The following is a 141,885-nucleotide window of genomic DNA, read 5'->3' on the forward strand; positions in this document are numbered from 1 at the left end:
AAGACAGACTCGACCTCGGCTTCGGAGGAGCCTCCACGTTGCCCGACCTAGGGCACAGGCCTGCCACGTCAACAGGAAGCGCCATCATCACCCTACCCCGAGCCGACTCGGGCCGCAGAGAACAAGATCGGTGTCCCATCTGGCTAGCTCCGCCAGATAGGCAATGATGGCGCCCCGCTAGCCCTGTGACGACGGCGACTCTCAGCTCCCTTACGGAAGCAGGGGGACGTCAGCAAGGACTCAACCGCTCCGACAGCTGTCTCTCCGCCAGGCTCCGTTGCTCCTCCGACAGCCACGACGTCACACCAGCAGGGTGCCAAGATCTCTCCGGCTGCCACATTGGCATGTACTTAGGGCGCTAGCTCTCCCTCCGCTAGACACGTAGCACTCTGCTACAACCCCATTGTACACCTGGATCCTCTCCTTACGCCTATAAAAGGAAGGACCAGGACCTTCTTAGAGAAGGTTGGCCGCGCGGGGACGAGGGCGGGACAGGCGCTCTCTTGGGGCAGCTCGCTTCCCTCACCCGCGTGGACGCTTGTAACCCCCTACTGCAAGCGCACCCGACCTGGGCGCGGGACAAACACGAAGGCCGCGGGATTTCCACCTCTCTCACGCCCGTCTCCGGCCACCTCGCTTTCCCCCCTTCGTGCTCGCCCACGCGCTCGACCCATCTGGGCTGGGGCACGCGGCACACTCACTCGTCGGCTTAGGGACCCCCCGGTCTCAAAACGCCGACAGTTGGCGCGCCAGGTAGGGGCCTGCTGCGTGCTGACGAACAGCTTCCCGTCAAGCTCCAGATGGGCAGTCTCCAGCAACCTCTCCGGCCCGGGACGGTGCTCCGTTTCGGGAGTCTTGAGTTCATGTCCTTCGACGGTAGCTACGACATGATACTCCTTCCACCGCCGCGCGACAACGACAATGGCGGCCGACAACCCGCCCGCCGGCGGCGGAATCGACGACATCTTCCCCGCGTGGTGGAAGAACAACATTCGAGCTCGCCCCGTCCTCTCCCCCGCCAACGGAGGAGGAGGCGGGGCAACCGAGGCCAAGCGGGAGGCCACGCTTCGTCGGCTGTCGAGCGAATCGACGTCCCCAGCGCCCCAACGGAGGGCACGCCGGGCGTCGACCTCGCGTTTGAGACGAAGGCGAGCGCCGTCCCCCCGCGACACGCCAATCCTGAGCAAGTGGACGACGCCAGCGCACTCGCGGAGAGCTTGCAGGACGTCACCCTCGTACCTGAGACGACGGTGCAATCAGTCCCCGACGTGACTATGACGCTCCTCGTCGACCAAAAGGTACCGACCAATTCCCATCCTACGTCATTTCGACTCGGCCTCAACCCGCCTAGCGACCTTGCTTTGGCGGGCGCTCTCGTTGAGGCGAGTGCAACCCCTCTGGGGTTTCATATGCGGTCGCCTTGGGACCGGTTGACGGACGTCTCGACCTACGGGCCCTCTGGGTCCGAGGAAGACGACGATCCCAGCATCTGTTGGGATTTCTCCGGATTTGGCAACCCCAGTGCCATGCGGGACTTTATGACCGCATGTGACTACTGCCTCTCCGACTGTTCCGACGGTAGCCGCAGCCTTGACGACGAGGACTGCGGCCCAAGCCGCGAATGTTTCCACGTCGAGCTAGGGGATCCCTCCGAAGGCAACCATCTCGGCATGCCGGAGGACGGTGATCTCCCTAGGCCGGTGCCTCGCGCTGACATCCCGCGGGAGCTAGCTGTGGTCCCCGTTCCGGCGGGGGGTCACGACCCACAGCTCGAGCAAGTCCGCGGGGCACAGGCCAGGCTCGACGAGGGAGCAGGAGCGCTTGAGTCGATCCGCCGGGACGTCGGGCAGGTATGGGCGGGCCAACCCCCGGCCAGAGAAATACGTCACCTGCCCCAGGGTTTCCAGCACCGCGTCGCCAATGACGTCAGGGTCAGACCGCCACCCGCATCCAGTGGGGTCGGTCAGAACCTGGCAGCCGCAGCGATGCTCCTCCGCGCGATGCCGGAGCCATCAACCACCGAGGGTCGGCGAATCCAGGGAGAGCTCAAGAATCTCCTGGAAGGCGCTGCGGTCCGACGGGCCGAGAGCTCTGCCTCCCGAAGGCAGGGATACCCCTCGGAACCTCATGCCGCGACTTCCCGATTCATGCGGGAAGCCTCGGTCTACACCGGGCGCACGCGCAACACCGCGCCTGCGGCCCCGGGCAACCTCTACAACGAGCACCATCGTTGCGACCGTCGGGCCCACCTCGACGAGAGGGTGCGCCGAGGCTACCACCCCAGGCGTGGGGGACGCTATGACAACGGGGAGGATCGGAGTCCCTCGCCCGAACCACCCGGTCCGCAGGCCTTCAGTCGGGCCAACCGACGGGCGCCGTTCCCGACCCGGTTCCGACCCCCGACTACTATCACAAAGTACTCGGGGGAAACGAGACCGGAACTGTGGCTCGCAGACTACCGCCTGGCCTGCCAACTGGGTGGAACGGACGACGACAACCTCATCATCCGCAACCTCCCCCTGTTCCTCTCCGACACTGCTCGCGCCTGGTTGGAGGACCTGCCTCCGGGGCAGATCTCCAACTGGGATGACTTGGTCCAAGCCTTCGCCGACAATTTCCAGGGCACATACGTGCGCCCCGGGAATTCCTGGGACCTCCGGAGCTGCCGGCAACAGTCGGGAGAGTCACTCCGGGACTACATCCGGCGATTCTCGAAGCAGCGCACCGAGCTGCCCAACATCACCGACTCGGATGTCATCGGCGCGTTCCTTGCCGGCACCACATGCCGTGACCTGGTGAGTAAGTTGGGTTGCAAGACCCCCACCAGGGCGAGCGAGCTGATGGACATCGCCACCAAGTTCGCCTCTGGCCAGGAGGCAGTCGAGGCTATCTTCCGAAAAGACAAGCAGCCCCAGGGCCACCCATCGGAAGAGGCCCCCGAGGCGTCTACTCCGCGCGGCGCCAAGAAGAAAGGCAAGAAGAAGTCGCAATCGAAACGCGACGCCACCGACGCGGACCTTGTCGCCGCCGCCGAGTACAAGAACCCTCGGAAGCCCCCCGGAGGTGCTAACCTCTTCGACAAGATGCTCAAGGAGTCGTGCCCCTATCATCAGGGGCCCGTCAAGCACACCCTCGAGGAGTGCGTCATGCTTCGGCGCCACTTCCACAGGGCCGGGCCGCCCGCAGAGGGTGGCAGGGCCCGCGACGACGACAAAAAGGAAGATCACCAAGCAGGAGAGTTCCCCGAGGTCCGCGACTGCTTCATGATCTACGGTGGGCATGTGGCGAATGCCTCGGCTCGGCATCGCAAGCAAGAGCGCCGGGAGGTCTGCTCGGTGAAGGTGGCGGCGCCAGTCTACCTAGACTGGTCCGACAAGCCCATCACCTTCGACCAAGTTGACCACCCCGACCACGTGCCGAGCCCGGGGAAATACCCGCTCGTCGTCGACCCCATCGTCGGCGACGTCAGGCTCACCAAGGTCCTGATGGACGGGGGCAGCTGCCTCAACATCATCTACGCCGAGACCCTCAGGCTCCTGCGCGTCGATCTGTCCTCCGTCCGAGCAGGCGCTGCGCCCTTCCATGGGATCATCCCTGGGAAGCGCGTCCAGCCCCTCGGACGACTCGACCTTCCCGTCTGCTTTGGAACGCCCTCCAACTTCCGAAGGGAGACCTTGACGTTCGAGGTGGTCGGGTTCCGAGGAACCTACCACGCGGTACTGGGGAGGCCATGCTACGCGAAGTTCATGGCCGTCCCCAACTACACCTACCTGAAGCTCAAGATGTCGGGCCCCAACGGGGTCATCACCGTCGGCCCCACGTACAAACACGCGTTCGAATGCGACGTGGAGTGCGTGGAGTACGCCGAGGCCCTCGCTGAGTCCGAGGCCCTCATCGCCGACCTGGAGAACCTCTCCAAACAGGTGCCAGACGTGAAGCGTCATGCCGGCAACTTCGAGCCAGCGGGGACGGTTAAGGCCGTCCCTCTCGACCCCAGTGGCGACACCTTCAAGCAGATCCGGATCGGTTCCGGGCTCGACCCCAAATAGGAAGCAGTGCTCGTCGACTTTCTCCGCGCAAACGCCGACTTCTTTGCGTGGAGTCCCTCGGACATGCCCGACATACCAAGGGATGTCGCCGAGCACTCGCTGGATATTCGGGCCGGAGCCCGACCCGTCAGGCAGCCTCTGCGCCGATTCGACGAGGAGAAGCGCAAAGTGATAGGCGAGGAGATCCACAAGCTAATGGCCGCAGGGTTCATCAAAGAGGTATTCCATCCCGAATGGCTTGCCAACCCTGTGCTTGTGAGGAAGAAAGGGGGGAAATGGCGGATGTGTGTAGACTATACTGGTCTCAACAAAGCATGTCCGAAGGTTCCCTACCCTCTACCTCGCATCGATCAAATCGTGGATTCCACTGCTGGGTGCGAAACCCTGTCCTTCCTTGATGCCTACTCAGGGTATCACCAAATCCGGATGAAAGAGTCCGACCAGCTCGCGACTTCTTTCATCACGCCCTTCGGCATGTACTGCTACGTCACCATGCCGTTCGGTTTGAGGAATGCGGGCGCGACGTACCAGCGGTGCATGAACCATGTGTTCGGCGAACACATCGGTCGCACGGTCGAGGCCTACGTCGATGACATCGTAGTCAAGACAAGGAAGGCTTCCGACCTCCTCTCCGACCTTGAAGTGACATTCCGATGTCTCAAAGCGAAAGGCATCAAGCTTAATCCCGAGAATTGTGTCTTCGGGGTGCCCCGGGGCATGCTCTTGGGGTTCATCGTCTCCGAGCGAGGCATCGAAGCCAACCCGGAGAAGATCGCAGCTATCACCAGCATGGGGCCCATCAAGGACTTAAAAGGCATACAGAGGGTCATGGGATGTCTCGCGGCCCTGAGCCGCTTCATCTCACGCCTCGGCGAAAGAGGTCTGCCTCTGTACCGCCTCTTAAGGAAGGTCGAGTGTTTCGCTTGGACCCCTGAGGCCGAGGAAGCTCTCGGGAACCTGAAGGCGCTCCTTACAAAGGCGCCTATCTTGGTGCCCCCAGCTGACGGAGAAGCCCTCTTGGTCTACGTCGCCGCGACCACTCAGGTGGTTAGCGCCGCGATTGTGGTCGAGATGCAAGAAGAGGGGCATGCATTGCCCGTTCAGAGGCCAGTCTACTTCGTCAGCGAGGTACTGTCCGAGACCAAGATCCGCTACCCACAGGTTCAGAAGCTGCTGTATGCAGTGATCCTGACGAGGCGAAAGTTGCGACATTACTTCGAGTCTCATCCGGTAACTGTGGTGTCATCCTTCCCCCTGGGGGAGATCATCCAGTGTCGAGAGGCCTCGGGCAGGATCGCAAAGTGGGCGGTGGAAATCATGGGCGAAACAATCTCGTTCGCCCCTCGGAAGGCCATCAAGTCCCAGGTGTTGGCGGACTTCGTAGCCGAATGGGTCGACACCCAGCTGCCGACGGCTCCGATCCAACCGGAGCTCTGGACCATGTTTTTCGACGGGTCGCTGATGAAGACGGGAGCCGGCGCGGGCCTGCTCTTCATCTCGCCCCTCGGGAAACACCTACGCTACGTGCTACGCCTCCATTTCCCGGCGTCCAACAATGTGGCTGAGTACGAGGCTCTGGTCAACGGGCTGCGGATCGCCATCGAGCTAGGGGTCAGACGCCTCGACGCCCGCGGTGACTCGCAGCTCGTCATCGACCAAGTCATGAAGAACTCCCACTGCCGCGACCCAAAGATGGAGGCCTACTGCGATGAGGTTCGGCGCCTGGAAGACAAGTTCTACGGGCTCGAGCTCAACCACATCGCTCGGCGCTACAACGAGACTGCGGACGAGCTGGCTAAAATAGCCTCGGGGCGAACAACGGTTCCCCCGGACGTCTTCTCCCGGGATCTGCATCAACCCTCCGTCAAGATCGACGACACGCCCGAGCCCGAGGCACCCTCGGCACAGCCCGAGGCACCCTCGGCTCGGCCCGAGGCGCCCTCGGTTCAGCCCGAGGTACCCTCGGCCCCCCGAGGGCGAGGCACTGCACATCGAGGAGGAGCAGAGCGGGGCCACGCCTGATCGAAATTGGCAGACCCCGTACCTGCAATATCTCCGCCAAGGAGAGCTACCCCTCGACCAAGCCGAGGCTCGGCGGGTAGCGCGACGCGCCAAGTCGTTCGTCTTGCTGGGCGATGAGGAGGAGCTCTACCACCGCAGCCCCTCGGGCATCCTCCAGCGATGCATCTCCATCGCCGAAGGTCAGGAACTCCTGCAAGAAATACACTCGGGGGCTTGCGACCATCATGCAGCGCCTTGAGCCCTTGTCGGGAATGCTTTCCGGCAAGGCTTCTACTGGCCAACGGCGGTGGCTGACGCCACTAGAATTGTCCGCACCTACGAAGGGTGCCAATTCTATGCGAAGCAGACCCACCTGCCCGCTCAGGCTCTGCAGACGATACCCATCACCTGGCCCTTTGCTGTATGGGGTCTGGACCTCGTCGGTCCCTTGCAGAAGGCGCCAGGGGGCTACACGCACCTGCTGGTCGCCATCGACAAATTCTCCAAGTGGATCGAGGTCCGACCCCTGAACAACATCAGGTCCGAGCAGGCGGTGGCGTTCTTCACCAACATCATCCATCGCTTCGGGGTCCCAAACTCCATCATCACCGACAACGGTACCCAGTTCACCGGCAGAAAATTCTTGGATTTTTGCGAGGATCACCACATCCGGGTGGACTGGGCCGCCGTGGCTCATCCCATGTCGAATGGGCAAGTAGAGCGTGCCAACGACATGATTCTACAAGGGCTCAAGCCCAGGATTTACAACGACCTCAACAAGTTCGCAAGCGATGGATGAAGGAACTCCCCTCGGTGATCTGGAGCCTGAGGACAACGCCAAGCCGAGCCACGTGTTTCACGCCGTTCTTCCTGGTCTACGGGGCCGAGGCCATCTTGCCCACTGACCTGGAATACGGCTCCCCGAGGACGAGGGCCTACAACGATCAGAGCAACCAAGCTAGCCGAGAAGAATCGCCGGACCAGCTGGAAGAGGCTCGGGACAAGGCCTTACTACACTCGGCGCGGTACCAGCAGTCCCTGCGATGCTACCACGCCCGAGGGGTCCGGCCCCGAGACCTCCAGGTGGGCGACCTGGTGCTTCGGCTGCGGCAAGACGTCCGAGGGAGGCACAAGCTCACGCCCCCCTGGGAGGGGCCATTCGTCATCGCCAAAGTTCTGAAGCCCGGAACATACAAGCTAACCAACAATCAAGGCGAGATCTACGGCAACGCTTGGAACATCAAACAGCTACGTCGCTTCTACCCTTAAGATGTTTTCCAGTTGTTCATATACCTCGCACCCACGCAAAGTTTAGTCATCAAGGAAGGGTCGGCCTCGCCTCGGCAAAGCCCGACCCTCCCTCGGGGGCTAAAAGGGGGGAGACCCCCTCTGCGTCGAAATTTTCTCGAAAAAAGATCTCTTTTAGCAGAATATCTTTCGTGCTTTTTGACTACTTCGGAAAGCGGATCCTGAAAACGATGGAGTACACGTAAGCAGCCAAGGCTGACCGAGCCGAGGGACTCCTATGCCTCCGGGATACGGATACCTCACTCATCACCTTCTGCGATAAGTAACTCGCGTTCGGATAAAGTGATTCCGCGGACCGGACAAGTCTTTACGCTCAGAAGCTCTTCTGCCGAAGCGGTCCTTCAAGGCTTCTCGACTGAATCGGTGACAGGGCCTCATGGATGGGTGAAAGTACGCGTAAGCGGCAAGGCCGACCGAGCCGAGGGACTCCCACGCCTCCGGGATACGGATACCTCACTCATCACCTTCCGCGAGAAGCAACTCTCGCTCGCACAAACATCCCCGTTACCGACAAAAAGTCCAGATGCTCGAAATAAGAGGAAAGGAGACGCAGCTTTACAACGCAGCGAGGGTGTGTTTTCTGGCCTCAGCGGCCGCAGAAGGCACACGCTACAAGACAATCTGATCCTGCAGACTCGGGTCTTCACGCTGGAAGGGGGCTAGCACCCTCGGCATCAACAACACCTTCGGCGAGGCCCGACCCAGCCTCGGACGGCGACGCGGTCCAGGAACTTCTCCGGGAATTCGGCCCGAGCAGGCGGCTCGGCCGGTTACCCCAGGGGCCTCGGCCAACCATCTTCCAAGGGCGCCAGCCCGGTCCGAGGCCTCCGCTGATCAACTCCGGCGTCGGTCCCGCTAACGGACAACCCGGCTAGGCTCCGGCCAACCAGGTTTTTCATTTTCGAGCCAACTCCGCCTCTGTTCGTGCTGATATCGCTACCCCTGGCCTCAGCTCATCGAAGAGCGGCCAAGGGGTCTCTTTAACTAAGCTAGAGGAGCCTCAGACAACAAGGCCGATCGAGCCGAGGGACTCCTACGCCTCCGGGATACGGATACCTCACTCGTCACCTTGACACGGGGCGACTCATGCTTGGTGAAGCGGTTCAGATAATCAACAGGCGAGACTTAGTGCTCGAAAATGAGGAAAAAACACGGCTCCGTGCCAAGATTACATACATGTTCAGGCCTCGACAGCCATGATGAACAAAGACACTGGCATTCAAAGTGCCATTACAAACGGAACTCCGGTTCCCCCTCCGCAGGTACGAACAACCCCACTCCATGGGGGTGGGCCTGCGGAGCAACAGAAGACTGACGAGCGGCTCGCCGCCGCCCGCTCTGACTACGACAACAACGACCCCCGCTCCAGATGGTCGAGCTGCAGCAGCGCAGGCCTCAGGGTGGGCGCTGCTGCAATCTTGCCCTCGCCCACATCGACGCTCGAGGGGCGAGGACAAGTACGAAAAACCGGAGGCCCGAAGCGCGAATGGTGGCGGTGACCCCGTCGGTGACGGGGACTTCTCGAGCCGCCTCCGCCTCGACACCGATGGCAGGGGCCATCAGCCCCCTGGCAGATCCCCACTCAATTCCTCCCGGGCGAGTGGGGCACTGGCCTCCGCGCGAGGGCGCCATCCCGGTGCAAAGGCAGGACCACCCCAGAACACGAACGCCGCCCTAGCGACGCGCGACATCTTGGGTGGCCCTCCCGTGCACACGGCGCGGCAGCCGCCCTCCGGCGGGAGGGGCCGCCGGGAGCCAAGCCGACGAGCCCGACACGCTGGAGGTGACGACACCCGCCGTCGACCGGCCCCGCGTTGTCGAAGTCCGGGCCGCCCGCAGGGCCAGTGAGCGCCCTCTCCCCCGAACGCCGTGGGAGAGGGGCACCCACGGACCCGCGCGGGAGGTAGAGCGCCGGCTCAGCCCGGCCCCCACCCCAGCGAGGATGATGAACATCCTTGAAGCTAAGGGTGGGACCAAGATCGCAGCCCGGCTTGCTTCTCCCCACCCAGGAACTGGTGGTCACCGTCTTGGGTGACCACCGGCGGGGGGATACAGCCGGCTGTGTGATGAAAATCCTTGAAGCCGAACGATGGCTGAAAGGTACCAACTCCCACGGAGTTGCGTTCCTCCAACGATGAGGCGGAAAGACGGCGGGTACCCCCCATTCGGGGGCTTGGAAGATGGAAAGACGCGACGCATAAGGGAGGAAGAAGACATGGTCGCCTTCCGAAAGGGGTCACCCTCCTTTTAAAGGCAATTCTCCCTACGTGCGCCCCCAAACGTCACGGGCTGAGTCTTCTCCAACATGCTCCAAGGCCCTCCCCTGCGGCGCGGGGGCTGGGTCCCGCATGTCATGCAAACCGGCTCAGAGCAGAAGAAGCCAAACCGCCGCGCGTGGCGCACACAACTGCCCAGCAGTTACAAGCGACCCCCCACTTTTGTCCAGACCAACGGGCGGAAGGGGCGGGCAGCCATGCAGGCGGCATGCAACCGCGCCAGGTGGACGCGCTTCTCCGACTCCCAACACGCCAGCATGGAGGCCCAGGCCCACGCGTCACGCAACCGGCGCGCCAGATGCTGCATGCAAGCAACTGCACCGCCACTTGTGCCACCACCGCGCCTCTTCGGTTGCGGAACCAATACCGCGACTCGAGGCGGCCCAGCGCACGACCCAGCAGCGCCAGCCTGGCGCGACGGTCAATGCAGCCGAAAGTGGGGCGGCAGTAATGACGGTGGCAGGCGGGCGGGAGCGGCGGTCACGTCGTCGGCCAGACTCACGTCCCATCTAGGGGCAGCAAGAGAACCCCCTCTCACGGTGTAAAGATAGGGCGCCCGTGATCCGTTCCTCGAACGGCTCGCGCACGCGCAACGGCCGCCCCGCCAACCACTTGCCCCGTCGCATTAACTCCGCGGCAGGACAGGCGGCGCTTCTGGCAGGAGAAGCGGGCGACGCTTCGCCTTCGCCGTAATAACCGCGGCAAAAAAGGTATGCCACGTCGTTCGATTTCGTATCCTTTTCCTTTTTTCCTCTTTCTCTATCTCTTGCAATAGGGACCGGGAAAGGGGGATACCCCGAAAAGGATCCTTCCCTGTGAAGGAACCGGGCTCCGAGCCCCCCCTACTGATCAGAGGTTCGAAGGCTGGCCCCCCGAGGGGTTCAATAGGCGCCTCAGATCGCGTGGGCCCTACACCCACTACTGGTCAGAGGTTCGAAGGCCGGCCCCCCGAAGGGCTCCACGGCCGCCTCAGGCTACTCGGGCTCCGCGCCCATTACTGATCAGGGGTTCGAAGGCTGGCCCCCGAAGGGTTCACAGTCGCCTCAGACGCCGAGCGAGGGATGACCAGGGGTACGTTCGATACATAACCGAGGCTCGGGCTGCGCTCCCGAGGTACCCTAGGACATTTCCGAGACCAGCGGGAGCGATCTTGTAACGGAATCCCATCAGAGGGAGGCATCGAGCCCTCGGACCCCGTCGCCAGGGGACCGGGTCCGGCAGATCACCCGCAGGTATTTTTGGGCGTGCCTCTGGGCCCCTAGCCGACCCCCAACGAACGGGGCACGGACGTCCACTCGGATTACCCGCTTGCAGCTCACCGGAGACATCATGTTCGGTGTCCATCGAGGGTAACATGGCGCTCTCCCCCCTCCTCCTTGTGGAAAGGCGACGTAGGGGCGTATGTAAAAAAAGCCGAGTATGTCCCTGATCGCCCTCTCGCCCTGTGCGGAGGCTCGGGGGCTGCTCTCGCAAACCCGGCTCCGGCCGAACCGTTGACAGCGTCAACATACCAGCCCGAGAGCTTGGGCCCCGACCGTGCACCCGGGCTACGGCCAGTTCGCATGAGGGAACAACCAGACCAGCCAAAGCATTACGCAAGGCATTAAGACCTCGGGGGAGTGAAACCACTCCTCCGAGGCCTCGGGGGCTACACCCGGCGGGTGCGCTCGCGCGCACCCACCGGAACAAAATGCAACCGAGAAAGGCTGGTCCCCTTGCAAAAAAGTGCGACGAAAGCCTCCAAGTGAGTGCTAACACTCCCTTCGAGGCTCGGGGGCTACTGTCGGGGACCATAATTAGGGGTACCCTCAAGACGCCTAATTCTCAGCTGGTAACCCCCATCAGCATAAAGCTGCAGAGGCCTGATGGGTGCGATTAAGTCAGGGATCAGTCCATACGAGCGACTCGATCACGCCTCGCCCGAGCCTAGCCTCGGACAAGGGCAGCCGACCCCGAGGGATTTCCGTCTCGCCCGAGGCCCCCCTTTAACGGCGGACACATCTCCGGCTCGCCCGAGGCCTTGCCTTCGCTGAGAAGCAACCCTGACTAAATCGTCGTACCGACCGACCGAGTCGCAGGAGCATTTAACGCAAAGGTGGCCTGACACCTTTATCCTGACGCGCGCCCCCCGGCAGAGCCGAAGTGACCGCCGTCACTTCGCCGCTCCACTGACCGGTCTGACAGAAGGACAGCGCCGCCTGCGCCACTCCGACTGCAGTGCCACTTGACAGAGTGAGACTGACAGGTAGTCAGGCCTTGCCAAAGGCGCCATAGGAAACTCCGCTCCGCCCGACCCAGGGCTCGGACTCGGGCTAAGCCCCGAAAGACGGCGAACTCCGCTCCGCCCGACCCAGGGCTCGGACTCGGGCTAAGCCCCGGAAGACGGCGAACTCCGCTCCGCCCAACCCAGGTCTCAGACTCGGGCTAAGCCCCGGAAGACGGCGAACTCCGCTCCGCCCGACCCAGGGCTCGGACTCGGGCTAGGCCCCGGAAGACGGCGAACTCCGCTCCGCCCGAACCAGGGCTCGGACTCGGGCTAGGCCCCGGAAGACGGCGAACTCCGCTCCGCCCGACCCAGGGCTCAGACTCGGGCTAGGCCCCAGAAGACGGCGAACTCCGCTCCGCCCGACCCAGGGCTCGGACTTGGGCTCAGCCCCAGAAGACGACGAACTCCGCTTCGCCCGACCCCAGGGCTCGGACTCCGCCCTGGCCTCTGCCGAACAACCTCCGCCTCGCCCGACCCAGGGGCTCGGGCTCGGCCTCGGCCATGGAAGACATACTCGACCTCGGCTTCGGAGGAGCCTCCACGTCGCCCGACCTAGGGCACAGGCCCGCCACGTCAACAGGAAGCGCCATCATCACCCTACCCCGAGCCGACTCGGGCTGCAGAGAACAAGACCGGTGTCCCATCTGGCTAGCTCCGCCAGATAGGCAATGATGGCGCCCCGCTAGCCCTGTGACGACGGTGGCTCTCAGCTCCCTTACGGAAGCAGGGGGACGTCAGCAAGGACTCAACCGCTCCGACAGCTGTCTCTCGGCCAGGCTCCGTTGCTCCTCCGACAGCCACGACGTCACACCAGCAGGGTGCCAAGATCTCTCCGGCTGCCACATTGGCATGTACTTAGGGCGCTAGCTCTCCCTCCGCTAGACACGTAGCACTCTGCTACAACCCCATTGTACACCTGGATCCTCTCCTTACGCCTATAAAAGGAAGGACCAGGGCCTTCTTAGAGAAGGTTGGCCGCGCGGGGACGAGGGCGGGACAAGCGCTCTCTTGGGGCCGCTCGCTTCCCTCACCCGCGTGGACGCTTGTAACCCCCTACTGCAAGCGCACCCGACCTGGGCGCGGGACGAACACGAAGGCCGCGGGATTTCCACCTCTCTCACGCCCGTCTCCGGCCACCTCGCTTTCCCCCCTTCGCGCTCGCCCACGCGCTCGACCCATCTGGGCTGGGGCACGCGGCACACTCACTTGTCGGCTTAGGGACCCCCCGGTCTCGAAACGCCGACAGGTTCCGACCCCCGACTACTATCACAAAGTACTCGGGGGAGACGAGACCGGAACTGTGGCTCGCGCACTACCGGCTGGCCTGCCAACTGGGTGGAACGGACGATGACAACCTCATCATCCGCAACCTACCCCTGTTCCTCTCCGACACCGCTCGCGCCTGGCTGGAGCACCTGCCCCTGGGGCAGATCTCCAATTGGGACGACCTGGTCCAAGCCTTCGCCGGCAATTTCTAGGGCACGTACGTGCGCCCTGGAAACTCCTGGGACCTCCGAAGCTGCCGACAGCAGCCGGGAGAGTCTCTCCGGGACTATATCCGGCGATTCTCGAAGCAGCGCACCGAGCTACCCAACATCACCGACTCGGATGTCATCGGCGCATTCCTCGCCGGCACCACCTTTCGCGACCTGGTGAGCAAGCTGGGTCGCAAGACCCCCACCAGGGCGAGCGAGCTGATGGACATCGCCACCAAGTTCGCCTCTGGCCAGGAGGCGGTTGAGGCTATCTTCCGGAAGGACAAGCAGCCCCAGGGCCGCCAACCGGAAGATGCCCCCGAGGCGTCAACTCAGCGCGGCGCCAAGAAGAAGGGCAAGAAGAAGTCGCAAGCGAAACGCGACGCCGCCGACGCGGACCTTGTCGCCGCCACCGAGTACAAGAACCCTCGGAAACCCCCCGGAGGTGCCAACCTCTTAGACAAGATGCTCAAGGAGTCGTGCCCCTATCACCAGGGGCCCGTCAAGCACACCCTTGAGGAGTGCGCCATGCTTCGGCGCCACTTCCACAGGGCCGGGCCACCCGCGGAGGGTGGCAGGGCTCGCGACGACGACAAGAAGGAAGATCACCAGGCAGGAGAGTTCCCCGAGGTCCGCGACTGCTTCATGATCTACGGTGGGCAAGCAGCGAACGCCTCGGCTTGGCACCGCAAGCAAGAGCGTCGGGAGGTCTGTTCGGTGAAGGTGGCGGCGCCAGTCTACCTAGACTGGTCCGACAAGCCCATCACCTTCGACCGAGCCGACCACCCCGACCACGTGCCGAGCCCGGGGAAATACCCGCTCGTTGTTGACCCCGTCATCGGCGATGTCAGACTCACCAAGGTCCTCATGGACGGAGGCAGCAGCCTCAACATCATCTACGCCGAGACCCTCGGGCTCCTGCGTGTTGATCTGTCCTTGGTCCGGGCAGGCTCTGCGCCTTTCCACGGGATCATCCCCGGGAAGCGCGTCCAGCCCCTCGGACAACTCGACCTTCCCGTCTGCTTCGGAGCACCCTCCAACTTCCGAAGGGAGACCCTCACGGCCGAGGTGGTCGGGTTCCGAGGAACCTACCACGCAGTACTGGGGAGGCCATGCTACGCGAAGTTCATGGCCATCCCCAACTACACCTACCTCAAGCTCAAGATGTCGGGCCCCAACGGGGTCATCACCGTCGGCCCCACGTACCGACATGCGTTCGAATGCGACGTCGAGTGCGTGGAGTACGCCGAGGCCCTCATCGCCGACCTGGAGAGCCTCTCTAAGGAGGTGCCAGACGTGAAGCGCCATGCCGGCAACTTCGAGCCAGCGGAGACGGTTAAGTCTGTCCCCCTTGAACCCGGCAGCAACGCCTCCAAGCAGATCCGGATCGGCTCCGAGCTCGATCCCAAATAGGAAGCAGTGCTCGTCGACTTTCTCCGCGCGAACGCTGACGTCTTCGCGTGGAGTCCCTCGGACATGCCCGACATACCGAGGGATGTTGCCGAGCACTCGCTGGATATCCGAGCCAAAGCCCGACCCGTCAAGCAGCCTCTGCGCCGATTCGACGAAGAAAAGCGCAGAGCCATAGGCGAGGATATCCACAAGCTGATGGCGGCAGGGTTCATCAAAGAGGTATTCCATCCCGAATGGCTTGCCAACCTTGTGCTTGTGAGAAAGAAAGGAGGGAAATGGCGGATGTGTGTAGACTACACTGGTCTAAACAAAGCATGTCCAAAGGTTCCCTACCCTCTGCCTCACATCGATCAAATCGTGGATTCCACTGCTGGGTGCGAAACCCTGTCTTTCCTCGATGCCTACTCAGGGTATCACCAAATCAGGATGAAGGAGTCCGACCAGCTCGCGACTTCTTTCATCACGCCCTTCGGCATGTACTGCTATGTCACCATGCCGTTTGGCTTGAGGAATGCGGGTGCGACGTACCAGCGGTGCATGAACCATGTGTTCGGCCAACACATTGGCCGGACGGTCGAGGCCTACGTCGATGACATCGTAGTCAAGACGAGGAAAGCCTCCGACCTCCTTTCCGACCTTGAAGTGACATTCCGATGTCTCAAGGCGAAAGGAGTGAAGCTCAATCCCGAAAAGTGTGTCTTCGGGGTACCCCGAGGCATGCTCTTGGGGTTCATCGTCTCCGAGCGGGGCATCGAAGCCAACCCGGAGAAGATCGCAGCCATCACCAGCATGGGACCCATCAAGGACTTGAAGGGCGTACAGAGGATCATGGGATGTCTTGCGGCTCTGAGCCGCTTCATCTCACGCCTCGGCGAAAGAGGCCTGCCTCTGTACCGCCTCTTAAGGAAGGCCGAGTGCTTCACTTGGACACCTGAGACCGAGGAAGCCCTCGGGAACCTAAAGGCGCTCCTCACGAATGCGCCCATCTTGGTGCCCCTGCTGCCGGAGAAGCCCTCTTGATCTACGTCGCCGCGACCACCCAGGTGGTTAGCGCCGCGATTGTGGTTGAGAGACGAGAAGAGGGGCATGCATTGCCCGTCCAGAGGCCAGTCTACTTCATCAGCGAGGTACTGTCCGAGACCAAAATCCGCTACCCACAAGTTCAGAAGCTACTCTACGCGGTGATCCTGACGCGGCGGAAGTTGCGACACTACTTTGAGTCTCATCCGGTAACTGTGGTGTCATCCTTCCCCTGGGGGAGATCATCCAGTGCCGAGAGGCCTCGGGTAGAATCGCGAAGTGGGCGGTGGAAATCATGGGCGAAACGATCTCGTTCGCCCCTCGGAAGGCCATCAAGTCCCAGGTCTTGGCAGACTTCGTGGCTGAATGGGTTGACACCCAGCTCCCAACAGCTCCGATCCAACCGGAACTCTGGACCATGTTCTTCGATGGGTCGCTAATGAAGACAGGGGCAGGCGCGGGCCTGCTCTTCATCTCGCCCCTCGGAAAGCACCTACGTTACGTGCTACGCCTCCATTTCTCGGCGTCCAACAATGTGGCTGAGTACGAGGCTCTGGTCAACGGGTTGCGGATCGCCATCGAGCTAGGGGTCCGACGCCTCGACGCTCGCGGTGACTCGCAGCTCGTCATCGACCAAGTCATGAAGAACTCCCACTGTCGCGACCCAAAGATGGAGGCCTACTGCGATGAGGTTCGGCGCCTGGAAGACAAGTTCTACGGGCTCGAGCTCAACCACATCGCCCGGCGCTACAACGAGACTGCGGACGAGCTGGCTAAAATAGCCTCGGGGCAAACAACGGTTCCCCGGACGTCTTCTCCCGAGACCTGCATCAACCCTCCGTCAAGATCGACGACACGCCCGAGCCCGAGGCACCCTCGGCCCAGCCCGAGGTACCCTCGGCTCGGCCCGAGGCACCCTCAGCTCGGCCCGAGACACCCTCGGTTCAGCCCAAGGTACCCTCGGCCCCCGAGGGTGAGGCACTGCGCGTCGAGGAGGAGCAGAGCGGGGTCACGCCTAATCGAAGCTGGCAGACCCCGTACCTGCAATATCTCCACCGAGGAGAGCTACCCCTCGACCGAGCCGAAGCTCGGCGGTTGGCGCGGCGCGCCAAGTCGTTCGTCTTGCTGGGAGATGGGAAGGAGCTCTACCACCTGAGAGCACCTAGAGGGGGGGGTGAATAGGTGATCCTGTAAAACTTGAAAACTTAAGCCACAAAAACTTGGTTAAGCGTTAGCACAGTAAATGCCAAGTGGCTAGAGAGGAGTCTTAGCAAAACACAATAACCACAAGAGAACAATCACAGAGATGACACAGTGGTTTATCCCGTGGTTCGGCCAAGACCAACACTTGCCTACTCCACGTTGTGGCGTCCCAACGGACGATGGTTGCAATCAACCCCTCTCAAGCGGTCCAAAGACCCACTTGAATACCACGGTGTTTTGCTTGCTTTTTCTCAATCCCGTTTGCGAGGAATCTCCACAACTTGGAGCCTCTCGCCCTTACACTTGAAATTCATAAAGAAGCACAGAGCAAGGGAGGATTAGCAACGCACACAAGACTCAAGAATCAGAGTGTCAACACGCACACAAGTCGCAACAAGAGCTCGCAACACAACTCAATGAGTTCACAACTCCACTAGAGCTCTATATGCTATCACAATGAAACAAATGCGCGGAATCGAGGTCTTGGTGCTTAGAAATGTTGTAGGAATGCTTGGTGTTTTCCTCCATGCGTCTAGGGGTCCCTTTTATAGCCCCAAGGCAGCTAGGAGCCGTTGAGAGCAATCTGAGAAGGCAATCCTTGCCTTTTGTCGGGTGGCGCACCGGACAGTCCGGTGCACACCGGACACTGTCCGGTGCCCGATTTCTTTCCTTAACTGGCGCAGCCGACCGTTGGCAGACAGAGAGCCGTTGGCGCACCGGACATGTCCGGTGCACACCGGACAGTCCGGTGCACACCGGACAGTCCGGTGCCCCCTTCTAGCCGTTAGCTTGGCCACGTGTCCCACGCAGATCGCGCGACCGACCGTTGGCCCGGTCGACCGTTGGCTCACCGGACAGTCCGGTGAACACCGGACAGTCCGGTGAATTATAGTCGTACGTCGCCGGTGAATTCCCGAGAGCGGCCACTTCGCTCTAGCCAGCCTGGCGCACCGGACACTGTCCGGTGCACCACCGGACAGTCCGGTGCTCCCAGACTCAGCAGAGTCTTGGCTGCTCGAGCCAAGATATTTCCAATTGGATTTTTCCTATTTCCAGCACTTAGACACAATACATTAGTCCATAAAACAATGTACTAAGTCTGAGAAACATACCTTTATCCTTGTTTTGTACTTTGTCCACCTTTTTACACTTAGGCACTTGTGTTGGGCACTAAATCACCAAAATACTTAGAAATGGCCCAAGGGCACATTCCCTTTCAATCTCCCCCTTTTTGGTGATTTATGCCAACACAACATAAAGCAAGTAGAACAAGTACAAAATCAAATCAAATAAGAACTCAAAATTGTTTTGATTCAATTTGACATATATGGATCACTCTATGCCACCACTTGGTTTGTTTTTGCAAATCAACCTCAAATTCCTATCTCTAAGTCAAATCCACTTGTAGAGACATAAAGAGAGGTATTCCAAAGAAATTTGATCAAGGATTTCAAAAACTCCCCCTTTTTCCCATAATCAACACTTCTCCCCACAAGAGACCAACTTTTGACAAGAGAGACAATAAAAGAGTTTTGACAAACCAAAAGCTCTATCCTACTATTTTCAATATTTCTCAAGTGGTAGCTGATCCATTTATCGCTTTGGCCTTTATTTTCTCCCCCTTTGGCATCAAGCACCAAAACGGGATTAATCTTGGCCCTTGAACCCCATTGCCTCACCAAAATCTCCAAAAAGAATGCAGAGGCAATAAGAGTACATGAGATGAACTTGGAATAAGTTACCCTCTCATCGGAGTGCAGTGGAAGTCTTTCATGGTCCAAGTCCACCTTTTCCCTTTCAAATCTCCTTCGAGACTAAATCATCAAACTCAAGCACATGGTTAGTCTCAAAGGGTCAAGTTGTAACACATCTCCCCCTAAATATGTGCATCACTTTGCAACGGACTTGTGAGGTCCAGGGAGTGTTTGTACAACTTGAGCACCATTATTAAGCAACAAAATGCAGAAGGAACATGATCAAAAGGCATAAACACATGTATGCTACAAATCAATCCAAGTTCCGTGAATCTAGGACATTTAGCTCACTACGCAACCTGCAAAAGGTCTTCTCATCTAGAGGCTTGGTAAAGATATCGGCTAGCTGGTTCTCGGTGCTAACATGAAACACTTCGATATCTCCCTTTTGCTGGTGGTCTCTCAAAAAGTGATGCCGGATGTCTATGTGCTTTGTGCGACTGTGTTCAACAGGATTATCTGCCATGCGGATGGCACTCTCATTATCACATAGGAGTGGGACTTTGCTCAGATTGTAGCCAAAGTCCCTGAGGGTTTGCCTCATCCAAAGTAGTTGCGCGCAACACTGTCCTGCGGCAACATACTCGGCCTCAGCGGTGGATAGTGCAACGGAGGTTTGTTTCTTAGAGTTCCATGACATCAGGGACCTTCCTAAGAATTGGCACGTCCCAGATGTGCTCTTCCTATCGATCTTACATCCAGTATAGTCGGAATCTGAATATCCAATTAAGTCAAAGGTAGACCCCTTTGGATACCAGAGCCCGAAGCAAGGCGTAGCAACCAAATATCTAAGGATTCGCTTCACCGCCACTAAGTGACACTCCTTAGGATCGGATTGAAATCTAGCACACATGCATACGCTAAGCATAATATCCGGTCTACTAGCACATAAGTAAAGTAATGACCCTATCATTGACTGGTATGCCTTTTGATCAACGGACTTACCTCCTTTGTTGAGATCAATGTGTTCGTCGGTTCCCATCGGAGTCTTTGCGGGCTTGGCGTCCTTCATCCATAACCGCTTCAGCAAGTCTTGTGTGTACTTCATTTGAGAGATGAAGGTGCCATCCTTGAGTTGCTTCACTTGGAACCCAAGGAAGTAGTTCAACTCGCCCATCATCGACATCTCGAATTTCTACGTCATCACCCTGCTAAACTCCTCACAAGACTTTTTATTAGTAGAACCAAATATTATGTCATCGACATAAATTTGGCACACAAAAAGATCACCGTCACAAGTCTTAGTGAAAAGAGTTGGATCGGCTTTCCCAACCTTGAAAGCATTAGCAATTAAAAAGTCTCTAAGGCATTCATACCATGCTCTTGGGGCTTGCTTAAGTCCATAGAGCGCCTTAGAGAGCTTACACACGTGGTCGGGGTACCGTTCATCCTCGAAGCCAGGGGGTTGCTCCACGTACACCTCCTCCTTGATCGGCCCATTGAGGAAAGCGCTCTTCACATCCATTTGGTACAACCTGAAAGAATGGTGAGCGGCATATGCTAGCAAGATACGAATTGATTCTAGCCTAGCCACAAGAGCAAACGTCTCCTCAAAGTCCAAACCTGCGACTTGGGCATAACCTTTTGCCACAAGTCGAGCCTTGTTCCTCGTCACCACCCCGTGCTCGTCCTGTTTGTTGCGGAACACCCACTTCGTTCCCACAATATTTTGCTTGGGACGAGGCACCAGTGTCCAAACTTCATTGCGCTTGAAGTTGTTGAGTTCCTCCTGCATGGCCAACACCCAGTCCGGATCTAGCAAGGCCTCTTCTACCCTGAAAGGCTCAATAGAAGAGACAAAGGAGTAATGCTCACAAAGATTAACTAATCTTGAACGAGTAGTTACTCCCTTGCTAATATCACCCAATATCTGGTCGACGGGATGATCCCTTTGGATCGTCGCTCGAACTTGGGTTGGAGGTGCCTGAGGTGCTTCTTCCTCTTCAACTTGAACATCTTGTGCTCCCCCTTGATCATGCGCCTCCACTTGAGGTACCTGTTCGTCATCTTGGGTTGGGGGATGCACCATAGTTGAGGAAGACGGTTGATCTTGCTCCAATTGTTCTCGAGGCCGTACATCTCCAATCGTCATGGTGCGTATTGCGGCTGTTGGAACGTCTTCTTCATCTACATCATCAAGATCAACAACTTGCTCTCTTGGAGAGCCATTAGTCTCATCAAATACAACGTCGCTAGAGACTTCAACCAAACCCGATGATTTGTTGAAGACCCTATACTCCTTTGTATTTGAATCATAACCTAATAAAAACCCTTCTACAGCTTTGGGAGCAAATTTGGAATTCCTACCCTTCTTCACTAGAATGTAGCATTTACTCCCAAATACACGAAAGTACGATACATTGGGTTTGTTACCAGTTAGCAGCTCGTATGAGGTCTTCTTGAGGAGGCGGTGAAGATAGACCCTGTTGATGGCGTGGCAAGCCGTGTTCACGGCTTCCGACCAAAAACACTCGGGGGTCTTGAACTCTCCAAGCATCGTCCTTGCCATATCGATGAGTGTCCTGTTCTTCCTCTCTACCACACCGTTTTGCTGAGGTGTGTAGGGAGCGGAGAACTCGTGTTTGGTCCCCTGCTCCTCAAGAAACTCCTCCACTTGAAGATTCTTGAATTCGGACCCGTTGTCGCTTCTTATCTTCTTCACCTTGAGCTCAAACTCATTTTGAGCTCTCCTGAGGAAGCGCTTGAGGGTCCCTTGGGTTTCAGACTTATCCTGCAAAAAGAACACCCAAGTGAAGCGAGAAAAGTCATCAACAATAACTAGACCATACTTACTTCCTCCTATGCTCAGATAGGCGACGGGTCCGAAGAGGTCCATATGCAGCAGCTCCAGAGGTCTTGAAGTGGTCATCACATTCTTGCTGTGATGTGCTCCTCCCACTTGTTTACCTGCTTGACAAGCTGCACAAGGTCTATCTTTTTCGAATTGCACGTTAGTCAAACCTATCACGTGTTCTCCCTTTAGAAGCTTGCGAAGGTTCTTCATCCCCATATGTGCTAAGCGGCGATGCCACAGCCAGCCCATGCTAGTCTTAGCGATTAAGCATGTATCTAGACCGGCCTCCTCTTTTGTAAAATCAACTAAATAAAGTTTGTCGTCTAGTACACCCTTAAATGCTAGTGAACCATCATTTCTTCTAAAGACAGACACATCTACATTTGTAAATAGACAATTATATCCCATATTACATAATTGACTGACAGATAGTAAATTATATCCAAGAGACTCAACTAAAAACACATTAGAGATAGAGTGCTCATTGGATATTGCAATCTTGCCTAAACCTTTCACCTTGCCTTGGTTCCCATCACCGAATATGATTGAATCTTGGGAATCCTTATTCTTGACGTAGGAGGTGAACATCTTCTTCTCCCCCGTCATATGGTTTGTGCATCCGCTGTCGATAATCCAGCTTGAGCCCCCGGATGCATAAACCTGCAAGGCAAATTTAGGCTTGGGTCTTAGGTAACCAACTCTTGTTGGGTCCTACAAGGTTAGTCACAATTTCCTTAGGGACCCAAATGCAAGCTTTATCACCCTTGCATTTTGCCCCTAATTTCCTAGCAACTATCTTCCTATCCTTTCTACAAATAGCAAAGGAAGCATTTAAAGCATGATAAATTGTAGAGGGACCATTCATAACTTTTCTAGGGACATGAACAATATTCTTCCTAGGCACATGATGAATATTTTTCCTAGGCATATCTCTACCATGCATATAGGAAGAATTGGAAGCATACATATCATAAGAGTCATAGGCATGTGAATCAAAAGTATTACAACTCCTATGAGACTGTCTTCTATCATTGTACATAAAAGCATGATTCTTTTTAGTACTACTTGCCATAGGGGCCTTCCCTTTCTCCTTGGCGGAGATGGGAGCCTTATAACTTGTTAAGTTCTTGGCTTCCCTCTTGAAGCCAAGCCCATCCTTAATTGCGGGGTGTCTACCAATCGTGTAGGCATCCCTAGCAAATTTTAGTTTATCAAAATCACTTTTGCTAGCCTTAAGTTGGGCATTAAGACTAGCCATTTCATCATTTAACTTTGCAATAGAAGCTATGTGTTCACTACAAGCATCAATATCAAAGTCTTTACATCTATTGCAAATAACAACATTTTCTACACAGGTTGTTGATTTACTAGCTATTTCTATCTTAGCATTCAAATCATCATTAATGCTCCTTAAGCTAGAAATCGTCTCATGGCAAGAAGATAATTCACAAGAAAGCATTTCATTTCTTTTAACTTCTAAAGCATGATATTTTTGTGCTTCTACAAATTTGTCATGTTCTTCATACAACAAATCTTCTTGTTTTTCTAAAAGCCTATTCTTATCATTCAAGGCATCAATTAATTCATTAATTTTATCTACCTTGGTTCTATCTAGGCCCTTAAATAAACATGAATAATCAATTTCATCCTCATCACTAGATTCGTCCTCACTTGAAGAAGCATAAGTAGAGTTTCGACTACATACCTTCTTCTCCCTTGCCATAAGACATGTGTGACGCTCGTTGGGGAAGAGGGATGACTTGTTGAAGGCGGTGGCGGCAAGTCCTTCATTGTCGGAGTCGGAGGAGGAGCAATCCGAGTCCCACTCCTTTCCTAGATGTGCCTCGCCCTTGGCCTTCTTGTAATTTTTCTTCTTTTCCCTCTTGCTCCCGTGTTCCTGGTCACTTTCATTATCGGGATAGTTAGCAATAAAATGACCAATCTTACCGCATTTGAAGCATGAGCGCTTCCCCTTGGCTTTGGTCTTGCTTGGCTGTCCCTTGCGACCCTTAAGCGTCGTCTTGAATCTCTTGATGATGAGGGCCATCTCTTCATCATTAAGTCCGGCGGCCTCAATTTGTGCTACCCTGCTGGGTAACGACTCCTTGCTCCTTGTTGCCTTGAGAGCAACGGGTTGAGGTTCATTGATTGGACCGTTTAGAGCGTCATCCACGTACCTCGCTTCCTTGATCATCATTCGCCCGCTTACGAATTTTCCAAGGACTTCTTCGGGCGACATTTTGGTATACCTGGGATTCTCACGAATGTTATTCACCAAATGAGGATCAAGAACGGTAAAGGACCTTAGCATCAATCGGACGACGTCGTGGTCCGTCCATCGCGTGCTTCCGTAGCTCCTTATTTTGTTGATAAGGGTCTTGAGCCGGTTGTATGTTTGTGTCGGCTCCTCGCCCCTTATCATCGCGAATCGTCCAAGCTCGCCCTCCACCAACTCCATCTTGGTGAGCAAGGTGACGTCGTTCCCCTCATGTGATCTGCTTGGCGTTATCCAAGCCACTCACTTTGTGATATTCATCCCTGCACAATGAAGCTAGAAGAACAGTAGTAGCTTGTGCATTCTTATGAATTTGCTCATTAATGAACATGGGACTATCCGAACTATCAAAGTGCATTCCACTCTCTACAATCTCCCATATACTAGGATGGAGAGAGAACAAGTGACTACACATTTTGTGACTCCAAAATCCGTAGTCCTCTCCATCAAAATGAGGAGGTTTACCAAGTGGAATAGATAATAAATGAGCATTTGCACTTTGAGGAATACGAGAGTAGTCAAAAGAAAAGTTCGAATTGACCGGTTTCCTTCTCTCGTAGTCGTTGTGGTCGTCGTCCTTTTGGGAGGAAGTAGACTCATCGCTGTCGTCGTAGTAGACGATCTCCTTGATGCGCCTCGTCTTCTTCTTCTTTCCTTCTTTCCGTCTATGGCCCGAGCCGGAGTCGGTAGGCTTGTCGTCCTTCGGCTCGTTGACAAAGGATTCCTTCTCTTTATTGTTGATCACGATACCCTTCCCCTTAGGATCCATCTCTTCGGGCGGTTAGTCCCTTTGTGAAGAGAACGGCTCTGATACCAATTGAGAGCACCTAGAGGGGGGTGAATAGGTGATCCTATAAAACTTGAAAACTTAAGCCACAAAAACTTGGTTAAGCGTTAGCACAGTAAATGCCAAGTGGCTAGAGAGGAGTCTTAGCAAAACACAATAACCACAAGAGAACAATCACAGAGATGACACAGTGGTTTATCCCGTGGTTCGGCCAAGACCAACGCTTGCCTACTCCACGTTGTGGCGTCCCAACGGACGATGGTTGCAATCAACCCCTCTCAAGCGGTCCAAAGACCGACTTGAATACCACGGTGTTTTGCTTGCTTTTTCTCAATCCCGTTTGCGAGGAATCTCCACAACTTGGAGCCTCTCGCCCTTACACTTGAAATTCACAAAGAAGCACAGAGCAAGGGAGGATTAGCAACGCACACAAGACTCAAGAATCAGAGTGTCAACACGCACACAAGTCGCAACAAGAGCTCGCAACACAACTCAATGAGTTCACAACTCCACTAGAGCTCTATATGCTATCACAATGAAACAAATGCGCGGAATCGAGGTCTTGGTGCTTAGAAATGTTGTAGGAATGCTTGGTGTTTTCCTCCATGCGCCTAGGGGTCCCTTTTATAGCCCCAAGGCAGCTAGGAGTCGTTGAGAGCAATCTGAGAAGGCAATCCTTGCCTTCTGTCGGGTGGCGCACCGGACAGTCCGGTGCACACCGGACACTGTCCGGTGCCCGATTTCTTTCCTTAACTGGCGCAGCCGACCGTTGGCAGACAGAGAGCCGTTGGCGCACCGGACATGTCCGGTGCACACCGGACAGTCCGGTGCCCCCTTCTAGCCGTTAGCTTGGCCACGTGTCCCGCGCAGATCGCGCGGCCGACCGTTGGCCCGGCCGACCGTTGGCTCACCGGATAGTCCGGTGAACACCGGACAGTCCGATGAATTATAGTCGTACGTCGCCGGTGAATTCCCGAGAGCGGCCACTTCGCTCTAGCCAGCCTGGCGCACCGGACACTGTCCGGTGCACCACCGGATAGTCCGGTGCTCCCAGACTCAGCAGAGTCTTGGCTGCTCGAGCCAAGATATTTCCAATTGGATTTTTCCTGTTTCCAGCACTTAGACACAATACATTAGTCCATAAAACAATGTACTAAGTCTGAGAAACATACCTTTATCCTTGTTTTGTACTTTGTCCACCTTTTTACACTTAGGCACTTGTGTTGGGCACTAAATCACCAAAATACTTAGAAATGGCCCAAGGGCACATTTCCCTTTCACCACCGCAGCCCCTCAGGCATCCTCCAGCGATGCATTTCCATCGCCGAGGGTCAGGAGCTCCTACGAGAGATACACTCGGGGGCTTGCGGCCATCACGCGACACCTCGAGCCCTTGTCGGAAACGCCTTCCGACAAGGTTTCTACTGGCCAACGGCGGTGGCCGACGCCACTAGAATCGTCCGCACCTGCGAAGGGTGTCAGTTCTACGCGAGGCAGACCCACCTGCCCGCTCAGGCTCTGCAGACGATACCCATCACCTGGCCTTTTGCTGTGTGGGGTCTGGACCTCGTCGGCCCCTTGCATAAGGCACCCGGGGGCTACACGCACCTGTTGGTCGCCATCGACAAATTCTCCAAGTGGATCGAGGTCCGACCCCTAAATAGCATCAGGTCCGAACAGGCGGTGGTGTTCTTCACCAACATCATCCATCGTTTCGGGGTCCCGAACTCCATCATCACTGACAACGGCACCCAGTTCACCGGCAGAAAGTTCCTGGACTTCTGCGAGGATCACCACATCCGGGTGGACTGGGCCGCCGTGGCTCACCCCATGACGAATGGGCAAGTGGAGCGTGCCAACGGCATGATTCTACAAGGACTCAAGCCTCGGATCTACAACGACCTCAACAAGTTCGGCAAGCGATGGATGAAGGTACTCCCCTCGGTGGTCTGGAGTCTGAGGACAACACCAAGCCGAGCCACGGGCTTCACGCCGTTCTTTCTAGTCTATGGGGTCGAGGCCATCTTGCCCATAGACTTAGAATACGGTTCCCCAAGGACGAGGGCCTATGCTGACCAAAGCAACCAAGCTAGTCGAGAAGACTCGCTGGACCAGCTGGAAGAGGCTCGGGACATGGCCTTACTACACTCGGCGCGGTACCAGCAGTCCCTGCGACACTACCACGCCCGAGGGGTCTGGTCCCGAGACCTCCAGGTGGGCGACCTGGTGCTTCGGCTGCGACAGGACACCCGAGGGCGGCACAAGCTCACGCCTCCCTAGGAAGGGTCGTTTGTCATCGCCAAAGTTCTGAAGCCCGGAACGTACAAGCTGGCCAACAGTCAAGGCGAGGTCTACAGCAACGCTTGGAACATCTAACAGCTACGTCGCTTCTACCCTTAAGATGCTTTCAAGTTGTTCATATACCTCGCTCCCACGCAAAGTTTAGTCGTCAAGGAAGGGTCAGCCTTGCCTCGGCAAAGCCCGACCCTCCCTCGGGGGCTAAAAGGGGGGAACCCCCTCTGCGTCGAAATTTTTCCTCGAAAAAAGATCCATTCTGCCAGAATGTCTTTCGTGCTTTTCGACTACTTCGAAAGTGGATCCTGAAAACGACGGAGTACACGTAAGCAGCCAAGGCTGACCGAGCCGAGGGACTCCTACGCCTCCGGGATACGGATACCTCACTCATCACCTTCTGCGATAAGTAACTCACGTTCGGATAAGTGATTCCGCGGACCGAGCAAGTCTTCACGCTCGAAAGCTCTTCTGCTGAAGCGATTCTTCGGGCCTTATCGACTGCGTCGTTGGCAGAACCCTATGGACGGGCAAGAGCGCGCGTAAGCGGCAAGGCCGACCGAGCCGAGGGATTCCTACGCCTCCGGGATACGGATACCTCACTCATCACCTTCCGTGAAAAGCAACTTTCGCTCGCACAAACTGAAAGTCGCCTAGAGGGGGGGTGAATAGGGCGAAACTGAAATTTACAAATATAAACACAACTACAAGCCGGGTTAGCATTAGTAATAAAGAAACGAGTCCGCGAGAGAGGGCGCAAAACAAATCGCAAGCAAATAAAGAGTGTGACACGTGGATTTGTTTTACCAAGGTTCGGTTCTTGCAAACCTACTCCCCGTTGAGGAGGCCACTAAGGCCGGGTCTCTTTCAACCCTTCCCTCTCTCAAACGATCCCTCGGATCGAGTGAGCTTTCTCTTCTCAATCACTTGGAACACAAAGTTCCTACAAGGACCACCACAAGTTTGGTGTCTCTTGCCTCAATTACAAGTGAGTTTGATCGCAATGAAGGAATCAAGAAGGAAGAAAGCAATCCAAGCGCAAGAGCTCGAAAGAACACAAGCAAATCTCTCTCTCTAGTCACTATGGCGTTGTGTGGAATTTGGAGAGGATTTGATCTCTTTGGTGTGTCTAGAATTGAATGCTAGAGCTCTTGTAGTAGTTGGGAAGTGGAAAACTTGGATGCAATGAATGGTGAGGTGGTTGGGGTATTTATAGCCCCAACCACCAAATGTGGCCGTTGGGAGGCTGTCTGTTCGATGGCGCACTGGACAGTCCGGTGCACACCGGACATGTCCGGTGCCCCCGCCACGTCATCACTGCCGTTGGATTCTGACCGTTGGAGCTTCTGACCTGTGGGCCCACCTGGATGTCCGGTGCACACCGGACATGTACTGTTTGCTGTCCGGTGTGCCAGTATGGGCGCGCCTGACTTCTGCGCGCGCATTTATTGCACTGCAGGTAGCCGTTGGCGCGGAGATAGCCGTTGCTCCGGAGTCGCACCAGACAGTCCGGTGCACACCGGACAGTCCGGTGAATTATAGCGGACTGGCCGTTAGAGTTTCCCGAAGCTGGCGAGTTCCTGAGGCTGATCTTCCTTGGCGCACCGGACACTGTCCGGTGTACACCGGACAGTCCGGTGAATTATAGTGCGAGAGCCTCTGGAAATTCCCGAAGGTGGCGAGTTCAAGTTTGAGTCCTCTGGTGCACCGGACACTGTCCGGTGTACACCGGACAGTCCGGTGCTCCCAGACCAGAGGACCTTCGGTTGCCCTTTTGCTCCTCAGTTGAATCCAAAACTTGGTCTTTTTATTGGCTGAGTGTGAACCTTTTTCACCTGTATAATCTATACACTTGGGCAAACTAGTTAGTCCAATTGTTTGTGTTGGGCAATTCAACCACCAAAATTAATTAGGGACTAGGTGTAAGCCTAATTCCCTTTCAATCTCCCCCTTTTTGGTGATTGATGCCAACACAAACCAAAGCAAATATAGAAGTGCATAATTGAACTAGTTTGCATAATGTAAGTGTAAAGGTTGCTTGGAATTGGGCCAATATAAATACTTACAAGATATGCATGAATTGTTTCTTTCTTATATAACATTTTGGACCACGCTTGCACCACATGTTTTGTTTTTGCAAACTCTTTTGTAAATCCTTTTCAAAGATCTTTTGCAAATAGTCAAAGGTAAATGAGTAAGATTTTGCAGAGCATTTTCAAGATTTGAAATTTTCTCCCCCTGTTTCAAATGCTTCTCCTTTGACTAAACAAAACTCCCTCTAAATGAAATCCTCCTCTTAGTGTTCAAGAGGGTTTTGATATATCATTTTGAAATACTACATTCTCCCTCTTTTGAACATAATAGGATACCAATTGATAATATTTTTGGAGAACACAAAGTTTTTGAAATTGGGGTGGTGGTGCGGTCCTTTTGCTTTGGGCTCTTATTTTCTCCCCCTTTGGCATGAATCGCCAAAAAACGGAATCATTAGAGCCCTCGAAGTGCTATCTTCCCCTTTGGTCATAAATAAATAAGTTAAGATTATACCAAAGACGAAGTCCGGTTCTTTTGCTTTGGGCTCTTACTCTCTCCCCCAAAGATGAAGTCCTTCTCTTTGATGCTCATGCTTTCACCCCCAAGAATGGAGAGTGACTTGGAGCGCCGGCGAAGGATGAGTTACGGAGTGGAAGCCTTTGTCTTCGCCGAAGACCCCAATTTCCTTTCAATATTCCTATGACTTGGTTTGAAGTAGACTTGAAAACACATTAGTCATAGCATATGAAAGAGACATGATCAAAGGTATATAAAAGAGCAATGTGTGCAATCTAGCAAAAGAAATTGCGCGAATCAAGAATATTGAGCTCATGCCTAAGTTTGTTAAAGGATTGTTCATCAAGAGGCTTGGTAAAGATATCGGCTAATTGATCTTTAGTATTAATATAGGAAATCTCGATATCTCCCTTTTGTTGGTGATCCCTAAGAAAATGATACCGAATGGCTATGTGTTTAGTGCGGCTATGCTCGACAGGATTGTCGGCCATTTTGATTGCACTCTCATTATCACATAGCAAAGGGACTTTGGTCAATTTGTAACCGTAGTCCCGCAGGGTTTGCCTCATCCAAAGCAGTTGCACGCAACAATGGCCTGCGGCAATGTACTCGGCTTCGGCGGTGGAAAGAGCGACTGAATTTTGCTTCTTTGAAGCCCACGACACCAAGGATCTTCCCAAGAACTGGCAAGTCCCCGATGTGCTCTTCCTATTGATTTTGCACCCCGCCCAATCGACATCTGAATAACCAATCAAATCAAATGTGGATCCCCTAGGATACGAAAGCCCAAACTTAGGAGTATAAGCCAAATATCTCAAGATTCGTTTCACGGCCGTAAGGTGAGCTTCCTTAGGGTCGGTTTGGAATCTTGCACACATGCATACGGAAAGCATAATATCCGGTCGAGATGCACATAAATAGAGTAGAGAACCTATCATCGACCGGTATACCTTTTGATCCACGGACTTACCTCCCGTGTCGAGGTCGAGATGCCCATTGGTTCCCATGGGTGTCTTGATGGGCTTGGCATCCTTCATCCCAAACTTGGTTAGAATGTCTTGAGTGTACTTCGTTTGGCTAATGAAGGTGCCCTCTTGGAGTTGCTTCACTTGGAATCCTAAGAAATACTTCAGCTCCCCCATCATAGACATCTCGAACTTTTGTGTCATGAACCTACTAAACTCTTCACATGTAGACTCGTTAGTAGACCCAAATATAATATCATCAACATAAATTTGGCATACAAACAAGTCATTTTCAAGAGTTTTAGTAAAGAGTGTAGGATTGGCCTTTCCGACTTTGAAGCCATTAGCAATAAGGAAATCTCTAAGGCATTCATACCATGCTCTTGGGGCTTGTTTGAGCCCATAAAGCGCCTTAGAGAGCTTATAGACATGGTTAGGGTACTCACTGTCTTCAAAGCCGGGAGGTTGCTCAACATAGACCTCTTCCTTGATTGGTCCATTGAGGAAGGCACTTTTCACGTCCATTTGATAAAGCTTAAAGCCATGGTAAGTAGCATAGGCTAATAATATGCGAATTGACTCAAGCCTAGCTACGGGTGCATAGGTTTCACCGAAGTCCAAACCTTCGACTTGGGAGTATCCCTTGGCCACAAGTCGAGCTTTGTTCCTTATCACCACACCATGCTCATCTTGCTTGTTGCGGAAGACCCATTTGGTTCCTACAACATTTTGGTTAGGACGTGGAACTAAATGCCATACCTCATTCCTAGTGAAGTTGTTGAGCTCCTCTTGCATCGCCACCACCCAATCCGAATCTTGGAGTGCTTTCTCTACCCTGTGTGGCTCAATAGAGGAGACAAAAGAGTAATGCTCACAAAAATGTGCAACACGAGATCTAGTAGTTACCCCCTTATGAATGTCGCCGAGGATGGTGTCGACGGGGTGATCTCGTTGGATTGCTTGGTGGACTCTTGGGTGTGGCGGCCTTTGTTCTTCATCCTCCTTGTCTTGATCATTTGCATCTCCCCCTTGATCTATGCCGTCATCTTGAGGTGGCTCATTTGATTGATCTTTTTCTTCATCAACTTGAGCCTCTTCCTCATTTTGAGTCGGTGGAGATGCTTGCGTGGAGGAGGATGGTTGATCTTGTGCATTTGGAGGCTCTTCGGATTCCTTAGGACACACATCCCCAATGGACATGTTCCTTAGCGTGATGCACGGAGCCTCTTCAATACCTATCTCATCAAGATCAACTTGCTCTACTTGAGAGCCGTTAGTTTCATCAAACACAACGTCACATGAGACTTCAACTAGTCCAGTGGACTTGTTAAAGACCCTATATGCCCTTGTGTTTGAGTCATAGCCAAGCAAAAAGCCTTCTACAGTTTTAGGAGCAAATTTAGATTTTCTACCTCTTTTAACAAGAACAAAGCATTTGCTACCAAAAACTCTAAAATATGAAATATTGGGCTTTTTACCGGTGAGGAGTTCGTATGATGTCTTCTTGAGGATTCGGTGAAGATATAACCGGTTGATGGCGTAGCAAGCGGTGTTGACCGCCTCGGCCCAAAACCGATCCGAAGTCTTGTACTCATCAAGCATGGTTCTTGCCATGTCTAATAGAGTTCGATTCTTCCTCTCCACTACACCATTTTGTTGTGGCGTGTAGGGAGAGGAGAACTCATGCTTGATGCCCTCCTCCTCAAGGAAGCCTTCAATTTGAGAATTCTTGAACTCCGTCCCGTTGTCGCTTCTAATTTTCTTGATCTTTAAGCCGAACTCATTTTGAGCCCGTCTCAAGAATCCCTTTAAGGTCTCTTGGGTTTGAGATTTTTCCTGCAAAAAGAATACCCAAGTGAAGCGAGAATAATCATCCACAATAACTAGACAGTACTTACTCCCGCCGATGCTTATGTACGCAATCGGGCCGAATAGGTCCATGTGTAGGAGCTCTAGTGGCCTGTCGGTCGTCATGATGTTCTTATGCGGTTGATGGGCTCCAACTTGCTTTCCTGCCTGGCATGCGCTACAAATCCTGTCTTTCTCAAAATGAACATTGGTTAGTCCTAAAATGTGCTCTCCCTTTAGAAGCTTATGAAGATTCTTCATCCCAACATGTGCTAGTCGGCGATGCCAGAGCCAGCCCATGTTAGTCTTAGCAATTAAGCAAGTGTTGAGTTCAGCTCTATCAAAATCTACCAAGTATAGCTGACCCTCTAACACTCCCTTAAATGCTATTGAATCGTCACTTCTTCTAAAGACAGTGACACCTATATCAGTGAATAGACAGTTGTAGCCCATTTGACATAATTGAGATACGGAAAGCAAATTATAATCTAATGAATCTACAAGAAAAACATTTGAAATAGAATGGTCAGAAGATATAGCAATTTTACCAAGACCTTTGACTAAACCTTGATTTCCATCCCCGAATGTGATAGCTCGTTGGGGATCTTGGTTTTTCTCGTAGGAGGAGAACATCTTCTTCTCCCCTGTCATGTGGTTTGTGCACCCGCTGTCGATTATCCAACTTGAGCCCCTGGATGCATAAACCTACAAAACAAGTTTAGTTCTTGACTTTAGGTACCCAAATGGTTTTGGGTCCTTTGGCATTAGACACAAGAACTTTGGGTACCCAAACACAAGTCTTTGACCCCTTGTGCTTGCCCCCAACATATTTGGCAACTACCTTGCCGGATTTGTTAGTCAAAACATAAGATGCATCAAAAGTTTTAAATGAAATGTTATGATCATTTGATGCACTAGGAGTTTTCTTCTTAGGCAACTTAGCATGGGTTGGTTGCCTAGAGCTAGATGTCTCACCCTTATATATAAAAGCATGATTTGGGCCAGAGTGAGACTTCCTAGAATGAGTTCTCCTAATTTTGCTCTCGGGATAACCGGCAGGGTATAAAATGTAACCCTCGTTATCCTGAGGCATGGGAGCCTTGCCCTTAACAAAATTGGACAATCTTTTAGGAGGGGCACTAAGTTTGACATTGTCTCCCCTTTGGAAGCCAATGCCATCCTTGATGCCAGGGCGTCTCCCACTATAGAGCATACTTCTAGCAAATTTAAATTTTTCATTCTCTAAGTTATGCTCAGCAATTTTAGCATCTAATTTAGCTATATGATCATTTTGTTGTTTAATTAAAGCCATGTGATCATGTATAGCATCAATGTTGACATCTCTACATCTAGTACAAATGGAAACATGCTCAATGGTAGATGTAGAGGGTTTGCAAGATTTTAATTCTACAACCTTAGCATGCAAGATATCATTCTTAGTTCTAAGGTCGAAAATGGAAGCATTGCAAACATCAAAATCTTTAGCCTTAGCAAGCAAATTTTCATTCTCAATTCTAAGGCTAGCAAGAGAAATGTTCAATTCTTCAATCCTAGCAAGCAAATCATCATTATTATCTCTAGGGTTGGGAATTGAAACATTGCAAACATGAGAATCAACCTTAGCTAACAGGTTAGCATTTTCATTTCTAAGGTTGTCTATTGTTTCATGGGAAGTGCTTAGCTCACTAGAAAGTTTTTCACATTTTTCTACTTCTAGAGCGTAAGCATTTTTGACTTTGACATGCTTCTTATTTTCTTTAATAAGGAAGTCCTCTTGGGTGTCTAAGAGGTCATCCTTTTCATGGATAGCACTAATCAAATCATTAAGTTTTTCTTTTTGTTGCATGTTGAGGTTAGCAAAAAGAGTGCGTAAGTTATCTTCCCCATCACTAGCATTATCATCACTAGAGGATACATATCTAGTGGAGGATTTAGATTTAACCTTCTTTTTGCCGTCCTTTGCCATGAAGCACTTGTGGCCGACGTTTGGGAAGAGGAGTCCCTTGGTGACGGCGATGTTGGCGGCGTCTTCGTTGTCGGAGGAGTCGCTTGCGCTTTCGTCGGAGTCCCACTCCCGACAAACATGGGCATCGCCGCCCTTCTTCTTGTAGTACCTCTTCTTCTCCTTTCTTCTCCCCTTCTTGTCGTCGCCCCTGTCACTATCACTTGATAATGGACATTTAGCAATAAAGTGACCGGGCTTACCACATTTGTAGCAAACCTTCTTGGAGCGGGACTTGTAGTCTTTCCCTCTCCTTTGCTTGAGGATTTGGCGGAAGCTCTTGATGACGAGCGCCATTTCCTCATTGTCGAGCTTGGAGGCGTCTATTGGTTGTCGACTTGGTGTAGATTCCTCCTTCTTTTCCTCCGTCGCCTTGAATGCGACGGGTTGAGCCTCGGATGTGGAGGGATCATCAAGCTCGTTGATCTTCCTCGATCCTTCGATCATGCACTCAAAACTTACAAAATTCCCGATAACTTCCTCGGGGGTCATTTTAGTATATCTAGGATTACCACGAATTAATTGAACTTGAGTAGGGTTAAGGAAAATGAGAGATCTTAGAATAACCTTAACCATTTCGTGGTCGTCCCACTTCTTGCTCCCGAGGTTGCGTACTTGGTTCACCAAGGTCTTGAGCCGGTTGTACATGTGTTGTGGCTCCTCCCCTTTGCGAAGTCGGAACCGACCGAGCTCCCCCTCGATCGTTTCCTGCTTGGTGATCTTGGTGAGCTCGTCTCCCTCGTGCGCGGTTTTGAGCACATCCCAAACCTCCTTGGCACTCTTCAACCCTTGTACTTTGTTATACTCCTCTCTACTTAGTGAGGCGAGGAGTATTGTTGTCGCTTGAGAGTTGAAGTGCTCGATTTGGGCCACCTCATCCTCGTCATAGTCTTTATCCCCTACCGACGGTACCTGTGCACCAAACTCAACAACATCCCATATACTTTTGTGGAGTGAGGTTAGATGAAATCGCATTAAATCACTCCACCTAGCATAATCTTCACCATCAAAAGTTGGTGGTTTGCCTAATGGGACGGAAAGTAGAGGTGCATGTTTAGAAATGCGAGAATAGTGTAGGGGGATCTTACTAAACTTCTTACGCTCTTGGCGTTTAGAAGTTACGGAGGGCGCATCGGAGTCGGAGGTCGATGTTGATGAAGTGTCGGTCTCGTAGTAGACCACTTTCCTCATCCTCTTTTGCTTGTCCCCACTTCGATGCGGCTTGTGGGAAGAAGATTTTTCCTTCTTCTCTTTGTGGTGAGAAGAAGATTTCTTCTCCTTCCCTTTGTTGGAGGAGCTCTTCTTCTTCTCCCTCCTTTTGGAGCGGGACTCTTCCGATGAAGTGCTCCCATGGCTTGTAGTGGGCTTTTCGCCGGTCTCCATCTCCTTCTTGGCGTGATCTCCCGACATCACTTCGAGCGGTTAGGCTCTAATGAAGCACCGGGCTCCGATACCAATTGAAAGTCGCCTAGAGGGGGGTGAATAGGGCGAAACTGAAATTTACAAATATAAACACAACTACAAGCCGGGTTAGCGTTAGTAATAAAGAAACGAGTCCGCGAGAGAGGGCGCAAAACAAATCACAAGCAAATAAAGAGTGTGACACGTGGATTTGTTTTACCGAGGTTCGGTTCTTGCAAACCTACTCCCCGTTGAGGAGGCCACTAAGGCCGGGTCTCTTTCAACCCTTCCCTCTCTCAAACGATCCCTCGGATCGAGTGAGCTTTCTCTTCTCAATCACTTGGAACACAAAGTTCCTACAAGGACCACCACAAGTTTGGTGTCTCTTGCCTCAATTACAAGTGAGTTTGATCGCAATGAAGGAATCAAGAAGGAAGAAAGCAATCCAAGCGCAAGAGCTCGAAAGAACACAAGCAAATCTCTCTCTCTAGTCACTATGGCGTTGTGTGGAATTTGGAGAGGATTTGATCTCTTTGGTGTGTCTAGAATTGAATGCTAGAGCTCTTGTAGTAGTTGGGAAGTGGAAAACTTGGATGCAATGAATGGTGAGGTGGTTGGGGTATTTATAGCCCCAACCACCAAATGTGGCCGTTGGGAGGCTGTCTGTTCGATGGCGCACCGGACAGTCCGGTGCACACCGGACATGTCCGGTGCCCCCGCCACGTCATCACTGCCGTTGGATTCTGACCGTTGGAGCTTCTGACCTGTGGGCCCACCTGGATGTCCGGTGCACACCGGACATGTACTGTTTGCTGTCCGGTGTGCCAGTATGGGCGCGCCTGACTTCTGCGCGCGCTGCGCGCGCATTTATTGCACTGCAGGTAGCCGTTGGCGCGGAGATAGCCGTTGCTCCGGAGTCGCACCGGACAGTCCGGTGCACACCGGACAGTCCGGTGAATTATAGCGGACTGGCCGTTAGAGTTTCCCGAAGCTGGCGAGTTCCTGAGGCTGATCTTCCTTGGCGCACCGGACGGTCCGGTGAATTATAGCGCGAGAGCCTCTAGAAATTCCCGAAGGTGGCGAGTTCAAGTTAGAGTCCTCTGGTGCACCAAACACTGTCCGGTGGTGCACCGGACACTGTCCGGTGTACACCGAACAGTCCGGTGCTCCCAGACCAGAGGACCTTCGGTTGCCCTTTTGCTCCTCTGTTGAATCCAAAACTTGGTCTTTTTATTGGCTGAGTGTGAACCTTTTTCACCTGTATAATCTATACACTTGGGCAAACTAGTTAGTCCAATTGTTTGTGTTGGGCAATTCAACCACCAAAATTAATTAGGGACTAGGTGTAAGCCTAATTCCCTTTCACAAACAATTCTGTTACCGACGAAAAAGTCCAGATACTCGAAACAAGAGGAAAAGAAGCGCAACTTTACAACACGGAGAGGGTGTGTTTGGGCCTCGGCGGCCGCAGAAAACACACACTACAAGATAATCCGATCCTGCAGGCTCGGATCTTGACGGTTGAAGGGAGCAGCAGCACCCTCGGCGTCAACTGCACCTTCGGCGAGGTCCGACCTAGCCTCGGACGGCGACGCGGTCCGAGGATCTCCACTCTAAAGGACGACGTCATCATCACGTCCGGGCCATCGCCGCTAGGGTCTTCTCCGAGAATCCGGCTCGAGCAGGCGGCTCGGCTGGTCACCCCGAGGCCTCGGCAGATCAACTCCGGCGTCGGTCCCGCTAACGGACGACCCGGCCAAGCTCCGGCCGACCAAGTCTTCTTTTCGAGCCAACTCTGCCTCTGTCCGTGCTGACACCGCTACCCCTGGCCTCGGCTCATCGAAGAGCGGCCGAGGGGTTCCTTTAACTAAGCAAGAGAAGCCTCGGACAGCAAGGCCGACCGAGCCCAGGGACTCCTACGCCTCCGGGATATGGATACCTCACTCGTCACCTTTGCACGGGGCGACTCACGCTTGGTGAAGCGGTTCAGACAACCAACAGGCGAGTCTTAGTGCTCGAAAATGAGGAAAAAACACGGCTCCGCGCCAAAAATACATACACGTTCAGGCCTCGACAGCCACAATGAACGAAAACACCGGCATTCAAGGTGCCATCACAAACGGAACTCCGGTTCCGTCCCCGCAGGTATGGACAACCTCCACACCGGGGAGCCTGCGGGACGACAAGATCCGGGCGACTCGCCGACGACCTCTACAGCAGCAGCCATGGTACCAGGACGGACGCGGCCACCGGAAGGCTCTCGTTCGCGTCCCCACTCAAGGGACGCGAACCAGCCATCAAAGCCAAAGAACCGGAGGCCGGCCCGTAGGCGGCACTGACGGCCTCGACGGTGGGGAAGCTCCCCCCCAGCCGCCACCACGTCAGCACCGACGACGGCGCCTGCCTCTCTACCAACGCCGCGATGGCGAACGCAGGCCGCTCCGAAGCGCACCGGCAGGTCCTCGCTCCCGCCCTCGCCACGAAAGCGAGGAAGAGGGCGGAATGTTGCATCCTAGCTGGGCAGCAACAGTTCGCCTTCCCCGGCATGGCTGGAGGACGTCTCCTTCGCAGAGATGGAGGATGGTTTCCACCACCAGAAGCTGGAAGAGGTGGTGGCCAACCGGCCCGCGCAGGAGATAGAGCCCCGGCTCGCCTCGCTCTCCGCCCCAGCAAGGATGATGAACATCCTTGAAGCTGAGGGCGGGACCAAGATTGCAGCCCGGTTTGCCTCTCCCCATCCAGGGGCTAGTGGTCACCGTCTCGGGTGACCACCGGCGAGGGGATGCAGCCGGGCTGCATGATGAAAATCCTTGAAGCCGAACGATGGCTGAAAGGTACCAACTTCCCCAAAGTTGCGTTCCTCCAACGACAAGGTGGAAGGATTGCGGGTGTCCCCCATCCGGGGGCTCGGAAGGTGGAAAGACACGATGCATAAGGGAGCGCGAAGACGTGGTCGCCTTTCAAGGGGGTCACCCTCCTTTTAAAGGCGACTCTCCCTACCTGCGTCCCCAGCCGTCATGGGCTGGGTCTTCTCCAACACGCTCCAAGGTCCTCCCCCTACGGCGCGGGGGCTGGGTCCCACACGTCATGCAAGCTGGCCCAGGGCAGAAGAAGCCAAACCGCCGCGCGTGGTGCATGCAACCGTCCAGCGGTTACAAGCATCCCTCCACTTTCGCCCAGACCAGCGGGTGAAAGGGCGGGCAGCCATGCAGGCAGCATGCAACCGCGCCAAGTGGGCGCACTTCTCCGACTTCCAACACGCCCAGCATGGGGGCCCAGGCCCACGCGTCATGCAACCGGCGCGCCGGATGCTACGTGCGAGCAACTGCACCGCCACTCGCGCCACTGCCACGCCTCCTCGACTGCGGAACCGGTACCGCGACTCGAGGCAACCTTACGCACGACCCAGCAGCGCCAGCCTGGCGCGACGGTCAATACGGCCAAAAATGGGCCGGCAGTAATGGCGGTGGCAGGCAGGCAGGAGCGGCGGTCACATCGTCAGCCAAGCTTACGTCCCATCCGGGGGCAGCGAGAGAACCCTCTCTCACAGCGTGAAGACGGCGCACCCGTGTTCCGTTCCTCGAACGGCTCGCGCATGCACAACGGCCACCTCGCGAACCGCCCGCTCCGTCGCATTAACTCCGCGGCGCGACAGGCGGCGCCCCTGGCACGAGAAGCAAGCGACGCTTCGCCTTCGCCATAATGACAGTGTCAAAAAAGGTACGCCATGTCATTCGATTTCGTATCCTTTTCCTTTTCCTATTTCTCTCTCTTACAACAGGGACCGAGAAAGGGGGATACCCCGAAAAGGATCCTTCTCCATGAAGGAACCAGGCTCCGAGCCTCCCTACTGATCAGAGGTTCGAAGGCTGGCCCCTCGGAGGGGTTCAACAGCCGCCTCAGAGCGCGTGGGCTCCACACCCACTACTGGTCAGAGGTTCGAAGGCCGGCCCCTCGGAAGGGTTCAACGGCCGCCTCAGGCCACTCGGGCTCCGCGCCCACTACTGATCAGGGGTTCGTAGGCTGGCCTTCGAAGGGTTCATAGCCGCCTCAGACATAGAGCGAGGGATGACCATGGGTACGTTCGATACATAACCAAGGCTCGGGCTGCGCTCCCGAGGTACCCTAGGACATTTCCGAGACCAGCGGGAACGATCTTGTAACGGAATCCCATCAGAGGGAGGCATCGAGCCCTCGGACCCCGTCGACAGGGGACCGGGTCCGGCAGATCACCCGTAGGTACTTTTGGGCGCACCTCTGGGCCTCTAGCCGACCCCTAGCAAATGGGGCACGGACGTCCGCTCGGATTACCCGCCAGCAGCTCACCGCAGACACCATGTTCGGCGCCCTTCGAGGGCAACATGGCGCTTTTCCCCCCTCCTCCTTGCGGAAAGGCGACGCAGGGGCGTATGTAAAAAAGTCGAGTCTGTCCTTGACCGTCCTCTCGCCCTGTGCAGAGGCTCGGGGCTGCTCTCGCAAACCCGGCTCCGGCCAAACCGTTGACAGTGTCAACATACCAGCCCGAGAACTTGGGACCCGACCGTGCACCCGGGCTACGGCCAGCTCGCATGAGGGAACGACCAGACGAGCCGAAGCATTGCGCGAGGCATTAAGACCTCGGAGGAGTCAAACCACTCCTCCGAGGCCTCGGGGGCTACACCCGGCGGGTGCGCTCGCGCGCACCCACCGGAACGAAACGCAACCGAGAAAGGCCGGTCCCCTTGCAAAAAAGTGCGACAAAAGCCTCCAAGCGAGTGTTAACACTCCCTTCGAGGCTCGGGGGCTACTGTCGGGGACCATAATTAGGGGTACCATCAAGACTCCTAATTCTCAGCTGGTAACCCCCATCAGCACAAAGCTGCAAAGGCCTGATGGGTGCGACTAAGTCAGGGATCGGTCCATTCGAGGGACTCGATCAAGCCTCGCCCGAGCCCAGCCTCGGGCAAGGGCAGCCGACCCCGGAGGATCTCCATCTCGCCCGAGGCCCCCCCTCCAGCGACGAACATACTTCCGGCTCGCCTGAGGCTCAGTCTTCGCCAAGAAGCAACCCTGGCCAAGTCGCCACGCCAACCGACCAAATTGCAGGGGCATTTAATGCAAAGGTGGCCTGACACCTTTATCCTGACACACGTCCTCCAGTCGACAGAGCCGAAGTGACCGCAGTCACTTCGCCGCTCCACTGACCGGCCTGACAGAAGGACAGCGCCGCCTGCGCCGCTCCGACTGCTGCACCACTCGACAGAGTGAGGCTGACAGACAGTCAGGCCCGGCTTCAGGCACCATAGGGAACTCTGCTCCGCCCGACCCCAGGGCTCAGACTCGGGCTCAGCCCCGGAAGACGGCGAACTCCGCTCCGCCCGAGCCAGGGCTCGGACTCGGGCTCAGTCCCGGAAGACGGCGAACTCCGCTCCGCCTGACCCAGGGCTCGGACTCGGGATCAGCCCCGGAAGACGGCGAACTCCGCTCCGCCCGACCCAGGGCTCGGACTCGAGCTCTGCCCCGGAAGACGGCGAACTCCGCTCCGCCCGACCTAGGGCTCGGACTCGAGCTCAGCCCCGGAAGACGACGAACTCCGCTTCGCCCGACCCCAGGGCTCGGACTCAGCCCTGGCCTCAGCCGACGGTCTCCGCCTCACCCGACCCAGGGGCTCAGACTCGACCTCGGCCATGGAAGACAGACTCGGCCTCGACCTCGGAGGAGCCTGCACATCGCCCAACCTAGGGCACAGACCGACCACGTCAACAGGAGGCACCATCATTACCCTACCCCAAGCTGACTCAGGCTACGGGGAACAAGACCGGCGTCCCATCTGGCTCGCTCTGCCAGACAAGTAATGATGGCGCCCCGCACGCTCCATGACGATGGCGGTTCTCAGCCCCCTTACGGAAGCAAGAGGACGTCAGCAAGGACTCGACAGCCCCGACAGCTGTCCCTCCGCCAGGCTCCAGCGCTCCTCCGACGGCCACGACGCCACACGAACCAGGTGCCAAGATCTCTCCGGCCGCCACGATGGCGTGTACTTAGGGCGCTAGCTCTCCTCCGCTAGACACGTAGCACTCTGCTACGCCCCCCATTGTACACCTGGATCCTCTCCTTACGCCTATAAAAGGAAGGACCAGGGCCCTCTTACAGAGGGTTGGCCGCGCGGGAGGACGGGACGACGCGTAGAGTCCCTCGCTCTCTCCCCCGCGGACGCTTGTAACCCCCTACTGCAAGCGCACCCGACCTGGGCGCAGGACAACACGAAGGCCGCGAGCTTCCCCTTTTCGCCTGTCTCCCTCCTTTGGATCCCCCTTCGTGCTCCGTCTCGCGCTGACCCATCTGGGCTGGGGCACGCGACGAAAATTTACTCGTCGGTCCAGGGACCCCCCGGGGTCGAAACGCCGACACATATATTTATATCCAAAAACAAAAAGTATAATCGCGTTGTGGGTCGAGAGGTCCATGAATGACACGATTCTCGGTCTGAACTAGCATGGGTCTATTTTGAATCATGTCGGGCCATGTTGTGACACTATCAAATGAGTTGTGTCTGCCGGGCCGAACCTTGACACTATTAAATTAGTCGTACCTCGAGGCAGCCCGCTAGGCATAAAACATTTGGTCATCTACAGTCCAGTACCTCCTCCCTCACCGTCCTTGATCTCTAGAGCATGGAAAAAAGCGAGAGAATGAACTTGATCTTGTCTTACTCCAAACCACATACCTCGACATTTGCATTAACCTAATCTACGAGTTTGGATCATGTTTGAAAAACTATCCCATTGAAGCAAAGTCTATCTATAATATAGAAACCGTAGTGATGCTCGTACAACTAACTATTGGTTTCTGAGTTCTGAATTTGTTGTGAGCTAAAACCGAAGGAGACTACGAACATGGTGGGGCGAGGGAGAGGAGTTGGGGGTACTGCAAGGCAAAAGTGGGGATGGGAGAGTTGCAGAGAATGAGCGTAGTGGTTTGAGTGGAGATTGTGGTGAGTGTCTTTAGAGCCCATTCGTCCCTAGCTTTAGTCATTCCTCATAACTTATGCTTTCTTGGCTTTACCTTTGGGTCAACATTGAGGTTATGTTCAATTATGCTTTTGTTGACGAGATCATTTATAAACTAGGCAAATACATCTTTGTTATTTGAACAAGAATCTTTTCATTTGATCTTCTTGTTCTTTGGACAACTTAGTGCCAAAGAAGACTTTCTAATCATTTAGGTTATCAGAAATGATTACTTTCTTTAGTTATCTAAAGGTGCGGCCTTCTCCTTGATTTTGGTTCCTTTTGGTGCTTAATCTGTCCCATGTCATCAATGTTGTGCACTGTTCTTCTTCCAATTGTCCAGTTTCTCTCAGCCCTTTTTACGCCTTCTTGGTTTTTGAATACTAAGATGACCTTAGTAGGTCTAAGCATTTTCATATAGAGATAGCCTGAATGCATTATAGCTTTAAAGGCGTTCAATTTGCCTATTCCCATTATTACATTGTATGGGTAGTCCATCCCCACGATTTTACCTTTTTCGAGTTTGACTTTAGGATGATGAAACTGTCAAAGTAGGCTACACCGAATTTGCATCTAGACCAGACCCGATTTGTATTTTTGCGCTTCAGGTGTCCATTTTTCGATCCACTTCTTCCGAGAGTTCTCTGATATGCTAAGAAAGTTTGTCGAGTCATCAAACCACCTATTGTTGTTTTTTTATTGTGGTGAATGTCCCGCTGTGTTCTTTGATCATTCTGGCGGGCATCTAGTTATTAGTTGGTTCGAGAGTATTTTTTGGAGTTTTTAAGAGTTATTTAGGACGGTGACCATTCCAAAGAAATTCTGCCCAGCTGTCGTCGCCTTACACTTGTTATTAAACCAGAAGAGGTCACAAGGCATCTAGTTATTAGCTGGTTCAAGGGTATTTTACTCGTAAGACTTGGAGTTTTAAAGAGTTACTAGTATTTTAGGACGGTGACCATTCCAACGAAATTTTGACCGGCTGTCCTCGCCTTGCACTTGTCAATAAACCAGGAGAGGTCGCCGGATGCGCTGTCAGCCTGTCTCCGTCACGAGCTGCGCTAACTCTGCATCCTTGCAGGATTCGGTGGGATTTGGCCGTATCGTAAGCCTATCCGTGGTGTTTCCGTCTAGTTTTCTCTCTCATATATTCCAGGGCGGATTCGTCCTGCTTCTTGTCACGTAGTACTCGGCAGCAATGCCTCCTCTGAACGTATGTAGAAACTGCATCAAAAAAGATTGAAACTGGAGGTCACGGAGCTTTGGCGTGAGAACCGAGGATCATCGCCGGTGCTGGCGCGGTGACGCCGACGGGCGACGGCTGCAGGTTGACTTGTAGCAGCTAACCGTGTACTGAACTACTGATATGTAAAGCCAAAGACTGACTGCTTGTTATTAAACCGATGGCAGTGACAGTGAAGAACATTACGCAATTGTATTCTCTTGTGGAAAATTGATGGTATCGTCGTCACAATTAATAACTCGGACCCAAAAAAAAATACGCCAATTGCAGGTTGCGGCAAGCAAAGTCCATGGAGGCACGCATCCACTCTCTCGTGCTCGTGCACCCACCTACCCGTACCGCTGTCCTGCAGCAGCAATCGGCACGGGCATGAATACTTCAGGGGTGTTTGGTTACACCCCGCTAAAATTTAGCCCATGTCCCATCGAAGGTTTGAACCTCAGTTCCGAGTAAATATAGTCGAATTATAAAACTAATTTGTCAGCCGAAGATTGAAAGACGAGACGAATCTAGTCCAGTTGGTTGTGTCTATATTTCATACTCCTATTTAAAAGTCAAACGCTTGATGTGACCCGAGCTAAACTTTAGCAGGAGCAACCAAACACCCCCTTCTTGGCTGCGGCTTTAATCCATTGGCTTGTATATTTTCTATAGTATTTTATCTTTATAAATCATAACTATAATAGTTCGAATTATCGAATAGCTAGCTTAAAAACCACAGCCAACAAGCTGTTGGTTGTCACTGCACTTTGCCGGCATGCAGCTGCACTCAAATATATATATGCGATCTCGGCTCGTCTCTATCCGGATAAGATTCGCCAGGACTCAAGAGCCCGTCGGCGAACCGATCACAGTCGGCGAGGGCCGAGGGGAGGCCTTTTTTTTTTTTTTGACGCGGACGCCAGAAATCCCGTCATGTCAGGTCCCGCCGTCCCGGCGCAGAGGAGAGCGCGAGCCCCGAGAAGCGCGGAGCGGAATTGCAAGAGCAGACGAGCAGTGTAGACAACGGGACAGCCATTGACTTCCCCGCCTACCCTGCCCCGTCCCGTCCGTCTCCGTCCCAATCGGATCCACCCGCCCGTCGTCGCCTATAAACTCTCCCTCCCATCCGCCTCTCGAGGGGCCCGGCTTCCTCCCAACTGCCACCGATTTGTTTGTTCGGCTTCGGCCCCATCTCCAGTCACCCGTTCCCACTTCATTGGTCGCTGCTCCCTCCCTCCACGGCCGATCCCGTGCCGGCGAGAGGGACCATGGCGGGGAAAGGGAAGGAGGTGTACGTGGCCGCCATCGACCAGGGCACCACAAGCACCCGGTTCATCGTCTACGACCGCCACGCCAAACCCGTCGCATCGCACCAGCTCGAGTTCAAGCAACACTACCCGGAGGCAGGGTGAGTGCGGGCGGGTTTCATGTTCTTCTCGGGCCAGAGATCGGTTGGGTAGCGGGTTTGTTTGCTTTTGGATTGCGCGAATTCTGGACCGGTGGTTGTATTGGAGGGAATCAGGGAATGGCTAATTTAAAGATGTTGTTTTTTTTTGTTTTGATACTGTGACTGAACTGTGAAAAGGTTTAGAAGAGTAACTGTTAGATCTGAATGAGTTAGCCGCTTTATCCAGTTGTCTTACTCTTAACTTTTTGAGAGAACAGGAGGGGGTAGCGCCTACTGAAAATTTTATTTAAACTAGAAAGAAAACATTGTTTTGAACAAACAAGTAGACGTATTACAGAAGGTTAGGGAGAGTTCCTACTGCCATTGCTGAAGCCATGCTAGGATGGCAGAATCGAAGCACTGGTTTTTCCCATGTACAACTAGGATTACATGTTTTTCTTTTATGAATAGAAACTTAATTGGCGAAGCACTGGACTTTCCCATGTACAACTAGGATTACATGTTTTTCTTTTATGAATAGAAACTTAGATGATCAGTGAATCAGATTTACCTCTACATACGAAAATGAGTATTATTCTAGGGGAAAATATAGCACCACAAAGTACCGAAAGGATCACTATGAGGCGTGAACTCTTTCTCTGCTAGACCAATTCGGTGCCTCATCAATTGGCAACTTTTGCTTCGCCTTTTGGTTTCCTTTCCCTATGTTCATTAAGCATGTCTACATAATTAATTTGCTTTAAGCATGGTAGTGCTGTAATGCTGTTTCACAAGCTATCATGATGAACTTTCAGGAGCGCTGATCATCTGACTCTGACCTTTGATATATTGTTTGCACCTGTGACTTCCAAGCTTTGTTAGAAATCTCACATGTTTTCTTTATTTCAGTATTTCCATTTATATGTGGATATGAAGCTAGATATCTACTATACCTTAGTCACGCTGTTTCATGCTATTTGCTCGAGTCACTGTAGCTGGTAATCTTAGTCCCATCTTCCTGTTTAAAGCGATGACAGTTGTCATGGTCTCTGATTTTGTCCTTTCTATGTTTGTGTGAACTAAAAGGTGGGTTGAGCATGATCCTATGGAGATTATAGAGACTGTTAAGGTGTGTATGAAAGAGGCAGTTGGCAAAGCCAAAGATGGTAAACACAATGTGGTTGCTGGTTTGAAGGCCATTGGGATCACAAATCAGAGGGAAACCACTGTTATGTGGAGTAAATCCACTGGCCGTCCACTGTATAATGCTATTGTGTGGATGGATGCTCGCACAAGCCCTGTTTGCAGGTCGCCTTCTTTTTATCATTCACTCGTTTTATTAACATTCGATATCATCAAATCTTCTCATCATGCTTCAACAACACAGGAGATTGGAAAATGAGCTGTCAGGCGGTAGGACCCACTTCGTGGAGACATGCGGGTTGCCAATCAGTACCTATTTCAGTGCTCTGAAATTATTATGGTTGATGGAAAATGTGGATGCTGTCAAGGATGCAGTCCGGACTGGTGACGCTTTATTCGGCACGATCGACACCTGGTTGATTTGGAACCTTACAGGAGGTGTTGCTGGTGGGCAGCATGTCACGGATTGCTCAAATGCATCTCGTACAATGCTTATGAATCTAAAGACACTTGACTGGGATAAGCCAACACTTGCTGTGTTAGGAGTTCCTGTTGAGATTTTGCCAAAGATTATCAGTAATTCAGAGAAAATCGGTGTGGTCGCCAAAGAGTTCCCGTTTGCAGGAGTTCCCATCTCGGGGTGTCTTGGAGATCAGCATGCTGCTATGCTTGGGCAGCTGTGCCAGAAGGGTGAAGCGAAAAGCACCTATGGAACTGGTGCCTTCATCCTTCTTAACACAGGGGAAGAGCCTACCCAATCCTCCCATGGCCTTCTTAGTACCATTGCTTACAAGCTTGGTCCAGCTGCACCCACTAACTATGCTCTTGAAGGGTCCATTGCAATTGCAGGCGCAGCAGTTCAGTGGCTGAGGGACAGCCTTGGAATCATTCAGTCAGCAGCTGAGATCGAAAAGTTGGCTGAAACAGTGCCAGATTCAGGTGGAGTGTACTTTGTGCCAGCATTTAATGGGTTGTTTGCACCATGGTGGAGAGATGATGCGAGGGGAATTTGCATCGGAATCACAAGGTTCACAAATAAGGGGCACATTGCTCGAGCAGTGCTCGAGAGTATGTGTTTTCAGGTGAATGATGTCCTCAGCTCCATGCACAAGGATGCTGGAGAGGCAGGAGAAGTAAAGAGCGCAGAAGGAGAGTTCTTATTGCGTGTTGATGGTGGTGCTACTGTTAATAATCTTCTAATGCAGATCCAGGTAAAGAAAATGACCTCTTCTCTCTATTCACATACAAGCACTTATGACTTATCCATGTATCTTAGGAATTGAATTTGTGGTCAATTATACTAACATGTTTTCAGTACATGTTATTTTTGCTCCAAAAGGCCATGCTTTCAGTTAGTGCTTTTGGCTCGTTGGAAATGGACGAAGTTGATGCTAACTCTCCGTACTTCTCTCCTATTAAGATCAACTCAGAACACCGTTAATCTGACGTGGCAAATTATGCATGCTAACAGCAGTAGACTGTCAGTTTCAAGTAGTACATTTTTTTTACAATGTATGAAGTCCAAACTATGTTTTCATCCTTGGATATCTGGTTCATCTGCAAATTGATGCACAAGTTTACTTGCATCCTCCTCCCAGTCCCAGTAATATCACCCAATCAGCAGGACGCAAGTATGGACTATCACGAAAAAAAAATCTAAAAGGAGGTTGCGAACTGCAATGCATCAATTCATCATATCCACGTTTGCTTGGTGATATGTGTTCTTAACTTGTGTGATCTTACCTGGCACAGATCTTATTCATTTATTTTCTTTGCAATTGCATTGGATGACTGAGGATAGCTTGGTTACTTCCTGCCTGCAGGCTGATTTATTAGGCAGCCCTGTTGTCAGACCAGCTGACATAGAGACCACAGCCCTCGGAGCTGCATATGCTGCTGGGTTGGCTGCAGGAGTTTGGACCAAGGAGAAGGTTTTTGCAGGTTTGCACAAGGAGAACACGACAGTCTTCCGCCCGAAACTGGATGAGGCGCACAGGAAAAAGAGGGCGGATTCATGGTACAAGGCGGTTTCAAGATCATTCGATCTGGCTGATCTTTCTCTGTAAATTTATCCTGCCAGCGCTCCTCTATCTGGTTTTGGAAGCTGCAAATGAATAAATTGGTCTTCGCTGGGACTAATCTTAACTGCTTGTTATTTATATATAACATCACGATGTTTATAAAAGTGAGTACATGAATATCCTCAGATTTTCAGCAGGAAGTGTTTTTCTAGAATATTTATGTGTGCTTCCATAGACCCGGATGGTTGACTGTTTGCTTCAAATTAAAGCCGACTATTTGGACTGCTACAACCATAATTTATAGAGATAAAAATATTGTAGAAGCAGTAAAAGCTGGTACGGGATAAAGCCAAGCGAACAACCAATATTGAACAAAGGAGGCGGGAAATGATAGAAGAAATACATTATGCATAAGATCGTGCTTCTGCTGGCTGTTTCATCAAATCCAGCATCCTGCAAAAGAAACTACTCAAACTAGCATGTCCTTGGTCTAGCTGCAAGCTCATGGTCTCCTCCAAGACAGAAGCGACGTGTCTCGCGGTTTCAGCTCCCTGTTCTCTGAGCGCAGTAAAATTTACGGCGGCATCTGAATGCGCTAGCGAGTTCCATGACCCATGAAACTTCACTTAGTACTGGTCGTTGGGTAAGGTCACTGGCGATGGGGAAAATTCATTTGTCATCAACAAGTCCAGCAGCACTTTCGCATGGTCGACGAGTTATGAGTTATCTTACGAGCCTTGCGTGTTATCAATCAGCGCATATCACCACGGAGCTCCAAACCTGCAGATCATGCAGAAAGAGAAATGGAAATATTTAGACTATCTTCTCAGAATAAGTTGCGATAAAAAGTTTGCTGGATTGCCTAGGCCTAGCAAAGCCAGAAAGGAGCAGCTATTCCGATAAGTAGGGCCGGGCTCAGAATGAAATGAGAGTGAGGATATACTTACAACAACAAGCGCCAAATGTCAAAGCCAAAGCATAATAATTGAGTTGAACAGAGGAGGATATACGCTGAAAATCTAGTCTTTTATACTTACAACACAAAAATGAGTGAGGGCCTATGCTCTCATTCCATTACACGTAGATCCGCCTCTGCCGATAAGACCAATATGCTCGAAGAAGAGTGCCGATTGATGTTTTTTTTGTCCTCTTTGTGGAACCAAAAAATGTTTAGCATGCAATGGACTAAAACAGACCTTCTTTGGAATATTGGCCTACACTAACCCACCAGGTAAAGCTTGGCAAAAGTGGCCTAGACCTCTATCTTTGAGCAAGCAGTTTCTTGTTGCAAGCAAATAGCCTTTCATATAACTGGACTGTTGATTTTGGTGATAGATCCGGAAGACCTGCTGATCATCCTTCTTCTCACGACATGACCTTTGTTGTTGTATAAACATTTCGTTTTAAGTCTTAACACAAGTTTTGTGCCCATCTGCAACTTATTCGTGGGACACATCCTAGACCATGTTTGTTTCCTTTGTAGATTATATAGTAGATTATATAATCCAGCTGAAATAAGTTTACAAATTATTAGACCATGTTTGTTTCCTTTGTAGATTATATAATCCAGCTAAAATAAGTTCATAAATTATTAGGTGGATTATATAATCTAGATATATAGATTATGATAATTCATAAGCAGATCATTAACTACTTATATAATTCATAAGCTAGATTATATATAATTTTAGAGGTAAACAAACAGTGCCTTAGAGCGTTTTTTTATTTGCAAAACTGACTTCACATTGGCATATTGTGAAATACTCACTCTGTCTTATTATATAGTTTGTTTTAGGTTTTTTTTGTCCATATTCAAATGAATAACAATAAATCTAGACACATATAATACACATACATCAAATACTGTATGAATTCATTAACACTCTTTCATTCATTAACACTATAAAACAAATACTATTTTAGGAGGAGTTTTAGGAGGAGTATCATTTGATGTGGTCTTTTAACGCTTGTAAATTGGAAATGTCTCTAGAGTCTAGCCTTATATGTCATCTCTAGGCTTGCAAATTCAGATCGAGCCATCTAAAATTTTGAGAATCTCTAGTCATTTTGTGATTCGCTCCTGTCATCGAACCCGATGGAATGGCCAATGGGTATAGATGGCCAATAAGCACGAGGCCCACGAGCCTGGCACGAAGCTCGCTGTTTGGCCCGGTCCGAGCCCATCACGGCCCGGTTCTATGCGGGCCCGAGCTGGCCCGGCACGAATAAGCGGGCCGGGCTCGGACAGGAAACTAGGCTCGGTGGGCTAGCCCGACACGGCCCGTTTACCTCTAAGCACGTTAAACCCGCTTTTTTGCACTAAAACGTGCTTTTCGGCCCGCTTTTTTCGTGCTACCGTTTAGGCCCACTGTGGGTCGGGCTCGGACAGAGAATCAAGCTCACGGGTTTAAAAGGCCCGGCCCCAGTTTTCTAATCGTTCCTCGCGGGCCAGACTTCATCCGACCGGGCCGGGCCGGGCGGCCCATTTGACCATCTTTACCAATAGGCAATGGCATGCGAAGTTCGGTGCCATGCGCCCGTGCCCCAGCAACCCAGCGGATCCCGATATCGCAGTGCTAGTGTGCTACGCGCAGTGAGTGAACCAATACCGTCACGGCGTCACTCATCCGTCCATCCCCGCGACCGCACCGCCACCGCCATCGGACCAGAGTACCAGACCACCACCTCCCCCCGCACCACGCTGCCACACTCCACCGGCCGCACCCCCACCCCGACCCGGCCACCCCGTCACCCGCCGCCGCCGTCCCCACCACAGCACACCCCGGTCCGTCCCCTCCCCTCCCCGATGTCCACCCCGTCCGTGCCACCGCCCTGCCCGCACCTCGCCGCGCACCGCCTGTCCTCACGCCCGCTGCGCTTCCTCCGCCGCTGCCTGCGCGTGCGCCCGCTCGGCCGCCCCGAGATCCGGCGGGACCCGCGCGAGCTCCCGCGCTGCTCGCCCTGCTCCGCCGCGTCCCCGTCCCCCACCTCCCGCCTCTACGCCTGCCTCTCCTGCGCCGCCGTCTTCTGCCCCTCCCACGCCGCCACGCACGCCTCCGCCTCCGCGGGGCCCGGCCACCAGATCGCCGTCGACGTCGACCGCGCCGAGCTCTTCTGCGCCGCCTGCGGGGACCAGGTCTACGATCCCGACTTCGACCACGCCGTCTTCCTCGCCCAGTCCTCCTCGCTTCTCCCCTCCACCTCCACCTCCTCCGCCTCCGCCTCCGCCTCCCCGGCCCTCCGCAAGCGCCGGCGCGTCGATTACCGCGCGTGGGCGCCAGATCCGGCCGAGTTCGCGCTCATGACCTCCGCGGACCCCACCACCTCCGCCTCAGCCTCCGCGCCGGCGGGGCTGCGGGGGCTCAACAACCTCGGCAACACCTGCTTCATGAACTCCGTGCTCCAGGCGCTCCTCCACGCGCCCCCGCTCCGGAACTACTTCCTCGGTGATCGCCACAACCGGTTCCTCTGCCCGCGCCGCACGCCCGTCAGGCACCGCGCCTCAGACGCCGACAGGGTCGCGTGCCTCGCGTGTGATCTCGACGAGATCTACTCCGCGGCCTTCTCCGGGGACCGCACGCCATACAGCCCCGCCAAGTTTCTATATAGGTCTGGACTCTGGATCTCGCGCGCTAATCGCAATGGTTGATGCCATTTCGGGCCTATAGCAGCATGCCTTACTCCTTTCTGCTGGATCCATAGCGTATTGGGAAAGCAAAGTTAATATTTATGGTAGCCAAAATGGGTTCTTGATGAGTTGTAACGTGGGAAAGAGAATCTTGCCTGAGATGTTGGGTTGTATTTCTTGCTTGCAAAGATACATTACAGTGCTATTTGGATTACATGCCTTGTATTTCAACTAGACCATGATCGTGCAGAATTGCAAATGGAACTACTTAATACAAAATGGAATGAACAGAGAATGTGCAACTGAAGAGGGAGGCATTTTTAGCATTATATGTTATTGCAATGCTAGTAGAAAAGGGAGCACAGTGACACGTCTCAATACATGGCAATTGATTAATGACATGGCATGGCATTTTTAGCGTTATATTTTATTGTAGTGCTAGTATGAAAAAGGGGGAACAGTGACAACAGCCACACATCTCAATACATGACAATTGTTTGCTGACATGGCATCCTATCCTATATCAAACATAGAACCTTAAGCTCCCAAGTTAACCTGTTCGGCCTAACTGCTTAAGTCATGTGGCATACTTAGCAGTCACTAAACTGTCTAAAAACATTTAAAGTGATAAAATGCACGAAAATCTGCAAATTCAGTGCAGGTAACGCTTGGCCAAGTGAATTTGTATGTATTCTGGGGGACTTGGTCTATGTTGGATAAATTTTATTACAGTTCCCATGTTTAAGGATATATGGACCATATGCATTCTATGCTTAGGTTATTTTTTTCTGGTCTTCTATGAGACTGAGCATAGAAAACAATATGACATCTATTTATTCTACCTCCTGAATAGAAGTATTTAAATTTCTTCTGATTATTGAGTATCATTGTGATTTTTTTAGTTGGTGGCAGCATGCATCAAACCTTGCAAGCTACGAGCAACAGGATGCTCATGAATTCTTTATTTCCATCCTTGATCATATCCATGAAAATATAAAGGATGATCAACAAAAGTCATATGCCCAAGGTATGCTTCTCTTTTGCTACTTTTGGGATAAAAGACCTTTGCATATGTTGCAGTCAATTTGTATCAAGTGGCTATGTATGATATTTTGTTTCTAGATTGCAAGTTAGTTTTCTAAAATTTGTCTTAATGAAGGTAAGATCATTTATTTTATGTAGTGGTGGATCTAATAATAGGAGTAACAAGAGCACACTTCCGTACTTCTCTGTGAGACAAGTGCAGCTAGATCCATGTGTTAGAATAGCAAATCTCTAAACCTCTGAGTACTAGCTACATTTTTTTTACTGTTGGTTCCACATTTCTTTGGAGGATAACCTTGCTTTTCAGCAAAAATGGCAGTTAGGAAAGGGGTAGTTTTCCAGTAGTATTAGGTGAACAAATCAGCCCAATGTTTTTTTTGATAAAGTGGATTTTTTTTCATTTGATTTGTTGGAACATGATTTTCAAATCCTAACTCTGTCATTTGTTCTCATAATAGGCCATGGGGATTGTTGCATTGCTCACAGAGTGTTTTCTGGTATCCTGAGGTCAGATGTCACCTGCACAAGCTGTGGGTTCACATCCACAACTTTTGAGCCCTGTATGGACATTTCCTTAGACATGGATGCAGGAGATAACAGTTCTTTTGGTGTTGCAAACACAAAGTCGCATGTGCGCAATGGAGAGCGAGGCTTGGCTGGCGTGAATTCCAAGGTATTAACTCTAATGAGGTGTTTGGAGAGGTTTACAAGGTCTGAGAGACTTGATGCCGAGCAGAAGTTCTTCTGTGAACACTGCAACGAGAGGCAAGAGTCCCTGAAGCAAATGTCCATTCGCAGGCTTCCATTAGTTTCCTGCTTTCACATAAAGAGATTTGAGCATTCGTCAGTCAAAAAGGTGTCGAGGAAAGTCGATCACTGTTTGCAGTTTCCCTTTTCCCTTGACATGGCACCTTACCTGTCGTCATCTATTCTCAGGAGTAGATATGGTAACCGTATATTTCCTGCAGAAGCTAGTGACGCGGACGCAGTTTCAGAAGTGTCGTCAGAATTCGAAATATTTGCGGTGATCACACATAGCGGTAAGCTAGAAGCTGGCCATTATGTGACATATCTGAGGCTAAACAATCATTGGTACAAATGTGATGATGCCTGGGTAACCAGAGTTGAGGAGCATACCGTCAGGACTTCTCAGGCATACATGCTCTTCTACGTGCAGAAGACGTTTTACTACAAAGCTTGTGAAAGAGCAGCCACAGTCTGATCTGAAGCAAACATTGATGACACAACTCCAGACCACCATAAATTTATTTGTCACCGAATCAGATACACATGTAGTAGTAGTTCGTCAATCGAGAGGGAAAACGGGCGCCGTATCCACAGCACAGCCATGGCCTGTCAAATCTTTTCGTTCTCCACTGACCTGTAGTTCCAATCAGAGAGAAAGCTTTTTCGGCAGATTTTTTTCTTTACAGACAGACATCTGCCCAAGCGAAGATGCTTGAATTTATGCATTGAGTTATATTGTGCTGGCTAATGGATATGTTGTGGCGATTTCCTTAATACTCAGGTGCTTCACCGTTTGGTACCTGTGGTGGTGACTGGCGAGGATGCTCTTAACCAGTTGTGCTTGTGTTCAATATAAGGTGGAGCAAGGAAGAGGAGTATAAAACGTGGAAAGAAAACATAAAGAAAGGGAACCGATTTTTTTTTAATGTGTTCCTGTCAGCAATTGCATTCTTGTTCTACTGAAGGTAGAGGGTTTCTTGCTGATACCGATTGTTGTGTATTTGCTCCCTTGCCTTTTTTTCGCTTGGTCTTTGTCTTAATGAATGAGCTGAAATCTATAGCAGTTGTCATAGTGCCCACTACCCACCAAAATGTAGGGCATTACAGTGCTGAGATGAGCAGGAACATGCAGACATCATGCGGGTCGCATTTTGCCATCTCTTGTCGCTTGAAAATCTGATTGGAGCTCTGGTATGAGTTGGTGTGATGAGTGTGAGGCTAATCGTAGATTCCGACCCATGTCCATGTGTGGTATACTGGTATAACAATCTGAGGTCAGTGCCCTGTGCCAGACGGCATCAAGCTAGTAGTACTGCATTATTAGTGGGCGCTCACAGGTTTAGTTCGATCGGAGATAGTATCCTGCTATTACGTGATGGTTATTTGCCTTAATCAGCTACGCACTCACCTATATAAGTGCATTCATGTAACCAGACGTTTAGAGCCATCTGATCGGTGGAGGTGGTTTTCTGGAACGACAAGGAACGCACTGCGCCACGCCACGCATGCCGCTTCCCAGTCCACCCAACCTTCGCTGGACTTGGTGGAGGCACAGGATCATATCGCCCCCACGCACGTACTGGACTGGACCACGCCGGCATGTGACAGCAACTAAAGCCATGCGCCCATGCCAGACTCTGGGACGCACACGTACGGGCGGTCCGTTGCTTGCTCGCCCCTGCTTCGTAGTACTAGCTGTTGCCCTTGCCCGGCCGCCTCCGACGACTCCACCCATCAGTTGCTTCCATCGTTTCGTTGCGTCCCATGCATGCATGCGTGGGATCGAGTCGTGTTGCGTTCCTCCTCCGTATATTGGTTTGCGCATCACATCATCCCCTGGTCAATCTGGAGCTTAGGTAGTGTTTGGTTACTAGGGACTAATTTTTAGTCCCTCCATTTTATTCCACTTTAGTTTATAAATTGCAAAATATGGAAACTATAACTCTATTTTAGTTTCCATATTTGACAATTTAGTGACTAAAGTGGAATAAATTAGAGGGACTAAAAATTAGTCTCTAAAACCAAACACCCCCTTAGTAAACCGACAAAAAGTCCGTCGTCGAACCTGAAACTTCCTTCAGTTAGGCCGGAGCGGACGGACGAGCTGTGCCAACATCGTGGATAAGATAATCACGTCCTGCTGCTGCTGCAGTAAAAAGCAGTTAGGAAACACTCCAGTTCTGTGCTGGGGACGCGTCATGGTCCATCAGAACAACGATCAACAACGGCACACTTTATTACCATCTGCCTGCGACATGCGCCACTTCCTTGCTGGTGCGTGCGCCGGGTTTGTCTGGAAAGCAATGGTAGGGCCATCCATTTGTGTGTGTGTGTGTGTTTTCATCTATACACACGCGCGCAAGTTGTCCTTAAACGTTTGTCCTCCTAACTCTAACTCTGTTCCTGTTTCTAGCAGCGAACGAAAAGCATCATTCACGAGTGGATAGCTCTTGTCTCTGTTACTCTACTCCTATTTAATTTAGCTGTTTTAAACTTTTAATGCACCAGAGAGCTAATACTTAGCTGCTACAGTTAGCTAGAGACATCTAAACAACTTATCTAATAGTTTACCCGTTAGTTATTTTTAGCTGGAGTCATTAAAACACCCATATTTAATAGTCCAGCTAACTGTATTAGCTACAAACTCGACTACACATTTGGTCATAAGCTAGTTTAACCTAACTAAAATCAGTTAATAGTTTCAACGGTCGCGGTCCTGCAGCGTACCGTGGAAACGACCACACCGATCGACTGTAACGCGGTTAGTTATTATTAATTGTCGGTTGACCTTGCCTACACTACACTACACGTAGGCCAGCTAGCATTGCCACGCTCTAAAGCCTCAACGCCGTGACCGGGGTACGCGGACGTCCCACGACACGGTCGTTTTGTCGCCGAAAAACACAGAAACCTCCCGCACGAGCCATTCACCATCTGTCCATCTGCACCGACTATTCCGACCCACCGAGCCTTCCACTCCGGCACGGCACGGCACGGAACGGCAGACGCCAGCGAAGCGGTCGGTTTCCACCCAATCCAATCCCATCGCGCCGGGCCCCGTCGTCCCCGCACGGCAGGAGTATACGATGTGACCGAGAGCGACAGCGACCAGCACCAGCACCAGCACCCGTCCGAGCCAAATACCCCCGCACCGATCGCGCGCACCTGCTTCCCACCCAAACTCGCCGTCCGCCTCCGCCACCACCCCCGCCCGCGCCCATAGCAAGCTCGCCTTCCACGCGCGCGGCCGCGCCAGCGCACCACGCCTCGCTTCGTTTTCCCGTTGCTTGACGCTGAATCCATTCCACCACCACCCAGGCACGGCCAGGCCAGCGCCAGCGCGTCGTCCCCGGCCCCCGCTCCGCCTCTCCGGTCGCGCCCGCCTCGGGGCGACCACCACCAAAATAGAAACTTCCGTGTGTAGGTGACCCCCGGCTTTACCCCCGCCCGACCGCCCCCACCCCACCCCGCCCACGCCTCCCTCCCTCCCGCCGGGACAAAACCGCCGCTCCTCCTCCTCCGCCCCTCCCCGCTCTTTCTGTGAGGCGGGAAGCGAGGCGGATGCCGAGGCGACGGGGCTCGCGCACCGCACGCGTGTGCCCGCCGCCCGGGGGCCAGGCGAGGTGGTGAGGTGAGGCCGAGCGCGGTTTTAAATTGTTCACCCGGCCGCCCTTCTCGCCGTAGTTTTCAGTGGTACAAGCAAGGGAGGAACGAACGTGAGGGCTGCCTGCCTGCCTGCGGACATGGGCTCCAGCCTCAAGTACCGATCTGGCCTGTGCCTCATCGTCGCCGTCGTGCTGATCTGGGTCATCTCTGCCGAGGTCACGCAGGTGCGCTGTGGATTCTGTAATCTTTTACGCGTGCTCCGCGGTCTCCTTGTTTATTTCGTCGGAGGTTCTTGGCTTGGGATGCATGCTGGCTTATCGGATTGGTTTTGGCTTGTTCAGCATCTCGGTTTTTAAAACGTTACGCGCAGGGTTGTCTGCAATAGAAAATTTCTCAGGGGAATGTTATGCATCTGGCACCATTCTGTCTTGAAAAGAACATCTGGCATCATTCTGAATCCAGCCGAGGCTTCACCACTGGACCTGGACTTTATTTATACCATAAAGAAACAAAGAAAAGTCAATTCTTATGCCTTCTACTGTATAATTCTGGAGTTAATGAGCCAAAAACTACATGTATGCTCATATGGATATCCGTCAAATCTGCTGTTAATGGTCTAACTACCTGTACCTGCCTGTCGTCAGTCCTCAGTGCTTAGCTTGTTCATGTAAACTCTGTCAAAGTATAATCATGTGGTGGTTCTGGTTGTGACAGTTCATCTGTGGCTCCTTGCCGGGTCCAGGGTGGTTGTGATTAGGAGTGGTAATGGATTACGATCCAAATGTTTCTTCACAATAAGTTAGGACCCTTAATTAATTTCAGTTTAAAATGAATAGGAACAGAGTTTGATCCTAATCCAATTCGATCCTTAAATTTTAGTGTAAAATCTAGATCCCATTACCACCCCTACTTGTGATATGCTTGATCACCTAAAATACATGATTAAAGGAGATACCGACGGGAATTAGAGGGCACTGGTAGTAGAATTTTGTCACCTCTCGACTGCAAAACACCTCCACTTCTAGTTCTTGGTTCTTTTATCTTTGGAAATTGTAAAGTCCACCTTGCGAAATATATTGAATGTTCATTTTGTAAAAAAAAATTTTGTGCAGGGGATATTCACAAAGTACAGACATCCATTTGCAGTTACTTACTTGGGGGCCTCCCTTATGGTCATATACCTCCCTTTGTCATTTCTAAAAGATTTTATATACAATTCGTTGAGAAGGCATTCTAGAAACACTAGTGCTTCCAAAATTGCAAGCAAATCTTCCTTTGGTGGTAGTGCCCCTTTGAAGAATGGTGAATTTCAGAAGATGTTGGAAATGGAATCACAGAAAACTATAGTGGTAAATTGCCCTGATGTGAGCATCCCTGTAGTGGAAGAGACAAAACCACTCATATGCGGAATCACTGAAATGGATGATGGCCTTTTCAAGGACAAGCAACTTTCCACTAAGGAGATTGCAACGTATGGATTGTATCTTTGCCCCTTATGGTTTGTGACAGAGGTAAACTTTGCATGTTAATTTGTAATTCCTGGGGACTAGAAATGTTCATCTGAATAACATTTGTTTCTCAAAAACTACTGACATATGTTCCTGAAAGCCTAGATTTCAATCATAAAAGCAATACTTTGATAGTTAAAGGTAACTCATTTTTCTCTTATGCTGAATGAATGCAGTATTTATCGAATGCAGCGCTTGCAAGAACTAGTGTTGCCAGTACCACAGTGCTGTCTTCAACTTCAGGACTCTTCACTCTTTTCATTGGTGTTTTACTTGGCCAAGACTCCATAAATGCTGCGAAAATTATTGCTGTTTTCATTAGCATGGCTGGCGTTGTAATGACAACTGTGGGCCAGACTTGGGCATCTGATGAATCAGAAGCAGGCAAATCTGGGTGAGCGATTTATTACTCTTGGCCTTTAGTCTTCTATACTCTCATAATCACAATGGTTTCATGATGATGTATAACATTGGACTTAATTTACTGTTGTTGTAAAATCCTTGGCATTGCTTACAACTAGAAATATACAGTTAGTTGGCTTGACTTGTTTTTTTGTGTTAAAAACAACTCAAAACATTTAGTATTTTTAGTGTGTCTTTTTCATATTGTCACATGGCTTTATAGTGATGAACATGAGACAAAAACAAATTTCAACTTTGGGGATGGAAATTCATTACGTTCTTTCAACTGTATTTCCTTGCTGATATGTAAGTTTTACAATTGCAGTTTTACACAGAGGACTCTTCTAGGTGATATGTTTGGTCTTATGTCAGCAATCGCCTATGGTCTATTTACTGGTAGGTTGTTTTACTTTGCTTTATTTGCAGTTGATCTCTCTGAATTCAGCCCCTAATTGTTTCGATATTATTTCAGTGCTGCTTAAAAAATTTTGTGGAGAGGAAGGAGAAAAGGTTGATGTCCAAAAACTGTTTGGTTATCTTGGGCTTTTTACCCTTGTTGCTCTATGGTGGATTGGTACTATTCTATTTCCCTTTCCAGATTAATATAACGGAAATATACAAATTCGAAATATGTAGTCACATTCTGGAAATTTCTTATTTGTGCATGCCTTTCATTGTTGGTTTATGTAAAAAATAATTTGTTGTCATTGTGTTTGTATTTCAGTCTGGCCATTAACCGCACTAGGCGTTGAGCCAAAGTTTTCAATGCCCCACTCAGCTAAAGTGGATGAAGTGGTGGTGGCAAATAGCCTAATCGGAAGTGTATTATCAGACTACTTCTGGTACGTGTTAAAGAAGGCTAATATATTTTTTATATTATCAGACGACTCTATTACTACTGCATACTCGGGGTAATGTTGACAGACTGAGAGACTGACCGTGGAACTTGTGGCCAGGGCTCTTTCTGTTGTTTGGACTACTCCCTTGGTGGCCACTCTAGGCATGTCTCTCACAATTCCAATAGCAATGGTTGCTGATATGATCATTCACGGCCGTCACTATTCAGCAGTATATATTCTTGGTTCTGTCCAGGTACGAGTATCCAGCAGCCCAGTATTTTTTTATCTTAAATTACATCAGATATCTACCATCTTACAACAGCTACCGCTACCAGTTTGGATGCTTTGAAGGTTCTGTTCTGACAGAGCCTTGTGTTGCTAACTCGTCATTTGCATTACCATGTTTCAACTATGTGTTCCTCTTCACCGTTCTAGCGCACTGCTGCATACACACATCTGACATTCTGTTTAACCCTGTGAGCTTTGTTCCTTTGCAGGTATTTTCAGGCTTTGTTATCGCGAACCTTGCAGATCGCTTTTCTCGTTCTCTAGGGCTATCATAGTCTCATAAAACAGAACAGGCCCTTATTAGAGCGTGCATCAGGAAGCTCCAAGGTCGGGTTGGTTAGGCCAATACTTCAGAAAACCTGGATCGGGAGATACCAGGAATTATTTTCCCTTTGCTTCTTTAAACATAGTGGAGGTGAATTTTGCCGTGGTGAATAGTGAAAGGCAGCAGATGAAGAAGAAAACATATGTTATAGCAACCCTTTGCAACTGTAAATTCTCTTACTACAAATTGCGCGACAGTGTAGACTGCGGCCGTTCTCGGCCCATGTCAACAGGCTTGCTCGATTTCAAATTTGCAATGTCCTTTTATCCGTGTTCATGGCAATTGCACCAAGTTCTACCGAAAAGAAAACTAGCAAAAAAGAAGGAACTACAATCGGAATATATAAGCATTAGGTTTCAAAACTAAATAATAAATAGTCATTTGTAGTCAAAATTTTATAAGTTTGACTGAAACCTTGTCCAAAATGGCAACTAATAGTGCACAATCTATTTTTTTAGAACTGGCCAACTGGGTTATACTTTTTGAAATTTCAATTTTTTAAAATATAAAAAGGAAATGGTTACGTGAGCCGGCCGTGACTGTTCGTGCGTGTCCATAAAAAGGCCCGGGGATATACGAGCTTGATGGATCCACCAGACATAAACACATCCTCAGGGCCCAAAAGGGCCGGGTATCGTTCCGTCGGGCCATTCGCTCCAAAGGCCTAGACAAAACCAAACCGAAGTGCAGATTATAGATATTTTTGATTTGTGGCTAACTGTATTATACTTTATCTGAAGTTAGTTGTCTAAATTAAAGAACTAATCTTAAATAGAAAAATTAGTCGACAAGTTAGACAGCGAACCAAACCTGCCCGACACAGGGGCCACCTGCGTTTTTTCGTCAGTAACGTGTCAGGGTTCAGCAACCTCCAGCCGTGACACGTCAACTCATCACTACAGGCTAATGGAGTTTGCCGCTGAGATCAGACGAGAACCATTTCTTTTCGCACACATGCATAACCCCCGGCCCCACTCACTTTTTGGTGTTATTCAGATTCCTGGTGAGCAAAGTTCTGGTGTTATTCAGATTCCTGGTGCTTTATTATTACGGCCGTATTTTTTAGGGTGTCCTTGTCGTTCGAGCGCTGCTGATTCGTGCAGCTGGCGATTGCCAACAGTGAACCAATAAGCAACAGGGGCCCGCGTCGCAACTTGCCAGACCAGCCGCAGGATTCTCCGACGTTGCCTTGTGCTACAAGTCTGGACTCGTGCTGCAGGCTGAGGCTGCTGGCACAATCCACAGGCGAAATGGCCCGGGGTATATAGTATAGCTAGCTGTATACTGTGCGTGCTTTTTTATCCCCGTGGCAGATACAAGCTATCCAAACAACTCTAGGTCTCTGCTGGCTCATTAACTTGTTCAATTTAGTAGTTTTAAAATGGCATGCGCATATGTTACTGATTATGGGCTACCAATAATACCGTACTTTTAAATTGAGCAGGATATAGTGCGCATAAGATGAGGTCTAAAAGACAGTCAGCCATATCAAAGGGTTTATTGCTCCGACTCCGAAACGCTAAATCTTTGCGTACGTGTCTGTGGAGTCTGGACGGCAGCTGCTCTAGCTGCATGCAATGCAGCTAGCTCATCACATGCGTGACGTATGGTGCCTAGCCTGTGAAATGAGGGCCAGCGCGCGCGTAGCGCAGTTGACCACGTGACAGTAGTGCGTGACCAGCAGACATGTACCACCAGCCCGGCCCTCTGCCTAGCAGTAGCAGCGACGACGACGAGCCGACACGACACGGCTGCATGCAGCAGCTGGCCGAAGACGTCATGGCGCCAGTACGTACACAGCACGTACGTTGAATTGCTTGAGTGAAGAAACACTAGCTAGCGCGCGCGCGCGTCGGTTGGCCGCACGCATGCATGCATGCGCAGTGCACGGTCGACCACCGACGGACCGCGAGCCGGAGCTCTGCCCGGCAGGTCTCGCGCGCTCAACAGGCACTCAGGGCAGTTCCTCCGGCCTACTGCCCGGCCGACACATGACATGAGCGAGCCCCGTAGAAAAAAGAACACGAGTAGCCAGCCAGCCAGCAGTGGCCCTCCCGTGAAGGAATGGGCGGGCCAGACCGGCCGGCGACGTTACGTGACAACTGGACCTCGCAACGCGTGGGGCCCCATTCGACGTAGAGTCGTAGACGACAGCGCGTACGGCCTGATAGTGATAGGTCAACCTGTACATGCATGCTCCTCTCCTCACATGTCCCATACTGGCATATGCCATGTGGCAGCAATCAAGCAAGCTGCATCGTCCAGACGTCCACTCGCGCGTCGTCGGAGCTCCGATCCGGCGGTCTATCTGGCCCGAGATGCCGGCCGGCGGATCGGATGGAGCATGGGACAGCGGCGCCGCGCGCGCCAGGAGGACGCGAGGCTTGACGGCGTCCGCCCTGCGACCTGGAGCATGGGCGCAGGAGGACGAGGCGAGGCCGTGTGTGGCTGGCGTGGGAAGCGGCGCAGCTGATGGCCCGCCCCGGAAGCAACACCTTCCTTCCTCTTTCCCTCACGCAAGCGCGGCCTGCGCCTGCCTACGTGCCGCTCCCGCTCCCGCTCCGCTTTACCCGACCCGCCCGGGGGGCCGGGGATCCTCTGCGGCCGTGGTGGCCGGCCGGCGTCAACGTCCGCTAGTACACGCACGAGTCGTGAAGGCCATCACGCTACGCTACGCTACGCATTGCTCGGTGACGTTCTTCTCGGCGACTAACTGCGAGTCGTCCACGAAAGCCACGTACTTGCTCGTGGTACGGTTAGTTACCGGCTTCATTTAAGCTAAGCACCGGCTTCATCAGCAGTGGTACTATACGCTGTATGTGCGCGCTATCCCTCTCATTGCTAGGTCAGTCGCACCTACTATCTCTCTGCTCTCGCATACATATGTGCTGCATGCTGACGTACCATGACACCACCATAGTCCATAGCCATGGCCGGCCGGCGGTCCCTCGACCGTATTCGTACGGGGTACGTACGTGCCTACTTCTACCTACGTACGCGCGCCCAGCTGGGCCAGTGTCGTCGTCGCAGCGACGGAAGAGGAGCACGGGGGATAGCTAGGCTAGGGGCCGGAAAAGACGCGTGATGCAGCACATCAAGCACGCGTACGACGCCGCGCAGTCGCGGGTCCGTCGTGGTCTCGCTCTCGCGTCCTAGCAGCCACAGCCCACAGGTGGCACGGACACGGTAATAAAGCGACGACTGCGACGATCCGTCCAGGTCCAGGTCCAGGTCCAGGTCCGGTACCCATCCATCCGTCGCGGGCCGGCCGATCCCTTTGGCTTTTAATGCAGCCTTTTTGTCCCTTAAAAAGCAACCACCAGCCGCTCGATCCCGCCTTGGATCGATCGGTCACGCTTCCTTTCCTTGCTCAGCTAGCTTGTGCTCCTAAAGCTTTGTCATGGCGGCGTCCCGCTCGCCCAAGGCCGCGAGGGAGGCGGCCGCCGTGGACGCCAACACCACGTTCGTGCAGGCCGACCCCGCGACGTTCCGCGCGCTCGTGCAGAAGCTCACGGGCGCCGCGCCAGCAGCAGGCGGGACGACGACAGCGACAGCGCCGAAGCAGGAGGACGACGACGACGCGGCTGCGGTGACCGTCGCGCACGCGCCGAGGCGGCCGAAGCTGCAGGAGAGGCGGCGCGCGGCGCCGGCCAGGCTGGAGCTGTCGCCGGCGTCGTTGTACTGCTACCACCACCACCACGCCCACTCCCGCTACGGCCACGGGCTCATCATGCACTCGCCAGTGTCGCCCATGGACGCCTACATGGTGCTGGCGGCCTCCGCGTCGCCGTCGCCGTCGCCGTCGCCGTCGAGCGGCGGCGCGGTGGTGACGATAAGCAGGGAGGAGGAGGAGCGGGAGGAGAAGGCCATCGCCTCCAAGGGCTTCTACCTGCACGCGTCGCCAAGGGGTGGTGACGGCGACCGGCCCAGGCTGCTGCCGCTGTTCCCCGTCCAATCACCCAGGATCAGTGAACTCCGGCGAGGCTAGCAAGCTAGTCATGTGTGGCTAATTCACCGTTAGTGACATATATATATGCATGTACCGCCTATATATATATTTGCGCTAGAACTTGATGGTGTTAAAATTTCATGGTTGCAACGTACGTACTACGCCTTGTTAGTTTTTGTAGCCGGTAAATCTCTAGCTAATTAATCCTCTGCCACATCTGAATCTGGATCTAATATATAATCACGCATGCAATGTCTCTCCCGTACGTCTTGTGTTGTGTGTGGTGTGTGCTCCACTAGCATGCAGCCATGCAGGTCAGCTTCTGGTTCCTGGGATCCATCCAATGCAACCAACTGCATCTGCATGTCATTTGCCCAAAATTAAAGGCGTGCCACGTAGGTGATCGATCCGACGCCAATGCTTCAATGCCATGCCAACGTAGACGTACGTCAAGTTTATTCCTGCTGTGGCCTGTGGGACAAGAACTGGATGAGGCAAACATCTTTTTTTTTATTGATTTTATTGCGTAAGAGGAAGAGGGAATATATATACACATAGAGACACAGACAATGGGACCGGTCGACATCTGCACGAACCTAGCTTGTCACTAGCGTCATGCTGTGGGAAGTATAGTGTAGGAGCCACAGGGACTGGTTGCAGTCACGGGCGCCATTGCATTTGCATGCCGCAGACGAAGCGATGGATCGGAGTCGGAGGAGAGCTACTCATCATCGCTGCTCACATGATTTGTACATGTTGGGAACGAACATGTATGTACGTATAGCCTATGCGCGCGCACATACGCGGCTACGCCGTTTGCGCGTATATATATATACTCGCGGTTCCGTCTTCGGCTTTCCCTCTTGCGCCTTCTACGTGTCCCTCCCCTCCTACAAATCATCTAGTTATAAAGTCATAGCTTTAAGGAGTCCTTCGTTATAATTGCCTTTCTAAATTTTGTTTTCTTGATGTTGCTGGTGAACTACTTGATCTTCCTCAGTCTCTAAACCTTGACCTTCTAAACATTTTTCTAAAACACCATACAGGGCATCATTCCACTCCAAACATCGCATGCATCAGACAGTATTCTATTGGAACAGTACACCAAACAGTATAAACATAGGATAAAAAGGTTATAAAACTATTATACGTATTGCTATGAACACGTGAGAGCGCTCAAATCGGATTTAAAACATGAAAGCTATTAATGAGATAAGGATCAAATGGTGGCCTTCCTGTCCCGGAACCAACGCTAGTGCCCAGTAGTAGTGGTATTAGTTCGGAGGTCACCAGGTGCATGCGTGCGTGCGCGTGTGTGTATGTCTGTGCGGGCATGCCCAATAGCTCAAGCCTGCCGGTCTGGTCTCTCCCGCCCCTGTCCGATCGACCAGGCCCGGACCCCCGAGTAATGGACGCGCCTTCAGTAAAACAGCAAACGCCTGCACCCAGTACTACGTGTAAGCAGCATCAGCGTTTCAGCACTGCATGCCATGTCGTAAGCATGCAGGAGGAGTACACAGGTACAGCAGCCAGGGCAGGTCCGCCGACCAGGATCAGAATTCTCACAGAGATGGCCTTGGCACTGGTATAATGTACTGCTCCCTCCGTTTCAAAAACAATATTAATTCTTATTTGTTTCTACTAGTCAAACAACAATTTTAATCTTGATATTCTAATACTAGCAAACTTGGTCCGAACTTGGAATAACAACCATTAATTACATTCTTTTGAAGATCAGGGACGAGGAGCTGGCGCCTGGCGCTGGCCATCGGAAGGCCGGCAGGCGAGTGGCGCTGGCGATGCCTTGCCCAGCCCATGCCCACATCGTGCATGGACTTGGGCCGAGTTGACCTCGCAAGCAGTTATGGCGTGGGGACTGTAGCTAGCTGTGGCTAACGATATGGATGGGGAGGTGGTAGCCCCTGCCCCTGGCCTCTGGTCTCTGGTGCGTGTACTGCAGCGGCTACCGGGCTATTCTGGCCACTGCTGTAGCTGCGACGCCTGCGAGCCAGTTTCAGTGCTCTAGTAGTGTGGAGCAGCAGCAGCTTATTTCGCTGTTCGCTGGATGGAATCATGGAATTCTGATATCGGATGCAATGGACACAATGAGCCGGTTTCAAATTTAAATGCAAAAGAAAAATACGTATGCACAACATATTTTTCAGTCTCGGATGTTGGCTCCCAGCAATGACAGTTTGGAACTGAACTGATTTGATTCACATTTGTGTGGTCTCTGCAGCTACGCTTAGCTGCAGGCTACTCCTTAGACTCGTACAGTATACGTAGCTGCCAACAGCTTTAAAACTGCCGGCCCAGTTCACGCCTGGCCTCAGTGGTCTGGTGATCTGGTCTGCAGCTGCAATTGCTTCACGGTGAAACGCTGCTCCGTCCTCTGACAAGGCATCCAATGACCACACTGAGCAGTCTGGGCACAGGGGAAAGAAGCAATAAAAGACATGCCTTCATGAACAAACTCTTGGCGCCTAGCAGATTCAGTTTCTTCTGCTCTGACAGCATTTGCAGATTGCAACGATAAATCCCCACGACATCTTGAGAAACTGCAGAAACACTAGGGCATAAGAGAAGCACTACTGGGATATTGGATTAACCTAAACATCTGCTTGCTATTTCCTCTGATTCTGTCATATCTAACATACAAAGGAATACTTTATTCAGCGCTACAGCTACTGCAGATTACAGCAGTTTTTTTTTATTATTATTACAAAGGGTATCCTGGAAAATTTTGTACAGTTTGACTACATGCTCGCTGCTCGCTTGGATACGGCAAAATTCTTCTACCAACCCCTAAGCAAAAGCAATGGTCCATCTTCCAAACTATTGCAGGTCTTTGAAAATGCAATGAGACCTTAACTGACAGAGGTGCAAATAGACGGCTGAGAACAGAGGCCGTTTATGGGGTTCATGAATGGCTGGGGCCGCCTTCGACGTTTTGAAACGACTGTAAATCCCTCTGTATCCTTCAGGCCCTTGGGAACCTCCATGGATTTCTCTTGTTTATCTGAATCTTTGCGACCAGAAGCATTCTTGACTAAGTTGCTGCTCTGTTTATTACTAGCTTCATCTGATCCACTTGGCTTCCTCTCTGGTTCAGCTTGGGCGGAACCTAAACTGTCATGCACTGACTTCACAATGAAACTGAGCAAAATTTGCCTTGCAAGTTCTGTTTTGTATGAGTTTCTCACGATGTCTTTCCCTCTGTTTTCCTTTCCTTTACCTGAAACGACTTTCTCAACTTGACCTGCCTTTTCAGTGGCAGGTGTTTCAGCCTTCACTTCATCTGTGGTCTGTGATACAACATCCAGATCAGAATTGGCCACATGATTAGCAGGACTGGGTTCTCTGTCAGCCACATCAGATTGCTGCGAAGTTTTTCCAGGCACAAATTCAGCAGCATGGGGGTTCATGGTTGTGGGGGAGTAACTACCCCTTACAATAGTGCTCTGGCTGTGCGTGTAACCTTGCTTCCTTTGGAAGGAATGCCCAGTACGATAGTACAAGGTGGACCGAGGGCCACGAGGCACTCTAGTGTCAATGGCATGAGGGAGAATCTCCATTGCTTGGTTTGGTACTGCCTGAATAACAGCACTAGCATCATATATTGCCACCGTGCTGTATGGGTGGGACATTGATAAGAGTGATCCTGGATTGAATGGAGGCGCTGAAGCTGACAGTTTGCTTCCAGATGCCTTCTTAGGTGCAGATGGGTTTTCATCACTGTTGCTGTCAGGTGTTTCTACATGACTCTCTAAGTCTTGCTGACTTGAAAGAACCTCTTTGCTACTGTCCTCACTTGGCTTTTCCTTCTCATTTTCTGTAAACTGTGGATCTTCTTCCTCGGATGACAGTGTTAGATAAATATCATGTCCACTACCCTTCTCCTTTGCTTCCTTCTTCTCCAAAATTGGTTTCAATACTGTGCCAGGGGGCGAAACAGCCACATCTTTGTATGATATAAACTTGGAAGCAATGCTGGTTGGCCTGTTAATTCCTGTTGGATTTGTAAATTGTTCTGGTTTAGCAGTACCATTCAAAGACTTATCTTCAGCAATGCTGGGATCCCCATTCAACTTGTCAGTTTTTAAAAAGCTACCAAATGAAATCTGGCTAGGAGCAGTTGCAGAATCATCTTTCTCCCCTTTTGTTCGAGGCTGTAAACCAGTCCTATACACAGAACCTGTATGATCATCTTCGAAACGATCAACCATTAATTTCATAAGAGCGGGTTTCCTGCGACTACTTTTCTTCCTTACATTTGCGGACCTTCCTCTCATATTAGCTGCTTGCCACCCTTCATCAGAATATTCTTCTGGTGATAAAACATCACATTGCTTCTGCTCTTCATGGGCAGCATAATTTTCTTCTAATACAGCAGGAGGATGCACATCAGGTTTTTCTTCTTCAAAACCGTCTTTACTTGCTCCAAGAGATCCTGAGTCATGCTGGAAATTCTCCTTTTCTTCAACTGATTCACCATGATGAGCTCTGGTATTATTCTGCAATTAAATACTATATATCACGAAAAGGAAAGCAAGAGGCAACAGGTGAAAATAAGAGGCTCACATAATGCTTTGGTGCGCAACAGCAGCACCTTTAAGTAAGAGTTCACACAAGAAACAAAAAATGAACAACAAAATTTGGTCCTTAGTATTTAATGGATAATAACATGAGAGCATCGACTAATATGCAAGCAGACCCTACATGCAAGCGTGCAATCATGTCTTCTAGTCCCTTGGATGCCTATCCAACGGGAACGGTGGACATACATCCAAGGGACTAGAAGACGTGATTACACGCTTGCAAGCAGGGTCTGCTTGCATATTAGTCGATGCCTAACATGAGAGCATAACCTTTTATTTCAAAAAAAGGAAGGAGATTTGAACCCACAGCCACCCGGCTCCTACTACACACACCCCTCCACCACCCATCTGATCATCTAAAAAGTCCATTGTACTAAAAAAGTGTATAGACTTTACTGCCTCACATTCATTAGTTCACATATGGCACCCAGCATGGAAATTATTGTTCCAACCCAGTTTTCATATATCATATACTTAACAATTAACATGGATCATGATTGCATCATATCAGGTGATCCCTTTTGACTGTAATATCAGCATTCTCTGAGAATGGTAATTTTGAAAAACTAACATGTATCTATTCCAACTATCTTTTAAAAAGGATAGCATTTCCTTCTTTTCTTAATGGAATGACATGCAGCTCTCCTGCATCACTCAAGAAAACATGATTTATTTTTACTTCCCGGATGACTGTGTTTTGTCATGTACTGTACCACAACCCTCTGCTTCTCCTAGGTGAATCAGAGTGATTGCTTCTAAGGGATTGGTTCTTCATCTATCTTTAATACAAAGATACACAGCTCACCTGCATTGTTCAAGACAAAAAGAAAGAAAAGAAAACATGTGTTATAATCACCTTTGCACGCCGACACTTCCTTTGCACATTGCTTTCTTTTCTTTCCTGGACTGGGCTTATGAAGTCAAGAAGATCTGATACACTGGAAAGGTAGATGTTTCAATCTAAATTTAAATATTTTATAAATGAAACTGCTCAGATTATTTGTAGTTTCATACCTAAGATGTCCTTTACTTGCAATAGATGAATCAGGTTTTGGCATGCCTCTTCGGGCAGCCTCTTGTTGTTCTAATGCTTTTGACTCAAAATATTCTAGCCATGCAGCAGCATCCTGCATCGAAAAGTAATGTGTTAATTCAAGAGAACATCGGAGTATATATCCTATGTTTTTGTACGCTGAGAAAAAGAACCTGAGTTCGGAGGTCATCTTCCCCTAGTTTCTCCTGAAGTATCTGCATGGTTGTTTGTTCATGTTGCACACTTAGGGAGTACGCATCCATCATTGAAAGGGCTATGGCTATAGCATGGTAGCTTGCAGCAGTCTGATTGATTGAAAAAAAATTGCTTGTTAGTTCATAGTAAGTAATTAAATCACAGGACCCAATTATTCATCATATTATTCAATGAATTATAAATCAGGTGTGTACATGCTCTACGACAAGAATCATATGCTTATAGTATATTTCACTGAATCATACATTATTAACATTAATAACTTGCAAAAAAACTTATACAACAATTACAATACATTACTTCATTAAAAGAAATAGCAACCAGATCAATAGGATTATAGGATATCTCAATATACCAGAGGTGTCTTTATTATGTATTGTTATATAAGACATGCATTCCAGCACTATTATGCAGTTCTGGAGAAAGGGAAATATTGATGTGATAGATTCCTTCGAGTAATGTATTTTAGACACATTAGTATATATATCAAATAGTTGTTTGAGTCAAGATTGGATTTTGATACACATTGACCGTTTCCATGAGAAACCCTGGCCACTATTTTACGTGAAAACCTTTTGACGGGTTCATGGAAATCCGTAAGCATGGAATGCCCAAACTTACACCTTTACACCTTAGAAGTTCTTTAGTTTGCAAAGATAATTCAATGGCTACAATCATACGACACTTTGGAAAATAAAGGATATAATTTAGCTTCTTTCACCTGGATGTGATCAGCTCCTAGCAACCTCTTATTGCACTTCAGGGCTTCATGCAAGTATCGAAGAGCAACATGAACATTTCCCATGCCTTCTTCCATCATAGCTACGTTTATGTAGGTGGCAGCTGAATTTGGGTGTGAAAGCCCACATGAAAACTGAAGCAGATATAGCGCACGGTTGACATACCTTCAAGGGTAAGACAAAATTAGGTATAGAAGAAATCTATATTGAACACAAATGGTAGAAGTTGGATTACAAGTGTGATTGAAACTTGGAAGTTATATAGCAAACAGTCTCCACGGTATCTATTTTTACATGTGGACACAAGTAGTCAAGCACCAGTCACATGCCAAAGGATGAAGCTGCAAGGCCCATTTCAGTATGTATGACTGTTTAATGCACATGATGATTATAAACTAGCACCATGGTAGACTGGTTCAATTGATGCCACCAATTTCATGCTTCAGCAAAGACCATACTTACTTTAGAGCCATTTCAATGTGTTGAAGGCGGTAGTAGAAGACAGATAAATCCCCATAACTCTTCATAGTTTCCGGATGATCAAGACCCAGCTCCCTTTCATTGATATCAAGTGCCTTCTGTTGATATATAGTTGCCTACCAAAAAAAAAACAAGTAATGAGAATCTAAGGTTGCACATAAGGCTACTAGTCAAGTCATAATGTGCTGAAGACAAATGCTAATTTGATTGATGGAACTGCTATCAACAAGAAACTTCACAGCTTGATGTATTTCATATTTTTTTTCTCGAACGCATAGGAGAGCTGTGCATCGTATTAAGAAAGGAAAGGTCCAAAATGGACCAAAATACAAAGCCCTGGATGTATTCATACTTTGATAGTACTATTGAGATTTTTTAACAAAGATTTGTTTAAGTAAACTTGTGCATCCATCGGATAGATACAGTGAAGCTACACCAGATTCATAAGTACCTGATTAAAATCTCCAGTATGATAAAGCACCACAGCAAGAAGGCTGTATGCATTAGCTGCCAGTCGATGGTATGGACCACAAACAGCTATAATTTTGGACAGTGCCTTCAGTAAGGGGGAAAACACAAACTTATTTAGTAGATAAATAAATAATTTTGCTAAACAAAATGTGGACATAAATTTAACACAACAGTTAATAATGAAAAAGACACAAAAGTTGACCATATGCACCTTTGTTCCATAGCTCACAGCATCATCTAATTTTCCTTTATCCAATGCCATCTTTGATGATTCAAGCAAGTTTCGACCATCAATAGATGAGTAGACCACATGCTGAAATAGAACACACCAGAAACAGCAATGGAATCAGTAGTTTATCTGACAAGCAGACAATAAGCAGTTTCCTAAGTTTCAGTAATTTACTACCTTGCACACAGGAACAATGCTGACAATGTCAGATTTGTCGAATGGGTTAGGGCTATTCATATCATAATCTCTTGCAGCTAACTCCAGTCCAACCTGAGCAACAAACCATATCAGTATCACTATGCCTGTTTGGAATAGAAACTATGAATGTTCCCATAATTCACTTCACTACCCATACCTTGCTGCAAAGCCCTCTCAGAATGATACATTTCCGTAAATGTGCAAATTCATCTTTCAGTTTCCAGCAGAATCTTTTTGAAAGGAAGCTCTCTACCCATTTCAGTCGCAAATTATTGTCAATATGGGCATCCGTGTCAGCACCATTTTCAAGTCTGGGAGATCCTAGTAATATGTTTAGAGTTTCAGCTATAGCTGCAGACATATTTTGCATGTCATCAACAGCAGCAATAACAGCTCGGATGATGTGCTTAAAGGATCTAATAACCATTTCATGAATGCATATAGACTGGATGTGTGGGAGCTTCTCTGCTAGCTCTACCTGATCAATTTAAAAAAAAACAATGTCAGATTATTATGCAAGCTTATCCAAACATACCAGGAAAAACATATAGGCATAAAATTTAGACCCACCACCCTGCCTAAAGAGGACATATTAAGTCCCCTTGCATGCATGAAATCTGTCATGGTTCTTCCATCCACAGGAGAAAGCTCAAGGGACGCAAAATCAGCTACCTGTGCCAAATGCATTCCAAGAAAAAAATGAATTAAGCATTACGTGAATAAAGCATCCCAAGATCATATAAGCTTGACCAATGATTACTCAAAATATTGAGTAAACTATCTTAGCATCCAGTACCATGACCAGATTTTTTATAGGGTAATTAATGAACAAATCAGGACATGATAGCTGAACTAGAGAATGTTTCTACAAGTGAGTCAAAATTTTAAAGGAAGTACGAAAATAGCTAAGGCAAGGCTTACCAGCTTTGGGAGTGCAGTATCATCATAGAAATTATGGGCCATCTTTGTGAGCTCTTCGAGGGACTGGATCAAGAAATAATAAAAAGAGGAGACCAAATAACAAGGTTAACCAACATGTTCTTGGCGAGCCCTTCTATTCCTACATCAGACTTTAGCAGAAGACTTCTGATAAAAGGAAAAAAAATGGTGTAGAATAAATTGCTTGCTATGTTGACCCAAAGTGAACTTGTATTAAAAAGCTCATCGAGACATGAATAAACTTCTAACTATATTAAAACAAAATTTCTAAGAGAACGAAATTGCATAATTAAGCCACCTTTTCATGAAGGCCAGCTCCCAAACTCTTTAAGCTAAGGAAAGCATCCTCTGACATTAACTTGCTAATATCAGCCCCGTTATTTGCTTCATCAGCAGCTATCATATCTGATACTTGTGTACCATTCATTGATGAATAGTTATTGCTACATTCTTCCTTCTCAGAACTGGAACCTTCATTGTTGCATTCTTTCTTTTTAAGTTTCCTTAATTGTTCAAAATGCTTTCCAAGACCTCTGACAGCTGGTTCTTTGTCAGTCTTCATCGCATTCCCCTTACCATTCTCAGACGCTGGAGTATCCTTTTTCTGCAATTGTTGCAGCCAGGAGGACCCCAGTTCCCATCTAATAATTCTAGAATTTATGCTAGGCATGCTATCCAGCTTTACCAAGCTGTCCTTGAGTATTTTACGTGCCAATTTCTTTGCAGGATTACTAGCATGAGACTTTGGGCTATGGTGCTGGTTACCAACAACAGTTTCTGGATGGATAACTCTCGGGAGTGGTATCCTTAGACTGGAAAAAAAAGAAGAGAAAAGATGGCGTTAATAGAATGATGTTGAGTATTTTAGTAGAAAAATAATAATATGTATTAAACCAACATTATCCTCTAGGGATGAGCAAACACATAACAGAAACCATTACTAACCAAGTAAAATTACATGAGAGTACACATCAAACCTGTTAACATTCAAGGCATTAGAACCTCCATCTGGATGGTCATGTACATCAATGGTCAGCATTCCATCAAATTTACCAGAGATGTCATTTGTTTGTTTAACATCATTACTGTCCTTTGCACGTCCAGAAACCTTCACAGTTGCCGTATATCCACAATGCTTGACAATCACCACCCCGAGTGTTGAAGAATCCTGGATGGATATAAATGTTTACAAATATTGGCTTTTGATTTTAATCCCATGAAATGAGATAGGGTAAAAGTGGAAAGTGCAAGGCATCACCTTAGCAACAACATTTTCATCAGAGGTTAAACCTTTCAGAAGATTCCTTTGTGCAATATCCATAGCACCCGTTTGACAGAAGGCAACACCATCAACCTTGTCCTCCACCTTTAAACTAGCATCAGCACCATCCTTCTTCACAGTTATATTCATGTCCCCTATACGTTCCTCAAATACGTTTGAACCATGTGTACCACTATGTGAACCAACTGAGTTCATAGACTGATCAATGAGTCGCCTTATTGTTGACGCAGCTCTAAAAATTGCTGTATCTACAAACAGATTGTGTAAAAGAAAAGCTTTCCGGTCTCTGATCACCCGTTCTTCCTCAGTTTTGCAAGGCATTCTAGCCAAAACAGAAAACTCTTTTGACCACCGTCTGCGATCATACTTTCCATCACGTCCACAGCCACCCCCATTTCCACCCCAATTCTCATCCTCGACTGGCAGTGCTGGGCACCTTGTGGCAGAGTCAACATATATTGGAGGGATAAGCCATGTGTTTGCACGGAATCCGTAAGGCAAATTCCCAAACTGCAGATGCAGAAAAGGATAGTCGCATAAGAAGTTCTTAAACTGCATTATTCAATTGAATATTCAGAAAATAAAACCAATGGCAAAGCATATTCACTGTGAAAACCTTGTTGTGATCCACGAAAGCTTTCATCAACGCCTCATATGCCTATGGAAAATGAATGACAACTGTCAGTTATATATTTTATCAAGAATAGATTAAAACATGAAGCAAAAAGGTAGCTAAGCACAGAAGATGATGAAGATTTAGGATTCAAGGCTACTAACATTAGCAAACGCATTGCTGAGCTGTTGCAGCAGGTCCACCAGGGAGTGGCTAACGTTGTGTGGCTTCCCTGACAAGTAGAAACCCTTTACTGAAGCAACAACGTGCAGAAGCTTCCCGTTGCAAACCTTCACCTGGGCACAGATGAACTCCTTCATTAGACGTATGCCCATACCCCCCACACACCTAAATTGGCTATCGCAAGGTTGCAATTCAACTCAAAAGTGCAAATCAAATTGAATATCGACTACACCAATGCCAACGAACTCCAATTTTTGCAAGCGCATTCAAATGTGTGGTTGAAAACTCACCTCGATTTCGAAGTGATCGCCTTCCTGAGAAGCGCCATTCGCCTCCTTCCTCCTGATAACTGCAGAAACGACGCGCGCACCTCGCGTCAGAATAAAAGAGAGCACAGACCAGCGAACGCGAAAAAAACGGAATGCTTCATCAGCGTAGTGAGGATCCTCACAGTGGACGGGCGGGGTGAGATGGGCGAAGGAGAAGAAGTCGTAGAACTCCCCCAGCTTGGGCGGCGGCCGGATGGCGGCCATGTCGTGCGCCTCCGATATCGGCGGCGCGGCCTCGCCGCTGGCGACGCCATGGGCCCCGGTCGAGGCGGGCGTGGGAGAGGAGGGCGGTGTCGCGGGGCGGCCGTGCCTGGACGCCCTGTGCTTGGCGGCGCCGTCCCGGGGCCTGGCGAACGCGGTGGTGCAGGCGAGGATGTCCAGCAGCCGGCGGACGTGCGCCTCCGCCTGCTCCGCCGTCGCGTACTCCTCTGCAAACAGCCAAGCAAGCCGTTTGGGCTCATTTAGAATCCGACAGGAGGCCCCAACTGGATGGTTGGTTGTGAAACGCTGAGGGGTTCGGGCCCATGTTACTCTGGGACCCAAACCTGCATTTAGAGCCCATGAGGTACCAGATTCTTTTTCGTTCTGGAAAGGCTGGTCATCAATTACTAGCTGATTAGCACATCTCATACAACTACAAAGTTATTTCAGATAAATAAAATAAAAAATAAATCAATATGTGCCTGTAGTATCCATACATTGATACATAGTTAAGGGTCTCAGAGTAACGGGCAAATTGTATTGATAATCAAATCTGAAGCTACCGAATGTTCTCTCAAAGAAAAAAAGGTGTCTAAGCAGCACTGTCCTGTCCGATACAAGTAAACAGAACAATGCAGCAAAGTGCACAATGCACAACCCCAAAAATGCATCCCGCGAAAGTCGGTAATGGCGTTCCCAGTCGAGTCTATATACAGGCTAGGAATAAGGAATAGCACACCACACATCATTAGTATGAGACGTTATTCGGTTATTTCTATGGAAGGATTAGAAGAAGAAAAATATGAAGAATTTTGATTTGTTATGCACCAAATCTCTTTCAATCTATATGGATTTTAATGAAACGGAACAGTCCTAGATGGATGACGCACCAGCACCAGGTGGTTGTGTGCAGCAGTAGTAATATACTAGTAGTGTCGCTACAGCCTGTCTGAACACGTTAAAATACCCGTGGAATTAACCGAAGCACCTACCGCAGATTCCAAAGAGGCGTCGCTTTGTCCCCTACTCCCGTATGAGGCCCTGACCCTGAGCAAACTAGTGCAACTTGCACTTCAAAACTTGGCAGAACGCAAGAGCAGAGCGCCATTGTTCCGTCGGAATCGTCGCGTGGCTGGACAGGGACAGGGGTCCCGTTTCCATCTATCTCGCGCGCATGTGTTCTGCGTTCATATATTTTACTATAAAACAAATGTTGCCCTCTCACTGTCGCATGCAAGAAATCCTTGGACAATGTCACTTCTTGTATACTATCTATGTGAAGCATTGTCAGTCAAAACAGCGGGGTTAGGTGGAGGTGCCAAAGCTGGATTTGGCTTGGTATCGGTGACGGACTGACGGTGAGGCGGATGCGACGCCGCTTGCAGCGCTTGGCGACACCAGGCGCCGGTCCGCTAGCTCCTTGGATTATAAACTACTACAGCGCTAACTGTATACTAGTACTGAGCTGCTGATCTTTCGGTGAGCGTGATGGCAACGTCTCGGTCAGACACGGGCACGCGCAGGCAGCAATCACCTTCACCCAAAGAAATAGAAACGCTCTAGTACTCTACTGCGAGCAAAGAAATAGAAACGCTCCGAAGCACATGGCGACGACTAGGACCAGGAGCCTCCCTCAGCCCGCGCGAGTCTCTTCTCTGCCACGTCCCACCTCGGACCTTCCCAGACACATGGAGCGACCGCGCCACCGGCCAGGAAATTCTCGCGCGCCGCCGCGACGTACGTACGTCCTCTGTCCCCATCTTCTCAGCCGCCCCAACCACCGGTCGTCGACAGCGAAACTAAAACCAGCAGCAGAGACTCCCTGCCGTCCGGAGCTGCCGGTTAGATTAGATATCAGCCCGAGAGAGGCAGCTAGACGTCAGGACGGCACACGGTCGATGGTGCCCGCGGCACTGAGCGCACTGAACAGGGAGGCTAGGTCTCGCTGTCCATTGTCCACCATTGACCGACGGAGAGGGCCGGGAGATGAATGGACCGACCATCTATCTGTTCTGACCACTACGACAACACAGCCAAAGTGCGCCGTCCGTTCTGCCCTCCGATCCGCCAAAACTGTTTCGTTTCGTCTACTGGAACGACGACACAACACAGTAGTAACCGATGATCGGCGTTAAACAGCACTGGTACCTTCGACGATCCGGAGAGCGCAGGGCTTGAGCGCCACCACCTCCGCGCCGTCCTCCAGCCGGTGCCCGCGCGCCTGCAATGCGACACCACCACGCCGTCCAGTCAGAATATGAACAAAGGAGCATTTCTTCCACGCGAGTTTTTACCAAGCCCAGGTAAAAACTAAACGAAATGGATATGAACTTTTGGGGAGCTGTGTGCCACACGTGCCCGAGGCTGACTTGAGAGAGAGAGAGCCTGCGGAGGCGAAACTTACCACATGGGAGAGTGAATAGTTTGTCAGGTGACACGTTTCCACGTTCGACCCCAGCAGCTTCCGCACGTCCAGCACGCGGTCCGTGGATATCCCCTACACACACACACAAAAACAAAAAAAAGCACGCGGAGACGGCGTTAAAACATGTAGGCTTGCTCGCGCGCACACAGACGTACTGATCAAGGCTCACAGCACTCTCTTGGTTGTCTGTTCCTCATCAGCACAAACACAACTTATCAGTACAATACGGCCGGGTGTGCTCATCATCTCGCACTGCACTTTTTCTCAAAGAGACGTCAAGGCACTGTTACCATGCATCATATCCTCCTTTCCTTTCTGGCTTTCTGCCCCCCTGCTGTCTTGTGTCTTTTATGTGTTCGCGCTGGAACGAGTGTGTGAGAAGGCCAAGGCACAAGGCGAATTGAAGTGGCGAACATACCTTGAGTGTCACCTGGGACTCGTCGGGGGTGACCACCGTGACGTCTACCACGCTGGGCACCACTGCAGAGGACAAGGAACAAGCCAGAGTTGTTATCATCAGCCAGCGTTCTCGGTGAGCACGAGAGCAACACAGGTACGTGTCACCAGTACTCACCACCCAGCAGCAACCGCAACCGCAACAGCGCAATGAACGGAACTGGAACGAGAGGCGACGCGAGGCGGCAGCGCAAATTCACTCTCCGCGCTCTCGCAAACCGCATGACCCAACGACAACGCCGCCCCGCACGGCCGGGCAACGTTGCACCACACCAACAACAGAACAGGAAATAAAAGAGCTGGCTCCTAGTAGTAGTAGTAGTACTAGTACTATGGAATCTGCACATGGGAACCATGAAGCGGCGACGGCGAGCAAGGACAAGGTGGAGTAGCAACCATGGCACGGTCGTCAGTAATCCGTACGGAGGAAGCAAGCTTGGCAGCGAATAAAGAAGAAAGGGGAAGGGCTCCTCTCTCGGCGATCTTCTTCTCACCCTTTCCTTTTTTTTGTCGTTCACATGCAAAGTAGGGAAAACTGGAATCACGCAAGTGCTACCGCGGGATGCTCGTCGGTGTTGTCAAGAGCGACAAGCCCCGCCGCGATGCGGTGCGGTGCGGTGCGTTGTTGAAGGCGAGGAGGGCTCCTCCCGACCCGACGCCGCAGCATGCGGGGGTCGTACGTACATGCACACAAACACAACGAGGAAGGAGCAAGCGCGGCGCGGATACGGTCATACGGATGTGGAGTACCTTTCTCTTCCTTCTTCCTCTTGTCGCCTTTGCCGCCCCTGCCCTTGCCACGGCCGGCCTTGGGGGCCATTGGCTGGCTGGCTGGCTTCTGCCTCTTCCGCCCGATCGACCAGCGACGGCCTTGGAGCGAGCTCGAGGGTTTAAGTCGCCGCCGCCGCAGCCGCAGTTCCCGGTTGCCGCAGCAGAGAAGGAGGCGCGCGGTGCAGAGCGGAGGAGAGGAGGCGAGCGAGAAGGAAGGAACAGGGAGGGGGCACACGAGGGTGGAGAGGATGGATATAGGATGTGAGGCCTGCGTGGGATCTCATCAGACCCACGGGTTTCAGAGCCCCATCCTGGTCATGGCCTGGCCTGGACTCTCGTCCGATGCGAGGGCCCACGCTGGCAGCCACCGTGACGAGGGTGTTGCGTCGTGGCCTCATCGACGGACGACGGCTGAGGTTGCCCTCGCCTCGCCCCGCAGCAGCTGAAACGGGAACGGAAAGAGGCGGGAGACGTGAGCGAGACATCCATCTCTCAGAGGCGTGGACGACAGACAGAGGGGCATACAATACAATACAATTGGACTCGACGGACGGCACGGCGGACGGGTGGCTAGCTTGTCGTGTCCAGGCCAGGCCAGATGGCTTACGTAGCTGGGCCACGGCCAGGCCAGGCCGCCAGGGGCCGGAGCCGTTTAATTGGGCGTCCCGTTGGCCTGCCAGCTTTGGACGCTACCCACCCTTGCGGCCTTGGCCTTGGCCTTGCCAGGGGTTTGTTTTTGTTTGTCGTGTCGTGTGCTAGCCCCACCCACCCCGTGTGCCCTGCCGTCTGTCTGGTTGGCCCGGCACGGGGGGCGTGGTGTGAATTCCATGCACGAGAAAGGTGCGGCCGCACCACCTCCTCTCCGGCGAGGTCGGTCTGGATTATGAGCTCCAAGAAAACGCGGACCGATTGACGTGATTAGGCACGTGGACGGCCGATATACTTACCGTGCGTTTGGTTGAATGTACAAAGAGGGATGGAATGAGGCGGCCACGTTTCTATAGTGTTTAGTTGAGAGTCAAGCGGGGGAGAGTTAAATATCGGAGTGATTTTTGGGGACGGCGTGATCCAAAAAATTGAGGGGACGGTGGCGCCCCCGACTCATCCTACTTTGACATCAAACCAAACACATAATTAATCTACTCTGGCCCACGTGATTAGGACGCAGGCAGCTCACTCTTCCTTATTACTTAACTACTGCACTGCCATTGCCATAGTACTCCTATATTAATCTAATAATCTTGGCATTTTCCGCACCGGGTATAGCACCGAGATATTTTTTACACCCTGCGTTAATTTCCCTTTGCAGACACCAAGACATTTGCACTAGTATGTTTCTTTTTTCTTTCTTTCACCGTTTCCGCCCGCCCCCCCTCGTGAAAGAGGAAGGCAGTGTCGCTTTCTCTTGCGTGGAGTGAATGCGAGTCAAGAGTGATGCCATGTGTGGTGCACCGGTGCTGCTTCCATGTTTTGTACTGTAGTAATAGTACTTCCCAGCAGCATATAGCTGATCGCAAAGTGGGCACTGCTCTACGTTCCGTGCCCACGACATAACGACTGCTCTCACGATGACAACAACGCGCATTGGATCCTCCCAGGTTAACGTTCCGATACAAGGTGTCAGCATCTCAGACAGGAGCAATGAGCAGACAACGAGAACAAGCCACGACATGCGAGAGTCCATCGTCCAAACGCCAAGGTTACTGAGCCAATATGGGCTAAGTAGTGGGTCAGCTATCTATGGGTCGCTTGATGTTCGAGTAGTACTATATAAAAGACAAACACTTGTGTAATAGGGGCATGAACAATTTAGCTATCAAATATCAGACAAACTCGTCTTCCTCCCAGCTATTCCCTTCTCCAAGTCTTATTCTCCTCTGAGCTCTTCCTCATCGATCCCCCTTATCAGGTGTCGCTAACATTTGGTATCAGACTAGGACTCAATCTCGATGGAGGCCACGATGCAGGATATTCTAGACGCACTGGCGCGCATGGAGGCACGCTTGACCGATGCGCTGATGGGTCGCTGCGGCGAGCAGTACGCACGCGAGCACACTTCCCCCTTCGACGGATCCGCGCCTCCTTCTTCCATCGTCAACACACAGTACCGCGACGAGGCAATCCTTCCGCCTCTCGTCCACGACGACGCTGCGAAGGTGGCGTCCTTGGATTCGGGAAACGACTTTGGCCTGCAGCAGACCGCCACGGTGCTTGCGTCCCTAGGGTCCGACGAGATGTCTTCGTCGACCATGCCCCTCGCCGGCTCCATATCCGACCGCTACATTCCGCCGCTCTACGACGACGACTGCTACACCATGCCACAGCCGTTTGTCGATACTCTCGCCAACCCCGACGATGACCTCCTCCAGGAGCTCGACGTGTTGGACGAGGATGCCACGAGCGCCAACGCGGCTGACGACGATTCAGGCGCTGTCCTCGTCTATGCGCCGCTCGACTCGAACATCGACAGCAGCGGATCACCGCGCTACCCGTGCCTCCCCGAGGGCGCGGTGTTGTTCCATCGGGACCCGGACGAGAAGGTCCTCATCGGCGGGACGGAGTTGTCCGGCGAAGTCCGCCGCCTCCGTTTCTCCTTGTCGTCACCAGACCAGGCGATGAACCCCGCGCTCGTCCCCAACACCGACGCAGAGGAGGAGGAGGTTCTCACCATCACGCCCACCAAGTGTTCGACAATATACCTCAACCGCGGCATTTACTCCGTCCCCAACCCGTTCCTCCATCGTCAGCACCTACTCCGGGACTGCGACGACAACCACGTCGGAGTCGACGTCGACATCCTTCCTACCTCCGAGTTCGACGAGGGTCCCATCTTCGACGAGGAGCCCTGCTTCCACCGTAGCCTCCTGGATTCAGATCCAGACTCTCCCTACGACTGGGTCGTCCCCGTCATCGCCGTCCACGGCAGCGGCGACACTGAGCTGTCCCACAGCGAAGTCGACAAGGTCCCCGCGACCGCCGCGCTACCCAACCTGCGCGAGAAGATCTGCTGTCGGTTCGTCGACAGGACGAAGCTGTCCCGCCACGTCCGCCTCATCCACTTCTCCCTACCGTTGCCGGACCAGGTGCTCGGCATCCCCACCGGCACGCATGTCTTCGACTGCACCAGCGTTGACGGGAAGCCGTGTATGCGATCGTACACGCCGACGAGCAAGGAGGACGAGGTTCTCGCCACTACGCCCAACGGGTGTTTGATGAATTGCTTCATCCTCACACAGAGTTGTTTCTCGCCTCCGGTCAGTTGCAGCTGGGATGCAGTGATGCAGAGACAACCATGGCCACCACCTATGCAATCCAACCGTGTTGTGAGCATCACCGACCGCCACACCGAGGAGACCAGCCCCGTGCGCAAACTGGTTGCCGAGATCATTGGTGTGCTTGGGTCAAAACACATGAGAACTGTCACGCCGCTTCCTGACACCGGTCAATGGCTGCTTCTATCATTGATCGAGAAGCTCCCTCAAAGCGTGGTTGATCTACTGAGAGCTCATGTTATCAATCTCCATCATTATCTGATGTTGTTTAGCTTGCTGGGATTTTCAGTTCTGTTCGACTGTATCAAAGCACCTGACTCGAATGCTATCTGTAGAGGCATAACACAGGATATGACATATGCTGCTGTTCAAGCTTACACAGATGCATATAAGCCTGATTGGGAACGTATCAACTTCATTGTAGACATTTTGAGATCGACTCCTGGAGAAGGGCCTTCGTGGTACCATCTTTTGAAGAAAGTTAGTGGCGGCTGCAATGATCTTAAGAACAACGAACACATGCTTGTTGTTGTCCTTACCAAACAGCAAGCTATTAAGATAGGAGGCAACTTCCAGATCGTGGAGTATTTCCTGGTTGAGGCAATCCAAATCCAGTCATATGGAGCAGAGGGCAATACCGAGCTCAACCTTTCAACTGGTGACTACATAGTGGTAGGGGTGTCAGATGTCCAGGTCTGGTGTGGCTGCGATCTGCTATTCCGCATTACAGACTGGCACATTCCATGGCATATCATCTTGGCGGTATCAAAATTTTCCATCGGCTTGGGAGCCGGCCGAAGCTCAAGAATGAAGAAATGTCAGCCATATGTCCAGTCGTCAGTCACTTCCTGTGACAAGCAAAAGTTGTTTGTCCGATTCTTTGGTGTGCTCTACATAGTGTTCAACAAGATGAACTTCATGCTGCTGTTGGACGACGATTGGGAGCCACTGATGGATAATTACCGACCTTTGGGAATAAAATCTCTGAGGTTCAGCACATTTTCTCTTGGAAATATGTCACCAAAGATAGAAGAGCAAAAAATTCAGTACATCATTCATACCATTGGAGGAAGCTTAACTGCAGTTCATGGATTTTTTGTCCAACTTGGTGTCAATGTGGATACGAGTGACTGGGAGCTTCAAACTCTGGGAAGACTTTCGGTTACTGTGGCAAAGCAAGCCAAGCTCGACCGCTTCCCCATCACCATTAGTGATCCAATCTCAGCTACGTTCGGTGAACCATTTGAGAAAGCCAACCCAAGCCATTCCTCCACAGCAATCGTTTGTCGAGCTGGTTCAGGAATTGGTATGGCTGTTTGCCTTGTTTCTTCTAGTCTAGGTGTTGTTGCTAGTGGCCAAGGCAATTTCAAAGTCTTAGTTTGGGATCCTGGTGGTTATGCATATCACAGCTTGGGGACAAGCTGTATTTCAAGCGGTGGGGAATGTCAGCATCTCAGACAGGAGCAATGAGCAGACAACGAGAACAAGCCACGACATGCGAGAGTCCATCGTCCAAACGCCAAGGTTACTGAGCCAATATGGGCTAAGTAGTGGGTCAGCTATCTATGGGTCGCTTGATGTTCGAGTAGTACTATATAAAAGACAAACACTTGTGTAATAGGGGCATGAACAATTTAGCTATCAAATATCAGACAAACTCGTCTTCCTCCCAGCTATTCCCTTCTCCAAGTCTTATTCTCCTCTGAGCTCTTCCTCATCGATCCCCCTTATCAGGTGTCGCTAACACAAGGACCCTAGATTGTTTTTGTGTGTGTGTGTGCGTTACAAAAAGACTTGCTACCAGCTCGAACCTAGCAGCAGCTTCGAGAACCTGTTTGTTTACTACCACTAGTACTATTGTATACTGATTCCAGTTAATTAAGCACCGTACCGTGTGTCGAGGAAGAGCATTGCCAGCGCGCGTGCATTGTATTGTATGCACGGCTGTGGACCGTAACTTTGGCCGCCACTCCGCCAGCTGATGAGCAGGGGCAGTACAGGCCAAGAACGATCCATCATGGACGCACGGCATGAGCTAATGTTGGGGAAATAATAATCTGTGCCGTTTGCGTACGTCAGCAAATTGCACGGCTGTTTTCTGGACATTGCAAAAGAGTGTGAGAGAGTTTCTTTACGCAAGCAACGGAATCTTACTCCCAGCACGTTATATTTCCAGGCACCAAATCCGAATCGCATCAGTGTCAGTTTTTATTATTATTTTTTTAAAAGAGAGAGAGAGATAGTCAGGAGGGGCGGCCAGGGCCCCTGCTATGTGTGCGACACCGACAATAATCATACAAAAAGGTAAAAGTTCTTAACTTTTCTTTTTTCGAAAGTTTAAAGTTCTTACTTCGGTGTCAGCTTCTGTAAAACATGCTAGAAACGGACGTTTTTGCCTGGCGGCCTCGCCAGGTAAAGCAAAATATCCTGGAATAAAAGGCAGCAGCAATAGATCCTGCAGCTTTGTACCTTGCCAGCAAGAGATCCTGTGGAATACAAACCAAGAAGGAGAATTTCGCCATTGGAAACGAACTAATCATTTTTATTTAGTATATTGTATTGTATATGTACGCGCTATTTTGGTATAGCTGTGGGCTGTGGGCTGTGGCCACCAGCAACAACTACCCAGCAGCCAGCAAGCTTGGCAGCAGCAACAGGCTGCCCCCCAGCGCACAACGTCTAGATGCAAGGACGCGAAATAGATGATGATTTTGTGAAATCGATGATAGGAATGTCAGTCTTGTGAAATCCGTCCATAGCGGCGGCAAATTTTCAATTTCGTCATAGGAAATGGGGTTTGGCTGCGTCTCAGCCGCCATATGTCAGGAACTGATGGGACGGGACACCGAGGTTTTGGCCTTTTATTAGGCGCTTTTGTTTGGCGCTGCGAGGCACGAATGCTGCCGTAAGACTATCTTCCGTAGCTCTCCTATTTCAAATTTCATTCAGTATTGTTTACGGTGCAAAACAAACAATGTTTTGCACGATGTGTTGGATATCTAAGAGATGGGACGAATTGGATGCATGCTTACGCGTACTGTGATTCGTGTGATTCGTGTGCTTTGCGATCTAGCAGTATCTGTAATTGTAGTAAAGAAGTTGGACTGTTGGAGCAAGAAAACCTGACACCGTTTCAGACTCCAATTTGACGTTGCATGAAACTGCGGCAACAAGATATCTACTTTAATTTTCAGTCAATCTCTCATATGCTAGCATATCAGAAATCTCAAGAGCAACTGTCTACTTATTCATTCTCTTTCTAACTATAGTACTTATACGTTGCACGTGAAAGAGAAATGTGCATGTTATTTTCCTCGCGCTCCCATGTCACATTCTGACAGCAGTATTCGCACTGTTTCGTTCCAACTAACGCATCGTTTGGATATCCATTTATCCTCCTCAATATATATACGCAAGTAGTTTAATATAAAATTTAATTAAATTCTACAGTAAACTACTCTAAAACAACATATGGTAACACGTGTATATTGATTGGATGGAGGGAAATACATCTGCACCACAGTTGCGGAAAGCAACCCCAATCGAAGCATCATGAGAGCAAGTGAGCAACCACCCGTGACCGTGGTCGCGTCAAGCCGCCAACTGCTGAATTTGTTTCACTAGCTTTCTGATCTACACATTTTTTTTCCATACTTTAAATATTACAAGGAGTATACAGACAAACCATTGCGATGCGCCGACTACATTAACATACCTCGAGCTTAACCGATCGAAATATAACAGCCTCATGTACATGTGCAACGGGTCATTTTGCACCTGAATACTTCTGCTAGCTCACGTAACTGGAGTCCTTGGTCGGAATAAAATTTTGGTGGACCGTCCCCGCATACGCGTTGAATTTCAAAAAGAATGCACCTCAAAATTTACAAACCCTCGACCAAGCAGGTCTCGAGGCCGAGACACCCAGCCAAAAAAAATTACACGTACACCAATGCGTGCGCACTTACTGGCCTTATCTTGACCTTAAGCTGCCCGCTTCACGCGAATCACGCATGATTGGCTGTGGCGACCACTTCAGATGCAAGTTCAGCTTCCCGCTCTTCGCTCCCTCCAGGTTGAAGCTTTCCTTGTACTCTTCCTCCAGCAAAACTTTTGTCAAGGTCAGGATGCACCGCCCCATGTAATCCTACGGAAAGCATATCCGACGGTTACCTTACATTTGCAGTTGGCAAACTACTCAACTGGTAAGAATATGAAAGCTCCCGTTGAACTTACTCTACGGAAAGTGTCATGATCATATACTTCCAACATAAGCATGTCATGTAAGCCATCTTCAACGACAAAATCAAAAGTTTGATTCCATACTGGGTTCAAGCTTTCGGTCACAACCTGTGGTCAGTCACATCATAGGGACAGTTGAAGACTTTGCCCAAGCAATTTCTGACCATAGCATTATTATGGTTCTCTACTGATCCGAATATAAATAGAATTAAACACAATATGTAGCTAACCAAACTGATGTTAACTTTGGTAGTACATAAAATAAATTGACTAAGCATGTTTAGACATAGATATGTACACAGCACTAAGTAATTTGTATTTGATGAAGAAATTACCCTTGTCTTGTACTTTGTCTTTGTCTTCTTGAGAGAAAGTATGACATATGGGTCAGATTTTCCATTCATATCCATCGCAGGCAGATCCTCCCCAGATATCACTGTTACTGAAAGAACTCCTCGTATGATAATTTCCCTTTTCTTTCTTGAAGACAGCCTATCAAAACTAGAGCCCCCCGATCCATTTTCCATGTTTGTCAATGTTCTCTCCAATGAAGTCATCGAAAAATGTTGGCTGAAAGGGTTTGGAGCCTCATCCTTCATGTCAAATGGACAGTATAGCAGCTCAAGGTGCACCTGTTTTAATCATGTATGCCACGAGAAAAATATTATGTACGTCTATGACAACACCCCTGATGGTTCCTCAAAAAGAAAAAAAGAAATAAGACAATTTTCTAGGACCAGGGAAAGGAAAAGTGAGCAGTGCTGCTTTCATGAAAATCAAGCTCACCTGACCCCGATCTTTCCTGTCCCTTTGAATCTCCAGATCTTTTACAAGTTTTAACCAGACATCCTTCACTTTGCCTGGCTGTAGATCCTTCAGCCTGACTTGAGCACAGCCAATCAATTCAGATTCTTGAATGCCATCATCATCATAAATCTTCACGGTTACACTCTGAGTATCAGCATCTTCAACAGTAAACTCAAAGTGTTCATTCCAGATAGGGTTCAGATCGTTGTTCTGTAAAGTAGTTGAATAAAGCGGTTAGAAATAACTCTAAAAGACAGCTCACAGATAAGCAACTAAACTTACAATTGTTTTACTTCTCTTCATTTTGTCTGGTAATGGTCGCACATATACAATGGCAAAAGGATCCGATTTTCCTATCAGATCTTTGTTTGTCAAATCTCTTGCCTGCACAAGCTTGACCTCCAAGGTACCAACAGGCTTCAGTTCCAGATCACTGTACATATAATCAGTTATGATCTTTCCTATGTGATATAACAATACAGGCTAGAAAGATATTAGAATCCATGGATCAAATTACCTGTAGTCCCCAGGTATAATAGGAATGACTTTCCTTACTGGCCATGTTATTGAGTCCTCAATAGCATTTTTTATAGTGTCCTGCACAAAAGGAGAATTATACCTATTATCTCAAGTATAGGGAACACGGCACCCAATTATCTGCTACAAAAATTAATGTATTGCCAAACCTCAAGAGCATCTGAAATTCCAGGTACAGCAGAAATTTCGCCGCCAATGACCTTCAGTCGGAAATCCAGCTTTTTCTGACATGGCACATGATTTGAAAAAGATAAATGAGATTAAGGCAACACATGTCAGAATAATCAGAGGAAAAAGGGGCAAAAGAAACCTTCTGTCGTAGAGAAAAGCAAACAGCTCCAAAGCAAGGTAGCTCTTCAATTAGTGGTTTGAAAATTAAGCGGAAAACTCCTGTAAAGCCAATGTCCTTCACCTATATAGCAAGATCACTCACAAAGATTATGGTGCATCCACTTCTAAATTTTGACATGGACAGTCACTCTATTTGTGATACCATACACAAATGTGGGAAAAAATCCATCATGAGTAAACCAGAGACTAGCAGTGATCTAAAATTCATCTTTCTTAGCACAAGAACATGAAGACCAACAAATTGTTCCAACTGGTTACCCATAATGGTCAACTCTGTGAGTTAGGCATAACTCATGCATTTAATGCATCATCATATGGTGGCATTTATACTAAAGGGCCCAGGTCCAAGGCATAGCCGTGAAATATCTCACCTGTATTGGAAGCGCGACACCAAGTCTAGTTTTTACAGCAAGTATGATACTTGGATTGGCATCCCAATTCATCTCTAGCTCCATGACAATACCTGATTCCTTAGTATTCTCAATGATCGAAATACCTGCACCAAAATCAGTAGAACTTACAGATTAGGATACCAGGTAATGAGAAATTTACACCACATGTTGATGAGGCTAGGTAGAAATTGAAAATCAAATAACACAAACCACGAAACTGAAGACTATAGCAGAGCGCAAACTCACTGTTAGAGTATATTTGGTAGTTTAGATATTGTTGTTACTTGTTAGAGTGGACACACTAATCAGTTCAACCCAAAAGCTTAAGTTGTTAGGATAAAGTAGGTAATCCATTTATACACTTCAACACCCCCACTCATGTGCAGCCGGATATAAAGGCACAAACGTGGAAATAAAGGGACGGATGCACAAATAAAGCCTCTGCCACGATTCGAACTCAAGAACTCTGGGTTTGATACCATGTTAGAGTGGACACACTAATTAGTTCAAACCAAAAGCCTAAGCTGTTAGGCACTTATACACTTTAACAATTGTGTCTCGTAGACTTTCATATGTATCAGTGGGTTGCCTTATCTCCTATGTTATGTGCTCTATATAAATTGCCTACATCATGTAGTATATAGAAAGTAAGAAATACTATTTAATATACTCTTCTCCCTGTTGTTAAAACATATATCTCTTCTCCCACAAATACGCTTCTCTTCACGATGTGAAATAGCCTAGCTATTTGCTCATCACTACTCACTAGCAAGCATTCTCTCCCATGTTCTTCACTCTTCCACATCAGACTCATCTACTATGTAGCTAGCATTTGGACACACCCTTAGTGCCATGGGCAAAAGCACCATCAGTGTGGTGGTGGAGTCATGGGTCATGGGTGCATGACTCACACCAGGGTTGAAATCCTGGTGTGCACCTATCTAGATGTTTGTCAAGTTTAATGGTTGTATGCATCCCTAATTGAACAAGAGGCTAGAAGTTATACTTTTGTAATCCAAAAACTGGGGAACATGCGGTAGCAATTATCATCGATAAAACTATACAGTACTATCCTCTAGGGACTTTTATAACATTAGGTGCAGTCCCATGTGATACATTCTCAAATCAAAACCTCACAATTTGATTTCTTTTACAGCATATTATACATAGCTACGGAACTGTGAACATATAGAAGTAAAGCAAACACAAGTATGGCAGTGATGGAAAATGCTTGGGCTATGTTATGGGAATCAATGAAAGTAGTATGAACTTTCAAGATACCTACCGGTAAACTGTGGTGCAACAGTACCAAGAGTGAGTTTTGAGAACTTCAGGGACGCAATGATTATTGGCCTATATTGTTCAAGAACAGGCTCTACAGAGGTTTTGATCAGTTCTGACGCCGCCTGCAATGATGAATGTCAAATAAAAAAATGTGTACATAATAAGATTGTAGTTGTACACAAGAGAAGTCAAGTAAAAAAGAGATTAAGTTGAATCCAAGTTTTGAAGTTCTGTTGCAAGAAAGCGTACATCATTTACAAATGGCCAAATCTTTGTCAGCTCCTGATTAAGCCATTTTAACTGCAACATTGTGTCGTCAACAAACATGCATCAACATATAGTGCAGAAGAATTAGAGGTAACTAAAGACAGGCAAATACCTTTTGCTGCGATGAGAAAACAACCCAAGAAGGGTATAGGTCAGCAGGGAGTAACTTTCGTGAATCTTCAATCGTCATTCTTGAGAAACTAGCAACGGTAGCAGCCTGCGTCAAAACAGAGAAAGACAACTCTTAGTATCAGGAATGGCTGCAATCTGGACAAATGACTAACAAAGTATGTTAGAGTATACTCTTAGTTCCAATTTATAATTTGTTTGATTTTTTACGCCTAGTTTGATCAGCTCTCTTATTTAAAAAATTTCATAATTATTATTAATTTTTACTGTGATATCATTTAGCATATAATATACTTTGAGTATAGCTTTGAATTTTTTATTTTTTCGCAAAGATTTTGAATAAGACAAGACGGTCAAATTCGGAAAAAAAAATCAAACAAATTATAAATTGGGACGGAGGGAGTATTTGGTAGTTTAGATATTGTGTCTCATAGACTGTTATACGTATCTATGGGTTCCTTATCTCCTAAGTCATGTCTATATAAACCGCATAGGGGCTCAATGCAATACATCCCATCCAATTACATCAATTTTATTCTCCTTAATGATACTAGAGTTTAAGTTACGATCTAGACTTCCCCTTCCACTGCCGCATCGCCCCCCGGGGAGATCGATCTCTGTCGAGGGTTGCGCTCTCGTAGTTAGAATTTGCGGCCGACCCTTCTGATCTACCGCGCCCATCGTCAAGCTTCAACAGATCAGGAACTCACGGGTATCTCCACATGTCCTAGCAGGGTTTTCTTTGCTACGAGATCACCGAATTTCGCTATTTTTTCGTTTTCCCTACTAACCCCTACTAACCGAGAAACGGATTTCGGTCCAGTATAAAAATACAAAAGTCAAATTTTAGTCAACAAAACAAAATTTGGATCACCCCAAACGAAATTGTGAACCATGTGTCCTAGTGACTGATTGGACTCTCCTGCTAGCTAGATCATGCCTTGTAACTTATGTGTGGCATCGTGGTGACGACTGGGGGGGCACTGGCCACAACATCCATGCCTCCCCTCCACGCGACATCGTGGTGTCGGCTTAGGCCCACGAGGGGCCTCACTGCCTCAGTCACCCCGACCCCCAGATTAGTTGTTGTTGATGTGAGTCCTTTAGTTCTTCCTAATTAGTGATCAAGTTTGCATCATACACAGCCTGTCAACCGCGTGTCTTCGATATCGGCATCAACAACACCGGCCTCTTTATCTTCTTTGACTGTGTTGCATCGTGTGACCTGTGGCGTACCCAGAACGCACACGTGTGCCATGCCTCTTCGTCTGCACGTCGACCTACACCAGCTCATCCTCACCACCACTGATCAGAAGGCTCCGCCTTTGACTACATCGCCATCTTCGTCTATGGTGCTTCCTCCTATGTGCTACCATCACCACGGTGCCCCTAGCGCGCCTGCGACTTGTGTGGCTCCTACTCTTCTATGAGCTCAACAACTTCCATTGACCACAACTATCCTTCGCACGACATATCAACAACGGTTGCCTAGGGCTGGAAACGAGCCAAGCCGAGCTCTGCTCGGTGCGTGACCGAGCTCGACTCGGCTCACCCACCGCATAAGTTCAAGAATGAGGCTCGACTTAGCTCGAAGTTGGCTCGCGAGCTGGCTCAACTCGGCTCGCGAGCCGCGCCTTGGTAAATATTATTACATTATATATTGAATTAATAGTATGTAAATATGAAATCTAGGATCATTATTCAATATTATGAGTAATTTAATATTTAAATTGTCATATATTCATCATCAAAGTCTAAGAAATTATGCAATGGTCCATTATTTTCTACAGACTAATTAATTTAGCACAGTTGGCACAGCTTGCGAGCCGGAACGAGCTTGCTCGGCTCGGCTCGTTGGACCAACGAACCCAAAAATCAGGAAGCTCGTGCCGGCTCGCGAGCCTCAAGCTTATTTTCCAGCCCTATGGTTGACTGTCCTCATACTCGGCTACCTCGACACCGACACAACGGGATATCATCCGCATGAGGTCCTTATTGGTTTTTTCCTCCAGCCGCAGCATCTACATTGCAATATTGCAATGACTGCAGGGGATGTTAGCCTTTGGCTCCTCTTTCAGTCTAACCGTCTACAATGCTCCCACTACAACTACGGGGGGTGTTAAAGTATATTTATATTTGGTAGTTTAGATATTCTGTCTCATACGTTGTCATATGTGTTAGAGTATATTTAATAGTTTAGATATTGTGTTTCATAACCTACCGTATGCATTCGTGGGTTGACTTATCTCCTAAGTCATGTACTCTATATAAAATGCCTAAGGGCTTAATGAAATACATCCATCCAATTAGACCAATTTTATTCTCCTTCAAAGTGAACCATTTGAGGTTTGAGATATATACAGAATCAACAGTATCTATAGAAATTAGCGAAATGGAAACCATGAGGGGATCAGGACAAATCACAGGCCTAAGGCAAAAAGTAGGCTAATTGTTGCATGTGGTTCAGTGGTTGTTAATTTATTAGTATACGCAAACTTGCACAACGAGAGGGTGTGACCACGAACAACGAGCTTGCACATGCTACCAGCCATGGAAAAGAAGCACCGAAACTGGCATATGACCTGCAGTCCAGCGTTGCAGTGCCTGAACCAAATACCATGCTTCGTGCTATCTCTCCTGCTTAAGATTCAAGGATTGAATCCCCTCAACCTCGAGTATTTACTCCAATCCCAACAAGGCGTCAGAGCATCTCTGTACATAGTGAGCCCAAAAGGGAAAAGAAACACCAGGGCCTTTCTGGCGCACCAACAAGGCCGAATCTACTATCCGAAGCCAGTGGAAAAGCATGCCGACACTGGAGACCAACGCCTCCCCACCGAACCAGGGAAGGGAAGGCAAGCGGTTCGTCTTCGCTTCGCTTCGATTCATACGCAACGTGATTTCTTAAGAGCTACTACCACGAACCTCATATTCCTATCGGAAGCAGCACGCATCGAGAATATTCGAGGACGGGCTGGCCGAAGCCAGGGATTGCGAAACAGTACGTACCAGTTGTCGCCGACGGGCGGAGCGAGAATTCTCGCAGCGGACGAAGCCGACGATGAGGGCGAGGCCCGCCGCAACCCCCAACACCAGCCCTACCCAGAACCCCATCCCGCTCCTCCTCCTCCTCCTCCTCCGGACGACACTTCACCGGTACCGCCGCCCTCCCGCCTCCGCTAGCCGACGGGCGCGCGGCTCGCCGCGGAGTCGGAGATGGCGAGGAAGCAGCAGAGCTATCGAGCTGGCGCCGGGCAGGGGCAAATGCCGGCGCGCGACGGCAGCGGGTACGGTCGGCTGGATTACAAGTGGAAGGTTCGCTCGTCTCGTGGTGGGAGTTTGAAAACACGAGAAGGGGAGCGGAAATGCTGAGAACAGACAAGGGGGCGGAAATCGTGAGGGAGCGGGCGTCGCGTCGGGAGAAAAGCAGCCAAACCAACGGGGGAGATGGAGATCTCGGAGGAAAAAGAAACACGTGCCGACTGCCCGTTTCATTTAGGTTGCTCGGTTGCCTTTCTGGTCAGGTGGTGACGTGGCGGAGGCGCTAGCGTCGCGGTGAAGCGGTGGCGCTGGACTGGCGGACAGGTGGGGTAGAGATGTTGTGGGGTCCGCAGGATAGTAGGTGGTTTGAATGGAATTCTGGTGGACGGTGATGATCTGGCGCGGTGCTGTTTTATTCTGGTGGTTTGAATGGGTTGGGAAAGGAACCGAATCGATTCGCAGTCGAGTCAAATGAAATTATATTAAAATTATTAATAATCTTTGTTCTTCAGTCACGCTATGTAAGCGGGCAACCGCTTAGGCTACAGTGAGTAGCTGTAAACAAGATTCTACCCACGTTGAGTTAGCTATACAGTAAAAAATCAGGGGCACCTCATCTACCACCGAAAAACGTAGGGTGAGCAAGGATAACGCATATACAGCGTACCTTTCCTCTACTCTGTCAGACCCTCCACGCACGTAACAGCGGTAGGGTGCATATATAGCGAAGTGGGAAAACGATATAATATGTAGTAATCGATATAGGGTTGATATATAGAGTAAGTATGACCGCGATAAATTATAATATAGGATAAATAATCTTACTGACGAGAATAAAATATTTTTTAAGTAAAAATATAGAGTAGTATGAGTGTGGATAACCTTACGGCATGTTTGAAAACCCCTTTTAAAACCACATTTTATAATCCTGTGGTTTACCAAATGTTATAATATAGCTATGATATATTTTAAATCAATTTAGTTCAACACTTATTTGGCAGCACAATTTTTTAAATGGGCCGGCCCGACAGTGGGCCTGTGACCCAGCACGGTCGTGGCCCGGCACGAGCACAGCCCGGCCCGACTAGAACCGTGCCCGGGCCGGCCCGGTCCGATAGCCGTGCCGGGCTTGGGCCGGCCGTCTGGCCCGCGGTGCAGGCACGGGCCCGGAACAGTTAATTGGTAGGCACGATAACGGCCTGTTTTAGGAATTTATTTTGTAACTGTCAGTCTGTTTTTAGCTATAATACTGATAATATGTTATTATATAAGAGTATTCTGAATTGTTATATGTGTTTCTATGTGTATCTGAAATTCTTTATCTAAGTATGTATCTAAAATTATAAATATAATTAATTGAATCTAAACTAAATTTGAATATTATCCTTAAATTCTGAATTTTAGAGTTTTTTTGTGTTTACGGGTCCGGGCCCGACCCGGTACGACAGGTCCGTCGTGCCTCCGGTTCGGCACGACCCGTATAAGAATAACCGTGTCGGGCCTGGGCTGTGTCAGCCAGCCCGCGGGCCGGCCCGGCCCGGCACGGCACGACACTGAACCGTGCCGGGCTTGGACTAGCGCCCCTTTTCGTGGCCCGGCACGTCCCGTTGGACATGTATAGTTATAGTGTATGAGGGAAGGAGAAAGGGCAAGAATGTAGTTGCATGCCAGCAAAATGTTTTTAGAGCCTAAAAATACAGTGGTATTGGTAAAACCACAGTTTAAAAATACAGAGTTTCTAAATGTACTGCTAAACATATTTAGGCCTAAAATATCATATGGTATGCTTAAATATCACAGTATTGTCTTAGGGTTAGAAAAATATTTAGTCCACAATCGGTGAAATGTGTCAGAAAAATAAAAGCGCTCGTAACATATATATACCAATAGCATGCCGTAGATATTAGTGACAAAAATTGTGAGTTGATGCGATGCAGAATTATTGTTGTGTCGATTCAATCAACATGAAAATAGGAAGAAGAGGAGAAAGTAAGTTGTCATGTAGGTGACATTCCTAAAAATATGATTATCACCACCCGAGTATATGAACATTTAGACGACGCTTGTTTCAGAAACCTATTCTCTTAGAACTCGTGCGCCCAGCCATACCACACCAAGTAATTGAACGACACTCGCTTCAAAGACCTGCTCTCCTAAAATTAGTGCGCGCAGGCACACCACACCACGTTTTAACTTGAGAGAGTTTAATTACGGTGTATATCTATTTAATCTTCTCTTAAAGTATTAGATGTTGTATTATCAATAGGGATTGAAAAAAAACCATCACTTGCAAGTGCCAAAATATGCTAAAATATTACTCGTCAACTCCTAACACTCCCAAAAACTTCTAAAAAGGACCCCTTAAAATTCTCTATAGAGAAAGTTTCCTTGTTATTTTATTCACTTTTTTCTAACCCTTCCAAGAATCTAAACACCACCTCAATTTTCCGAACCATAACTTTTGTTGAAGTTTGTCTCCCCCTTCGAAAATTCGCTCTCCCCTTATAAGTTTATGTGCCTTCTCTTTGGAAATTTCGAGTACCTATAATTTCCGAGGCATAATCCTATGCCGGAACGCCTCTCTAGCCAAGCATAAGTATTTATTTCTTTCAGCCTCTTACTTCTCTCTCTTTGCCATTCTAATTCACTCGACCACCCTAGACAAGAGCAAGCTCTCTCTTTCACTCTCTTATACTCGCTCTCACTCTTGCATAGATCCCCATCTTGTGAGTGATGTTGGAGTGAGCTCTTCATTGGATCTTGACTTTAAAGAGTAATAATTATCTTAAGCACTTGTGGCATATGCCAATGACTTTTTATTCTATTATTCTTGGGTCCTTTAAACCCTATACAACTAGATGTTGTCCGATGACATCATTATTTTGTGCTTATAAAGGGTGCCTAAGAAATTTGTATTACTCATTTGTTCTAGTGGATATCCCGGCTTGATCTTTGTCGACGCTTGGGAAAGAGGGGAGAAAGACCTTTATAGAATACATGGCCAAACGGGTGGCCCGGCCCAACCCGGCACTGGCACGGCCAGGTCCGGCACGATAAGGGCACGTCCTGTTTGGCCCGTTTAACAAGCGTGCCGTACTAGCACGGCACTAATGCCTGAAATCAGGCCCAAGCACGACACTAAGGGCCTGTTTGGTTGGTTTCTCTCGGCAACCTGGTTGTGTGAGCCAGGACCGATGAAGCCTGTCTCTGGAGATGCGACCAATCTGCTCGTATCTGGTGAGCCTAGCCCAGGGTGCTTTGAGGATCGTGCGAGCCTGGATCCAAATCTGCATACAGGCAACTAAACACAGAGTTCGCACGAGCATAGCCTGGCTCACAGCAACCAAACAGCAACTACCCGTATTCCGCGATGCAAGCACACGCAAATGCAGGCAACCAAATGCACCCTAAGACTTCTTAGTCGTGTCGTGCCGGCACGGTAAGCCCGAGCAGCCCATAGTGCCAGGGCCAGCCCAAGCACTACATAAATCATCATAAAACTTACCATAATCTTATACATTTACAAAAAAACACATTCAAAGCATACTAAATAGCTAATATTGAGTTGTTTAGTGAAATGACCGCCTCATTAAAAACCTATCTAGGCAAAAACTCACCCTTGTGAGAAAACCCTAGATAGAAAAAAGAGTACAACCCACAACTCATTTAGTGTTCTTACATATATCACATTGTTCAGAGTTATAGTATAATTACAGACACACAACCATAGTTCTAAGTTCAATCTAGCTAAATAGGATCAGTCATCCACATGTGGATTTGGATAAGCAAGTGTTTGAGATTGAGATGCATGAGAGAACCCTCAGTGTCAACTGGAACTTTTTCATCCTTAGCTCATAGAATGAGTCTTCAAGTTCTTTGTTCTCAATAGTGTGTTGGGTCCTTGCATTCCCTTCCTCCCAGTCCTTAATGCATGTCAGCATCTCGACCATCTCCGAGGTCAGTCGACGTCTGAAAGGGAATTAGGCTTACACCTATTTCCTAAATGATTTTGGTGGTTGAATTACCCAACACAAATAATTGGACTAACTAGTTTGCTCTAGTGTACAAGTTATACAGGTGCCAAAGATTCACACTTAGCCAATAAAAAGACCAAGTATGGGGTTCGACAAAGAGAGCAATGGATAACCGAAGGCACCTCTGGTCTGGCGCACCGGACTGTCCGGTGCACCAGGGGACTTCACGCTGAACTCTTCACCTTCGGGAAAATCCAGAGGCGCTCCACTATAATTCACCGGACTGTCCGGTGTACACCGGACAGTGTCTGGTGCCCCAGGGAAGAGCGGCTCCGGAACTCGCCAGCCTCGGGAAATTGCTCCGCTATAATTCACCGGACTGTCCGGTGTACACCGGACTGTCCGGTGAACCAGCAGAGCAACGACTACTTCGCGCCAACGGTCACCTGCAGGCGCATTTAATGCGCGCCAGAAGCGCGCAGAAGTCAGCCACGCGCGAGACGGTGCACCGGACAATCTACAGTATTTGTCCGGTGTACACCGGACAGCCAGGCGGGCCCATAAGTCAGAAGCTCCAACGGTCGAATCCCAACGACCTGGTGACGTGGCTGGCACACCGGACATGTCCGGTGTGCACCGGACTGTCCGGTGCACCATACGACAGTCAGCCACCACCAAACGGCTAGTTTGGTGGTTGGGGCTATAAATACCCCCAACCACCCCACATTCAAGTCATCCAAGTTTTCCCACTTCAACTACTTACAAGAGCTCTAGCATTCAATTCTAGACAAACCCAAGTGATCAAATCCTCTCCAAACTCCACACAACGCTCTAGTGATTAGTGAGAGAGATTTGCTTGTGTTCTTTCGAGCTCTTGCGCTTGGATTGCTTTCTTCTTTCTTTGATTCTTTATTGCGATCAAACTCACTTGTAATTGAGGCAAGAGACACCAATCTTGTGGTGGTCCTTGTGGGAACTTTGTGTTCCAAGTGATTGAGAAGAAAAGCTCACTCGGTCCGAGGGACCGTTTGAGAGAGGGAAAGGGTTGAAAGAGACCCGGTCTTTGTGACCACCTCAACGGGGAGTAGGTTTGCGAGAACCGAACCTCGGTAAAACAAATCCACGTGTCACACTCCTTATCCGTTTGCGATTTGTTTTCCACCCTCTCTTGCGGACTCGATTATATTTCTAACGCTAACTCGGCTTGTAGTTGTGATTATTTTTGTAAATTTCAGTTTCGCCCTATTCACCCCTCCCTCTAGGCGACTTTCAATTGGTATCAAAGCCCGGTGCTTCATTAGAGCCTAACCGCTCGAAGTGATGTCGGGAGAACTCGCCAAGAAGGAGATGGAGACCGGCGACAAGCCCGCTACAAGCCACGGGAAGGCTTCATCGGGAGAGTCCCACAACAAGGAGAAGAAGAAGGAGAAGAAGAAGGAGAAGAAGACTTCTTCTCACAAATCGCATCGGAGTGGCGACAAAATAAAGAAGATGAGGAAGGTGGTCTACTACGAGACCGACACTTCATCACCTTCTACCTCCGGCTCCGACGCGCCCTCCATAACTTCTAAGCGCCATGAGCGCAAGAAGTTTAGTAAGATCCCTTTACATTATCCTCGTGCTTCTAGACGTACTCCATTACTTTCCGTTCCATTAGGCAAACCGCCAACCTTTGACGGTGAAGATTATGCTAGGTGGAGTGATTTAATGAAATTTCATCTAACCTCACTCCACAAAAGTATATGGAATGTTGTTGAGTTTGGAGCACAGGTACCATCCGTAGGGGATGAGGATTATGATGAGGACGAGGTGGCCCAAATCGAGCACTTCAACTCCCAAGCCACAACCATACTCCTCGCCTCTCTAAGTAGGGAGGAGTACAACAAGGTGCAAGGACTAAAAAGCGCCAAGGAAGTTTGGGACGTGCTCAAGACGGCACACGAGGGTGATGAACTCACCAAAATCACCAAGCGGGAAACGATCGAGGGGGAGCTCGGTCGCTTCCGTCTTCGCCAAGGGGAGGAGCCACAAGATATATACAACCGGCTCAAGACCTTGGTGAATCAAGTGCGCAACCTCGGGAGCAAAAAGTGGGATGACCACGAGGTGGTTAAGGTTATTCTAAGATCTCTTATTTTCCTTAACCCTACTCAAGTACAATTAATTCGTGGCAATCCAAGATATACACTAATGACTCCCGAGGAAGTAATCGGGAATTTTGTGAGCTTTGAATTTATGATCAAGGGCTCATGAAAGATCAACGAGCTTGACGGCCCCTCCACGTCCGAGGCACAACCAGTCGCATTTAAGGCGACGGAGGAGAAGAAGGAGGAGTCTACACCAAGTAGACAACCAATCGACGCATTCAAGCTCGACAATTAGGAAATGGCGCTCGTCATCAAGAGCTTCCGCCAAATCCTCAAACAAAGGAGGGGGAAGGACTACAAACCCCGCTCCAAGAAAGTGTGTTACAAATGTGGTAAGCCCGGTCATTTTATTGCAAAATGTCCTATATCTAGTGACAGGGGTGACGACAAGAAGGGAAGAAGAAAGGAGAAGAAGAGATACTACAAGAAGAAGGGCGGCGATGCCCATGTTTGTCGTGAGTGGGACTCCGACGAAAGCTCTAGCGACTCCTCCAACGACGAGGACGCCGCCAACATCGCCGTCACCAAGGGCCTTCTCTTCCCCAACGTCGGCCACAAGTGCCTCATGGCAAAGGACAGCAAAAAGAAGAAGGTTAAATCCAAATCCTCCACTAGATATGAGTCTTCTAGTGATGAAAATGCTAGCGATGAGGAAGATAACTTACGCACTCTTTTTGCCAACCTCAACATGCAACAAAAAGAGAAACTTAATGAATTGATTAGTGCCATTCATGAAAAGGATGATCTCTTGGATACCCAACAGGACTTCCTTATTAAAGAAAATAAAAAGCATGTTAAGGTCAAAAATGCTTACGCTCTAGAAGTAGAAAAATGTGAAAAACTTTCTAGTGAGCTAAGCTCTTGCCATGAAACTATTGACAACCTTAGAAATGAAAATGCTAATTTGTTAGCTAAGGTTGATTCAAATGTTTGTAATGTTTCAATTCCAAATGATAATGTTGAGTTGCTTGCTAAAATAGAAGAATTGAACATATCTCTTGTTAGCCTTAGAATTGAGAATGAAAAATTACTTGCTAAGGCTAAATATTTTGATGTTTGTAATGCTACTATTTCCGACCTTAGAACTAAGAATGATATATTGCATGCTAAGGTTGTAGAATTAAAATCTTGCAAACCCTCTACATCTACCGTTGAGCACACTTCTATTTGTACTAGATGTAAAGATATTGATGTTAATGTTATACATGATCAAATGGCTTTAATTAAACAACAAAATGATCATATAGCAAAACTAGATGCTAAAATTGCCGAGCATGACTTAGAAAATGAAAAATTTAAATTTGCTAGAAGCATGCTCTATAGAGGGAGACGCCCTGGCATTAAGGATGGCATTGGCTTCCAACAGGGAGGCAATGTCAAAATTAATGCCCCTCCTAAGAAATTGTCCAACTTTGTTAAGGGCAAGGCTCTCATGCCTCAGGATAATGAGGGTTACATTTTGTACCCTGCCGGTTATCCCGAGGACAAAATTAAGAGAATTCATTCTAGGAAGTCTCACTCTGGCCCTAACCATGCTTTTATGTATAAGGGTGAGACATCTAGTTCTAGGCAACCAACTCGTGCTAAGTTTCCTAAGAAGAAAACTCCTAGTGCATCAAATGACCATGACATCTCATTTAAAACTTTTGATGCATCTTATGTTTTGACTAACAAATCCAGCAAAGTAGTTGCCAAATATGTTGGGGGCAAGCACAAGGGGTCAAAGACTTGTGTTTGGGTACCCAAAGTTCTTGTATCTAATGCCAAAGGACCCAAAACCATTTGGGTACCTAAAGTCAAGAACTAAACATGTTTTGTAGGTTTATGCATCCGGGGGCTCAAGTTGGATCATCGACAGCGGGTGCACAAACCACATGACAGGGGAGAAGAAAATGTTCTCCTCCTATGAGAAAAACCAAGATCCCCAACGAGCTATCACATTCGGGGATGGAAATCAAGGTTTGGTCAAAGGATTGGGTAAAATTGCTATATCTCCTGACCATTCTATTTCCAATGTTTTTCTTGTAGATTATTTAGATTACAATTTGCTTTCCGTTTCTCAATTATGTCAAATGGGCTACAACTGTTTATTCACTGATGTAGGTGTCACTGTCTTTAGAAGAAGTGATGATTCAATAGTATTTAAGGGAGTGTTAGAGGGTCAGCTATACTTAGTAAATTTTGATAAAGCTGAACTCGACACTTGCTTAATTGCTAAGACTAACATGGGCTGGCTCTGGCATCGCCGACTAGCACATGTTGGGATGAAGAATCTTCATAAGCTTCTAAAGGGAGAGCACATTTTAGGATTAACCAATGTTCATTTTGAGAAAGACAGGGTTTGTAGCGCATGCCAAGCAGGAAAGCAAGTTGGTGCCCATCATCCACACAAGAACATCATGATGACTGACAGGCCACTGGAGCTCCTACACATGGACCTATTCGGCCCGATTGCTTACATAAGCATCGACGGGAGTAAGTACTGTCTAGTAATTGTGGATGATTATTCTCGCTTCACTTGGGTGTTCTTTTTGCAGGAAAAATCTCATACCCAAGAGACCTTAAAGGGATTCTTGAGACGGGCTCAAAATGAGTTCGGCTTGAGAATCAAGAAAATTAGAAGCGACAATGGGATGGAGTTCAAGAACTCTCAAATTGAAGGCTTCCTTGAGGAGGAGGGCATCAAGCATGAGTTCTCTTCTCCCTACACCCCACAACAAAATGGTGTAGTGGAGAGGAAGAATCGAACTCTATTGGACATGGCAAGAACCATGCTTGATGAGTATAAGACTTCGGGTCGGTTTTGGGCCGAGGCGGTCAACACCGCCTGCTACGCCATCAACCGGTTATATCTACACCGAATCCTCAAGAAGACATCTTATGAACTCCTAACCGGTAAAAAGCCCAATATTTCATATTTTAGAGTCTTTGGTAGCAAATGCTTTATTCTTGTTAAAAGAGGTAGAAAATCTAAATTTGCTCCTAAGACAGTAGAAGGCTTTTTACTAGGATATGATTCAAACACAAGGGCATATAGAGTCTTTAACAAGTCCTCTGGACAAGTTGAAGTTTCTTGTGACGTTGTGTTTGATGAGACTAACGGCTCTCAAGTAGAGCAAGTTGATCTTGATGAGATAGGTATTGAAGAGGCTCCGTGCATCGCGCTAAGGAACATGTCCATTGAAGATGTGTGTCCTAAGGAATCCGAAGAGCCTCCAAATGCACAAGATCAACCATCCTCCTCCACGCAAGCATCTCCACCAACTCAAAATGAGGATGAGGCTCAAGTTGATGAAGAAGAAGATCAATCAAATGAGCCACCTCAAGATGACGGCAATGATCAAGGGGGAGATGCAAATGATCAAGACAAGGAGGATGAAGAACAAAGGCCGCCACACCCAAGAGTCCACCAAGCAATCCAACGAGATCACCCCGTCGACACCATCCTCGGCGACATTCATAAGGGGGTAACCACTAAATCTTGTGTTGCACATTTTTGTGAGCATTACTCTTTTGTTTCCTCTATTGAGCCACACAGGATAGAGGAAGCACTTCAAGATTCGGATTGGGTAGTGGCAATGCAAGAGGAGCTCAACAACTTCACTAGGAATGAGGTATGACATTTAGTTCCACGTCCTAACCAAAATGTTGTAGGAACCAAGTGGGTTTTCCGCAACAAGCAAGATGAGCATGGTGTGGTGACTAGGAACAAAGCTCGACTTGTGGCCAAGGGATACTCCCAAGTCGAAGGTTTGGATTTCGGTGAAACCTATGCCCCCGTAGCTAGGCTTGAGTCAATTCGTATATTATTGGCCTATGCTACTTACCATGGCTTCAAGCTTTATCAAATGGACGTGAAGAGTGCCTTTCTCAATGGACCAATCAAGGAAGAGGTCTATGTTGAGCAACCTCCCGGCTTTGAAGATAGTGAGTACCCTAACCATGTGTATAAACTCTCTAAGGCGCTTTATGGGCTTAAGCAAGCCCCAAGAGCATGGTATGAATGCCTTAGAGATTTCCTTATCACTAATGGCTTCAAAGTTGGAAAGGCCGATCCTACACTCTTTACTAAAACTCTTGAAAATGACTTGTTCGTATGACAAATTTATGTTGATGATATTATATTTGGGTCTACTAACGAGTCTACATGTGAAGAATTTAGTAGGATCATGACACAGAAATTCGAGATGTCTATGATGGGGGAGTTGAAGTATTTCTTAGGATTTCAAGTGAAGCAACTCCAAGAGGGCACCTTCTTAAGCCAAACGAAGTATACTCAAGATATTCTAAACAAGTTTGGGATGAAGGATGCCAAACCCATCAAGACACCCATGGGAACCAATGGGCATCTCGACCTCGACACGAAAGGTAAGTCCGTGGATCAAAAGGTATACCGGTCAATGATAGGTTCTTTGCTATATTTATGTGCATCTCGACCGGATATTATGCTTTCCGTATGCATGTGTGCAAGATTCCAAGCCAACCCTAAGGAAGCTCACCTTACGGCCGTAAAACGAATCTTGAGATATTTAGTTTATACTCCTAAGTTTGGGCTTTGGTATCCTAGGGGATCCACTTTTGATTTGATTGGTTATTCGTATGCCGATTGGGCGGGGTGTAAAATTAATAGAAAAAGCACATCGGGGACTTGCCAGTTCTTGGGAAGATCCTTGGTGTCTTGGGCTTCAAAGAAGCAAAATTCCGTCGCTCTTTCTACCGCCGAAGCCGAGTACATTGCCACAGGACATTGTTGCGCGCAACTACTTTGGATGAGGCAAACCCTTAGGGACTATGGTTACAAATTAACCAAAGTTCCTCTTCTATGTGATAATGAGAGTGCAATCCGCATGGCAGATAATCCCGTTGAGCATAGCCGCACTAAACACATAGCCATTCGGTATCATTTTCTAAGGGATCACCAACAAAAAGGAGATATCGAGATTTCATACATTAACACTAAAGATCAATTAGCTGATATCTTTACCAAGCCTCTTGATGAACAAACTTTTAACAAACTTAGGCATGAGCTAAATATTCTTGATTCTAGGAACTTCTTTTGTTGATTTGCACACATAGCTCATTTATATACCTTTGATCATGTCTCTTTCATATGCTATGACTAATGTGTTTTCAAGTCTATTTCAAACCAAGTCACAGGTGTATTGAAAGGGAATTGGAGTCTTCGGCGAAGACAAAGGCTTCCACTCCGTAACTCATCCTTCGCCATCACTCCGAGCAACTCTCCATCTTTGGGGAGATAAGGACTCCGTTCTTTGGTATAATCTTCACTCATTTATTTATGACCAAAGGGGGAGAAAGTAATTCTAAGGGCTCTAATGACTCCATTTTTGGCGATTCATGCCAAAGGGGGAGAAAGTATTAGCCCAAAGCAAAAAGACCGCACCACCACCTAATTTTTAAGAGTTTTTCAATTGGTATGATTCTCAATTGATAAATTTAAAATTGGCATCTTATTGTGTTCAAAAGGGGGAGAAAGTAGCTTTTCAAAATTGATATATCAAAACCCTCTTGAACACTAAGAGAAGAATCTTATTTAGGGGGAGTTTTGTTTAGTCAAAGGAAAAGCATTTGAAACAGGGGGAGAAAATTTCAAATCTTGAAAATGCTTCGCAAAATCTTATTCATTTACCTTTGACTATTTGCAAAAGAACTTTGAAAAGGATTTACAAAAGAATTTACAAAAACAAAACAAGTGGTGCAAGCGTGGTCCAAAATGTTAAAAATTGAAGAAACAATCCATGCATATCTTATGAGTATTTATATTGGCTCAATTCCAAGCAACCTTTGCACTTACATTATGCAAGCTAGTTCAATTATGCACTTCTATATTTGCTTTGGTTTGTGTTGGCATCAATCACCAAAAAGGGGGAGATTGAAAGGGAATTAGGCTTACACCTATTTCCTAAATGATTTTGGTGGTTGAATTACCCAACACAAATAATTGGACTAACTAGTTTGCTCTAGTGTACAAGTTATACAGGTGCCAAAGGTTCACACTTAGCCAATAAAAAGACCAAGTATGGGGTTCGACAAAGAGAGCAAGGGATAACCGAAGGCACCTCTGGTCTGGCGCACCGGACTGTCCGGTGTGCCACTGGACAGTGTCCGGTGCACCACCGGACAGTGTTCGGTGCACCAGGGGACTTCACGCTGAACTCTTCACCTTCGGGAAAATCTAGAGGCGCTCCGCTATAATTCACCGGACAGTCCGGTGTACACCGGACAGTGTCCGGTGCCCCAGGGAAGAGCGGCTCCGAAACTCGCCAGCCTCGGGAAATTGCTCCGCTATAATTCACCGGACTGTCCGGTGTACACCGGAATGTCCGGTGAACCAGCAGAGCAACGACTACTTCGCGCCAACGGTCACCTGCAGGCGCATTTAATGCGCGCCAGAAGCGCGCAGAAGTCAGGCACGCGCGAGACGGTGCACCGGACAATCTACAGTACTTGTCCGGTGTACACCGGACAGCCAGGCGGGCCCAGAAGTCAGAAGCTCCAACGGTCGAATCCCAACGGCCTAGTGACGTGGCTGGCACACCGGACATGTCCGGTGCACCATACGACAGTCAGCCACCACCAAACGGCTAGTTTGGTGGTTGGGGCTATAAATACCCCCAACCACCCCACATTCAAGTCATCCAAGTTTTCCCACTTCAACTACTTACAAGAGCTCTAGCATTCAATTCTAGACACACCCAAGTGATCAAATCCTCTCCAAACTCCACACAACGCTCTAGTGATTAGTGAGAGAGATTTGCTTGTGTTCTTTCGAGCTCTTGCGCTTGGATTGCTTTCTTCTTTCTTTGATTCTTTATTGCGATCAAACTCACTTGTAATTGAGGCAAGAGACACCAATCTTGTGGTGGTCCTTGTGGGAACTTTGTGTTCCAAGTGATTGAGAAGAAAAGCTCACTCGGTCCGAGGGACCGTTTGAGAGAGGGAAAGGGTTGAAAGAGATCCGGTCTTTGTGACCACCTCAACGGGGAGTAGGTTTGCGAGAACCGAACCTCGGTAAAACAAATCCACGTGTCACACTCCTTATTCGTTTGCGATTTGTTTTCCACCCTCTCTCGTGGACTCGATTATATTTCTAACGCTAACTCGGCTTATAGTTGTGATTATTTTTGTAAATTTCAGTTTCGTCCTATTCACCCCCCCTCTAGGCGACTTTCAACGTTGATGCTCCTCGATAATTCTACCAGTAAGACTGAAAGCACCTTCTAATGAAATTGTAGAGACATGCACAATTAGTACATCCTTAGCCAACATAGAAAGAGATGGGTAGGTCAGCTTGTGATCATGCCACCACGTCAATAGATTACGTCATCATCATACTTCTGGACAGTATCACTATCCAAATATGCTGATAACTCAGAACCAGCCCCAAGAGATGCACAATTGCTTGTAGCTTGCAGCAAAGCAGTAGCTGAAGTGTGTCTAGTTAGAGAAGCAGATGGAGTGGGTTGGAAGAAGAACATGTTCCACCAACTGAGGTTGGAAAAAATCATCATCATCATCACCATATATCATACCCCAATTAGTCATTTTCTTACCAGCCCTTGTTGTTTGTGAGGGTCTAATTGAGGTCACTGCACCAAACTTAGCTTCATACTTGTTAAACACCTCAGTTAATTGTGCTCTTACACAAGTTAAATAACCAGAATAATCATAGTGTGTGACACCAGCTAAAATAGATAGAACTCTATTGAAGCCCCTTAATTTAGCTCTAGGATCAAGAATGAATGCGAATGAATAGAGAAGTGGAATTTCCCTCCAGTACTTAAGGAACTTAGTTTTCATAGGAAAAACAACATTTGCAAGCAATCTGTCATGTTCATATGAATTTAGATGTTTAGCAATCTGAACTATATGATGCATCATCAATGAAGATGGACTTCTATTTCCATCCAAGTTCCTAAGAAAGTAAAAGATTTCTTCTCAATGGCTATGCAAACTGATCTTGGTAATGGTGCTACTATGTTTTTTTGGACAGATAGGTGGCTGTCGGGACATAGAATTGCAGATTTGACTCCACGGTTATTTAGAACTATTCCTAAGCAAAGGGCTAATCAGAGAACAATATTGGATGCTCTTTCCAATCACAGCTGGATTTCGAATATTTAGGGGGCCTTTCAGTGGGTGTTATCAACGAGTATCTCCTCTTGTGGGATTTAATGGATTTGGTTCAGCTTGAAAGCATCTAGGCCCCTGGTTGGTTTTAGTGATTAATGACAACGTAATATTATATGTGACTAACGTGTGTTTTGCAGAGACAAATGGTAAGTTAGGTCGCATGACAGGTAGAAGTACTACAACCGTGAAAACAATCCCGGAGATAAGAACTCGAAGCGACGGCTAAAACGACGGAACAAAAGGTGAAGGTCTACGGAGTCCGAGTGTCAAGGAGATGTGGACACTCGCGATTTAGTTAGGTCTTTTATTCTCTTTTAGCCGTACTATAAAGAGGGGTTGTCGATGAGTAGTTTGACCAAGAGAGTTCTAGTGTAGTGTTGGTGCACAATCACACTCATATACAGTGCTAGGTGTCACTCTAGAACTCACACACAAGTTAGAGCGAAAACCGATTTGAAAATCAGCTGAAAAACAAGAGTTAGTGTTTCTGGCTTTGGGGCACCGGACTGTCCGGTGCACCCTCTGCCAGGTGGGGCCAGGCTGGTCCACGGCAGAGTGTTTCCCCTTCGCAGAAACCCGAGAGCGCAGCTTCCAGAGTTGAATTTTAGTGGCACACCGGACACCGCACCGGACTGTCCGGTGTGCACCGGACAGTGGACTGTTCACTATCCGGTGCGCCATGAGTCCAACGGCTCTCTGTCAGATCTAGCCGTTGGAAACGACCGTTGGCGCACCGGTGGCGCACCGTTGGCGCACCTGTGGCGCACCGCACCGTTGGCGCACCTGTGGCGCACCGGACTGTCCGGTGCGCCATCGCGCAGTGAATTGCCTGTAACGGCTAGTTGGTGGGTGAGGGCTATTTATACCCCTCCACCCACCATATTCAATGTCTTGCACTCCACATTTATTCCAGCACATTGCTAGAGCATTGCAAGCACCAAGAGCCTAGTGAGGAGATTAGAGAATCATAATCCGCGCTTGTTCCTCATTAGCGCTAGTGAGAGCCACCTAGAGCACACACCACTTGCATTAGGCTTCTCTTGGTCAAGCGAAAGTCTACGGCTTGTTACTCTTGGTGATCGGCATCACCTAGACGGCTTGGTGGCGTTGGGAGCTCGGTGATCACCGTGAAGATCTTGTTGGTGACCCGACTCAAGTTTGTAAGCGGTCTCGAGGGATCCACCGCGCCGGAGTGGCAAAGGATCATCTCGTAGTGAGCACTTGGTTCTTGCGAGGACCAAGGGGGAGCGATACCCTTGCGTGGGTGCTCCAACGAGGACTAGTGGAGAGTGCCGACTCTTCGATACGTCGGGAAAAATTGGAGGAGTCTTCTAAACTTTGCTTTACATTCCGCACTTAATTCAAGCACTTTACATTGTGTATTTGTTTAGCAAGTATTTGAAGTATTATCTTAGCTTTGTTATATTTCTAGTATTATATTCTTAGCGCTAGTTGTTGGGGTGAAGTTGGGCTCTTGTTTAGCTCTTGCTTAGGTTTTAATTAGTGTTGATTTTTAGAAAAGCCCAATTCACCCCCCCTCTTGGGCATCGTGATCCTTTCAATTGGTATCAAAGCCTTGTTGCTCATAGGTTAGCTTAACCGCTAGAGTTACGATGTCCGGTGGGGATGGACCTCCTCCCGTTTTTGATGGTGACGATTTTCCTTATTGGAAAATTCGTATGGAAGCATACTTAGAGGCTATAGACATTGGTGTCTATAAAGCCGCCACACAAGGGTTTCCCCAACCTAGAGATCCCACAAATCTTGTAGGTGATGAGTTCAATTATGAGAAATGGAATGCTAAGGCCAAAAACACCCTTTTTAGAGGCCTTTGCAAAGATGTGTTCAATAGAGTAAGGAATCATAAAAATGCTCATGATATGTGGATGGACATTTGTGCTCTACACGAAGGAACTAGAAGTGAACGTGAGGAAAGATATCACATAGCCATGCGAAAGTTAAATTCTTTTGAAATGCTTACTAACGAAAATGCAAACGTTATGTACTCACGACTTAATATTCTTGTAGAGGAAGTCAATGGATTGGGGCTTACTCAAATCTCACAACCGGATGTTGTGAGGAAGATTCTCAGTGTCCTCCCAATAGACAAATATGGACACATTGTCACTGTGCTACATCAAATGGATCTTTCAGTTACCACACCTACACAAATTTTGGGAAAGATCAATGCCCATGAAATGTACATGCACATCAACAAAGAAGAATCATCTTCCAAAAGAAAGGATTTGGCTCTCAAAACAAATCATGAAAGAAAAGGAAAAGCAAAAATACAAGTTGAGGAAGAATCCTCAAATGATGATGACCTTGATGCAAACATTGCCTTGATGGTAAGGAAGACCACCAAGATGTTGAAGAAGCTAAATAGAGAAGGCATCAAATTTGATTCAAGAAAGAAGAAGTTCTTTTCCAACAAAAGAAAGCCCATTTCTGAGATGGACTGCTACAACTGTGGTGAGCTTGGTCATCTTGCTCATCAATGCAACAAGCCCAAGAAGAATAAGTTCAAGGGTAAGAAAGAAGATGACAACGATGATGAAAAGAAGGAAAATAAATTCTTCAAGAGGAAGGATGGGAAGCAAAAGAGGTTCCACAAGAAGAAGAATGGAAAGGCATATATTGTTGGCGACTGGCTCACCGACATCGAATCATCAAGTGGGTCTTCTTCAAGTGAAGAAGAGAATGATGAAAAAGTTGCGACCATCGCCGGGGACTTCTCTTCACCACCACCATCGCCATCATCCACTTCTCACCTATGCCTCATGGCTAGGGGTGAACGAAAGGTACAAAATGATATTAATATTGCTGATGATAGTGATAGTGATGAAGAATTTGCTTCACCTTCATATGATGAGTTAGCTGACTTGCTTAAAGAATATACTCAAATCATTAGAAAGTCAAAAGCTAAATGTGATAGGCTGAAAAATGAAAATGAATCTTTGAATGGCAAGTATGACATAGTTATAAAGGCTAGTGATGAAATAAAAGAAGAAAATAAAACTATGTCATCAACTGTAAATGAGCTCACAAACTCCCTAAAAGATGCTAAGGAAAAATATGAAAAATTAAATGAAGCTAATAGGGAGTTGCAAAATAGACTAGTAAAGATCAAGGAAGACTATACTCAAATTAAATTTGATCATGACAATCTTCTTGTTGAAAATGAACTTTTATCTTGCAAAACACATGAGGCTATTAACCCTGTTGTTAAGCTTGATGTAGCAACCTCATGTGATGATTTGATTCAAGAAGAGCAAACTAGTCTACATGCTGAATTGACTGAAAAAGTTGAAGTCCTGACTTTAGACAACCAAAAATTGAAGAATTACTTGACTGATGCAACTACTAGAGGAAAAGTTGCTATTGAGAACAATGATTTCAACAATGAGTTGGCAGTGGATAATCAAAGGCTTAAGAATGAGGTCAAGAAACTAAAAAGTGAAAATGAACATCTTGCAACAAGTGTGCAAAAGTTCAACAAGGGTCAATACCTCCAAAATGAGCTGCTTATGAACACTGTTATGAAAAATAACAAGAGTGGTATTGGATACAATGCTTTTGTGCAAAAGAAAGCTATCACTCAATACAAGCCAAAGCAGACTCACAAGTCTATCAAATGCTTTGAGTGTGGAAATGAAGGTCATTTTGCCCACAACTGCAAAGCTAAACCACCAACTCCCTTGCCTAAGCACTCAAGACCATTTGCCTTCAATGCTCACTATGTTCTAAGAAAGGTTGCAAATGGAAAGATTAAGGTTACATTCCTAGGTCCACCAAATAAGAGTAGACCTAGACAAATCTGGGTGGCAAAGTCCTTAATTGAGAGAGTCACTGGTCATATGCAATATAGGGCCCTCAAAACTCAAGCTTGAATTGTCTGTGAATGTAGGTGAACTACAAGACCGGTGGGAGCCATTGGGTTATTGACAGTGGATGCACACAACATATGACAGGTAACCCACGGATGTTCACCTCACTAGATGAGAATGTTGATGGTCAAGATAAAATCACATTTGGAGACAACTCAAAAGGAAAAGTGCAAGGACTTGGCAAGGTGGCAATCTCAAATGATTTATCAATATCAAATGTTCTCTTAGTTGCACCTTTGAGCTTCAATTTATTATCAGTGGGTCAACTCTGTGATCTTGGACTTCAATGCTTATTCACTCCATCAGAGGTTATTGTAACAAAAATGGATGATGAATCAATGGTATTCAAGGGATTTAGATACAACAACCTCTACTTAGTGGATTTCACTTCAGAAGATGCAGACTTAAGAACTTGCCTCTTCACCAAAGCTTCTCTTGGATGGCTTTGGCATAGGAGGCTTGCACATGTTGGGATGAGCACACTCAAGAAGGTATTAAAGAAAGATATGGTTAGAGGATTAAAGGATGTGGTGTTTGAAAAAGACAAGCCATGCAGTGCATGTCAAGCTGGAAAGCAAGTTGCTAATACACATCCTACTAAAGCCTTCATGTCAACATCAAGGCCACTGGAACTACTTCATATGGATTTATTTGGACCTACAAATTATGTCAGTGCCGGTGGCAACCTCTACTGTCTAGTGATTGTTGATGACTTCTCAAGATACACTTGGGTGTTCTTTCTCCATGACAAATCTGAAGTTGCATCTATATTTAAGAAATTTGCCAAGAAAGCACAAAATGAATTTGATTGCAAGATTAAGAAGATTAGAAGTGACAATGGCAAAGAATTTGACAACACCAACATTCATGAGTACTGTGATGAAATTGGGATCAAGCATGAAGTATCTGCCACATATACACCTCAACAAAATGGAGTTGTTGAAAGGAAAAATAGGACCTTGATCACTCTTGCAAGAACAATGATTGATGAGTATAACACACCGTAGAGGTTTTGGGCCGAAGCTGTCAACACTGCTTGTTATGCATCAAACAGGCTATTTCCTCACCGGCTACTTGCGAAGACTCCTTATGAACTGCTAAATGGGAAAAAGCCAGACGTCTCTTTCTTTCGGGTATTTGGGTGCAAATGCTACATTTACAAGAAACGCCATCACCTAGGGAAGTTTCAAAGACGTTGTGATATTGGTTTTCTTTTGGGTTATTCATTAAAGTCCAAAGCATATCGAGTATTCAACCATGCCACTGGCGTGGTAGAAGAAACATATGATGTGGAATTTGATGAGACTAATGGCTCCCAAGGAGCACTTGAAAATCTTGATGATGTAGGTGATGAGCCACTTAGGGAAGCAATGAAGAACATGCCTATTGGAGCTATCAAACCAAAAGAAGATGAAGAAGAGGTGCAAATCATTGACAGGCCTTCTTCATCAAATGTACCACAAGATGATGAAAAAGATGAGAGGCATGCAAATGAAGATACATTTGTCTCTCATGAACAAGCAAGGGTACAAGCCGAAGATGTTGATGCTCCAGGATCTTCTTCCCAAGTGGTTGACAGGAGAAACTCATCACTACTTCAAGCTCATCCTCAAAACCAAATCATCAGGAGTCCTTCACAAGGGGTTATTACTCGATCACATAGACATGCTACTTTTATTGAACATCACTCTTTTGTTTCTTGTGTTGAGCCTACTTGTATAGATGAGGCGCTACAGGATCCGGACTGGGTGAATGCCATGCATGAAGAACTTAAAAACTTCACCCGTAACGAAGTTTGGACCCTGGAGAAGCCCCCACAAGATGCAAGAATCATTGGAACAAAGTGGGTGTTCAGAAACAAACAAGATGATCAAGGTGTGATTGTAAGAAACAAGGCAAGACTTGTCGCAAAGGGATTCTCTCAAGTTGAAGGCTTAGATTTTGGAGAGACCTTTGCACCGGTTGCTCGACTGGAAGCCATCCGTATCCTACTTGCATATGCATCATGCTACGATATAAAACTTTATCAAATGGATGTAAAAAGTGCATTTTTAAATGGCTTCATAAATGAACTTGTATATGTTGAGCAACCGCCTGGATTTGAAGACCCTAGATATCCTAACCATGCTTACAGGTTGTCCAAGGCGCTTTATGGGCTAAAGCAAGCTCCAAGGGCTTGGTATGAGCGTCTTCGCGACTTTCTCATCGAAAAGGGCTTCAAGATCGGGACCGTCGACACAACTCTCTTCACAAAGAAACATAACGGTGATATTTTCATTTGTCAAGTATATGTTGATGATATAATCTTTGGCTCGACAAATGACTATCATTGCAAGGAATTTGGTGAGTTGATGTCAAAGGAGTTCGAGATGTCAATGATTGGTGAGCTAACATACTTCCTCGGCTTTCAAGTCAAGCAAATGAAAGATGGTAACTTTCTCTCACAAGAGAAGTATACCAAAGACTTGTTGAAAAGGTTCAACATGGAGAAGTGCAAACCAATCAAGACTCCCATGCCTACAAATGGACATCTCGACTTAGATGAGGGAGGTAACCCGGTTAATCAAACTCTCTACCGTTCTATGATTGGTAGTCTATTGTACCTTACCGCATCTAGGCCCGATATTATGTTCAGTGTTTGCATGTGTGCTAGATTCCAATCTAATCCTAAGAAAGCTCATCTTCGCGCTGTTAAGAGAATTCTTAGGTATCTCAGGCACACCACAAGCGTTGGTCTGTGGTATCCCAAAGGAGCTACTTTTGATTTAATTGGCTATTCCGATTCGGATTATGCCGGTTGCAAAATTGATAGGAAAAGTACTTCTGGGGGATGCCATCTGCTTGGTAGATCACTAGTTTCATGGACATCCAAAAAGCAAAATAGTGTTGCCTTGTCAACTGCCGAAGCGGAATACATTGCCGCAGGTGCTTGTTGCACACAGATTTTATATATGAAACAAACTCTTCTAGACTATGGCGTAGTTCTAGAAAAGGTACCTTTGTTGTGTGATAATGAGAGTGCTGTTAAAATTGCTAATAATCCTGTACAACACTCTCGCACCAAGCACATTGATATCCGTCATCACTTCCTTAGAGATCATGTTGCTAAAGGAGATATCATTTTAGAAGGAGTGAGGTCGGAAGATCAATTAGCGGATATTTTCACTAAGCCACTTGATAAGACCCGCTTTTGCATGTTGAGAAATGAACTAAATATTCTCGATCTCAGAAATTTTATGTGAAATGTCAAATGGTGTTGTCAAGCTTGCATTGCATATTTAAATTCCTTGTATTGCATCTAGGACTTGTCTAACCTAGTTGAGATAACCGCCAACAAAGCGAGTGAAAAAGCTTAACTCGGGTCAAACCTGACAAGTCTTAGTTTTTAAGCTTTTAGCACTTAAATTCTTACTTTTTATGCAATTATTGGTTCTTGAAATATGCATGAGGTACTGCACTTAGGGGGAGTATTCAAAACTCAAATCACTCATGAAAACCCCTAGTGCAAACCAAAATGCAAATTTCACCATTTGCCTATTTTCTCTAAAAATTATCTAGCCTATGGCGAAATATTTTGAAAAGTATATGAGGGTGCCAATACCTGTCCCAACAAGTGTTATTTTGTGTGATTATAAGTTGGGATTTGGTTTGGTTGGGAGTTAGATAGAAAAATTCAAATTTTTCCAAACTCTCCTCTGTCTGGGCTCACCGGACAGTCCGGTGTGCACCGGACACTGCACTGTGCAATGTCCGGTGCACCGGCAGCCGCGCGCTAAAATTCATTTTTCCTGTGCGCTGTCCGGTGGTTCACCGGACAGCTACTGTGCGCTGTCCGGTGTGCACCGGACAGGCACTGTAGACTGTCCGGTGCACCCATATCGCGTTTTAAAAAAAGGCCTCCAGCCCGCATCCGAGCCAGAGGCTCTCAGTTCCACCCGCTGTCTCTGTCTGGCATCTCCCTCTCCCCCACCGGCGACCCACCGGCGACCCTCCGGCGACCGTGGAGACCTGGCCTCGTCCTCTCCCTCTCGGTGAGCAGGCTCCCCTCCCCTGTCTCCACTCCCTCTCTGTGCTCTGTCTAAGGCAGTCAGGCTCCCATTTTCCACCCCTTTCGCATCTCTTCCAAATGTTGTGAATTCCTATGAAATCCAGTTGTGAAATGAGTTCCCCTGTGTTCCTTGAACACTCCTGCAGGTTTCTAGCTCCTTCGGGAGGGTTTTCCCACCTCAAATAGCCATTTCACCAAAACCCTAATTCCCCGCACGCCACATGCTCGGTGAAATGCCCAAACCAGCCAAAAATGCTCCAATTGAACCCAGATTTTTCAGGCACCTTCACAACACTTCCAGTAACCTACTTGCCAAATTTCACGCCAATCCGAGTTTCCAGGCTTCAATTTCACTCGATTCCTCGTTTCGAGCGATCGTTTCCGAGCCGAGTGCCCTAATTCCTTTTTCTTCGCCTAAATTCAAACCAAGCACACACCTCACTCATATTCACCTATATAAACCTATTCGTGAAGTATCGGCTCATTCCCATATCGTTTCGTGCCTCAATTCGAATTCCAAACCTCCTATGGCACTAATTATCCTTCAAACGTCGTTTTCACGTCGTTTGACTTCTCGATCGTCTCGTCTCGTGTTTTCTGTGCCATATCTCTCTGTGTATGTATTTATTCACATTTCATATGCTTATGACTATGTGACTAATACGTGCTCACCTCTTCTGTCATTTCAGTGCCCTTGATTGACCGTGTGGCGTCTCCCGTCCTGCCTGGATCGTCACCTCTCGTGTGAGCTTTCCAGGTAGACATCTCATTCTTTGCTCAATCTATCGGTCACTTTTGCTCTGTGCTTAGTCACTCTCTCTCATTTGCAGACATCAGATCAGGATGCCGCGCACGAAGAATGCGTCGGCGCCAGGGGGTGGCGATGATGAGGATCCTCGTCGCCCCTTCAGGCAGGTCAAGGGCAAGACTGTTTACCTGGAGCAGCAAGAAGGCCGCAAGAAGCGGCGTACGGACACAGAAGCCCGTGCAGCGGCAGCAGCTGCAGCAGTCGCTGCGCAGGCTGCACTTGGAGATCAGCCGCAGACTCCATCCGATCAGATTGCATTCCGTGCTCGTCGTCTCACCTCCCGGCCTCGCTCCTCCTCTCACACCTCCGCTTCCACTCCGCCACCCACTCTGCCTGCTCCCGTCACTCCTATTGCTCCATCCACCTCCACAGCCATACCCACTACCTCCTCTACGCCAGCTTCCACTGCTTCCCCTGCTCCCACTCCCGCTTCAGCTCCTCCTGTCCCTCCACCTTGATTCCGGGAGCGTGATGAGACTGAGGTCCATCCTCTGGTTTCGGATCCTCGTCTGTTTGATCTTCAGCGTGCTACTGCGGCACGGGTACGTCGGTTCAGGTACGTACCCGTGGAGTCTTGGCTACCAGCTTAGAGAGACCCAGCAGCAGGTGATCTTTTCAGCACAAGGATTCAGGAGTCGTTTTTCAGAGCTCAGATGTCTGCTCAGATAGCTCTGCGAGTGCACCGCCTTTTGGATCTTCCAGCTTTTCTGCTTGCAGCCGGTGCTGACTCTGAGGCGCATCTCACCTATCTGCCTGGCCTTCTGACCCTTCTGACTATCAGCGGCAGATATGTTGAGGAGTGGGTCCGTGTCTTCTACGCCTCTGTTTGGATTGACCCGGATCATCACTGGATGAGGTTTCGCTTTGAGCGTGAGGATGTCACAATTACTGCCAGTCAGATCCGACAGCTATTTGGATTCCCTGAGTCGACGACTCGCCTTCACAGTCTCTGCTACGGCTCTTCTGACCCTCCTCGTCGCCCTCACGGCGGTGTGGCTCCAGGGACAGCTCACGTCGCGGCTCTGTTCCGCCCGCCTTTCACAGATGGGTCGCGACGTTCACCAGCAGACTTTACTACAGCAGCAAAGTACTTATATGAGCTCATCAGACGGACTCTTCTGCCGATGATGGGATACAGGGAGGCTACCACTCATATTCAGCTTTGGCTCCTTGGTGCCCTGGTCTCCCACTCTGAGTTTGACGTTGTGGACTTCCTGATTTGTGAGATTGAGGACACCGTTCTGGATGGGATTCGTGCTCGTCGGCAGTTGCCTTATGCTCACTACTTATGCCACATCTTTGCGCAGCTGATTCAGCCCCCTCGATTTCAGAGCACCCTTGAGGCCTCTCGCCTAGTTTTTGGATCCTATCGTCCTGCTCCTGAGATTCCTGTGCCAGCTTCTGCTTCTGTGTTTGACTCTCAGGCCGAGGATGCAGCTCTTCGACAGTTTGACACTCAGGGTACAGCAGCTGATGATGATGATGATGATGATGATGATGATGATTTTGGGGTTCCTCCTCCGCCTCCGCCTCCTATGCCTCCACGCTCACATGATCATGAGGCTGGGAGTTCTCGTGCTGCCCCTACTCCTCCTCCGGCTATGGACCCTGCTCTTGCGATGATTCTGGCCAACCTGGCAGCCGAGCAGGCCCGGTTATCCGAGACGATGCTCTCGATGTTTCAGAGCATGCAGGACAGGCAGGATGCACTTCAGCAGCAGCTACTTCAGGATCGGGCTGAGAGTAGGGCATTCATGGCCCTTATGCTTCAGCATTCTGGTATCTCAGCACCTCCGGTTCAGTCTGCTCCACCTCCTCCGCTTCACGCTCCAGTGGTGCCATCGATTTTGTCCGGACCCCCTGTTGGTACCTCTCCGCTCCGGCCGGTCACTTTGGCGTTCACCTCTCCGGTTCTCAGCTCTGTCTGTCCGCAGCCGCCAGTGCCACCAGCATCTGCTGTTACCACTACCGTTGTGGCAGTATCTGTGACCGCTTCTGTTCCGGTAGCTCCTGCAGCGCGGCCTCAGTCCGAGTCAGTACCAGCTCCAGCTTCTACCACAGATCCTGGATCCGAGACTGACTCTGACCCTCCGCCGGCGTTCGCTCTGCTACCTCGACCTCGACCGGATGTGCCCCCGCCGCCTCCTCCTGCTTTAGATGTTTAGGTTCAGGTCCCTTTTGGTGTTTGACGCCAAAGGGGTAGAGATATGAGTTGTGAGAGCTAGGGGGAGTTAGAGAGTTAGTAGAGAGTCAGAGTCATTTTGATGTAATATATGTGCTTGCTACTCTCTGTACTAGCTTGATGTTTTTGGCTCACAAACTCGTCATATACTCTCGTTGCGTATGATTGACTGTGTGTATTATGTTTTCACCTTATATTTTATCACCAGTCTTCTAGCTCTTGTTTCATTAATTTAACTTCACTTTTATATGAACAAGAATCTTATGATGTGTATGCGCTCACTCTTATTATTATGGTACACATTCTTTCTGTCAAAGATTACTGAGTATAACTAACCATTCTTTCTATTGACAGAATCTTCAAAACAAACTACTCTCACAAAACTTGTAGGGTTGTCATCAATCACCAAAAAGGGGGAGATTGAAAGCATCTAGGCCCCTGGTTGGTTTTAGTGATTAATGACAATGTAATATTATATGTGACTAACGTGTGTTTTGCAGAGACAAATGGTAAGTTAGGTCGCATGACAGGTAGAAGTACTACAACCGTGAAAACAATCCCGGAGATAAGAACTCGAAGCGACGGCTAAAACGACGGAACAAAAGGTGAAGGTCTACGGAGTCTGAGTGTCAAGGAGATGTGGACACTCGCGATTTAGTTAGGTCTTTTATTCTCTTTTAGCCGTACTATAAAGAGGGGTTGTCGATGAGTAGTTTGACCAAGAGAGTTCTAGTGTAGTGTTGGTGCACAATCACACTCATATACAGTGCTAGGTGTCACTCTAGAACTCACACACAAGTTAGAGCGAAAACCGATTTGAAAATCAGCTGAAAAACAAGAGTTAGTGTTTCTGGCTTTGGAGCACCGGACTGTCCGGTGTGCACCGGACTGTCCGGTGCACCCTCTACCAGGTGGGGCCAGGCTGGTCCACGGCAGAGTGTTTCCCCTTCGCAGAAACCCGAGAGCGCAGCTTCCAGAGTTGAATTTTAGTGGCACACCGGACACCGCACCGGACTGTCCGGTGTGCACCGGACAGTGGACTGTTCACTGTCCGGTGCGCCATGAGTCCAACGGCTCTCTGTCAGATCTAGCCGTTGGAAACGACCGTTGGCGCACCGGTGGCGCACCATTGGCGCACCTGTGGCGCACCGGACTGTCCGGTGCGCCATCGCGCAGTGAATTGCCTGTAACGGCTAGTTGGTGGGTGAGGGCTATTTATACCCCCTCCACCCACCATATTCAATGTCTTGCACTCCACATTTATTCCAGCACATTGCTAGAGCATTGCAAGCACCAAAAGCCTAGTGAGGAGATTAGAGAATCATAATCCGCGCTTGTTCCTCATTAGCGCTAGTGAGAGCCACCTAGAGCACACACCACTTGCATTAGGCTTCTCTTGGTCAAGCGAAAGTCTACGGCTTGTTACTCTTGGTGATCGGCATCACCTAGACGGCTTGGTGGCGTTGGGAGCTCGGTGATCACCGTGAAGATCTTGTTAGTGACCCGACTCAAGTTTGTAAGCGGTCTCGAGGGATCCACCGCGCCGGAGTGGCAAAGGATCATCTCGTAGTGAGCACTTGGTTCTTGCGAGGACCAAGGGGGAGCGATACCCTTGCGCGGGTGCTCCAACGAGGACTAGTGGAGAGTGCCGACTCTTCGATACCTCAGGAAAAATTGGAGGAGTCTTCTAAACTTTGCTTTACATTCCGCACTTAATTCAAGCAATTTACATTGTGTATTTGTTTAGCAAGTATTTGAAGTATTATCTTAGCTTTGTTACATTTCTAGTATTATATTCTTAGCGCTAGTTGTTGGGGTGAAGTTGGGCTCTTGTTTAGCTCTTGCTTAGGTTTTAATTAGTGTTGATTTTTAGAAAAGCCCAATTCACCCCCCCTCTTGGGCATCGTGATCCTTTCACACCTAAGACCTCATGTTGAAGACAAGCATTTCTTTCGCCTAGCTGCCAATGGAAAATATTCTTCAAAGGAAGCTTATAGGGGTTTCTTTATTGGGTCAATTGAGTTTGAGCCTTTTCATATAATATGGAAGACTTGGGCTCCTCCAAAATCTAAGTTTTTCATGTGGCTGGTCGCTCACAAGAAGGTGTGGACAACTGATATGTTGCAAAGAAGAGGTATGGATCATCCGGAGAGGTGCCTATTATATGATCAGGATCAGGAAACCTTAAACCATATGATGCTGGGCTACGTTTTTGCTAGAGAATTTTGGTTCAAGCTGCTTCTTCTTGTAAATCTACAACACTTGGCCCATCAGTCCTGTGAAGGGGGTTTTATGGATTGGTGGCAAGACTTGAGCACCAAGGTTCCTGGGATTGCAAGAAATGGTCTTAACTCTCTTGTCATTCTTGGTGTTTGGACCCTATGGAAACATCGCAATGGCTGCGTTTTTGACAATAAGAGTCCTAGTGTTGCTGTTGCTATTATAAGTGTTGGTTTGGAGATCGATCTTTGGGTTTTGGCTGGTGCAAAGAAGTTGTCCTTGCTTACTGCCCCCATCTCAGGTCTCCCTGTTAGCTAGATAGTTGTAGTGTTGTTTTGTACTAGTATTTTTGTCATGGATGGATTCATTTATGCTTGTTATTGGCTGTCGTAGGGAGGCCTTATCTGTATCTTGGGGTCCTGTTGGACCTTTTTTTCTCCTTCTTAATATATTTTCGCGCAGTTCTCTTGCGCTTTCGAGAAAAAGAAGATGTTGGATAGTAGACACCAGATAGAACACAAGTTGAGTCATAAAATAGTTTAAGGAATACCAAGATTTTTTCAGCAACATACCAGTGATCATCAGACAAAAGCAAAGGTTCACCTACAGCTCTAGGGTAGTGAGTTTGGATAAACACATCAAATGTGTTCCTGTAAGGCACTAGATGCTTAAGCATAAGGTAAGTGGAGTTCCACCTTATATCCATATCCAACCCAAACTTACGAGGACGTGTATTCATAGCAATGTAATATGATTTGTATAAAGCAATGCGTTGATTATAAGAGTTCAAAAAAGATATAGCAGTTCTAAATGATTCTAGATAAGGTTGAAGCCTTTTTAAACCAGACTTAACAATCAAATTCAGAATATGACATGCACACCTTTGATGCAAAAAAACATCCCCAACATAAGCATTAAGTACATGAGTAAGTCTAACCATAGCAAATGTATTAGCAAAAGCATTGTCCAGGGTAATAGAAAAGGGTTTATCATGAAGACCAGTCTTTTAACACCTCAAATATTCTCTCGGATATGTTTTCACCACTATGTGAGACATCAATTAGCCTTAGGCCTATTATCCTTTTTTCCAATTCCCATGCAGTATTAACACAATGCACAACAACACTCAAATAATCCTCTTTAGCATTTCCAGACCATATATCAGATATGAAAACATCAGAAGAAACATAATTTTTAAATGTGTAAATAAGCTTAGCATGTGATTCATTGTAGTACTTTTTAATATCTCTAGTGGTTGTTTGTCTATACACAACAGAAAATCTAGGATTATGAGCCTTTTTAATGTACTCTTCAAAAGCAGATGATTCAGCCAAGCAAATAAGTAGATCAAGCCTACATATCAAACGACACATCTCAGATCTAGCAACATCAGCATTGTACTCCCACTATCTAGCACTACCATTAGGATTAAACTGGAGCAGGGACTGGGCAAAGGTAGTTCTACCATGCTTCGGTTTGCATGCATTTCTATGACGATTAAGATGGCCAGTGCCACCAGATGATTTAGCAGACAAAACACACTTGCAAACTTTGCACTTAGCCTAACACCTTACCCTCACACCATCAACAACCTTATATATCTTGTCAAAATCATTCCACACATCAGATGTGCAAGCTCTATTTCTTACCCGAGAACTAGTAGGTGTGTCTATCCCCTCAGCCTCTTCCACAGTAGGGTTAGGATTTATATTGATGGGCTCCGTTGAAGGAACCACAGCCTCACTGTCGTTAGTTTGTCCAGCCACGGTGTCGTCGCCGGCCATCAAGCACAGATCAGAAGCACAGAGCACCATATTAATAACTTACCAAAGCCGAAGCACCAGATTGGTCCCTCACGGCTATAATCACAGAACAAGAAGGCAGTATAATAGATTAGGGTTCGAACACAGGTCACAACTCACAAGCACAGATCACAAAACAAGCATCATATTAATAACTTACCAAAGCCAGAGCACCGGATCGGTCCCTCACGGCTACAACTTCCAATCACAGAACAAGGCACTAGAATAGATTAGGGTTCATCGGTTTGACCACAGATCCAGAGGCGACAAACACAAATCAGAAGCACAAGCAAAAAATTAGCAACTTACCAAAGTCGGATCGGAGCACCAGATCGGTCCCTCACGACTTCAATCACAGAACAAGAAGACAGTATAATAGATTAGGGTTCGAACACAGGTCACAACTCACAAGCACAAATCACAAAACAAACATCAAATTAATAACTTACCAAAGCCGGAGCACCAGATCGGTCCCTCACGGCTCCAACCTTCAATCACAGAACAAGGCGATATAATAGATTAGGGTTCGTCGGTTTGAACAAGATCTAGAGGCGACAAAGACAAATTAGAAGCACAAGCAAAAGATTAGCAATTTACCAAAGCTAGACCGGAGCACCAGATCGGTCCCTCACGGCTCCAATCTTCAATTCAATCACAGAACAAGGCATTAGAATATATTAGGGTTCGTCGATTTGACCACAGATCTAGAGGCGACAAACACAAATCAGAAGCACAAGCAAAAGATTAGCAACTTACCAAAGCCGGAGCACCAAATCCAACCCCGACGGCCGACGACACGATGATTAGGGTTAAAGCACAGTTAGGGTTACGCACCGTTATAGGGAGTCGTAGAGGATCAACGCAACCGAAGTTGGAGGGAGACCAGAAGAAGAACAGAGTTCGAGATCAGAGCACCAAACTTAGGATTTCGAACTAGATCCAGAGGCGACACGAGCAAGAGAGCACCACCTGACCAGAGGACCGTGTTACCAGCATAGGCGCCGGAGAGCCAGAGGACCAGATGAGGCGGCAGAGAGGTGGTGACGGAGACGACGGAGGCGACGCTTTCCAAATCACCGGAGGGCGGAGCCGCAGACTCGCGGAGGGTTCGAGAGAGAACGAGTGAGAGAGACTGAGAGTGAGAGGAGACGTGGGTGGGGGGGGGGAGGGGGTATGTGATATGCACGACACTAGGGATCGGGCCGTGCCGACACAGTCCCGGAACCAATCGTGCGGTGCCGTGCTTGGGCACTATGGACCGTGTCGTGCCCCGTGCTGGCTCGTTTAACTGGGCACTATTGGCCATCTATACTTTATAGTAGCCACACAAATGGGGACGTAGGCACAACTTTTTAGTGTGGTTGAACCTCAAAATAAATTGTCTTTGTGTGCTTTTGGTTGTAGTATTACTTGCTATGGTGGTATGGTCTTTACTGTATGTATGTGGTGGATCTAGCAAAATGCGTGAATTTACTTAGCACAACAACTCTACAATTATGATGAACTCGATTAAATATTTGAACACTTCTATTCATAATTATTTAGTTTACTTTTTCTGAGATTTGAAAATTTGATTCTCACTTTGTCGGAGAATGACCCCGGTCCCCGAGACCCACCGATCATAGAGTGCGCTAAGGAAAGTAGCCTATGATCGATGAGACCTGTTGGTCAGTTGAGAGAGGTAGATACGTCAACTCCGAAAGGGACCACCTCCGATCGAACCCCACGGCACCGAGTCCGGGGTCATATGGCGGAACCTAACAATGGAGGTCGGACAAAGCAATCACTGCCGGACAAAGCAGCTATGAATCCAGCGAGCATACCAGAACACTGTGTTCTTGCCAGAACTTTGAGTGAAATGGCAAACATTGTCTGCACAGCTGCACTGCACCTGTGATTGTATTGGAATGTCAAGTCGAAACTATAGTCGGTCTTCATTGGTTTTGCCCAACCAGTCCATAATTGTAAATTGGCGATCCCAAGACCTCCAGTCCTCCAAGCTCAATTGGCCGAGCCACATTTTCCCATGCTACCAAACAACAGTCGTCATTGATCTTCTTCTTCCTTTCCATAATAAAAAGGATCTCCTAATTTTATCAATGGTCTTGACCATTAGCATTTAGATCCAACGAATAAAGCTCAGAAGCTGAACCACCAGTCTCAGGCTTTCAGCCATTGTTGTACCACAATGTAAGCACATGAATATTGCAAAAAGAAGCTATGGAACAAAGCTGAGGAAATACATTGTATTTATCACACCATATGCAGGATATGAGCAGCTATTTTGAGTAGCCTATATGAATGGAGGATGGAACTGAAGTTACTTTTGCACTGATGGGCCTAATAAGGAATGCATCTAGGCACTACAGATAGCATTTGTTTTCAAAGGTTAGCTAAAGTATGCATAATAAATTTACAGTGAGATTCCTCTTGTTCGTGGGAAAATAACTTGTTAGCACTTAGCAGCCATGTTCCATCCCCTTCTTAGCATTTACAACGAAATTATTTTCTTGAAGTAAGATCCACTAGTTTTCAAGTTGAGTTATTCTCTGCAAAATACGTGATTTGACACCAGGTATACAGCTTCGGATGATCCTTCGGTGACCTCCCCAAATCACCAGTCACCAGCAAGCTTCAAAATATGTTGGTAACTTTTACCTTGCCAAGTCGCACCTTCTTCCATCTACTCTTAAAGAGGAAAGGATGAAGGCCCAATATATGTTCAGGCATGAAATCATGTCTTGTTAGTATGCCGACAACAGGTGCCCTCTGCATTTAATGAAATTAAGCAGCCAAAATGTTATTAGCACAACTATGGGAAATACTTGTGATTTTTCTAATCGGACTTATGTACTACTCCCCCCGTTCTTTTTTATTTGTCGTGTTTTAGTTCAAAATTCAACTAGCGGAGCGGGCGACAAATATTTGAGAACGGAGGTAGTATAATATAAAGAAAATGCAAATGCAGCTGGTGTAATTCGTGCCATTTCACAACATAGTTAATCTAAAGTAATCTATCGATATCTCTTATAAAGTTAATCCCCACTACAACTTCTATCTCAACAGTCAAGATGCACATGACATCATCCACATCGTCTACCACTAATACTCATGTCATCTCACCAATTTTCAACCTCTTAATGCAAGCTATTGAAGCATCCATCTATTGCTATTTTCCATTGCATCATCTTATAATTCGATCTGATTCTATTAGTTTTTTTATTGGATTCTTTGATTGCCTTGCCGGGTTTTGATAAGAATGAACGTAAGAATATGTAGGTTTAACTCAGACATGAAACAGTTTAATTTCTAAGAAAATCTCGCAGCAACGTGCAGGATATTCTTCTAGTTATTATGATTAACAACACTTGATGCTAATAGGGAGCCCAAAGTTGTAGCCAAGGAGCTAAGACTTGTTCAGACAGGCATGAAGGAAATACACATTAGAATCCTGAAATAGACATAGCAACAATAAAGTAACCAAAGCCTAAAAACAATGCTAACCTTAGAAGATTTTGGTAGAACCAGAAGATGTCTCAATCCAACTTCACGGAAAAGTATAAGAGCCTTAGCCAAAGACATAGTCTCAAGGACAGTATATGGAGATGTGTTTGTGAATGGATGCAAGTCTACAAACATTTCCAGTTCTTCTGGACATAATTCAATGTCCTCAATCCTGTCATGTTTTCCTGATCCACGTTTAGCAAACTCAGCATGTGAGAAATGGTTTAAAGCATTCAGTGTAGACGCTGTGCAACTACGGATGAAATCCTTCTTCCTCAATAGAACAAGCAGGTGGTCTCGAAGAATTAGACCATACAATGTAGGGGTATCTGAAAATGGTGGCTCATCAACCACAGGGAAACCGTTGTGGCCAGTTGTCTTTAAGACATGAACTATATGGCCGACCTTCTCTATGCCATTGAATGTCTGTAGAGGACCAGTTACAACATCACTGACTGACAGTTGCCTCATGTATGGTTCAGCATAACCTTCAAGGTGTGGAAACCCTTTCAATCTAACAAGCAAATCATAGACGTTTGCATTGAACGCATCTGCCACCACCTTTGATATGAGAAGGACAAGCATTACCAAAGGAAGCATACGCAGATTATTAGTCAGTTCTAGGATGATAACACAAACTGAAACAGTCATCCGCATTGATCCACCTAACAGAGCAGCAGAGCCGAGAACTGCAAAAAGACCATGATCTAAAGTTGACTGTGACCCAATCAACATGCCTACCAGACGGCCGTAAGCTGCACCAGTTAAAATAACTGGCACAAAAAGGCCAGATGGTAAAGCAAGGCCATAGCTGAAGATGCCCAAAAAATACGATGCAATAAAGAACACAAGGATGGACGAAATGTGGAATTCATCATCAGTGCCAGCACTGTAGAGGTTTCTAATAGTGTCATCATTTGTGTTGAAGAATAGGCTAGCCAAATCATTGTATTCATCTGTTGCACATTGGAATTTCTTGAAATTACCAGAACGGCCTATTGATGGACAAGCTTCTCTAGTGTCAGTTGGACAAGGTTTGCAAGCAGCAATCCATGGCAAGCCAAATAGACAACATGATGTACAAACAGTGACTGTTGCAGCGAGTAGTAGTTTGTAAGCTTTTCCTTTCCTGGAAGTAAATAAAATACTTTAGCCAAGATGTTGCAAATACTCGAGCATTTTGACTTCAAATAATTCAGTAGATGCAGGACGTGGTCTTTATTGGTTTTCAAAATTGATATAGTACAACAGTAAAGGTGACGTTGATAGGTTATTGAAACTGCAACAAAATAGAACATGCATGGTATTCAGTTTAAACCACACAAGTTGGGAGAGTTTAAACTGAGGTAACATTGGCACATACTCGTTGATAAGGTTGTAGAGACGGAGAACCTTGTCCAGGAAAAAGTTGTACAAACTCCCCAGTATTCCTCCAAAAACCCCTAAAGTGATTACTGGAGGTAAATCAATCAAATGGTAGGTGACATAATCTGCTGTCACATCAAACATTATAAGGCCACCTTTCCCAAACAAACCACACTTGCCACTTTGACAGAAGTCTATCAATGCCCTAAGCACAACAGCGACCATTGCTGTTGTGAAAAAGGCTCGCCATAGTAGAGCACTCCTCCACCTGCAATAAAAGAAAATATGTTGCAATGTCTTTAAGTTGTACAAGAAAGTTTGTCCAAGAAAGATGCCATACCTCTGAAGGGATATGCCTAAGAGCTAGTGCACCATACCCTTCAGTGCATCAATACTTGTATACTACCCGTGCTTGAACACATTTCAATTACTATTTTCTGTTTGGAAGAGATAGTAGATGATAAGAAACATTCACGCTAGTCGAATTTTACACTGGGTGGAAGACTCCTTGTGTCACCTTCCTTATTTCATGTAAAAGTAACTTAAAAATCATTAACAATAGGAAATCAGTAATGTTGAACATGAGGTCCATTGAAGTAGAGTCTATTTTTATCGGCTTATCGCTTATTTTTTCTTTTGCAAAACATGGTTTGACATCTTCTCAGACAGTAGGGGAATTTTTTTTATCAACACATCATGTAGGATTCAACGGCTTTGTGCTTTCAGTGGTAGGCGATGTTCTCATCGACAATGAGGCGCCTGTGGTGACTTTGTCAATCTCGTCTCGAGGATTTCTCGGTATGGTTTTCGAAGGTGCTCATAGGGTAGGGTCTGCGTGCATGGGTTTATAGGGGTGAGTGTGTGTTGTCCTATGTAATCTAAAAAAATGTAGGTATTTAGCAATGATCCATGTCATGGATCATATGTGACTGTAGCCTTCACACTCATCTTTTTCGCTCCACAATAGTAATAAACAAGAGTTACATAAATACATCATGAAACACATTTTCAAAGAATTTACCATGAAGATACTGTTTCCAGAGCAAAAAGGACTCCACCAACCGGCGCCCGGAAAGCAGCAGCAATACCAGCAGCAGAACCACAAGTAACAAGGTCCCTCCGATCCCTATCATTCTTGAAGTACCTGAGCCACCTACATGTCATACGATATTTACGTGACCCACCTTGCCCAAGTATTGATGCAATGCATGCGCCTGTGTGTACAAGTGGCCCAGCTTTTCCCACATGCAGTGATGATGATACTGCCGCAATGCATCCCACAATCTGCTCAAAACCAGCACATATCGAAATATTATTTCAAACATTTAACATAAAGAGGATGCTATGTTACCAAGGACCAAAAAACAAGTTGAACTGGATTTTTTTTTACAAACTAAGACCCAATCAAGGCAAACTTAAAATAGGATGTGGCATTCAGAATTCGGTTCAAACATAAAACAAGTTGCAATGAAAATGACAAACTGACTTATAAATCTTGGCATATGCATTCTCAGTGCTCCTCACCATTTCCCATCAAAATAGAGTTACTAGATCATAGTAAATTAGTAATCTAATTAAGAGCAAATGTATATGTGTACACCTTTGTACAGTTTAGCACTTCTCTCCATGGCAAACATGAGATTATGTAGCCGGAAATGATCTATAAGATCAATCTCACTTTTCATCGATATGGTTAAAGGAGTCAAGCAGATTAAAGGAATGTTCATGTTCCAAATACAACTTACTTAAATGCAGAAGTACTCTAGAATTAAGCTATCATATCACAACTTCACTATTTTCCCTCAGAAACTATCATAAACTATAGTAATGATTGTTGGGCACAGTTGGAGTTTACATTTTTTTTATTAATTTTTTTCCAGATATGAACTTAGGCCATGTTTGGCCATTTTAGTCTCATTTAGTTCCTAAATTGCCAAACGGTAGGACTAAAATAGGGACTAAACTGCTTTAGTCCCTAGTCACTCAAGATGTGGCTAAAAGGGACTAAACCATATTAATTCCACATTTGCCCCTCATTTAGTTCAATTGTACTAATAGCAGGAGAATGTTAAAGGCTATTTTAGTCTTCTTATGAGTCATTTAGTATATTCTTACTAATTTTAGTCCCTAGAACCAAACATGTTAGGGACTAAACTTTAGTCCCTATACTAAAGAAACCAAACAAACAGGGCCAGGCATATCAGTCAGAGTGGATCCAAGTTGAAAGATGCAAAATATTTTGAGAACAGACAGATATGTATGCCGTCGCAGAATGTGGTATTCTAGCTCTTCTGTAAATAACTCAATAGTCAATACTATGCCACAGTTTCCAAGCATGTCCAGAAGCACTGAAGCAATTGTGGTCATGGTTCACGACTTCAACTTATGTAAACCATCTTTAAAATAACCTTCAATTTCACTTGGACAGCTCAATGAAGTCCAAGAAAAAACAGAACCAGGCCTGAATCTGAAAACTGTTGTCCAAGCAGGCTACAAAATAGCGCTACTCCGGTTTTTTTTTCTTCAAAAAAATAGTGCTACTCTCAAATGACAGACCAATAATTCGATCAAACAATTCATTACTTCATATTAAGCACAGAGCAAAGTGTCATAATCATACAACGTGTAACACCAAAATATCAATGCCACTTTGCACTTTGATAGAGACGAAAGAGACGGGAACTGGTACCTTCACTATCAGAGTTTTCAGTGAGAATATGTTGGGGGCATCAACACCGTTCAAGTAGGCCTTCACCTCCGGGATTCCGGATCCGGCAGCCGCAGGCGCCACGTACACCGTCAGCACCGCGGCTAACATGGTGAGCGCAAAGTTGGACGCCAGGAACACCGCGAACGCCGAGCCGTGTCTGATCAGATTAGCTTGTGAATCAGCACGGGAAGCTCGTAACCACTAGCCATGCCTGAACTGAACCCCAATCGACCGAACGCTAGGAACCTCTCAGCTTGTGGTGCTCATTACCTGCCGTCCAACATGAGGTCGGAGGTGACGACGAACTTGGCGCCGGCGACATTCTCGACGCCGAGGTTGGCGACGAAGCCGGCGGCGGCTGCGAGGGCACCGACGAGGAAGCAGAGGGCCCACTTGAGCGCCACGTAGCGCAGGATGTGGCCCCGTCCCCGCGCCCTCCAGTCCTGCTTGAACACGTCGTTCTCGATCAGCCTGCACGGGGCGCGCAGGCGCAGCACACGCATGTGGCGTCGGTCAACCGAGTCAAGCAAGTCGAAGCGAGAGAGCGATTGGGGAGGGCGGGTGGGCGGGCCTACTCGTAGTCGAGGCTCTCGATGGGGCAGACGTCGGCGCCGACGAGCGCGACCTGGGAGGTGGTGTTGGAGTGCGTGTGGCTGCCGTGGAGGAACCGGCGGCGGCGGCGGCGCTGCTCCTCGTCGCCGCCGCCGCCGTCCTCGAGCGCCGGGTCCAGGAGGAACGATGATCCGGAGGAAACCAGCAGCGGGGCCTCGATGTCGGCCTCCGGATCCGCCGCGCCGCCCACGCCGAAGCCGTCCTCCTTGGGGTCCCTCGGCGCCATCGCCTGGGCCACTCCGCTGCTTCTGCGCTGCGCTGCGCCGCTCCCTGCCGCCGCCACTCACGGCACAGCCGAGGAACTGACTGACACGAGCAGATGGGAAGTGGTGCTCGCTGGGTTTCAGTAACGACAGAGCAGAAAGGACGGACTCCCGGGACAGAGAGATTGTGGTCGTTGTGACACTGCCAGTGGGGACAAGGACAGGTGGCCCCCTACATAGACGTGACGGTGGCATACAAGGTGCCCCGTGGGCCGTGGGGCACCGGCTTCAGAAGCGGTTGGGCCGCGTCACCGACCCTCCGATGCCGATGACGATGGCGATGTCAAGGGCAACACCGTAGCCGCTGCGCGTCTGCACGTTGCCAAGGAGCGAGGAGCGGCGTTTCTGGAGCGTTATTATCACCGTCCGAAAGCTGTGTGTCTGTGTGCGCCCGCCCCCTCGCGCTTCTGGATCAGATTCCTCTGGCCATGGAAATTTATGTCTTCAAGTGCCTGGTCTCTGCATATGTTGACAGATCTGCGCAACGTTTTTTTTTTGGGGGAGGGGCGAAGAACTAGATCTAGTGGGTTAACTAGTCACGGCCTTTTGGCATTAGTGCCACACCCACACTTGTCACTCTCAGATCAAGGATTCATAGCACACACAAATTGGCCACACCAGAACATCATGTGTCAGGTTTAGAGTGCACCAATTCTCAACCTACGCTTTTTGTAAAAAAAGGCGCCACTTTTAGAACTTAAGAGGCAGAAGCCCCCAGCACAAGACAAGGTTGCTGGCTGCTGCAGATCTTTCTTCCTCGCTACCTTATCCTGAATTCACATGGGCTCATCAGCGCGTTCGGTGTCTCGTACCACAGAGGCCCCATCAGAGCAGTTGAAAGCAAAACGTGGGCTCATAATTACACTGATGCATGACAACAAAGCCTTCCCTATTAACTGTCATAGATACTACTACTAGACTCGTAGTACTAGTCAAGAACTCACGATCGAAGATCCTACCATGACAAAGTTTATTGCTGACAGCTCATGGGCTGTATGTGTCTGTTCAACTTGCGAGCAGTAAAACTTATCCAAGCACTAGCTGCCTCGCTTCAGAGAGGGAAGATCACGATGCAATTCCGGTTCACCCTAGGTTAACATAGACGTGATGGAGAAAACGGAGCTCATGCCGTTCGTTGCTTGGCAGGCTCTGTCGAAGCTGTCTGCAGCGGAGGACATCCGCTTCACCAGCGCGTGTGGTCTGGGCGTGCTAGCTTCAACCGGCTCCAATCCAAAGTGCAAACACAACCAGTTTTGCTCTCAGCGGTTCAGTTCGAGCCATCCGAATTCAGACCTGTCAGAGGCAGTTTGAGCAGTTCCGTGTGCAAGTCAAGGATTCTGTTTCTCGGAAGCACAAGTGGCCAAGTGCACAACATCGGCGTGTGCGGGTCGATTCAGAGCATGTTGCTGGCTGCTGCTGAACGCTCATCCTATTTGGCAGAGGAAATGCTCGCTTCGGCAAGCTGGGCTACCACAGGGCCTTGGATCTTGGAGCCACCCTGGAAAACATTTGCAGGTAGTTACGGAGGTTCTTCAGAAAGTCTGAGACGTGTCTTGAGAAGCCATGGGGAATGCGTGTGGCGAGCTGCGTCAGCGTGTGGTCTTCGTCCAGCTGCTGCATCACCCTGAGACTGAGTTGCTTCTCTGCGTGGTCCGCCCCCTTCATTTGAAGTGAAGGTACGTATATCTGAACATTCAACGCAAGCCTGCAACACCAGATTGAAGGACGATGAATGTTCAGATATTCATCATTCTATTAAAGCATCTCGATCTGGGACAGATGATGAACCTGCACCTGTATACTCCGTATCCAACCCATATGGAACAGGACATTGTCGATGGTCCATGTCAGTAATCAGATGACGAAACAAGCTGAATGGAGGAACGAGCACACGCTTACAGCTCCATGCTGGCGCCGCCGGCCGTGTGTGAAGTGAACAATGGCGTGGAATATATATGAAGGGCTTGGACGCACTCACGCACATGCACCTGGTAGAACTATGTATCTTTGCATAAAGAACGGAAAATCAAGGTCTGTCTGATACATGCTTCACCTCTGCAGTAGACTAGGCAAAGGTTTGCTACAAATATACACGACTATAAAAGGGGAAAACTTAGAATGGGTAGGACCTGACCACACTCTAATAAACAAAGCAATTTCGATGAGGACATCACCGCACTATAAAAGAGGAGAGATTAAAAGAAAGATACATTTCTATGCGAACCCCAATGATATAAATATTGTCACACGGTCTACAGAGAAATAATTTAGAATCACCTATTTTATATCTATTATTGATCAAAGCAATTTATTTACTTACAGAGAGATTCAAACAGTACAAAGGCTATTAGAATGTTTTTGGATTCTTATTTACTTGTGAAGTATTGTAGTTAATAGATAATGAGGGTCTAAAGTCTTCTTGATAATCTAGAGACTCCCCTCAAAAGGATGAACAATCTGATTGTCAGGGACCATAATTAGGGGTACCCTTAAGACTTCTAATTCTCAGCTGGTAACCCCAATCAGCATAAAGCTGCAAAGGCCTGATGGGTGCGACTAAGTCAGGGATCAGTCCATTCAGCGACTCGATCACGCCTCGCCCGAGCCTAGCCTCGGACAAGGGCAGCCGACCCCGGAGGATTTCCGTCTCGCCCGAGGCCCCCCTCCAACGGCGAACATATTTCCGGCTCGCCCGAGGCCCTGCCTTCGCTAAGAAGCAACCCTGACTAAATCGCCGCACCGACCGACCAAGTCGCAGGAACATTTAATGCAAAGGTGGTCTGACACCTTTATCCTGACGCGCGCCCCCCGGCAGATCCGAAGTGACCGCCGTCACTTCGCCGCTCCACTGACCGGCCTGACAGAAGGACAGCGCCGCCTGCGCCACTCCGACTGCGGTGCCATTTGACAGAGTGAGGCTGACAGGCAGTCAGGCCCCGCCGGAGGCACCATAGGAAACTCCGCTCCACCCGACCCAGGGCTCGAACTCGGGCTAAGTCCCGAAAGACGGCGAACTCCGCTCCGCCCGACCCAGGGCTCGGACTCGGGCTAAGTCCCGGAAGACGGCGAACTCCGCTCCGCCCGACCCAGGGCTCGGACTCGGGCTAAGTCCCGGAAGACGGCGAACTCCGCTCCGCGCGACCCAGGGCTCGGACTCGGGCTAAGTCCCAGAAGACGGCGAACTCCGCTTCGCCCGACCCCAGGGCTCGGACTCCGCCCTGACCTCAGCCGACGACCTCCGCCTCGCCCGACCCAGGGGCTCGGACTCGGCCTCGGCCACGGAAGACAGACTCGACCTCGGCTTCGGAGGAGCCTCCGCATCGCCCAACCTAGGGCGCAGGCCAGCCACGTCAACAGGAGGCGCCATCATCACCCTACCCCGAGCTGACTCAGGCCACAGGGAACCAGACCGGCGTCCCATCTGGCTAGCTCCGCCAGATAGGCAATGATGGCGCCCCGCATGCTCTGTGACGACGGCGGCTCTCAGCCCCCTTACGGAAGCAAGAGGACGTCAGCAAGGACCCAACCGCTCCGACAGCTGTCCCTCCGCCAGGCTCCATCGCTCCTCCGACGGCCACGACATCACACCAGCTGGGTGCCAAAATCTCTCCGGCTGCCACGACGGCATGTACTTAGGGCGCTAGCTCTCCCCCGCTAGACACGTAGCACTCTGCTACACCCCCCATTGTACACCTGGATCCTCTCCTTACGCCTATAAAAGGAAGGACCAGGGCCCTCTTAGAGAAGGTTGGCCGCGCGGGGACGAGGACGAGACAGGCGCTCGCTTGGGGCCGCTCGCTCCCTCTCCCGCGTGGACGCTTGTAACCCCCTACTGCAAGCGCACCCGACCTGGGCGCGGGACGAACACGAAGACCGCGGGATTCCCACCTCTCTCACGCCGGTCTCCGGCCGCCTCGCTCTCCCCCCTTCGCGCTCGCCCTCGCGCTCGACCCATCTGGGCTGGGGCACGCGGCGACACTCACTCGTCGGCCCAGGGACCCCCCGGTCTCGAAACGCCGACAGTTGGCGCGCCAGGTAGGGGCCTGCTGCGTGTTGACGAACAGCTTCCCGTCAAGCTCCAGATGGGCAGTCTCCAACAACCTCTCCAACCCGGGACGGTGCTCCGTTTCGGGAGTCTTGAGTTCATGTCCCTCGACGGCGGCTACGACATGATACTCCTTCCACCGCCGCGCGACGACGACAATGGCGGCCGACGACCCGCCCGCCGGCGGCGGAATCGATGACGTCTTCCCCGAGTGGTGGAAGAACGACCTTCGAGCTCATCCTGCCCTTTCCCCCGCCGACGGAGGGGAAGGCAGGGCGACCAAGGCCAAGCAGGAGGCAGCGCCTCGTTGGCTGTTGAGCGAGCCGACAGCGCCGGCACCCCAACGAGGGGCACACCGGGTATCGACTTCGCGCCTGAGTCGAAGACGAGCGCCGTCTCCCCGCGACACGCCCATCCCGAGCAAGCGGACGACGCCAGCGCGCTCGCGGAGAGCTTGCTGGACGTCACCCTCGCACCTGAGACGACGGTGCAGTCAGTCCCCGACGTGACTTCATCGTCGCTCGTCGACCAAAAGGTACCGACCGATTCCCATCCTACGTCATTTGGATTCAGCCTCAACCCGCCTAGCGACCTCGCTTTGGCGGACGCTCTCGTAAAAGCGAGTCCAAACCCTCTGGGGTTTCGCATGCGGTCGCCTTGAGACCGGCTGACGGACGTCTCGACCTACGGGCCCTCTGGGTCCGAGGAAGACGACGGGCCCAACATCTGTTGGGATTTCTCTGGACTTGGCAACCCCAGTGCCATGCGGGACTTCATGACCGCATGTGACTACTGCCTTTCCGACTGTTCCGACGGTAGCCGCATCCTCGACGACGAGGACTGCGGCCCAAGCCGCGAATGTTTCCACGTCGATCTAGGGGGTCCCTCCGAAGGCAATCATCTCGGCATGCCGGAGGACGGTGATCTCCCTAGGCCAGTGCCCCGCGTCGACATCCCACGAGAGCTAGCTGTGGTCCCCGTTCAGGCGGGGGCCATGACCCACAGCTCGAGCAAATCCGCGGGGCGCAGGCCGGGTTCGACGAGGGAGCAGGGGCGCTTGAGCCGATCCGCCGGGACGTCGGGCAGGCATGGGCGGGCCAACCCCCGGCCGGAGAAATACGTCATCTGCCCCAGGGTTTCCAGCACCGCGTCGCCGACGACGCCATGGTCAGGCCACCACCCGCATCTAGTGGCGTCGGCCAGAACCTGGCTGCCGCAGCGATGCTTCTCCGCGCGATGCCGGAGCCATCAACCACCGAGGGCCGGCGAATCCAGGGGGAGCTCAAGAATCTCCTGGAGGATGTCGCGGTCCGACGGGCCGAAAGCTCTGCCTCCTGAAGGCAGGGATACCCCTCGGAACCTCATGCCGCGACTTCCCGATTCATGCGGGAAGCCTCGGTCTACACCGGGCGCACGCGCAACACCGCGCGCACGCGCAACACCGCGCCTGCGGCCCCGGGCCGCCTCGGCAACGAGCACCATCACCGCGACCGTCGGGCCCACCTCGACGAGAGGGTGCACCGAGGCTACCACCCCAGGCGTGGGGGACGCTACGACAGCGGGGAGGATCAGAGTCCCTCGCCCGAACCGCTCGGTCCGCAGGCCTTCAGCCGGGCCATCCGACGGGCGCCGTTTCCGACCCAGTTCCGACCACCGACTACTATCACAAAGTACTCGGGGGAGACGAGACCGGAACTGTGGCTCGCGGACTACCGTCTGGCCTACCAACTGGGTGGAACGGACGATGACAACCTCATCATCCGCAACCTCCCCCTGTTCCTCTCCGACTCCGCTCGCGCCTGGTTGGAGCACCTGCCCCCGGGGCAGATCTCCAACTGGGACGACCTAGTCCAAGCTTTCGCCGGCAATTTCCAGGGCACGTATGTGCGCCCCGGGAATTCCTGGGACCTCCGAAGCTGCCGGCAGCTGCCGGGAGAGTCCCTCCGAGACTACATCCGGCGATTCTCGAAGCAGCGCACCGAGCTGCCCAACATCACCGACTCGGATGTCATTGGCGCGTTCCTCGCCAGCACCACCTGTCGCGACCTGGTGAGCAAGTTGGGTCGCAAGACCCCCACCAGGGCGAGCGAGCTGATGGACATCGCCACCAAGTTCGCCTCCGGCCAGGAGGCGGTCGAGGCCATCTTCCGAAAGGACAAGCAGCCCCAGGGCCGCCCCTCGGAAGATGCTCCCGAGGCGTCAACTCAGCGCGGCGCCAAGAAGAAAGGCAAGAAGAAGTCGCAAGTGAAACGCGACGCCGCCGACGCGGACCTTGTCGCCGCCGCCGAGTACAAGAACCCTCGGAAACCCCCTGGAGGTGCCAACCTCTTCGACAAGATGCTCAAGGAGCCGTGCCCCTATCATCAGGGGCCTGTCAAGCACACCCTTGAGGAGTGCGTCATGCTTCGGCGCCACTTCCACAGGGCCGGGCCACCCGCGGAGGGTGGCAGGGCCCGCGACGATGACAAGAAGGAAGATCACCAAGCAGGAGAGTTCCCCGAGGTTCGTGACTGCTTTATGATCTACGGTGGACAAGCGGCGAATGCCTCGGCTCGGCACCGCAAGCAAGAGCGCCGGGAGGTCTACTCGGTGAAGGTGGCGGCGCCAATCTACCTAGACTGGTCCGACAAGCCCATCACCTTCGACCAAGCTGACCACCCCGACCACGTGCCGAGCCCGGGGAAATACCCGCTCGTCGTCGACCCCGTCATCGGCGACGTCAGGCTCACCAAGGTCCTTATGGACGGAGGCAGCAGCCTCAACATCATCTACGCCGAGACCCTCGGGCTCCTGCGCGTCGATCTGTCCTCCGTCCGAGCAGGCGCTGCGCCCTTCCACGGGATCATTCCCGGGAAGCGCGTCCAGCCCCTCGGACGACTCGACCTTCCCGTCTACTTCGGAACGCCCTCCAACTTCCGAAGGGAGACTCTGACGTTCGAGGTGGTCGGGTTCCGAGGAACCTACCACGCGGTACTGGGAAGGCCATGCTACGCGAAGTTCATGGCCATCCCCAACTACACCTACCTGAAGCTCAAGATGCCGGGCCCCAACGGGGTCATCACCGTCGGCCCCACGTACAAGCACGCGTTCGAATGCGACGTGGAGTGCGTGGAGTACGCCGAGGCCCTCGCTGAGTCTGAGGCCCTCATCTCCGACTTGGAAAGCCTCTCTAAGGAGGCGCCAGACGTGAAACGTCATGCCGGCAACTTCGAGCCAGTGGAGACGGTTAAGGCCGTCCCCCTCGACCCCAGTAGCGACGCCTCCAAGCAGATCCGGATCGGCTCCGGGCTCGATCCCAAATAGGAAGCAGTGCTCGTCGACTTCCTCCGCGCGAACGCCGACGTCTTCGCGTGGAGTCCCTCGGACATGCCCGGCATACCGAGGGATGTCGCCGAGCACTCGCTGGATATTCGGGCCGGAGCCCGACCCGTCAAACAGCCTCTGCGCCGATTCGACGAGGAGAAGCGCAGAGCGATAGGCGAGGAGATCTACAAGCTAATGGCGGCAGGGTTCATCAAAGAGGTATTCCATCCCGAATGGCTTGCCAACCCTGTGCTTGTGAGAAAGGAAGGGGGGAAATGGCGGATGTGTGTAGACTACACTGGTCTCAACAAAGCATGTCCGAAGGTTCCCTACCCTCTGCTTCGCATCGATCAAATCGTGGATTCCACTGCTGGGTGCGAAGCCCTGTCTTTCCTCGATGCATACTCAGGGTATCATCAAATCAGGATGAAAGAGTCCGACCAGCTCGCGACTTCTTTCATCACACCCTTCGGCATGTACTGCTATGTCACCATGCCGTTCGGCTTGAGGAATGCAGACGTGATGTACCAGCGGTGCATGAACCATGTGTTCGGCGAACACATCGGTCGCACGGTCGAGGCCTACGTCGATGACATCGTAGTCAAGACGAGGAAAGCTTCCGACCTCCTTTTCGACCTTGAAGTGACATTCCGATGCCTCAAGGCGAAAGGCGTCAAGCTCAATCCCGAGAAGTGTGTCTTCGGGGTGCCCCGAGGCATGCTCTTGGGGTTCATCGTCTCCGAGCGGGGCATCGAAGCCAACCCGGAGAAGATCGCAGCCATCACCAGCATGGGGGCCATCAAGGACTTAAAGGGCGTACAGAGGGTCATGGGATGTCTCGCGGCTCTGAGCCGTTTCATCTCACGTCTCGGCGAAAGAGGTCTACCTCTGTACAGCCTCTTAAGGAAGGCCGAGTGCTTCACTTGGACCCCCGAGGCCGAGGAAGCCCTCGGGAACCTGAAAGCGCTCCTCACAAAGGCGCCTATCTTGGTGCCCCCAGCTGCCGGAGAAGCCCTCCTGGTCTACGTCGCCGCGACCACCCAGGTGGTTAGCGCCGCGATTGTGGTCGAGAGGCAAGAAGAGGGGCATGCATTGCCCGTTCAGAGGCCAGTCTACTTCGTCAGCGAGGTACTGTCCGAAACCAAGATCCGCTACCCACAAGTCAGAAGCTGTTGTACGCGGTGATCCTAACGCGACGGAAGCTGCGACACTACTTCGAGTCTCATCCGGTAACTGTGGTGTCATCCTTCCCCCTGGGAGAGATCATCCAGTGCCGAGAGGCCTCGGGTCGGGATTGCAAAGTGGGCGGTGGAGATCATGGGCGAGGCAATCTCGTTCGCTCCCCGGAAAGCCATTAAGTCCCAGGTCTTGGCGGACTTCGTGGCTGAATGGGTCGACACCCAGCTACCGACGGCTCCGATCCAACCGGAGCTCTGGACCATGTTCTTCGACGGGTCGCTGATGAAGACAGGGGCCGGCGCAGGCCTACTCTTTGTCTCACCCCTCGGAAAGCATCTACGCTACGTGCTACGCCTCCACTTCCCGGCGTCCAACAATGTGGCCGAATATGAGGCTCTGGTCAACGGGTTGCGGATCGCCATCGAGCTAGGAGTCCGACGCCTCGACGCTCGTGGTGACTCGCAGCTCGTCATCGACCAAGTCATGAAGAACTCCCACTGCCGCGACCCGAAGATGGAGGCCTACTGCGATGAGGTTCGGCGCCTGGAAAACAAGTTCTACGGGCTCGAGCCTAACCACATCGCTCGGCGCTACAACGATACTGCGGACGAGCTGGCTAAAATAGCCTCGGGGCGAACGACGGTTCCCCCGGACGTCTTCTCCCGGGATCTGCATCAACCCTCCGTCAAGATCGACGACACGCCCGAGCCTGAGGCGACCTCGGCCCAGTCCGAGGTACCCTCAGCCCAGCCCGAGGTACCCTCGACACGGCCCGAGGCAACCTCAGCTCAACCCGAGGCGACCTCGGTTCAGCCCGAGGTACCCTCGGCCCCCAAGGGTGAGGCACTGCGCATCGAGGAGGAGCGAAGCGGGGCCACGCCTGATCGGAACTGGCAGACCCCGTACCTGCAATATCTCGACCAAGGAGAGCTACCCCTCGACCGAGCCGAGGCTCGGCGGGTGGCGCGGCGCGCCAAGTCGTTCGTCTTGCTGGGAGATGAGAAGGAGCTCTACCACCGCAGCCCCTCAGGCATCCTCCAGCGATGCATCTCCATCGCCGAAGGTCAGGAACTCCTGCGAGAGATACACTCGGGGGCTTGCGGCCATCACGCAGCGCCTCGAGCCCTTGTCGGGAATGCCTTCCGGCAGGGCTTCTACTGGTCGACGACGGTGGCCGACGCCACAAGAATTGTCCG

General features: G+C 49.4%; 8 protein-coding genes and 1 long non-coding RNA gene across 11 annotated transcripts; 6 read left to right on the top strand and 3 right to left on the bottom strand.

The window, feature by feature from the left end:
• Positions 1–45,050: 45,050 nt before the first annotated feature.
• LOC100193522 (uncharacterized) lies at positions 45,051–48,639 on the top strand. Its single transcript, NM_001138634.2, has 4 exons — positions 45,051–45,301; positions 46,367–46,588; positions 46,668–47,634; positions 48,247–48,639. Exons 1-4 carry the CDS (start codon positions 45,162–45,164, stop codon positions 48,487–48,489), a joined length of 1,572 nt encoding a protein of 523 aa, NP_001132106.2. The 5' UTR covers positions 45,051–45,161; the 3' UTR covers positions 48,490–48,639.
• A 2,105-nt stretch (positions 48,640–50,744) lies between these two features.
• On the top strand, positions 50,745–54,942 carry LOC103645851 (ubiquitin carboxyl-terminal hydrolase 22). Of its 2 annotated transcripts, XM_020548091.3 has the most exons (4): positions 50,745–52,053; positions 52,975–53,099; positions 53,575–53,972; positions 54,053–54,942. In XM_020548091.3, exons 1-4 carry the CDS (start codon positions 50,954–50,956, stop codon positions 54,056–54,058), a joined length of 1,629 nt encoding a protein of 542 aa, XP_020403680.1. In that variant the 5' UTR covers positions 50,745–50,953; the 3' UTR covers positions 54,059–54,942. The 2 variants fall into 2 exon arrangements, with proteins under 2 accessions (XP_020403680.1, NP_001340287.1); NM_001353358.1 differs by having other exon boundaries at positions 51,040–52,053; positions 53,575–54,829.
• A 2,389-nt stretch (positions 54,943–57,331) lies between these two features.
• On the top strand, positions 57,332–61,012 carry LOC100273983 (uncharacterized). Its single transcript, NM_001148369.1, is given in 8 exon segments — positions 57,332–57,693; positions 58,582–58,980; positions 59,154–59,371; positions 59,705–59,775; positions 59,852–59,953; positions 60,104–60,221; positions 60,336–60,471; positions 60,716–61,012. Coding segments are annotated over 8 exon segments (1,197 nt in total). The 5' UTR covers positions 57,332–57,606; the 3' UTR covers positions 60,782–61,012.
• A 3,159-nt stretch (positions 61,013–64,171) lies between these two features.
• On the top strand, positions 64,172–64,996 carry LOC100284113 (DNA-binding WRKY). The gene has a single exon (NM_001157010.2). It carries the CDS (start codon positions 64,232–64,234, stop codon positions 64,817–64,819), a length of 588 nt encoding a protein of 195 aa, NP_001150482.1. The 5' UTR covers positions 64,172–64,231; the 3' UTR covers positions 64,820–64,996.
• A 2,245-nt stretch (positions 64,997–67,241) lies between these two features.
• On the bottom strand, positions 67,242–80,212 carry LOC103645852 (protein TSS). 2 transcript variants are annotated; one of them, XR_002267012.3, is made up of 23 exons: positions 79,924–80,212; positions 79,136–79,197; positions 78,697–78,789; positions 78,441–78,513; positions 76,214–76,519; positions 76,053–76,111; positions 75,744–75,875; positions 75,583–75,624; positions 74,943–75,476; positions 74,662–74,852; positions 73,983–74,496; positions 73,667–73,729; positions 73,316–73,417; positions 72,903–73,223; positions 72,725–72,817; positions 72,530–72,631; positions 72,299–72,403; positions 71,830–71,963; positions 71,349–71,532; positions 70,585–70,716; positions 70,393–70,505; positions 70,235–70,308; positions 67,242–69,294 (listed from the first exon to the last, which is right to left on the bottom strand). XR_002267012.3 is itself a non-coding variant. In NM_001353357.1 (23 exons), the coding sequence occupies exons 1-23, from the start codon at positions 79,991–79,993 to the stop codon at positions 67,648–67,650; spliced, it is 5,154 nt and encodes a 1,717-aa protein (NP_001340286.1). In that variant the 5' UTR covers positions 79,994–80,150; the 3' UTR covers positions 67,434–67,647. The 2 variants fall into 2 exon arrangements, 1 of the variants encoding a protein (NP_001340286.1); NM_001353357.1 differs by having other exon boundaries at positions 67,434–69,294; positions 70,235–70,316; positions 79,924–80,150.
• Positions 80,213–81,539: 1,327 nt separating this feature from the next.
• Positions 81,540–85,121, top strand: LOC103645855 (uncharacterized). The gene is made up of 2 exons (XR_561846.3): positions 81,540–81,853; positions 84,951–85,121. It is a non-coding gene; the product is annotated as an uncharacterized lncRNA (long non-coding RNA).
• Positions 81,566–85,078, top strand: LOC103645854 (uncharacterized). The gene has a single exon (XM_008670564.4). The coding sequence runs from the start codon at positions 81,894–81,896 to the stop codon at positions 84,684–84,686; it is 2,793 nt and encodes a 930-aa protein (XP_008668786.1). The 5' UTR covers positions 81,566–81,893; the 3' UTR covers positions 84,687–85,078.
• A 1,716-nt stretch (positions 85,122–86,837) lies between the features above and the next one.
• On the bottom strand, positions 86,838–94,670 carry LOC103645856 (synaptotagmin-5). The gene is made up of 13 exons (XM_008670565.4): positions 94,235–94,670; positions 91,209–91,313; positions 91,079–91,129; positions 90,831–90,951; positions 89,525–89,649; positions 89,113–89,214; positions 88,952–89,026; positions 88,783–88,862; positions 88,548–88,698; positions 88,245–88,475; positions 87,794–88,090; positions 87,453–87,566; positions 86,838–87,363 (listed from the first exon to the last, which is right to left on the bottom strand). The coding sequence occupies exons 1-13, from the start codon at positions 94,337–94,339 to the stop codon at positions 87,190–87,192; spliced, it is 1,731 nt and encodes a 576-aa protein (XP_008668787.1). The 5' UTR covers positions 94,340–94,670; the 3' UTR covers positions 86,838–87,189.
• A 31,241-nt stretch (positions 94,671–125,911) lies between these two features.
• On the bottom strand, positions 125,912–132,564 carry LOC100191503 (chloride channel G). The gene is made up of 7 exons (XM_008668816.4): positions 131,863–132,564; positions 131,558–131,758; positions 131,267–131,444; positions 129,599–129,861; positions 128,576–128,845; positions 127,213–128,341; positions 125,912–126,477 (listed from the first exon to the last, which is right to left on the bottom strand). The coding sequence occupies exons 1-7, from the start codon at positions 132,123–132,125 to the stop codon at positions 126,343–126,345; spliced, it is 2,439 nt and encodes an 812-aa protein (XP_008667038.1). The 5' UTR covers positions 132,126–132,564; the 3' UTR covers positions 125,912–126,342.
• Between the last annotated feature and the right edge of the window lie 9,321 nt (positions 132,565–141,885).

Source organism: Zea mays, chromosome 2, assembly GCF_902167145.1.
Source record: "Zea mays cultivar B73 chromosome 2, Zm-B73-REFERENCE-NAM-5.0, whole genome shotgun sequence".
In the NCBI taxonomy this organism is placed as follows: Eukaryota; Viridiplantae; Streptophyta; class Magnoliopsida; order Poales; family Poaceae; genus Zea; species Zea mays.

Bases quoted from the DNA above. Each gene is read 5' to 3' on its own strand.
- LOC100191503 (XM_008668816.4), bottom strand. From the start codon at position 132,125: ATGGCGCCGAGGGACCCCAAGGAGGACGGCTTCGGCGTGGGCGGCGCG. The intron at 128,342-128,575 runs GTATGTGCCAAT...ATTTACTTCCAG, and splicing joins CTCTACAACCTTATCAACGA to GAAAGGAAAAGCTTACAAAC. The intron at 126,478-127,212 runs GTTAGCATTGTT...CATTAAATGCAG, and splicing joins TTCTACCAAAATCTTCTAAG to AGGGCACCTGTTGTCGGCAT.
- LOC100193522 (NM_001138634.2), top strand. From the start codon at position 45,162: ATGGCGGGGAAAGGGAAGGAGGTGTACGTGGCCGCCATCGACCAGGGC. The intron at 45,302-46,366 runs GTGAGTGCGGGC...GTGAACTAAAAG, and splicing joins CAACACTACCCGGAGGCAGG to GTGGGTTGAGCATGATCCTA. The intron at 46,589-46,667 runs GTCGCCTTCTTT...TCAACAACACAG, and splicing joins CGCACAAGCCCTGTTTGCAG to GAGATTGGAAAATGAGCTGT.
- LOC103645852 (NM_001353357.1), bottom strand. From the start codon at position 79,993: ATGGCCCCCAAGGCCGGCCGTGGCAAGGGCAGGGGCGGCAAAGGCGAC. The intron at 72,818-72,902 runs GTATGGGTAGTG...TTTGTTGCTCAG, and splicing joins TGAGAGGGCTTTGCAGCAAG to GTTGGACTGGAGTTAGCTGC. The intron at 72,632-72,724 runs GTAGTAAATTAC...GTTCTATTTCAG, and splicing joins GCATTGTTCCTGTGTGCAAG to CATGTGGTCTACTCATCTAT.
- LOC103645851 (NM_001353358.1), top strand. From the start codon at position 51,251: ATGTCCACCCCGTCCGTGCCACCGCCCTGCCCGCACCTCGCCGCGCAC. The intron at 52,054-52,974 runs GTCTGGACTCTG...TGATTTTTTTAG, and splicing joins CCCGCCAAGTTTCTATATAG to TTGGTGGCAGCATGCATCAA. The intron at 53,100-53,574 runs GTATGCTTCTCT...TTCTCATAATAG, and splicing joins ACAAAAGTCATATGCCCAAG to GCCATGGGGATTGTTGCATT.
- LOC100284113 (NM_001157010.2), top strand. From the start codon at position 64,232: ATGGCGGCGTCCCGCTCGCCCAAGGCCGCGAGGGAGGCGGCCGCCGTG.
- LOC103645854 (XM_008670564.4), top strand. From the start codon at position 81,894: ATGGAGGCCACGATGCAGGATATTCTAGACGCACTGGCGCGCATGGAG.
- LOC103645856 (XM_008670565.4), bottom strand. From the start codon at position 94,339: ATGGGGTTCTGGGTAGGGCTGGTGTTGGGGGTTGCGGCGGGCCTCGCC. The intron at 89,027-89,112 runs GTTTCTTTTGCC...GTGCCATGTCAG, and splicing joins GCTTTTCTCTACGACAGAAG to AAAAAGCTGGATTTCCGACT. The intron at 88,863-88,951 runs GTTTGGCAATAC...CCTTTTGTGCAG, and splicing joins GAATTTCAGATGCTCTTGAG to GACACTATAAAAAATGCTAT.